At 43.7% G+C, this 144,179-nt stretch overlaps 2 protein-coding genes across 9 annotated transcripts; one reads left to right on the plus strand and one right to left on the minus strand.

The window, feature by feature from the left end:
• The first annotated feature begins 11,032 nt into the window (after positions 1-11,032).
• SMAD4 (SMAD family member 4) lies at positions 11,033-49,499 on the plus strand. Of its 8 annotated transcripts, XM_084832912.1 has the most exons (13): positions 11,033-11,307; positions 13,855-13,925; positions 30,477-30,797; positions 31,173-31,347; positions 32,988-33,017; positions 34,438-34,653; positions 36,352-36,471; positions 36,781-36,894; positions 37,494-37,544; positions 39,487-39,670; positions 44,304-44,472; positions 45,908-46,046; positions 48,256-49,499. In XM_084832912.1, exons 3-13 carry the CDS (start codon positions 30,549-30,551, stop codon positions 48,465-48,467), a joined length of 1,659 nt encoding a protein of 552 aa, XP_084689038.1. In that variant the 5' UTR covers positions 11,033-11,307; positions 13,855-13,925; positions 30,477-30,548; the 3' UTR covers positions 48,468-49,499. The 8 variants fall into 8 exon arrangements, with proteins under 8 accessions (XP_084689038.1, XP_084689042.1, XP_084689037.1 ...); XM_084832916.1 differs by lacking the exon at positions 36,352-36,471; XM_084832911.1 differs by lacking the exon at positions 13,855-13,925.
• Positions 49,500-62,097: 12,598 nt separating this feature from the next.
• Positions 62,098-106,505, minus strand: MEX3C (mex-3 RNA binding family member C). The gene is made up of 2 exons (XM_084832919.1): positions 105,328-106,505; positions 62,098-65,622 (listed from the first exon to the last, which is right to left on the minus strand). Exons 1-2 carry the CDS (start codon positions 106,076-106,078, stop codon positions 64,394-64,396), a joined length of 1,980 nt encoding a protein of 659 aa, XP_084689045.1. The 5' UTR covers positions 106,079-106,505; the 3' UTR covers positions 62,098-64,393.
• Between the last annotated feature and the right edge of the window lie 37,674 nt (positions 106,506-144,179).

The raw sequence follows: 144,179 nt of genomic DNA on the forward strand, positions 1-144,179 counted from the left end.
TCCAGGTACAGCGATGCAATCCAGTGCTGCCTCAGCAAAACCAGCTTTGTGAAACCCAGAGGCACAAGGACTTGTGAGATGTGGTTCCTCCTCCCTGTTTAGTTTCTAAGATGTCATGAAACTGGAGATCTCTCACTTCCCCTTTTTGCGGTATTGAAGTGCATGCAGAGTTTAAAAATACTCCTGCCTCCCCTGAGATCCCATCCTAGCTCAGATGTCCTTGATCTAATTTTAGCCTTGGCACGCACAGTAGGTATGAAGGCTGAATCTTTCCCATGTTCAAATAAACAGGGTGTGGTTTAGGACTGAAGATTCCATGCATTCTCCCTTTTCTAAATAGCGTGGACTGACTCAGCCTGCCCAGGGTTCCTCCCATTCAGCACCCTGCACCAAGTAAAAATTCCTATAACTAATTGAGTCCAACACTTTCTTTCTGCAACCTGGCTCCTGATCCATTTGCGTGCCATTGCCGAGGAAGTGCTTTTATGGCTGGTGGGTCTGGAATTTTGGACAGTGAAATCCCAAATTCTAGCTGGTGTGCCAAGAGCTTACAAATGAATTCTCTTGCCTTATGACCCGGTTGAGGGTGGGCTGGAGGAGGGCCCAGTAAGGCATTTATATCACCTGTAGAATGTGTCACCACTTCCGTAGGTGCTGGCGGCCTCCCAGTTGAGACAACAGATTCCTGGGTGATTCTACAGAAAGTGGAAAACGTAGAAAGGTTTATTACTTGTGGGAAAAGTCTGTTCTTCTTTGTGTGATCTCTTGATTAGCCAACCCAGGCTATTTTACATGGGTGGCTTTCAAGTAGTGTTCTGGGATGCCCATGAGAAAGTAAGGGATGGTGGAGATGTTTCCCTGAAAGACAGTTTGCCTACCCATGTTCCTCTAAAGTGTGTGTGTGGGAGCAGGGGTGGGGGGAATGTGTAGCCCTCCAGACATTGCTAGACTGTAACTCCCGGGTGAAGTGTAGAAGGAAGCTTGGCCATCTGGGATTTGGCCCCCAGACCTGAAGTTCAATACCCTTGCCATAACGGGTAAAAGAACAGTGGGGAGAAAGGACATTCAGTCTCCCAGCACATTCTGTTACCGACCTTAAAGTAGCCACTGAATTACAACTTATCAAGAAGTTCAGTTCTATTACCTGCTGCCTGAATCAAGATAACTGGTTTTTATTCTGCTATAGGTGTCAACTTGCCTACCAATGTTTGCGTTATGATTAATACTGTTTTGTGAATAGTCAGTGTAATAATTTTACATATATTTAAGCTTTAATGTCAGTATCACAGTCTGCAGTCTTTAAATTTCATTTCCCTTTAACCTCACTGCATATACTTCTTCCACTCCAACTATGTGTATACAGGGTGGCCCAAAAGTAGGTATACAGTTGTTTAGAATGTTGATGGGAGCAGGAGAGAATTTTCAGTCTTCCAGTACTGCTTTAGAATCCACTTTCTTTGTTCTTGACTCAAGTTTGCTGCCATCATTCACAATATCAGTAAAAAAAAAATAACTAAACAACTGTATACCAACTTAAGGGCCTCACTCCCCTCACTCTCTACACTTAACTGATATAACTGTCACTCACTCTTCCCAACTGTCATTCTGACTCCACCCACATATCTTCTACTCACACATTCTCTGCCCCTTCCATCAACATTCTAAACAACTTTATACCTATTTTTGGGCCACTCTGTGTATACCTGCCAACTCAGAATAACACTATGCAATGATGACGTGGACTCTAGTCCATGAAGGTTTATACCGTAATCAATGAATCAATGTTGTTAATCTTTAAGTTGCCACAAGACTCTTTGTTGTGTTCTTGCAACAGACTAACAAGGCTAACCCCTCCCCCTCCCTGCCGGAAATACCTTCAGTGCTGTGGATGTGCTGGATTACTTTAAAAAAAGAAGTGAGTGTGAGACTGTTCTGTACACATGAGTGAGGAGGCAGAACAGGCTGTTAATAAGTATGCTTTAATTTACATGGACATTTATATTACATACATGTAAACCAAGTGTAACATTTTTCTTCAGGGTCTCTAAAGGGACTTACAGCAAGGGCCCTGTACAGAGACAATTAACGTATATCATTTTAATTTCTTAATTAAAAACAATAATAATGCACATGTAATAATTTTACATGCATAACAATACACTTATCACCAAAACTAATAAAACAGAGCACAGCCCTCCTGAAGTTCTGTCTTTCAGCTTGAGTCTACAACAAAAATATAAATAAAACTTCCCTCTGAAGCTTGATTTTTCTGCTGGCCAAAGGGGGAAAAAAGTCTCTACTCGGTTCACTCCAGTTCCACAGCAATCTTCTCAAGGTGAATCAGGACCAAAAATACAGGAACAACGTAAACAGCCCTTTATACAGTATAAAGGAACATAAACAAGGAACTCATAGGGTTTGTAAAAAAAAAAAAATCACGACTCTTAAAATTTTTTCAAAAGGAAACCTCCCTACTAACCTGTCTCAAGGGTTTGGGGTCTTACAGAGACGAGACAGCAAACTTCTTCCATGCTGCATTTTGGTAACTGCCTAAAATGGTGGCCACTCACTATCTCACTCCTTTACCGAGCAGGTGCAGGAATATTCCCACTCAGAATTCTTAAAAGAAAAATATGCCAGTGGGTTACACAAACACGTGTGAGAGATCTTTTGGTGCTTAGGAAAATTGCATGTCCCAAAAGCTGATAGAATGAGATACCACCAACATGATCCTGAAACCTATTATTTATTTTATTAAAGAAGAATTTAAAATAAAGTATAATCACACTTGTATATGTGTTCAGAAAGGGGTGATGGAAGTATGGCAATTTTGACTCAAACATTGAGCAAAAAGACAGCAGCTAGGATTTAAATCAGGGATGGGCAACTTTGGGAGGTCTGGGGGCCATTTTTGCCCCCCACCCCAGCAGGCCACACACTCACATGCACACCGCAGGTGCCAAAATAAAATAAAGGGGTTTTTTTTATGGCATCCATAGTGGCTGCAGAACACCAAAACGATCAAAACTTGGTGCTCGGATGTGGCTGGGATTATTTGAATGGGGGAGAAGCAGGCTGTTTTTGTAATTGTAAGTGTTTTAGAAGAGTGGGGCAGAGCTAATGCTGGGGTTTGGGAAGAAAGTAAATGGGGAGGCTTAAAAATAACAACAGGGAGCTCCAAAGCCCAGGGTTTTGGAGCTGGGGATGGAATGTTAGGAAAAAGGGAGAAAAAGAGCTAATTGGTGTATGGACCACTTAGAAGAAAAATAGAAGTTAATGCAAAGATGTATTTCTTATCTGCTGAGTTGTGAGTGATGGAAGGTCTCTTGAGCTCCTCTGGAACAAGAAGGGAAAATAGAGAGTGTGTGTGTTGCTTTTTGAGGTGTCCTTCCTGGAGTAGGAAGAATCCTCTAAAATCCAGGGTTTGAGGTGCTCTTTTTATCCCTCTTCTCAGAATTCATTCACTGCATTTTTATCCCACTTTTCAGACAATTATTGTCTCCTGAAGCGGCTCACATAAATTAAAAATGAAAGAGACAGGCAGTTCCACCAGGTTTACAAACTAAAAATGCCAAGACATATAAAGGAAGGGAGTGCAGGGAAAAAGAAGAGAAATCAGTTTTGCAAGGCCAGAACACAGTGGTGAGCTATACATGGGTATTTAAATGTACTTTGGGCCAGGCTGATCTTCTTGCTTGAATGAGGCTCTTGTTCCTCAGGGAGACTGGAGCATTCTTTCCCCTTACTTCTGCACTTCCAGGACAACTCTCTTTTGGAGCAGAGTGCTCTTTCTGACAGGGTGTGTGGGGTGGGGGGGCGCTCCCTGCAACTAACAGATGGGCCAGGTTGGTCTCCCTGCTGTGAATCAGGCGGTGCAATCTTCCAATGGCCATAGGTACTCAGGCTGATGGCAGAAGCCAGAGCGTGCTTCCCTTCTGCTCTCCAGTCCCAGGGCAATTAAAATCAAAACAAAACAAGTTCTCACTTTGAGATTGCCCACCTGATGTTGGAAAATGGACTTTCAGATGTTAGGCATTGAGAGATGTCAGAAGGAATTTTCTTGCTCCTTTGTGATGTGAGGAAAAGGGAGGCTGATGGGATTTTGAATAAATATATCTGGCTTTCACAGGTAAGAATGATAGCCAGGATCTCAGGAATTATCTTAAACAAACAGGCTCTACTGAGATGTCAAAGAGAGTCACGAAGGCATGCCTGCTTACACAATATTGGGGTTTCAGGATTCCACAGCTTAAAAGGTGGTAAAAAATACTTTTAAAGGTTAAACAAAATAAGGGTGCAATCCTATGCATAGACAGAAACAAATGTCCTACAACCCCCAGCATTCCCCAGTCAATTATGCTGGCTGGGGAATGCTGGGAGTTGTAGGACTTTTTTCTATCTAAACATGCATAGGATTGCACTCTAAATTATTCTGCTTTTGTCCAAGACCAAGTCTAAACATGCATAAACTATTGTTTTTCCCCAAGACCAATTTCTCCATGATAACCAATCCCATTTCAGATACAGGCTCCTTCTTCCCTCAAACAGCAGAATTTTGGGGTGCTTTGTAGCAACGGGAATGGGGTAAACTGTGGTGCAAGGCAGGGTTGCTACCGAAACAGACTTTAAAGTAACATCATGGAAACAATCATGTTGCACAACATAGCTCAGTGGTAGAACTCTCGCATACATGCACAAGGAACTAAGTTCAGTCGGCGGCATCTCCAGCTAAATGGATGAAATGATGGGCTTGGAGAGTTGATGCCAGGGCCGGCCCTACCATGAAGCAAAGAGAACCGCTTGCCTCTGCGGCAGATTGTGGGGAGTGGTGGCGTAAGTGCAACCCCTCTTCACCTGCCAGCCACCCCCCCTCCTGCCTAAAAGAAAACTTGTGCCTGGAGCAATGGCAACAGAGTTTGAAAAATGGCAGCAGCTGGAACCAGGCTGGGGCATGTTTCATTCGGCTTTCTCTATGTTGGATTGAAGCAGGGCCTCGGCCCGCTAGCTTTCAGCTGCTGCTTCTGCTGCCGCCACTTTCCAGAGTCCAGTGATGTTCTAATTGCACTACTGGGGCGAAGATCAAGAGCAGAGCAAGTGGTAGCTACTCCAGCCTGCGCATGCCTCCCTCCTTTCCCACAGACAGAGTCCTTGGTGGAGCACTTCGTGCTGAGCTGCTGTTGTCGTTGCTGCGGTTGTGGGTTAAGCAGCCCGTAAATCCTTAACTTTTGCCTGTGTTGGGGAAAAAGCTTTTCCTTCCTTCCTTCCTTCCTTCCTTCCTAGGTTTGCAAGCCCCCCTTTCTGGCAGAAGTCATGCTGAGGCAGGGAGGGTGCTGTTGTTGCCGCTTTCCTAATCGCTTTGCTTATCTTAAACAAACTTTTCTTTCTTCTTGGTTAAACTTATTCTCCCTACAATAGGTGTTGATAACCCCCTATTACGGCTATATGGAGATGCTGCTGCTTTGGCAAGCCTAAGCATCCATTCAGTATATCCTGCCAATCTTTCTATACTCCTGTTCCAGATTCAGCTCAAACTTGGGTAGACTTCTCCCTGGCTTCATATTAAAGATCACTGAACTTGTTATCCCTTACTCATCTTGTTATATTCAAATTGGTTTAAAGTAAAAAGATGGCTGTGTGTGTTCCCTCCCTAATTAAGGGTTTTGGATTGCGTCTTTTCTGTGCCTTACAGCAGCTTCTAGGAAGGAATGAGGGGGGTGGGGATTTAATAGCAAAGTTTATTTGACTTTCTTGAAGATCTTGCACATGATGGAGATGTACGAGGGGGCGTGGGACAAATAAATGAGAAACAGGAGTATGGCTTGCTCACATTTTGAATTATTAGTATGCGTTGTAAGAGCTGGTGTTAGTCTTCAGGATTTACAGCACCATCCAATTCATGTTTACACAGAACTAAGTCCCACGATGTTCAATGGGGCTTTACTCATTGTACATAGGACTGTAGCCTTAGCTGCCTCGCCAGGATTTCTGTAAATATAATCTCTACTGCGCGTATATGTAAATGTGGCACGCAGTAATGCACCATACAATGCACAGCTGGCCATTTTAAATGTTAGGAGGCTTATTTTGAACTGTTATAAGAGGATTATGTGTTTCTAGTGCATTTATTTCATTTTCTTACATTTATATTCCACCTTCCCTCCAGGAGCTAAAGGTGGTGTATGGGGTGTTTCTTTTGAAATCACTTCCCACCACCACCACCACAGAGAGCTGTTTTTACTTTTTAAATTGAGAAATAAAACAACGTAATGCAGATTTGGCTGGGGAATGGTGGGAGTTGCAGTCCAACACATATGGAGGGCAGCATGTTGGGGAAGGCTGGAGTAGACAACAGTGGGTTAATTCAGGGGTAGGCAGCGCTGATCTAGTTTGGACTACAGCTCCCATAATACTCAACTACTGGCCATGTTTGCTGGGGCTGATGGGTGTTGTATCTGGAGGGCACCAGGTTGCCTACCTTTGAGCTTGATGGACTTGGTATAAGCCTTGTGTTAGTCTTTAAGATGACACAAGCCTCCTTGTTGCCTCTGTTCCCTGTGTAAACCTTACAGAAATGTTCTGGTTCTGTTCACAGATCCTAAGCCAACTTCTACAGAAATGAAAGGATTAATTGGGGGAAGGTCGGTCTCCGGGAACCGACTTTGGAGCCTGCACTCGGAGGTCGGTACCCCCAAAACCAGATATCCTGTGGCCATCTAGCCACTAACTAGCGGCCATAGGATTGCGCCCTAAAACTTATACAGTTAAAACATATAAAAAGAAATATAAAAAGTTAAAAATATAATTAAATCATCAATAATATTGAAATTGTATAATATCAGAATTTAAAAAACAGCAACAATATAAACAATAATACCAATCCATCCGATTCACACAGGTCCAGACTATCTATCACCAAAGGCCTGCCGGAACAAAAAAGTTTTTGCCTGCCTGCGGAAACACGCCAAGGAGCAATACTGCAGTCTACATAAACAAGAAATGGTTTTTGAACAATCTCTTTCTTGCAAAGAAAGCCATTTTTGTAAATATGCATTATCTTGTTTTATTTCTCAATTTGAAAAGTAAAAACAACTCTCTTTGGTGGTGGTGAGTGGGTGGTGGTGGTGGGGAAGTGATTTCAAAAGAAACAGCCACCCCCAAAACAGTTGGATAAGACTGATGTCTGAGTAAAAATGCATAGGATTGGGCTGCGTATGTGTATGACATAGTTACATTCCTTGTTGTTGTTCAGTCGTTCAGTCGTGTCCGACTCTTCGTGACCCCATGGACCATAGCACGCCAGGCCTTCCTGTCCTGCGCTCTCTCCCGGAGTGTGCTCAAGTTCATATTCATTGCATCGGTGATGCTATCTAGCCATCTCATCCTCTGTCGTCCCCTTCTCCTTTTGCCTTCAGTCTTTCCCAGCATCAGGGTCTTTTCCAGAGAGTTTTCTCTTTGCATTAGGTGGCCAAAATATTTGAGCTTCAGCTTCAGTATCTGTCCTTCCAATGAGCACTCAGGGTTGATTTCCTTTAGGATTGACTGATTGGACCTCCTTGCAGTCCAGGGGACTCGTAAGAGTCTTCTCCAGCACCACAGTTTGAAAGCATCAATTCTTGGCGCTCAGCCTTCCTTATAGTCCAGCTGTCACAGCCATACATTACTACTGGGAAAACCATAGCTTTGATTAGACGGACCTTTGTCGGCAAGGTGATGTCTCTGCTTCTTACTATGCTGTCTAGGTTTGCCATAGCTTTCCTCCCAAGGAGCAAGCGTCTTTTAATAACTATTTCTTCCTGTATTGTGAGGACAACCTTGTGATGTGCTGTGTGTGAGGTTGCCTTGCCTTGGCAAAGTGTTCGGAAGCTTCCGTTGGTTCCGGAATGCCAGGGTGAGAGTTCTAACTGGAACCTGCTGCAAGGGGAGCATAATACCCAACATTGTGGCACCTTTGTTGGTTTTTTGTTATGCTTTTGGATCCTGTTCAAAGCTCTGCTATTGACCTAAATGGCCTGGGAGCAAGACAGCGGAAGGACCACCTACTTCCATGGAAACCTGCCCCACTCCCTTAGGCCTTCTAGCTCTGCATCTCCTCCACAACCACTGCCACCTTTGGAGATGGTATGTGGGATGGGGACTTTTCAGTGGAGGCTGGTGGCTGTGATATCAGTGGAGCTAAGAATCCTGAGTTTCCGTCAGAACTCTAAAGGAACTCTCCAAGCTCTGCTGTGCACCTAGAGCTCTTCAAGTACTTGAAAGTTGTCACAGAGAGGAAGGCCAGGATTTCTTCTCAATCATCCCAGAATGCAGGACACGGAATAGTGGGCTCAAGTGACAGGAAGCCAGATAGTGGCTGAACTTCAGGAAAAACTTCCTGACTGTTAGAGCAATATGACAATGGAACCAATGACCTAGGGAAGTGGTGGCTCTCCCACACTGGAGGCGTTCAAGATGAGGCTGGACAGCCATCTGTCAGGGATGCTCTGACTTGGATTCCTGCATTGAGCAGGGGGTTGGACTCAATGGTCTTGTAGGCCCCTTCCAACCCTACTATTCTATGATTCTATGATAGCTCCTTTAGAGTTCTGACTGAAACCCGGAGAGGATTCATAGCCCCATTGACATCAGAGCCACCAGCCTCCACTGGGACTGTTTGCTTATTGCACCCAGGTTTTGGAACTCTTTCCCTGGGATCTCTGCATTGCCCCCTTACTCCAGACCTTCTGTAAAAACCTTCGTGCTGGAGGTGGGTAGGAATACAGGAAGGCCATTGGACCATCCAGCCCAGTATTGTCAACACTGACTGGCAGCAGCCCCCCCCCCCCCGCCCGTAAGAGTCTGGGGCAAGAGTTTTTCCAGGTTTACCTGGAGCTGCTGGGAATTGAACCTGAGGCCTTTTGCATGCAAAGCATGTGCTTTACCAGTGAGCTACGCTCCCCTCCAGTAGAGGGACTGCTTCTCCTGACATGTTCCTGTTTCTTTTGCAGCTTTAGTTTTGACTTCTATTTGCTTTTTGTTTCATTTTATTTTTAAGTGGTTTTGTTTGTTATATTTGAATTTATGCATGGAACTCCATGGCGTGATCTATTAGGATGGTGAGTGATAACTCTTATCAGATAATCTTGCTTGCACCAAATAGAGGTCTTGAGTGATCAGAAAGACTGCAAACAATTGACTCACCTGCGGTGTATTTTAATTTGTTACTGTTCGTTGTTACTTTGAAAAATTCAATAAAAAATAATGTTCTTTGTGAATTCTTCTGGGTACTGTTTTGAACAGCAAAGCGGGAACCAAGTGGCTTAAAAAAATAAAATCTCCATATCAGTTTTATGCATAATTTTGTATCAGTGCTTAATCTTCCCTGTAGTGGGGAACTAGTGGGAATTCTGGTGGTGTTTCATAGAATCATAGAATAGTAGAAGCTCAAATATTTTGGCCACCTAATGCAAAGAGAAAAGTCACTGGAAAAGACCCTGATGCTGGGAAAGATTGAAGGCAAAAGGAGAAGGGGGCGGCAGAGGATGAGATGGCTAGATAGCATCACCGATACACTGAATATGAACTTCAGCACACTCCGGGAGAGAGCGGAGGACAGGAAGGCCTGGTGTGCTATGGTCCATGGGGTCATGAAGAGTCGGACACGACTTAACAACTGAAAAACAAGGCCATCGAGTCCAACCCCCTGCTCAATGCAGGAATCCAAGTCAGAGCATCCCTGACAGTTGGCTGTCCAGCCTCATCTTGAAGGCCTCCAGTGTGGGAGAGCCCACCACCGCCCTAGGTCATTGGTTCCATTGTCGTATTGCTCTAACAGTCAGGAAGTTTTTCCAGATGTTCAGCCGGAATCTGGCTTCCTGTTGCTTGAGCCCATTATTCCATGTCCTGCATTCTGGGATGATCGAGAAGAGATCCCGGCCTTCCTCTCTGTGACAACCTTTCAAGTACTTGAAGAGTGCTATCATATCTCCCCACAGTCTTCTCAAGACTAAACATGCCCAGTTCTTTCAGTCTCTCTTCATAGGGCTTTGTTTCCAGTCCCCTGATCATTTTTGTTGCCCTCCTCTGAACCCTCTCGTTTGTCTGCATCCTTCTTCAAGTGTGGTGCCCAGAACTGGACACAGTACTCCAGATGAGGCCTAACCAGTGCTGAGTAGAAGGGAACTAGTACTTCCCAGGATTTGGAAGCTATGCTTCTATGAATGCAGCCCAAAATAGCATTGGCCTTTTTTGCAGCCACATCACATTGTTGGCTCATATTCAGCTTGTGGTCGACAACAATTCCAAGATCCTTCTCGCTTCTAGTGTTGTTGAGCCACGTATCCCCCATCTTGTAACTGTGCATTTGGTTTCTTTTGCTAGGTGCAGAACTTGGCATTTATCCCTGTTAAATGTCATTCTGTTGTTTTCTGCCCAGCGCTCCAGTCTATCCAGATCACTTTGAATTTTGTTTCTGTCTTCCAAAGTATTAGCTATCCCGCCCAATTTTGTGTCATCTGCACATTTGATCAGCATTCCCTGCACCTCCTCCTCCAAGTCATTCATAAAAATGTTGAAGAGCACTGGGCCCAGGACTGAGCCCTGCGGTACCCCACTCGTTACCTCTCCCCAGTTTGAGAAGGTCCCATTAATAAGCACCCTTTGAGTCCGATTCTGTGGCCAATTGTGCATCCACCGGATCGTTGTTTCATCTGGCCCACTGTGAGCCAGTTTGCTCATCAGGAGATCAGGACAGTTTGCACGGACTTTGCATCCAAAACACGCCCGCCCGCTTTCTGCTGGGCCCAGATGACAACCTGAGAACTAAAACTTTCCTTCTCTTTAAAAACAGAAGTTACCGTTCGCGCCCTCCCGCGTTCTTCTTAGGCAAATCCGTCCAGGGCACAACGGGAGGGAGAACGCCGGCCGCCTCGCTCACTGAGCATGCGCGCATTGCACGCTTGCGGGGGAGACGGAACGAGAACCACGGGCAGGAGGAGATAGCACGGCGTGCGGGAGGGGAGGGGAGGGGAGGGGAGGGGAGGCCCGGATGTGGCGCATGCGCGGAGGCGGCGGCGGCAGCAGCAGCAGCAGCAGCGAGCGGCAACAACAACACGACGCAGGCGGCGGCAACGGTCGGTCGGATCGTTCTTCCCTCCCCGCGCCTGAGGCCTCTTGCGCGCGCGCAGTGCGCGAGCCGCGGCGCGGGCCGAAGCGCCCCTCCCGCTTCGCCGGGCTGCTGCTGCTGCGGCGGCGGCCGAGGAGAAGGGGCGGGGGCGCTCCGGCCCCTCACGGGCAGGCCGCGGCGCATCCCAGTTCGGGACCCCGACTGAGGTAACGCCCCCTCAGCCCCCCCTTCTTCCCAGCGGCCCGCAGTCTGGGGGTCTTCCCTCCCCTCGCCGCCGCCCCGCGAGTTTACTCCGCTTGAACGTCGGGAGTGGCCGGCGCAGCAGGAGTAGCAACCGTGGTCACACCTTCCGGGCGGCTGCGGGCGCCGCCGTAGTCCACGCTGCAGCCAGAGGGACAAAGAGGCTCGTGCCCCCCGGCCGCCCCCCTCCCCCGAAAGGCTCAAGCGTGCGCGCTTACTCCGGAGTAAGCCCCGCTGAGTTCAGCGGGACGGGCTCCCTCGCAGCCGCGCGCAGGGTCGCACCCGAACACGCTTCTTGCGGCGGGCAGGAGGCTTCCGCGCACCCGGCCCGTGCGGCCCGCGAAAGCCGCCGCCGGCGCCGCCGCCGCCATCCTCAGGCGCTTGAAAAGTGCCCACGCGGAGCCGGAGCCCCGCGGATCCCGGTTGCATCTGTTGCTTCCAGCCGGGGGGACAGAGAGTGCAAGGGCACGCAGAGGAGCGAACCGATGGATGGTAGCCCGAGCAGAGCCCGCCTCGTCGGGTGCACGAAAGGGAGCTCGGGGCCCCGCGCGAGCCTGTGTTCGTTTTGGCCGCCGCGCGCCGACGCGGCCGCGACCCCGACCCCGCGAGCCCCTTGCAACTTCTCACTGCTGTCCCCAGTTCTGTCGCTCCGCAAAAACTAACGGAGTTACTGCGGCCTGAGATCTTGTGAATTGGATGAAGCGGGCGGCGTGCTACAATAAGGGCACAATCCTAGGCAGCTTTGGACAGCAGAAAAAAGCCCTACAACCTTTTTTCTGTCTCGACATGCATTGGATTACGCCCTAAATTTTTAAAGGTGCTGGCTGGCCAGCCGTGTTGGCTGGGGGATGCTGGGAGTTGTAGGACTTTAGGGTGCACTCCTAAACATGCATAGGATTGCACCTTAAATCTGCAAGGTGCTGCACAGTGTTTTCAATTAGTAGCAGTGAAGCTCCTCCAGTATCATGAGATTATTATGTTATGTTTGTGAGTATTGTTATGATATACTTAGATAAGGCTTAGATTATGGTGGTTTTGCTCCCAGTAGCCCTAGGGGCAGCTGCAGGTCCAGCCAGTAGCCATCATATGACCTACAGAGCCTAGGAGCCTAATTTGAACATCTGCAGACCTCTCCTCCCCCATTCTGTCTTCGGACTTTGGACAAGCACACACTGACTTCACCATTTAGTCAGATTTTTCCCCTCCCCAACCTCCCCCCTGCTTCTTTCAACATCTTTCCTGATGAAGTTATCAGGAAAATTTTCACATTTTTGTGAACGTTATATCCATTTTATAACTTTAAGAGCAAACTTCTAATACAGCAGAAGCCTTTGTAGGTTACTATCTATTTCTTCAGATAAAAAATGTCAAAATACTGAAGTTGGTGGGTAACCTTTAGAAATTCACACTGTGTTAAAATCTGCTCTAAAAGATTGCTATTGAATTCATACTAAATTATAACGTATCTTTGCATGAAATCTTCTGTCCAGACTTTAAATATGGAAGAGGGTTAAGCATCCACAAAAGGGAGATGTCTGGTGGGTTATTAGACAGAAGCGTTGTGAAGTATTCTCTGTGTTTGAATAAAGCGATCTAGAGGTGAATAATACAGTCTGAATCAGTAGGAGTACAAAAGCTTTTTGTACACTCGTTATAAAGTTTGTCTTTGACATACAAGAATTGTGAATTACTGAAAAACGTGATCGTAGAAGCTATTTACTTCTGTAGCATGTGTCAGCATACTGTACAAAGTTCCTTACAGTTATTCACATTGTTATTAAAACACAAAGCCTGAAGCACTTGTATGTTGAACATGTGCTATATAAATGAATATCAGGGTTGGACCTGGATTCCAAATTCCGATTTAGCCTTGAGACATATTTAGCTATTTCAGGCTTTGTTTGAGAAAAGGAGGGTGGGCTCAGAGAGTTAACAGCTCAGAATTGTGTACAAAAAAACTATCCCAGTTCACTATATTAACTAATGACTTGGCTTACTGGGTTGTTTAGAGGTACATATAGATAGAGGAACACTCTGCATATTAAAAATGCTGTCTTATAAAAATGGATTAATAGCTGCTATACAGTGAGTATTTTCCTCATGTATTAGGCAGGGTTACATTTGTTGCAAATATATCTTTCACTCTCCTAGGATCCATTTCTGGAGTATAATAACCCCATCCCCTACTGTCCAAACATGCATACTCTGGACTATATTCTCAATCTCTAATGTGGGTTAACATCCTGATATTACTTGTGCGTATTGATTAAGAAGGAAAATCCATATATAAATAAGATTAAAACTGCGAAGGATGTTTTATGGAAATAGATAATGGGACTAATGTGGTTAAAATATGCAGTGACATATTAGTATGCAGCCTTGGATGATGGTGGTTGCTGGAAGGGAGCTTTGTTAAACGGCAAGTAACATAGCATATGGATAAAAGAGCCTTGAACAGGCATATCAAATCGAAGTGAATAATAGTGCTATGAACACCTCATTTTTTAATGCAGATAGCTGTTCACCTCTGCCCGATTGTAATCTGGGAATGAAGGCCAATTTAAGGCAAACAACAAAAGTGAAGGTAACCATAAGGAAATTTCCAAAATTCATGTTACTGTAATGTAAAAAGTCACCAGAAAAGTTGTGCAAGCTTCCGAAATCCCCAGATCTCTTCATCAAGCAAGATGTTAGAAAAGGCCGGTAGGGAGGAAGGCAAGAAAAAAAGTGACTAGATGGTAAAGTCACATTGTAAGAACGTAAGAAGAGCCATGCCGGATCAGACCAAAGCCCCATCTAGTCTAGCATTCTGTTCACACAGTGGCCCATGGGAAATGCACAAGCAAGGCATGAGTACAACATCCACCTCCCACCCACATTTCCCAGCAACTAGCGTACATAGGCATACTGCCTCTGATACTAGAGGTAGCATATAGCTATCAGGACTAGTAACCATTGATAGCCTTATTCTTCATTAATTTGTCCAATCCCTCTTTAAAGCCTTCCAAATTTGTGGCCATCACTATCTCTTGTGGAAATGAATTCCATAGTTAAACTATGCGAGGTGTGAATAAGTGCTTTTATCTGTTTTGAATCTCCTGCCAATCAGCTTCATGGGGTAACCTCAGGTTCTTGCATTAGGAGAGAGGGAAAAAATGTCTCCCTATCCAATTTCTTCACACCATGCATAATTTTGTACACCTCTAACAGGTCTCCCCTTACTTCTTTTCTAAGCTAAACAATCCCAGATGTTGTAACCTTTCCTCATGGGTGGGGGTTACTCCAGCTCCTTGATCATTTTAGTTGCCCTTTTCTGCACTGTTTCCAACTCTACAATATCCTTTTTTAGGTGCGATGACCAGAACCGTACCCAGGATTTTAAGTGTGGTTGCAATACAGATTTTTTATAAGGGGAGTATGATCTTGGCAGTTTTATTTTCAATTATTTTCCTAATTGTTCCTAATATGGAACTTACCTTTTTCACAGTAGTTACACAGTGGGTCAATATTTTCATTGAGCTGTTGACCACAACCTCAAGCTTGCTTTCTTGGACATTCACTGCTAGCTCAGAACCCATCAGCTTATACATGAAGTTGGGATTTTTTTGCCCCAGTGCATCATTTTTTACACTGAATTGCATTTGTCATTTTGATGCCCATTCTCCCAGTTTGGAGAGTTCCTTTTGGAGTTCCTCACAATTCCATTTTTTTAAAACACCCTAAATAATTTGGTGTCATCAGCAAACTTGGCCACCTCACTTCTAATTCCACATAATTTATGAATTAAAAAGCATTGATCCAGATCCCTGCGGGACCCCACTGTTTACATACCTCCATTGGGAGAACTTACCTTTCAGTCCTCCTGTTTGCTTTCTGTTCTTTAACCAGTTACTGATCCATAAGGGGACCTCTCCTCTTATTCCATGACTACTAAGTTTGCTCAGGAGTCTTTGGTGAGCGACTTTGTTAAAAGCCTTTTGGGAGTTCAGGTAAACAATGTCTACTCGATCTCCCCTGTCCACATGTTTATTGACCCTCTCAAAGAACTCTAAAAGGTTAGTGAGACAGAAAGCCTTTGCGGAAGCCATGCTGATTATTTTTCAGTAGGGCTTGTCCTTCTATATGCTTATGAATTTTATCTTTAATAATGATTTCAACCACTTTGCCTGGAACAGACGTTAAGCTAACTGGCCTGTAATTTCTTGGATCCCCCTCCCCGATCCCTTTTTAAAAATTGGTATTACATATCCAGTCCTCTGGTATAGAGGCTGATCTTAGGGACATGTTACATATTTTGGTTAGAGGATCAGCAATGTCATATTTGAGTTCTTTAAGAACTCTAGGATGAATACCATCTGGGCCCTGTCATTTATTAACTTTCAGTTTGTCAGTAAGGTTGAGAATTTCAGCTTTTGTCACCACTATTTGCTTCAGTTCCTCAGACTCCCTAACTGAGGAATTGTCTGCAAGTTCAGTCTACTCTCAAGGTGTATGTGATAGGTACAGGAAACTCCTGCTGCCACTAATTACACTAGGAAGAAGGTGGTGATGGGGAGTGCTGTGTCCTCCATTTTGAGGAATATAAAGTCTAGCTATTCTCAGAAATGTTTTTCACTTGGTCGAAGCACATGGGCTCCTTTTACCAGTGGATCATAGAGAAAAATTAGGTAGCTTTTATACTATATTAACAAAGCAAGAGAGCTATTCTAGTTAATAAAAGTAATTTGAAGCAAATTTGGGTAGCATTACCTAGCAGTTGGAGGTGATGGACTTTACAACAGAGGAGGATTTTATACCACCAGAAGCTGGGACTGTATTCTCAAGAGGGTTCATCCCCTCCACCTACTAGGTAACGTGAATTTTGGAAATTTTAAGGCAAACAGTAGTTACCTGATTGCCAGCCCCTTCTGATAGCAATCTTTTGGTGCGGTGGTGATGATACTGGTTATTGAGCGGGTGGTGGAGCAGATGGATATTTTCAACAGGCTTTGTATGGACAAATTTACCAACATCAAATGGAGTAAGGATTCTTTCCATTAACTATAGAAGGATTGATCAGTTCCCTGTGAGTACCATAGATTGGGAGTACACAATAACCAGCCTATTAGGAGAGGAGCTGTGAAAACCATTTGAATGGAAGGACAATTTCCTTCAGATGCAAAGGCTACTGAGTAAGTTTCCTTTGAATATGAGGATCCCATTTCCTAAATGTCTTGTAGACGTTTTACTTTCTTTTTGTGATTAGAGTCCTCCGTTAATTCTGCACATTTAAAATTAGCCGTACTGATCATTAAGTTAATTCATACACTTCTAGAAGCTACCTGGGAACCTTGTTTTCTTCAGTACTATAGGATGACCTTCCATTCCTGTTGTTGAATGTTGTTCTCCTGGAACCAAAAAATGGAAGATGTTTCTAATAAGTGGCATTCTGTCTCCTCTGATTAAAACAAATCTTCCTGCAGTCACATAATCCCCCCCCCCCCCGTACTGTTTGTGGATATGTTGCCATTCTACTTAGTAACAGCATCTAATGTTTTGGTGTGACTCATTTAATATCACTTGTTTTCAGTTTTGGGGACACATCTGAGATTTGTCATCTCAATTTCTTTAAAACTCTGTCATTTTCTCCTTTTTAAAATAGCAGTTCATTGTAAGCACTCACACCATTCTTCAGCTTAGCCATCCTACTCTCCCCACTCCCCCATCCATTGGATTCTCCCATTCTTAAAAAATCCTAAAAACAACAGGGCCCCATTGCTAGTCTCTAGTACTTGCGTGGATTGCTGCTTGCCATTCTGAGATTTTGAATTTTAGAACAGCATTACTTAGGCCAGCCTTCCCCAACTCGGGGCCTGCCAGACGTTTTTGACTTCAGCTCCCATTAGCCTCAAACAGCATGGCTAGTGGTCTAGTATTCTGGGAGTTGTAGTCCAGAACATTTGGAGAGCACCAGATTGGGGAAGGCTGACATAGCCTTATTAGCTTACTGCTATTTGTCTGAAGTTGGCCTTGCTTTTTATTTATCAGTTTCGTTTTATATTCTGTAAAATGCAACTTTTTAACTGTCAGGTCTGATATGTTTTGTCTGCGTATCCTCTTTCTGGGACTATTATACCCTGAGATATTGACATGTATGTCTTGGTAGTGATCCTTGATGTAAAAGTACTTGCATTCTCAACTAACCCTAACATCACTTAATGTATAGTCCAACTCCCTTTAAAACAGGTGGCCCTGTAGATGTTGGACACCAATTTCCAAAAGCCCAATGCAGCATAGCCAGTAGGCAAGGATGATGGGAGTTGTCCAGGATCTGAAAGGCGACTGGTTTCCCATCCTTGCTTAAAAATCATCCAAGGAAGCCCTGCTTGCCTGCCTTCAGAAATAAGAACAGGATCTTCTCAGTGGTTTTCTCTGTCTTGCTATGGAATGTGTTTCCCCGGTCTGCTCTTCATTGAGCTTTTGTAAGATGGCCATGGCAAATTAGGCTGGGATTTCCTGATTAATGTATTGGCTGTTATGTGTTGATATTGGTGATGCTGTTCTTATTGTGATGACTTTTTGTAAGCTGTTTTTAAAACCCCTTGAGTCTATAAAGTAGGATATAATGTTGTAAATATTTTGTTTAAAAATGTCATTTTAAAAAAGATATCAGTACATATTTACGCTTGCCAAGGGAAAGGAGTGTGTACAAAAATCAGATAGATTGGGGTGCTCTTTTAATGGGTGTATTGTTTGGTCACAGTTTCAGGATTCCTTTTCTGCAACCAGATGGAGCATTTTTTTTAAAAAAAACCTTATTACTACTAACAAGTAACATGTTTTTATTGCTGCAAAGAAGGGAAGGTCTCTTGAGATGGAAAGGGGACAGTGAAAGGCACACCTCAGTCTGCTTCCTGTAGCATGATTTAACTAAAGCAGATTTAAGTGAACAATCTCAATGATTATTTAAACCATCGTGCAAACCCTCTGGATTTAGTGGTTTTTAAAAATTAAATTCATCCTTTTACAAACAGTAAATATTTTTATTGGTGGATATCATTATTATTTACAATGGAATTCATAAAGATTTCAAACTCAGAAGGTAAATCTTCTACATTCTTAACTATGTATGGTTTGATATTTTCAGGTTAATTCAAACGAAGGGAGCAATCCTACGGCCGCTAGACAGTGGCTAGATGGCCATAGGATATGCTGTTTTCCGGGAGCTGATCTCGGAGCTCGTGCTTCAAGGTTGGCTCCTGGAAAACCGATGTCCCCCACTTGCAAGGGGAGTGTGAAGGGGCCAGAAAGGATCATGGCTGGGGGCGTTCTGGGGAGGGGAGATCGTAGCTGCCTGTATGACACATCCAATGTGTCATACTGCAGCCTCCTTCCCCACTCCGTGCTCCTGCAGCTAGACAGCCACTGTCTAGCAGAAAAAGCAGGGCAGGAGAAGTGCAGAGAGAACGATCCTCTCCGTGCTTCTCCTGCCCTGCTCCGAGTTTGGAGGCAGCCATCTATCTAGATAGGATTGCGCCCTAAATCTATAGAATCGTCCCCAAACTAGTGCCCTTCAAATGTTTTTCACTTCAACCCCCATCAGCCCCAGCTAGCATGGGCAGTGGTTAGGAATGCTGGGAGTTGTAGTCCAAAACATCTGAAGGGCACCAGTTAGGGAAAGGCTGGATAGAACGTAGTTGGGGAACCAGCAGCTTACAGGCTGCACCTGGACCATGGGGGCCTCACCTCACCAACTGGCCTGTTGGGCCTCCCTTCCAGGCCTTCCTCCCTGCACAGCAGTAAGACTTGAAAAAAAGTTTACATGCATGCCAAATGGAAGGTTTTAAATGTTTAAGTGCCACATAAAGGGATTTGGGTGCATAACCTTCCCTTCTCCACACACTGCAACCCCCCTGAAAATTGGCCCCCAGTCCATGGCAATTAGTCTTTCTTAAAAGCTTCCATTGCCACCAATTAAAGCCATTTATAAAAGGCTTATTACTGTATGTGGAAGGCAGTGCTAAGAAGAGGAGAAAGAGGTGGAGGAGGGGGAATGGACGAGGGGAGGGGGAGAGGGAATGGTTTTCAATTACCTGTCTTGAAACCTTTGTAAAAAGGCAGTGTATTGTTTGTAAAATAAATGTGATTGGTATTTATTTAACAGGGCTTACAGAGGATGTTAACTTGTAAAGTTAATGAAAATCATTAACTTCAGTAGGTTAGCATCAGTGTAGTCATGAGTATTTTTGGGACTGGTCGCTATGCCAAAATATTAGAATAGTAGCTGAGAGTTAAACATGCTTGCGTGTACAGACAAATACAAACTGGTAGAAAGTGAGGAAGCTTAAATACTGGGGATTATCATGCTTCTCTCATTAAAATTTGTTTCATATTTACAGCGTCAGTAGTTAGCAGATTTCCATCATATCATCATGGGAAAATGTACACATATATAATATTGGTGGGAAGCATGTGGTAGCCATGCATCACATAGTTAAGACTTAGCTTCTCTCCTCTGTTACTTACTTGTAGACTGGAAACAACATTTTTTTCTGTTTTTTCAAACACAAGTAGATTTTTTTTTAACTTTTGACTTAATTAGTTGAAATGAAAAATCTGTTCCATCTGTAGAAAACTACAGTCTAAAGCTAGATTATTACTTCGCTAACCTCTAGTTGATGAATGCTTGAATGGCTTCTGTTAGTCCTGTAGTGTGACTTTCTTAAACACATTATCATTATGCAGACTTCCTGAATGATTCGTCCATAGACCTGACATTTATTATAAATTGTACCAGTAATGATGATTACTGAATTTATGTGCCATCTTTTTAGCAGTTAGGATCTAGCTTGCCATTAGATTATTGGCAAGGAAATGACTTGAGGTTAGAGCTTAGGTCCATTAGATCATTTAATAAAGATTTCATTTTGTGATTGGATATTTCTTTAGTGTTTTATCTAGTATTTCAACAGTAGCATATGTTAATTTCTTTTTTTTGCAGTATTGAACATCTTGGGTTTAACTATCTGTTTTTGTGAGGATATTACTAATCATTGCATTTATTTATATCCCTTCTTTCAGGATACAAATTCTTCCAAGAAAGCTTATAAGTAACATAAAGATACATTAATTAAAAAAATTACAAACAATATTTAAATATAACAGTCCATAAGGATCCTTAGTATAGGGCAGTTGGTGGTAGAAGGACATGTGTGGAGAGGGAACAGACCAGCTGGAGCAGGCCCTGATGTCTTCTTTGTCTGTCCCCTTCTCTTCCTTGGAGTCCTTTCTACATGGCAGTTAGCTGTAGTAGCTCTGTGGGGGAGGAAAAGTTTTCTTGATGAATTATCTGAAGGGTCCAGTCTTTAGACTATTGTTCAAAACAGTCTATTGCATTTCAACCTATATAAAGTGTATAAAGTGTTCCACATGTGTATGAATGCATGTGTGCCTGTCTGCCTTCTTCCAAAGTACTTTGCTTGCCTGGGTAGAAGGGGTACTGTCTGGGGGCTTAGAAAGAGGGGGAGGTAATAGGCTGTGCCTGGTCTGAATGAAGCCTGTAAACTACAGAGCAGAAAGCCAGCTGAAGACTAGCTTAGTAAGCTTTTGTGATAATCCCTAACAAATACACCAATCGCATCAGTCCTCCCATATTGATAAACATGATTCCAATTCCCAGCACTAAATGTCAGCTGAATCAGCAGGTTGTCAGCCAGCATAATGGCTTGAATATCAGTTTATCCATCTCACATGTTGCAGCTTAAGGCCGCTGCTGCAGCATTAAGGGAAAATTTGATATTAATAGGGGATATTTTTTATATACTGCTTTTGAAGGGAAATTATCTGGGTGGTTTATAATAGAAGATAACCACCAAAATACATAATCATAAACACATGAAAATATCAGTTAAAACAGCGGAGTAAGCTGCAAAAACAAACATCACCCCCCCCCCCAAATGGATAATATTATCTCAGATGTTAAAATCTTGGGAAAATAAAAAAGGTTTTCACATGATGCTAAAAGGACAATATAGGCACCAGGGAAGCCCCCTCTCTTGTTACTCACCACCTTATATAATTTGGTGGAGACACCCTGAGGAGGGCCTCTGAAGCATGTTCCTTCAGTCTCCTGGGCCAAGGCTGTATAGGCTTTTAACGTAAGAGTCAGCACTTTGAATTGTGATTGAAAACAGACTGGGGAGCCAATGCAGATCTTTAAGCACTGGTATAATGTATTCCCCTTGCCTGGCTCCAGTTAGCAACCTAGCAGCTGTATTTTACACCGTGTAGCTTTTCAGACTAAGATACCCCCATGTACAATATACTGCAGTGCTCTAGCCTTGAGGTTAGCAGAGCATGGATAGCTGTAGCTAGGCTATATCTGTCCAGGAAAGGTCATAGCTTGTGTTGTTCTTCAGTCGTTAAGTCGTGTCTCACTCTTCATGACCCCATGGACCATAGCACGCCAGGCCTTCCTGTCCTCTCCTCTCCCGGAGTGTGCTCAAGTTCATATTCATTGCATCGGTGATGCTGTCTAGCCATCTCATCCTCTGCTGTCCCCTTCTCCTTTTGCCTTCGATCTTTCCCAGCGTCAGGGTCTTTTCCAGTGACTTTTCTCTTCACATTAGGTGGCCAAAATATTTGAGCTTCAGCTTCAGTATCTGTCCTTCCAATGAGCAGTCAGGGTTGGTTTCCTTCAGGATTGACTGATTTGACCTCCTTGCAGTCCAGGGGACTCGTAAGAGTCTTCTCCAGCACCACTGTTCGAAAGCATCGATTCTTCGGCGCTCAGCCTTCTTTATAGTCCAGCTCTCACAGCCATACGTTGCTACTGGGAAAACCATAGCTTTGATTATACGAATCTTTGTCGGCAAGGTGATGTCTCTGCTTCTTACCATGCTGTCTAGGTGTGCCATAGCTTTCCTCCCAAGGAGCAAGTGTCTTTTAATTTCATGGCTACAGTCACCGTCTGCGGTGACCTTGGAGCCCAAGAAAATAAAATCTGTCACTGCTTCCATTTCTTCCCCTTCTATATGCCAGGAAGTGATGGGGCCAGATGCCATGGTCTTAGTTTTTGTAATGTTGAGTTTCAAACCAGCTTTTGCACTCTCCGCTTTCACCCTCAACAAGAGGCTCTTTAGATCCTCTTCGCTTTCTGCCATTAGGGTGGTGTTGTCTGCGTATTTGAAGTTGTTGATAATTCTCCCGGCAATCTTAATTCCGACCTGTGATACCTTAAATGTTACTACTGGCATCACCTGGAATCAGCCCCCTAGTCAGGAATGGGACCAAAATATCCATGTGTTCTAAAAACATTATTGCAAAAAGTAAATATGAAATGTATTGGGGAGAGCAGTGACTAAGGAGAGGAGCGTGCCAAGGTTAGCAAAGTTGGGGCCTCTGAGGCCGGGCTGTGTAGTTAGAAAGGGCGGGAAAGGAGCATGCAGGTGAAGAGATGGGTGGAGGCAGTGGATGCCTGAGTCAAGGTGGAAAATGTAAGCAACTGACAGGGGAAGAATGTTAAAGGAAGAAATTGTAGGGCACGGTGACCTGTAAACATGGGCGGCAAGTTTGAACTTGCATTGTCTCCTCTTCTACCTCCAAGGCTATAGCACACAGTTGCATTGCAATAACTGCCTGAGGCCTCTAGTTATTCTTTATTAGTGGCGTATTGCCATGGGATAGGAGCCAGAGCTCATGGAGCAGATGGCACAACAATCTAGTCTGAAACAGCTTGCATCTGCTAGCCATATCATGAGCAGTAGTATTTAGATTCCCATGTTTCCACCTGTGTCAAATGTATAATTATCTGTATTAGTATCTCCCCTCATAAAGATGTTGGAAATGAGGAATTTGAGGTAGTGATAAAGGATTGATGAGGGTCTTTAGCCATGGTAGATTCTACCTATGCTTGCTGAATAACAATGGGAGGTCACAGTGACCCCACCCAGCTGTCCTGAAACTATGCCACACTGAGGTTTACTCATACAGGTTTGTAGGGAATATGTCCAAACCCTTTATATATGCACACCCTCTGAGCCCAATGTTCCCCAAATCCAGCAATGACCAAAAGGATTGCAAGGGAAGGGGAAATTGGGGTATATCGAAGAACTAAAGGGAGGAGGGAGTTTTCAACTTTTAATTGACGCTGAATTTTCACAGATCCTCACTTGTATTGTTTTATGTGGGCCACATCAGTAAGTAGAATAGATAGTGATGTAAGCTATACAAAGGATGTAAATGACATTTAAAGCAGGCACAGCATAATCTTTGTAATGTTGTTGTTCAGTTGTTCAGTCATGTCTGCCTCTTTGTGACCCCATGGACCATAGCACACCAGGCCTTCCTGTCCTGCGCTCTCTCCCGGAGTGTGCACAAATCCACACTCATTGCATCGGTGATGCTATCTAGCCATCTCATCCTCTGCTGTCCCCTTCTCCTTTTGCCTTCGATCTTTCCCAGCAACAGGGTCTTGTTCAGTGACTTTTCTCTTCGCATTAGGTGGCCAAAATATTTGAGCTTCAGCTTCAGTATCTGGCCTTCCAATGAGCAGTCAGGGTTGAGTTCCTTTAGGATGGACTGATTTGACCTCCTTGCAGTCCAGGGGACTCATAAGAGTCTTCTCCAGCACCACAGTTGGAAAGCATTGATTCTTTGGCGCTCAGCCTTCCTTATAGTCCAGCTCTCACAGCCATACGTTGCTTCTGGGAAAACCATAGCTTTGATTATACGAGCCTTTGTCGGCAAGGTGATGTCGCTGCTTCTTACTATGCTCTCCAGGTTTGCCATAGCTTTCCTCCCAAGGAGCAAGCATCTTTTAATTTCATGGCTACAGTCACCATCTACGGTGATCTTGGAGCCCAAGAAAATAAAATCTGTCACTGCTTCCATTTCTTCCCCTTCTATATGCCAGGAAGTGATGGGGCCAGATGCCATGATCTTAGTTTTTGTAATGTTGAGTTTCAAACCAGCTTTTGCACTCTCCGCTTTCACCCTCAACAAGAGGCTCTTTAGATCCTCTTTGCTTTCTGCCATTAGGGTGGTGTTGTCTGCGTATCTGAGGTTGTTGATAATTCTCCCGGCAATCTTAATTCCGACCTGTGATTCATCCAGCCCGGCATTTCTCATGATGTACTCTGCATATAAGTTAAATAAGCAGGGCGACGATATACAGCCTTGTCATACTCCTTTCCCAATTTTGAACCAATCGGTTGTTCCACGTCCGGCTCTTATTGTTGTTTCTTGACCCTTGTCCACATTTCTCAGGAGACAGGTAAAGTGGTCTGGTACTCCCATCTCTTTAAGAATTTGTTGTGATCCACACAATCAAAGGCTTTAGTGTAGTCAATGAAGCAGAAATAGACATTTTTCTGGAATTCTCTTGCTTTCTCCATGATCCAGCAAATGTTGACGATTTGATCTCTAGTTCCTCTGCCTCTTCGAAACCCAGCTTGTACTTCCGGTAGTTCTTGGTTCACATACTGCTGAAGCCTAGCTTGTAGGATTTTGAGCATAACCTTGCTGGCATGTGAAATGAATGCAATTGTACGGTAGTTTGAACACTCTTTGGCAATGCCCTTCTTTGGAATTGGAATGTAAACTGGCCTTTTCCAGTCTTGTGGCCACTGTTGAGTGTTCCAAATTTGTTGACATATTGAGTGCAGCACTTTAACAGCATCATCTTTTAAGATCTTAAATAGCTCAGCTGGAAGACTGTCATCTCCGCTAGCTTTGTTGTTAGTAATGCTTCCTAAGGCCCACTTGACTTCACTCTCTAGGATGTCTGGCTCAAGTTCAGTGACCGCACTATCATGGCTATCAGGGACATTCAGATCTTTCCTGTATAGTTCTTCTGTGTATTCTTTCCACCTCTTCTTAATCTCCTCTGCTTCTGTTGGGTCCCTGCCTTCTTTGTCCTTTATCATGCCCGTCTTTGCATAAAACGTTCCCTTGAGATCTCCGATTTTCTTGAAGAGATCTCTAGTCTTTCCCATTCTATTGTGTTCTCCACTTCTTTGCATTGTTCATTTAAGAAGGCCTTCTTGTCTCTCCTTGCTATTCTCTGGAACTCTGCATTCAGTTGGATATATCTTCCCCTTTCTCCCTTGCTTTTCGCTTCCCTTCTTTCCTCAGCTACTTGTAAAGCCTCATCAGACAGCCACTTGGCTTTCTTGCATTTCTTTTTCTTTGGGATGGATTGAGTTGCTGTTTCCTGAACAATGTTACAGACCTCTGTCCATAGTTCCTCAGGCACTCTGTCTATCACAGGTCTAATCCCTTTAAATCTATTCCTCACCTCCACTGTATATTCATCAGGGATATGATTTAGGTCATACCTGAATGGTTTAGTGGTTTTCCCTACGTTCTTCAATTTAAGCTGAAATTTTGCAAGAAGCAGCTCATGATCTGAGCCACGGTCAGCTCCAGGTCTTGTTTTTACTGGCTGTATAGAGCTTCTCCATCTTTGGCTGCAAAGGACATAATCAATCTGATTTCGATATTGACCATCTGGTGATGTCCATGTGTAGAGTCACCTCTTGTGCTGTTGGAAAAGAGTGTTTGCTATGATCAGCATGTTCTCTTGGCAAAACTCTATTAGCCTTTGTCCTGCTTCATTTTGTACACCAAGGCCATGCTTGCCTGTTATCCCGTTGATTTCTTGACTTCCTACTTTAGCATTCCAATCCCCTATGATGAAGAGGACATCTTTTTTTGGTGTTAGTTCTAGAAGGTGTTGTAGGTCTTCATAGAACCGATCAACCTCAGCTTCTTCGGCATCAGTGGTTGGGGCATAGGCTTGAATTACTGTGATGTTGAATGGTTTGCCTTGGATTCGTACTGAGATCGTTCTATCGTTTTTAAGATTGTACCCCAATACTGCTTTTCCCACCCTTTTGTTGACTATGAGTGCTACTCCATTTCTTCTAAGGGATTCTTGCCCACAGTAGTAGATATAATGGTCACCTGAATTAAATTCGCCCATGCTTGTCCATTTGATTTCGCTGATTCCCAAGATGTCGCTGTTCAATCTTGCCATCTCATGTTTGACCACCTCCAGCTTACCTTGATTCATTGATCTGACATTCCAGGTTCCTAAACAATATTGTTCTTTACAGCATCGGATTTTCTTTTCACCACCAGACACATCCACAGCTGAGTGTCCTTTCGGGTTTGGCCCAGCCGCTTCACTCTTTCTGGCGCTGCTTGGAAATTCCCTCTGCTCTTCCCCAGTAGTATATTGGACTTTTTCCGACCTGAGGGGCTCATCTTCTGGCATCATATCTTTTAGCCTTGTGATACGTTCCATGGGGTTTTCTTGGCAAGAATACTGGAGTGGGTTGCCATTTCCTTCTCCAGTGGAACACATTTTGTCAGAACTCTCCACCATGACCTGTCCGTCTTGGGTGGTCCTGCACGGCATAGCTTATGGCTTCACTGAGTTACGCAAGCCTCTTCGCCACAACAACGCAGTGATCCATGAAGGGGAAAATCTTTGTAATGCATGCTTCCAAATGCTGTCTCTTAATTGTTCAAATACCCCTTTGGGACAGAAATATCCTGAGGAATGAAAAGAGGCAGCACATTGCACTAGCATAGCACTGCTAATTGGAAGAGCTACCATCTGCTTTGAACTCAGTTGCATCAGTTAGAAAGTCATACTACCATTGGTCAACTTGAATGGGTATTTTGTTGGGGACAGACTTAAGCCACACATGCAGAAAGGGCATTTTGACCATGGCTTTGGTATTCAGCAGACACTTGTGTGTTGCTAATGCTATCTCTGAACTAATTTTGTAGCTTCCCAACTATCTTGAATCTGAAAGGTCAGTGGGACATTAGGCCTTAATTGAAAAGGGGTACAAAGTGTACAATTACCTTGTGACTGGGTAAATCAGTATATTTATCAGGATCTAGAATGGCTTTCATTAGGGGAGAAATTTATAGCCTCTTCAGTATTGAACAGAAGGGAAGAATGTATTAAACATAAAATGCCATCATGTGGTTCCTAGCTTTCCAAGCAAGGCACATGCACACAGTTGATATTGTTGGGGCTGGCCAGGGTTCACCATTACATTAGGCAATGCAGAAGCTGGGTTTACTGCAGATTTTTAGCCTCCTTACTGGAGAGCGGGCTTGTGCGTCTTCCCCAGGCCCTGCACCCAATATCCATATATTAGGCATGGACATCTGCAGGGAGAAAGACTACTTTGTAAGCTTCCCTGGAAGCTGGAATCCAGTGCCATAAATTTCCAGTCCCTAGGGAGGTATACACACAGGCTTTTCCTCTGCAGGCATCCATGTTTAATATGGATGCGTTAGGTGAGGCTGGGGGAAGCTGTGTAATCTCAGTGGAACCAGTGACACAGCCCTACTTTGCTAATCGTGTGAAGGAGACTATTTCTGTTAAAGCGTTCTCCAGCCTGGTGTCCTCTGGATGTTTTAGACTTCAACTTCCATCAGCCTCAGCCAGCATGGCTAAGTGGTCAGGAATGCTGGGAGTTGTAATCCAAAACACCTAGAGGGCACTGGGTTGGGGGAGGCTGGTCTATCCTATTGCAAAAAGAGGTTAGTGTGTCTAGAGGACTAAGGGACAAGCCAGGTGTAATCAGATTTTTTAAAAGAACACGTTTGAACAGAGCAGTGGTGGCATAGGGCGTGCCTGGCATTTACCCGTTGGCCTATTCTTCAGATCAAAATCACCCTCCCCACCAGTTTTCTCCTCTGCATCTTTTCCTCTGTATAGAGAAAAGCAGCTGGAGAAGGACAATTTTTAGGGGAGAAATGGCCAACAAGAGATTTTATAAATACTTGCTCTCCCTTCCTGCTTTGGAAATCAAATTTGTACCCTCCTCCTGCTATGCAGCCCTGGCCATGTAAAAAAACAACCCTAACATCCTTTGGAGTATACACAATATGTCTTCCACTTTTTGTCTATTTTAGCCTTTACAGTGGAACTCAGTATTATGAAAATATGTATGGTAGCTACTGACAGTGACAAGCACATACAGGTAGAGCTCTTCCTGCCCTTCCAACCCATTAGATACAGAGTTTCTTTGCATCCTGGTGTCATTACACCACCTTAGGCTCCTTGCAAGAGGAAAAAGAATGGGATAGAAATGCAAAAATAAATAAAATAGGCTTAGTGTTTTCCTGCCACTTCTTTGACAACAGTTCTGCTCAAGTATGGTGCAAGCATGTAGCATCCTGTATTGTGGTCTCCTCAAAAAGCACCTCAGAAAGGATATTGTAGAGCTGGAAAGTAGGCAGAAAAGGGCAACCAAAATGATCAAAAGGCTGAAGCAAATCCCCTATGAGAAAAAGTTACAATGTATGGGGCTTTTTAGCAGTATTTGGTGAGTAAGAGGGAGGACATGATAGAGGTGTATAAAATTGTTCATGGTGTGGAGAAAGTGGATAGGGAGAAGTTGTTCCCCCTCTCTTATACTAGAATACAGCTCTTTGGGGTCATCCAAACTGCTGAATGGTGAGAGGTTCAGGACAGACAAAAGGAAGTATTTCACACAGTGCATGGAATTCACTACTACAAGATGTGGAGATGACAACCAAATTAGGAGGCTTTAAAATTCATGGAGGATAAGGCTAGCTTTATAGCCTTATAGACTAGGCTACTAGTCATGGTGGCTGTATGCTATCTCCAGGATCAGAACCAGCATACATCTGAATACCAGTTGCTGGGGAGTAACAGCAGAAGAGAGCTGTTGCCCTTTTGTCATGCGTGTGGGCTTCCCATAGGCATCTGGTTGGCTACTGTGGGAAACAGGATGCTGGACTAGATAGCTCTTTGATCTGATGCAGCAGAGCTCTTGTGATCTTACATTGGAAGGAGAGGGAGAGAATCTACATGTTGTTGCCATTCTTGATGACAGCCATGTATTTTGTAAAGGTCTGGTTTTGTCCTGAGTGCAAAATGTACCTCCAATTCTCTTCATCATCTGGCTCTTTGCCTGAAAAACTGCAAAAAATATTTTTGGTCCAGTGTGCCTTGTCTCTTTGAGCCCTGCTCTACCATTGATAGCATTATATAGCTTGATATATACTACCTTATTCATATTATTTGGAACAGTTATTTTATACTTATAGTGATAGTTATTCAGGAATATGGGCCACATTTTAATAATTTAACTCAGTATTTTCAGTTTTTTCCTGATGCCCACTTTTCTTTTTTCCACCTGTTTTTTCTCCTTCACTCCAGTTATGGCCATATGCTAATAGCTTGACGACAGCTTGTCGCCTTCTCCCTTTATTTATTAAATTTCTTAATCGCCCATCTGGCCAGTCACCCGGCCACTCTGGGCAATGTACAACAGTACAATTTAAACAGTAAAATTATACAATCTTTCTCAGATCTTGCAACTTTTGATCTTCAGCAACTCCACCCCTCCTCAAAGTATACTTCATGCCTGCCATGTTGGTATAAATAAAATATACATAGATATAGCAACTGCAGAGGAACAGTTGAGGTGGCCTTTTACAACAAATAGTCATGCCTTGATCCAGAAGTTGGTTTTTCGTTTTGAGCACTCCAGTGTGCACTTTGAGGTCCCGCACTGCAATGGCAAGGATGGCTGTTTGGGATTCATGTTTCCATTACAAAAAAGTTGAAGTAAACTTTTTATTGAAGAGTTTTCATGAGTTTCCACTTAAAATAATACTACTCAGTTATTTCTTTAATGGAGCTTAGATTGAATGTAAACATCCTAAAGCAGTTATCAGTGATGCTAACTATAACTTTCAGGTAAATTTACCTGTGTGATTCATCTCCTTAAATCAAAGTCCCAGTCCTATTAAAGATATAGTGGTTTCATTATGAAAAATGAGGCAGACAGAAGGTCAAACCAGAGAGACTTGCTTTCAAATCTCTGCTCAGCTATAAAACTTGCTGTGTTAGGATAAAATGATACAGTCACAAGTACCTTCTCTGAGCGACTTCCAGGAAAGAGTACAAATCTGACAAATGTAGGAAGGATCATACAGCTACAAGGGAACAAGCATATGTTTATTACTTTTTGAATACATTTCTAGAAAAATAATTTTAATGCAAATAGAAAAAATAGAGGGTAAAATGATGTTGATGCTCCAACAGTAAACATTGTGGCCACGTTCTTAATGCTTGTGATCTTTTCTTTTCTTCTAGGTGTGCCGTGTATATAGTCTCTGGCCTTCAGGCTGGCAGGCATATTTGGCCTGGAAGTAAAAACTCTGCCAAATGGACAATATGTCTATTACTAATACGCCAACAAGTAATGACGCTTGTCTGAGCATTGTTCACAGTTTGATGTGCCATCGACAAGGAGGGGAGAGTGAAACATTTGCAAAGCGAGCAATTGAAAGCTTAGTAAAAAAATTAAAAGAGAAAAAAGATGAATTGGATTCTTTGATTACAGCTATAACTACAAATGGAGCTCATCCTAGCAAATGTGTTACAATTCAGAGAACATTGGATGGCAGGCTTCAGGTTAGTAGAAGCACATCTGATACCTTAATGTTTCTTAGTTGTGTGCAGCAGGATAGGAGTGTACTGAAGACAGGGGAATAGTGTCATGTGTAAATAGCCCAGAGAGCTTTGGCTATTGGGTGGCATAAAAATAAAATAAATGACACGTGTAACTTGCCTATGAGCCAGTGGAAATGAATGTATATGTTGTGGATCGGGTTGGGTTCTTATGGTAGCATCTCACAGGACATAAAGCAGGGTTGGGGAACCTCCGCCCTGCAGGCCACAAAGTATTGTGGTATTTGGCTCATGTTGTAGTCATATTTTGTAATTTTTAGTGGGTGCTCCTTTTTTTTAATTCTCATTTAATTTTTACATGATTTCCAATCTTTCTAGGTGGCTGGGCGTAAGGGGTTTCCTCATGTAATTTATGCACGGCTATGGAGGTGGCCTGATCTTCACAAAAATGAACTCAAACATGTCAAATATTGCCAGTATGCTTTTGACTTGAAATGTGACAGTGTATGTGTAAATCCATATCATTATGAGCGTGTCGTGTCACCTGGCATTGGTAAGTATGTTCATGGTAGTGCATGGATTGTGAAGTTAAACTCGTAACATTAGGTTAAGTTTAATAACCCAAATCCTTCATATTCCTTACTGTGCTGCATGCTCTTTCATGATTTGTGGTTCCCTCCAGGGCCATTGGATTCCATATTCTGGCCCAACATCTTTGAGGCCGGGCAGGGGACCATCTTTCCAGAGCGTCACTTGCATTGCATTGCCGTGGGGGTGGGGCATACAGTTTAGCTTGTATGTAGGTCACTTCCTCAGCATCTGCTGTTTGCCCTTCTCTGCTTGTTCTAGGGGAGGGAGCACCAGGTATGCTGTGATTGGCAGAAGCAAGCTTGCAGCCTCGGGTGGCAAAGTGATCTTGCTCTTCACACCAGGAGCTCTTTTCTGTGTGTGCCTATCTCGCACACAAAGAAAATCAGTGCGTGGGCATCTGCTGGGAGACAAGAGCCTTCCTTGCGGGTAGAACAACCCAGTCTTTTCCCTCCCGCTGTTGTGAGGATGCAGGTCAAATCTTCCAGTTTACTACTTCTGGGAGTAATGTTCTGCACTTTGGAGCCCCATTAGGAAAAGCAATATGAAGGAGAGGGACAGCCAGCTGTGGGGATTTATCCTGGGAATTCCTCATTGGCCTCAATTACTTTAATATTCTGGCATTATTTGTTTTAGCTGTATATTTGCCCTGCAAGGATCAAGAGATCTGTTGCAACAGGGTTGTGTACTGCTCTAGGGGATTTGCAGTAGATTGGTAAGGATTTCTGAGTCCCAATTTCGTAACAATAGTAGCAACAAAACGACTCCCCTCCTATCCTAAATTATACTGCTGAAATGAAGAAAGTGTGTGGCAACCTGGAGTGGAGTTCTGTGTGAAAGCACTGTGAGCTTCATTTAGTCCTGGTACTCAGAACAAATTCTTGGGCTCAGAATTCTTTAATTCTAAGTGTATGTCTTTTGCACCAGGCTCTTGTTCGTGGATCTTGGGGTTCTTATAAAAACAGAGTAGATCCTGGAAGCCTGAAGTCTGCCCACCCCAGTCTTAGCCTGTTGACCATCTGGCAACTGAGCTGTCTTCCAGGATTTAGGCTATACGTCAGGGGTCCCTCATACTGTTAATCCAGACTCTGCTAACAGAATATATAGTGCATTCTGGAAGACCTTTGAAAGCTGCTTTGTCTCATGGGCCATCCTTCCTTTTGAAAAATTCCTCTAAGATTGATTGGAGAAGAGTCTGAAGATGAACACCAAAGGGATGTCTGTCCCTTTCCAGCCATGGAGATTTTTATTTTTCAAATTGCCACCTCATTGGCTGAGCAAGGAAGATCTTCATCATGGAATGGCACCCCAATAATAATAGCAGGGGGAAGTGCTCAAGTAGGGAGATAATTCTCCATGGTGGTATGAAAACTTAGTCTTGAAATAAATTAGTTTTAAGGGGGATTTCAGAGTAAAATTTCACCATTTATGAGTTTGCTATAGAACACTGAGGGACAGTTTTAATTGTGCTTCACAGATATATGCAGTATGCCTGTGGTTATTTATTCTTCACCTTCTGTTTATGGACTTTATGGATGGTAAAAGATTTATTTACTGCTATTTAAAACTGGACTAATGACTTGTGTTTTTTCCTCCTCTTTAAAGATCTTTCAGGATTGACACTGCAGAGTTCTGGTAAGCTATGCAAGACATTATGTGGAATATAAACAAAACAGTATCTCTTTAATTTAAAGCATGTATAAAATGTTGCTAGGCAAATTACATGCTTGCTTCTAGCAAGGAGAATATCCATAATAGAATAGGCAATTACATGGGCCATAAGGAAGTGTGCTCTTTCTTTTATCAGTCTCTTCTTTCAATTAAAAGCCATCAAGGTAGAGATGTTTTGTTACTGTTCTTGTTCAGTTTTAAAGGAAGAAGGGAAAAATCAGACATAGAACGCAGTGGTATTGCCATTTCTTAATTTGGGGTCCACTGTCTACTTGCCCGTTTTACATTATTGACTTTGGTACCACTGGATGCAGCTAGCTAATAAAAAGCATCCTTTAAAAAACTAAACGTTTATAGTTAGTTTAGCAATCTGAATGAGGTCTTGCATATATTTACAATCACTGATTTCAAATTACATTTTTGTTCCATGTCTTCACTAGCACAATATGATTAACTTTGATACTTCACAGATCTTCAATTGCTTTCTATGTCAGGTTTGTTGAACACATATAAAGCCAAACTTTGTTTTAACCAGGTTTAAGAATGGTTAGTTGTTTAAGTTTCATCAGTCTAGAACTAAATTGATTTCCACTGCCTGCTATGGAAAGGAAAAGACCTCCATATATTAAATAAGCTCTATAACTGATACTCCATAACTGGTATGGTTTTGAGTGCAGGATGCTGGCTCTGGATCTATATAAATGTAGCATCAATCTTGTGTGTATGTTAAGTATTACGTTCCACAGGTTGCTTCCTTTTTTTAATCACCGGATCATTTGCTCATCCAAACATGTATCCATGGATAATGGTGCATGTATCATTGCTAGATAATCTGAAAAATATGTCCATGTTATCTTTGTATTGTAGTTGCTTAGTATGATCTTGATGCTCCAAAACAGTAGAAACATCCAGAGGTTCCAAACAGGCACCAGAGATTTCTGATGTATTTCTAGGAGCATGGATGTGGGAAGGATCAATGTGATCAGGAGGTCCGACAAAACGGACCTGAATAGGCATAGACAGGGAAAATAGTGAAATTGTAGAATCTTATTTGGAAAGGACCTGTGAATCTCTTGGTCTATTCTTCTGTTCAAAACTAAATAGAATCCCTGGTGGGTGTCTATCCAACCTTATTTTGAATATCTCCTGAAGCAGCTTATTTAATTACATGTCTGCTCTTACGGTTAGACACCTTTCCCCAATCCGTTTATCCTGAATTTGTCTCCTTGTCATTTAAAACGATCGCTGCTTTTTCTGTGGTTTGTGAGTAAAGCAAACAATTGGCCCTCTTCCTTCTGAGGGTTAAACCAAAATAGGGCAGTGTTCAGCATGTTGTTTCCCTCAGTAATCTCCTCTCTAACCTAGGCCTTTTATTTTATCACAGCACCCTCAAGTATGTTGGTGAAAGATGAATATGTACATGAATTTGAGGGGCAGCCATCACTCTCAACTGCTGAAGGCCATTCAGTTCAGACTATCCAGCATCCACCAAGTAACAGGGCATCTACTGAAACCTACAGCACCCCAGCCATGTTAGCTCCTTCAGAGTCTAGTACTACCGGCACCACCAACTTTCCCAACATTCCTGTTGCTTCCACAAGTAAGATAACAATGACAATTTGAAATATTACAACACTCCTTTCAACTTCTTTTAAAAATACTCAGCAAAAATTAACAAGTGTATAAAGTGGAGAGACTATAACAAATGTATAAAGTGGAGAGACTAGAAAACCAGGTAACAAGGTGGTTCAGCCATAATGGAGGGAGAAAATGTTAGAAAACCTTGGTTGAATCAACCATTAGTCTGATATTCTGCTTCATTTCATTATTAATTTTACTGCAACCGAATTAGAGGAGGGCGTCGCAGTAAATTATGATGTATGCTTCTTAAATAACACTTTAGCTGAATAGTAATACAGATAATGAATGCTGTTGTCATTTGATTCCCAGTATTGTGCAAATGATGGGATTGTGGAAAAGTTCTAAAGAAATCAAAATTTAAACATTTAAAGGCAAAGGAAAGGTGGCAAAAACTAATATGCACACATGCCTGTGTATATTATGGGAGTCTTCAGTTTTGTTTATGCAAATACGGGATCTCGTATGGGCTGCACACTTTGGCATCCAGAGGATTTTCTGCTTCCATTTCTAAAGTCAGTCCTAATTCTCATGGTTACAGAAACCCTGTTCAGGTGTTCTGTACCTGAATAGAGCAAACACATGACAAAAGGGAGCCCTTCCCCTCGTTTGTCTGATCCATCACCCTGTACTCACGAAGGGTAGCTGTCTGAAGAGGAGAGCCTCCTCTATCTGTGGGGGCTCTCCATGCAAGTCAGAATGCTGGACAATCATCATTCTGGCTCCCGTGGAGAGCCTCCATGGGTAGAGGAGGCTTTCCTCTTCAGAGAGTTGCTCTCCACGGGTTAAGGGTGATGGGTGTGATGAAAGTGAGGGCCAGAGCTAGCGTGCTCCCTTTCATTGTGTGTTTGCCCTATTCAGGTACAGAATGACTGAATAGGGGTAGAAAGGACTTTGAAAATGTGTGCAGTTAAGTACAGAAGCTAGAAGACCGAGCAGTACTTTAGTGACTTATTAGTGGGGCTTTAATGGTATGCAGTATTCTGGTTCCCTCTTATCTGATTACCTACTTGCAAGTGGGACAAGGGTGTTCACCAGAACTATCTACCACCAAGCAAGAGAATGAGGAGGTTAATTCTAAGGCTTTTAAAGACTGTCATAAAAGACCTCCCTAGATGAAGAAAATAAGTCTGTGTATCTCCAAGTAAAACTGCCAGGCAGTGTTTTTGTTGTCTTTAGTCTAGGCACAAGCAGATCAAAAGAAGAGAGAGCAAACAAGATCCACTGTGTTATGTAGGGTGCCAAAACAAGCAGCATAGGGGGGAAAAGTAGACAGCTCTTCTGCTGGTCCTTTGCACTGATCTGGTTTGATCCACAGCCTTCTATCCCACCTAATTGGTGGGCTGGAACTCTATTTCTTGGCCCAGTTGCAACACAGTCTATGCTATCTTGCACCAGTTTGTGACTCACATGTTACAGGTGCTGGGTGTACAAGGCAATTCCGTTCATAAGTTACTTAGCACTGAGCAGCCATTTTATTAATGAAACTGGCTGCTATATTTTGTATTGTGGCTTTTATGATTGTACCAAAACCATAGTAGTCTTACAAAATAGAGCTCTGTCCTCCCACACAAGCTGCAGAATTGTGATGCTTCATTATTCAAACAAAGTGGTCTGTCATTTTTTTAAAGCAGCTATGAAATGTTGTACATCTTGCCAGGTCAGCCCACCAGTATGTTGCCAGGTAGCCACAGTGATGGACTCTTACAGATTGCTTCAGGGCCTCAGCCAGGGACACAGCAGAATGGCTTTACGGCTCAGCCAGCTACTTACCACCACAGTAAGTGAACAACATTGTTTATTTCCATAGGGGTAGCCGTGTTAGTCTGTTGCTGCAGAAACAACACAGCATTGTGGCACCTTAAGGTCTAACACATTTATTCTGGCATAAGCTTTTGTGGACACTGATGAAGTGGGCAGTGTCCACGAAAGCTTATGCCAAAATAAATTTGTTAGTCTTTAAAGTGCCACAAGACCCTATGTTGTTTTAACATTGTTTATGTTCAGGGTGCTTGTTTTTTCCTTTTAATGAAATAGAAAAAATCCTATGTAAAGCAAATCGGTCAGACCTTCTGCTCTGTTTTGTAAGATAGCACAACAACTTGGACTGGGAATCGACCTGCAGCCTACACACCTACCATCCCACACCATCAGAATGGACACCTTCAACATCATCCGCCTATGCCCCATCCTGGACATTACTGTAAGCACCTGTATATTGCCACATTGATAATATATTTTGTGCAGTAACGTGATAGTTGCAGAAGAGCCAGTGTGGTGTAGTGGATAGAACACTGGACTTGGACTAGAGAAATTGGGTCTCACATACTTTCTCAGCTATGAAGCTCCCTGACTGGTCTTGGGCAAGTTACTGTCTCTTACCCCAACTTACCCCACAGGGTATGAAATGTTTTAACTTCATGTAAGGCCTTCTGATGGCCTCAGAGGAAGGGTGAGAGACAAATGCAATGAAATAAGAGCCCAATGCTTCTACCAGGTAGGCATGCCCATTCCTTATTCTTTTGTTTAGGACGCCACAGATCCTCTGTAAAAGCAAGAAGAATGGTTAAAGTACTATTCCAGAAGCCCTTTCGGCCTTAAATATTTGGGCATTCTTCATATGGAATCTTGACTTTATCTGTAAAGGCTGTAGTGTACATGAGGCAAACACACACACACACCTAATTTCTCCTCTGTTGCTTAACTATTAAAGCCAAAGTCTTAGTGGTAGTTTGTAGGGAATGCAAGCACTTGTAAAGGCAGTGGATAAACAGCACAGCTTTATTTTTTTATTGTTTAAAGGGCCAGTTCATAATGAACTTGCATTCCAACCTCCCATATCAAATCATCCTGGTAAGTGCATATTATTATTATTGTTACATTTCTTTAACTTATGCATCACTCCCCACCGCAGAAAGCAGTCTCAGTGACTTAAACAAATACAGAAATCTGTAATTAAATAATAGAAAAACCCCAAAATCAATATAAACCACCAGGTTCAGCACAATAGTACAAATAAAAACATAATCTAAAAACAATACAAAATGAAATGTGTTCATCCAGAATACACAGAATCTCTCCCCGCCCACCCCCAGCCTAGAACGAACACCAGGAAAGCAGCCCACAACAAACTAATGTCCAAATGTGTGGAGAAATAAGCATGTCTTCACCTAGTACCGAAAAGATGACAGTGTTAGTGCCAAGCAAGCAAATTAATGAACGTTCAGTTAAATGGCTGTTCTGTTCTTACACATGCCAACAATGTCAAATTGAATGGTAGTTTCTGCCCCTTTTAAAATCCCTTCTATTGCTTTGATATACGGGCAGTCTTTTAAAAAAACAAGTGCCATGTTTTCAAAGGACTTCGAAAAAAACATTAAAGCAGGGGTTGGGGACCTCCCACCTGCAGGCTGGATGTGGCCAATGGGGCCCTCCTATCTCGGCTGCCCCTGCCTGTGTGCAGCAGTTAAGACTTTTTAAAAGCCTCTAGTAGTGGTGTGTGTGTGTGTGTGTGTGAGAATTTGTAGGGGGACCCTGCTAGGGAGAGAAGGGTTAACCGCCCTCTCACCACACATTGTGACCCCTTGAAACTGTCTGCTCCTGTGCAGCAATTAGGGCTTCCAAAGCTTCCATTGGTGCCAATGAATTTTTTTTAAGACTAAGTGCCCTCCATGGGAAGAATTTTTTGGCATCTCAGCTGGGGAGGAAAAGGTTAACCCCTCCGTGCCATGTGCTGCATCCCCCCATAATGCCACTCTCCCACAGCAATTAGGCTTGAAAAGCTTCCATTGGTTTAAGGCTAAGTGTGGCAAGGAGGGGAGGCAGCTGGAGCAGAAGGGGAGGGGAAGAGTAAGAAATGATGAAAGCTATGAAAACCTCAAGACGAAGTTGAAAGATGCACTGTTTTCAAGAACATGTAAGGAGGAGACTTGTAGAACTACGCCCTTATCTGGACAGAGATAGCCTAGCTACAGTTATCCATGCTCTGATAACTTCTCATCTGGATTACTGCAATGCGTTATACATGGGGCTGCCTTTGAAAATGGTCCGGAAACCTCAGCTGGCCCAAAATAGGGCAGCAAGATTGTTAAGGGGGACTGGCCAACGAGCTCATATTATGCCAGTACTTTTCCAGCTGCACTGGCTGCCAGTCCATTTCCGGGCCTGATTCAAAGTGCTGGTATTAACATTCAAAGCCCTTAACGGCTTGGGGCCAAGTTATCTGAAGGATCGCCTCCTCCCATATGTGTCTGCCTGGACCTTAAGACCATCCTCATTGGCCCTTCTCCATGAGCCCTCTCAAAGGAAGTGAGGCAGGTGGCTCTTAGGAGGAGGGCATTTTCTGCTGTGGCACCACGGCTGTGGAATGAGCTCCCTAGTGAAGTTCGCCTGGCACCTACATTGTATTCCTTCTGGTGCCAGGTGAAACCCTTTTTATTTTCCCAGGCATTTTAGCATTTTAGCTTTCTAGAGTCTTAGCTTTGGTGGTTTAAATCTGTATTTTAAATCTCTGCATTGCTGCTTAGTTTTATTCTGGTTTTATTGTTATATTCTGTCTTTAATGTTTTAGTTTTTTATATTGTTTTATTGTGTGCTTTTTGGTTTTAATTTTTGTGAAACGCCCAGAGAGCTTGGGCTATTGGGCAGTATATAAATAAATGCACGCATGCATGCATGCTTGAGCAAGTCCGATCTAGAAAGCAGTTCCCTGTCCTCTTTCTCTGGCGCTTGTTCTTGCAGTGCTCTTCATTAAGTTCCCTTTTCCTTGACCCCCACTCCTACCCCCAATCTTCAGCTCCAGAGTACTGGTGCTCGATTGCCTATTTTGAGATGGATGTGCAAGTTGGTGAAACATTCAAAGTCCCTTCAAGCTGTCCAGTTGTTACTGTTGATGGATATGTGGACCCTTCAGGTGGTGACCGCTTTTGCCTTGGTCAGCTCTCCAATGTTCATAGAACAGAAGCCATTGAGAGAGCAAGGTACGTTTTGTGGGTTCTGGAAAAGAAATAAGTGCCTGATCCTTTCTTTGGTTTGGGTTGCTCATGTAGTAGGTTTAATGTCTATAGATAACCTGTACCTTCCTGGACATTCTACTCTCTTTTAGGTATTTTTAGCTGTTAGTGACCCAAGAGACATCTCCTCAGGCTCATTTGTTTGTATTTTTGTGTTTGTTTAAAAATAGTCACCCTTCCATTAAAATGCCTCAAATGAGTGTACAAAATATAATAGAAAACAATCTAAGAAAACTTAGTATTTGCTGCATTTTTATTGCATTTTTCAGACAATTATTGTCTCCCAAAGTGGCTCACATCAATTAAGAAAAGACAGGCAGGCCCTGTCCATCAGGCTTGCAATCTAAAAAGACAGGGCACGCAAGGGAAGGGGAGTGGAGGGAAAAAGAAGGGGAGAGAGATCAGTTTTTCAAGGTGGTGAGGTGTGAGCGGGCATTTAAATGCAGGCTAATATTCCCTTGCTGGTGGTAGTCTTGCTTGAATAGCAATTGGTGGCTCTTGTTCCTTCGGCTGACGGTTGGGGCCAGAACATGCTTTCCGTTTACTTCTGCAGCCCCAGGGCAGCTGCCAGTCAGAGCCAAATGTTCTTTCTGGCAGGGGGGTGGAAGCAAGCTCCCTGCAGCCGCTCCTCGTGCCGACGGATGAGCCAGTTGGGTCTCCCCTTGGCTTGATGTCATTCCTGGGAAGTCGGGGGTGCACCCTCCCAGTGGCCCCAGGTCCCCTGGCTGATGGGAGAAGCCAGAGCATGCTTCCCTTGTGGTATAAAACCAGCTGTCTGTATCAAGATGGGTAACATGCGGCCTCTGCATTTCATTAAAAATGGAGAGCAGCTGCAGAACACTAAAGCAGGCGAATTTTGCTTGTTTGCAAGCAAAATTTATCCATTTTAGCAGTCTGTAGCTGGAGCAGAGCACTAAAAGGGTCAAATTTAGTTTGCAAACAAACTAAATGTAACCTTTTTCGCACTACTGCGTGCTACAGAAGAGTTTGCTGCTGAATTTTGGTGGCGAACAAGCAGTTTCCTTTCTCTCTTTTTTTTTTTTTTAACCCCCAATGCAGCCTGTTGGGGGGGGACGGGGACACTGTGGGGGGTGAAAATAGCCCCTAAAGTTCCTGCAGTTGCCCACCCCTGCTCTGTGTACTACACATGCAGAATTTTAAAAGCCTTGGAGAACAGAAATATCTTCCCCTGCCATCAGAAGCTTTGTAGTTGATGTAGTCTGATGGGTCTCTCTGTTTGAAATGTTGGTGCCATCACTGAAAAGCTTTGCTCTTAAGCATTTGAGATCTTACCTAGCAAGGAGAGGGAACCTGGAGCAAACCCTCCCACCAGATTTTAAAGAACAGAGAGGTGCATTTGAGAGAAGGTGCTCCAAAAGATGCGTTCTACCCAAACAGTCTGTAATGCACTGGTAGTTAGGCTCTGTTTTTGAACCTATTTCACACAGCCATTTCTATCATGATAAGTGCAACCTTCATGTGATAACTTACAGGGATATGTAATTGCTCTTATGGATCATCTATCGTAAGTAGACTTTTATCCCTGTCAGTTCAGGAGGCACCTCTTAAAGCAATTACTTTTTGATAGGTGCTGGTCACATAGCATGAAGTGATGCTTGTGATGAAAGGGCTGCATGGATACTGAATACTGGTGATTTGAAGTGCCAGAGCAGCATTGATTAAAAGTGTTTGTTTTTACAGTTAATCAGCGTACTTAAGGGTATGGAGTAGAAGCAGAGAAAGGAATACAGAGACTCTTTCTTGTGGCATAACTTATTTCCCTGCAATACAAAAAGGAATCCAAATTAGACAGAACTAAAATAAATCCAGATAATTCTCTTAGTTTAATTAAAATCCTGACATCGTTTGGTAGGTAGGATTTTTTGCATCTAATTCTGTTTATTTTGGTGATGAGGCCAGACACCCAACTGTGATTTCAAAAAGAAAGGTTTGCTACATATCAAAATAAATGAAAGCACATTCACTACAAAACCAGTTCTCACATTCAGCTGCTGATCTTCAAGGAATTCAGGTCTTGCTTATGTGTGTGTGTGAACAAAATAAGTATCTCAGTATGTCAGTACAAAAACTCTTAGTAATAAGTTCTTGATTCAACCTTCTCTACTTGTGACATCCTATCCTTTGCAGGAGGAAACCTCAAAGATGCACTAGAAATATGTTTCATTGAGGCCAATGTGTTTCAATTTTATGACTCTTCTTCAGGGGCACTAGTTTAAAAGGCAGCCTTCTGAGTCAATATAGAAGGATGAAGAACAGTCATTTACTTGAAACACAGTGGCCTAAATAAAACATATTTCTAGTGCACTTTAGACGTTTCCTGTCTTGTTATTGTCGATTTGTTGCCTTTCCCCCTTTCCTGTCTTCGTCCTATCATTTGCACCAGATGTATGCAAAGCTGTCAACAAAGCACTTTGGAGGATGAGGCTGTTTCAAGCTTTGGGCATATACTCAGTCCCATATTAGATTAAAATGGATACATGCTTGGTGGAATTCACAGAAGCTGCCTGATAGCAGGTCTCCTGTGTACAGTGCAATATGGGTAATATGGCTCTAGGATACACCTACTTACAACCATACACAAGCAGCCTTCCAGTAAAGAGCACCTTTTCATTATTCCCTAGTCTGTCTTTTTCTAATAGTTACACTTTGGATGACATGGACAACTTCACAAGTGATAGTGGCTGCTCTTAAACCTCTTCTAAAAGAAGGTCTAAATGCCATCCTGATAACTGCTTCTCCATTCACCTATCCATTAAAGCAAACATTTATGTGGCAAGTTCCATCGTCTTTAACATGATGTTCCAGCTTGGCACGGGCTGGGCTTGGCATAACGTATGGGCAGATTTTGCCCACTTAAGAGCAAAATAACTCCTGTGCTGCTTACTGTTAAAGCCCTGAATTGAGCTATGGGTAACAGAGTAAACGTCATATGTTTGCAGTGGTGTATAGACTTTTCTTTGCCTTCCTTATGCTAAAACAATTTAGAGGAAGAACATTTTATATGCTGTGGCACCAACTTCCATTGTTTCTGGATGTTATTTACAATCCATCCACCCTCATTGCGAATCTTTAAAAAATGCATATACTTTTTGTAATGATATTGTCAGAAGTTCATGATTATCCATAATACAAATTTATCCAGCTTGTGATGCTTAGATATATTGAGCAACACCTCCCCCAATTGTTCTTTGCTATTGTGGACCAGAAATAAGATTCTGCACATGCGCGTACCAAGCAGCTTTTGGAAAAGTATGTTAGATGACGGGAAATTCAGACCAAAAGGCTTTCTGTGCTTTTAGTCTGTCTATTATTGTCCCAGTAATCACAGCTCAAACAGAGCTGAGCAGACACCTCCAAATGGTGATTTTTAAGGCTCTAGGGGTCTGTGGGTAAGTCAGGAAAGTGCCTGAGCTGTGGGAACAAAGGAGCTGTGTGAGCTGTGCATTTGTCTGACAAGGAGAGTTCCCAAACTCAATTAAGCTGCAGCTTAGACAGAAGCTTTTCCCCCCTCTCCCTTGCCATTATTTTGTTCACTTTTTAACATTACGGTTATCCCAAAACCTGTAATTCCTCGTCACATCACTTCAGAGTTCTCAGTGAGGCAAGCAAAGAAACTGGTATAAACATGCTCCTTTAAATGCAATTGCTGACTTGTTTTCCTGCTGAGCTTTCCTCCCATACCTTAGTGTTAAATTCAAATTAGATGTTTTACGACCATTGCAAGGGGCTTACAGATTGCCTAAGCTGCTGCTTATTTGGGTAGGAGTTTCCTGGTATTTGGTGAGAGAGGTGCACAGCTTGCACAGTTTCCTTGTTCCCAAGGCTCAGAAGCTTTCCTGGGTTGCCTTAACCAATGTTCAGGGGCTTTTGCACAGCTGTGTTGGAACTGTGATAGATGTCCAGAACCAGGACAAAAGAGAGATGAAGTTTTGAGCAGCAGCTGAAATTGATGATGTGCAGCTTGCAGAGAACTTGTTTTTTTTAAAAAAGGAAAAAAAGTATTTCCCCCCCCCCCTAATTGTTTGTCAAAGAAGGGGTGGGTAACCTTTAAGGCTCTGAGAGCCACACACAGGGTGGTGAGTCAGGGCCTGCACATGTGCGCGTGTGCGCGCGCGCACACACACACACGGCCTCACCCACCTACATCTCAGCTCACAGGGTGGGGAGGTTTAAACCTCCCTGCCTGCTGAGATTAGAGAATGGGATCGTTGGGGGTGGGGGAATTAAAACTATTAGCAGTGGGGAAACAGTGATCTCTGCGTCGGGATTGCTGGGAGGAGGGCAAAGTTAAAGCTTCTCTCCACCCCACCCACCCAAGCGATCCTGATCAAAATGGCTGCATCAGAACAGCAGTCTTTTCCCATCACCCAGCTGATAGCTGCTCAACTGGGCTGCCATAGAAAGTGAGTGGGGCTACAGAGGACCACATGGAGAATGACCAAAGGCTATGAGTTGTCTACCTGTGATCTAAGAACTTGTAAATACTGAGCTGATTCCAAATTGAGCTAATTAACCCATCACTGGTGTTTTCCTCCATTTTTTATTGATTCAGTTGGAGTGTTCTTGTTTCTTTCCCCAGGTTGCATATAGGTAAAGGTGTGCAGCTGGAGTGTAAAGGTGAAGGTGACGTCTGGGTTCGGTGCCTCAGTGACCATGCAGTCTTTGTTCAGAGTTACTATCTAGATCGAGAAGCAGGACGTGCACCAGGCGATGCAGTGCACAAAATTTATCCAAGTGCATATATAAAGGTGTGTGTGAACATGCATGCTAGGTGACGGTAAATATGCATTTAAAAACACATAGATGGAATCATTTGGCAGCTCATTCAAGCTTATCAAATGAACAGTTTACAAAAATTAAATGTATATTGATAGCATACATAAATAGCATATATAGATACATATTTCTAGAAGCCTGTCTTGGCACGTTATCTTTAGCTGTTAGCCCAAGTTATTTAATTGTGTGTACTGTTGTAACTAATAGTGACAGGAGGTTTTTGTTTCTCGGCATAGCCTACTGAAGGAATTAAAATATTTCCATATGAATGTTGGAGTAGGCTACCTCTTTAGGCTGCCTACTCCCCAACATCCTCAGATCCTGTGGGGCTGTGTGCTTAGAGCAGCATCCATATCTTGTTTATATTGGTGCCCAGCCATGCATAAGAATTCTCTCACACACAAATCGTTTCATCTCATTTGGGCCCTAAGCTATCTATGTGCCTTTACACAGAAGCCACCATTATTAGTCTGGCCATGCATGGCCTTCTGCTCCTAAAGTGAGTGCTGTATATATTTTGTGACCCAAAACATGGAAACTTTGTACTCAGGATAAATAATGGAAAATAAATTGGCACGTGTCTAGTCTGCACAATGCTGTAAATAGCTTTGCTTGTAAGATTCAGGTTTACAAAGAACTCGGAATCGTTTTGGTAAGGGTGACAGAAGAGACTGCTGTTTTATATGAGAGTGAGGAGCTGGGACAGGTTGTATGCAGTGTACTTATCTAATTCCTGATACCACTTTTGAATTAGCCTTGAATGCCAAAAACTCTTGAAACAATGAAAAACCAATTTCTCAAGTGTGCCGAATACTGCATCAGCATATGCAGTAAAATGGTGGGCACAGGGTTGAAAGCCTGGAACCACACAGTAGCTATTTAACTGAAACAGTCTAGGGAGGCAGACATCTGTAGCCTATAACCATGCAATAAGCACAGCACACTTTACTTAAATACACAATGCAATCCTGTGTATGTTTGCTTAGAATTAAGTCCTGTAAGTTACTCCCAGGTACATTTGCATAGGATTGTTAGCTCCCCACCCCCCTGCATGTACACCACTATTCATAAATGCAGGGAGCACTTGTCTTGATATGTAGCAGGACCCTACGAACAATAGCCAGTCCGTGCAGTAATCACCTACCACACAGCAGACCTTTAATGGCTCCTTGATTCCTGGTAATTGTATTCACCTTGTGAATACACACAGCCCTGTTGTGTTTTACCCATTTCATATAAGCTAACAGTTTCTTTAAGTTGTGGAGTCATGCATTCATTTTCAGAGCTCTGTATTTGCCCATGGCAAAAGCCTTAGGCGATGGGGTTTCATTTGTTTTCGTTCTAGTTTTGGTGGGCATTCTTTTGAAGACTACTAGAAATGTGCAATAAATGCTGGTTCTTTTTAAGGTGTTTGATTTACGCCAGTGTCATCGTCAGATGCAACAGCAGGCTGCTACAGCACAGGCTGCAGCTGCTGCCCAAGCTGCTGCAGTTGCAGGAAACATCCCTGGGCCCGGATCTGTAGGGGGCATCGCTCCAGCCATCAGTAAGTGGTGCATAAAGTATATCATCTGCTGCTGCTTCCCTTTTTAAAATAAATACATTTTTAAAAAATGAAATTCATTGGAACACAGATCAGCTCAACTCAAGACAGCATGCCATATCATGGTTTGCACAGTTCAGCGCCCAGTCCATGGTTTGAATTTCCAAATATATGAGCAAACCATGGTTTATAGATGCTCATTTGCTTCCATTTGATCAGCAGTCCTATCTTCGTGTGTAGTGGTCTCTGGAGGCATAGCAATGGATTGTATGTCAATTCAGAATGTGCACAAACCATGGTTTGCAAATCCACTTCAAACGATTGCTTCCAAATTCTGCATTGCCAGCTGCTTAGAAACTCTGGCTTGTCAATCCAGACGCCATGCTAAGTCATAGTTAACCATGGTTTTGTGTGTTGTTCAACTGGAGCCATTGTACATCTTCCCTCTTTTACATCAGATAATTTGTTTTGTCCCTCTTCAACATGACATGCCCTTGTGGTGAAGTTGGCAGGAGTTCTGAGCGTGAAAGAATTTACAGAATTCCTTTCCCATTGGAGTTCAGAGGGTGCAGCAGTTCTCAATAAATGTTTTGAATATTTTGAAGCAGGAAAGCTTCAGTTCAAATGAAGCAGCTCTATCTCCTGCTATTTTTAACTGGATTGAATTTTCTAGCTGGGAGATGCTTTAAAAAAACATCTCCAGGGAAGAGTCGGGCGTTGGTAAGCATCATTAAGGCTTTTAACCAAAATCTGATGAAAGAACCTTTAAAGGATAGTGTGGTAGGAATCCTGCTTGAAATGCTCCCTGAATGCAGGGCTCAGTGAAATTGAGGTTAGCTAACAAAACTTGGGCCTTGTGGATTATAATGGGAGTAGTTGCCATTACATGTTTATTGCACATTCTTCCTAGCAAGGGTGTAAGCCAGGAGAGGGGGATTGTTTTTGGCCTGAGGTCCAGATTCCACTGTGGAGAATCTCTGGGGGGCTACATTCCACTTGGAGATGTCTTTTTAGATGTAGGGCCTGTTCACATGTAATGACAACCCATCAATTTTAAAAACACACAACAACAATGGGTTGTCATGCACAAGTGAGAGAGTGTGTTGCGCTGCCCGCAGCACACCTGCCTCTTCTGCTTTAACTCGGCAACCCACGGTCGGCTCCTTTGCAGGTTGTAGAGTGTAATGTGCAAACCCTGACCACTGGGTTGTTTAAGGGCTGGGTTGTTTAAGGGCTGGGTTGTTTAAGGGCTGGGTTGTTTAAAGGCTGGGTTGTTTAAAGGCTGGGTTGTTTAGGGGCGGTTAACCCAACAGCAAACCATGAGATAACTGGCAAAAGTTACCTGAAAAAATCTAGGCTGAAAAAATCCACACACACACACCCAATCCCACTATTCCCAATTTATAGTAGGAAGCATGTCTATTCAGAAGTAAGTTTGAGCAACATGTCTACTGCAGGACAGGCCTTTGCATATCCACCCAGAAGTAAGCAGGAAAGAATAACTCAGCAGTGCTTTCAAGTAGCGTCCCGAATACCAAGCCTCTGCATATCTACTCAGAAATAAACATGAGCATCATGTCTATTACAAGCAAGCAGGACAAGCCTCTGTAAAACAAGGCTCGGAAGGAAGCAGGACAGAATCACTCAGCAGCACTTTAGAATAGCATTTCTACTCAGAATTAAGCTTGAGCATCATGTCTACTCAGAAGTAAGCAGGGCAAGCCTCGGCAGGACTAGTCAGAAGTAAGCAGGGCAAGCCTTTTCAAGAGAATGCCTAGAAGGAAGCAGGACTGAATCATTTAGTAGCTTCCTCCCCTGGCACTGCAGGGAAAAAAGCTCTTATCTCTGATCAGCTGTTGATTGGAGATAAGAGCTTTTCCCGCCATTGTTGGGGAAGGGGTGGGGGTAGGGCAGGGGAAGAAGCTACTGGGGCATCTGAAGTATCCCTGTGGCCCTTACTAGGCCCATGGGCCAAAGACTCCCCATCCCTGCTTTAAGCATTCCACGAATATGGCCAACTATCAGGATATACACTGCTGACCCTGGCAGAGGCCTTTTAAAAGAAATATTTGGGGATATCCAGAAGCATTAATGGCAAGCGTTGTCGATGGAAGGTAGCGCCAAGCCACTCAAAGCTGGTGTGATGTCAGCAAACGAGTTTCTGAGCTGTAAAACTAAGGAGAGTATTCAATGTAGTTCTCTACTGTGTTAGGTTTGTCGGCTGCTGCTGGAATTGGTGTGGATGACCTTCGGCGCTTGTGCATCCTTAGAATGAGTTTTGTCAAAGGTTGGGGACCTGATTATCCAAGACAGAGCATTAAAGAGACGCCGTGTTGGATTGAAATTCATCTGCATCGTGCCCTCCAGCTCCTAGATGAAGTACTTCATACCATGCCTATTGCAGATCCCCAGCCACTGGACTGAGACCTTGCTGCTGTTAGTTGTTATAGAGTGAGGATGGTGGATTGTAAAATACCATTTTGTTTATTACTGGAAGATATATTTTACTTCCATTCTGCTTAATCTCTTAACCAGGTTTTAAAGAGAAAATGTCTTTGCCACCTTGCTCTCAGCAGAAAGAATGTGAACTTGCAGCAGTTTTGAGCAAGTTCACAACCTCAGACTTGTTTTTGTAGTTGTGGGAAGCTGACACCAGCAAGCAAACTTTGGATTGTGGTCTTGGTGTGGTGACTGCTATGTTTGCTTCCTGGAACTCTCACTTGGCTCTGTTGAGCTCCCCGAAACTCATTGAGGCATGGATACTGCCACCTTGAATAATCCTATGCATTTCAGGGAGCCCAGAGATGGGGTTCCACTTGCGCAGTTATTCAGCCTGTCCTTAGTTGAATCCACCCCAAATGAGCAAAATCATGTTGATTATTCTAAAGGGAGGATTCTAGTGCTCTGCTGTACTTTGGCACTAGGGCATGTCTCATAGGGAGGCATTTGTCTGTGAAATACTTCGGTATGCATGTTATTTAAAATACACTAAATGTAGCCGGGCTTCAAAGCTGGTGCTAAGTGTAAATGCAACATAAAATATTCAACAAGGAGAACTGCCAGCTAAATTATATAACAAATGCCTAATGACAGGAACATACCTTCATCAGTATTCCCAACTGATTTTAACTGCTTGGGCAGTTGAGATAGCATGAATGTGTGTTTTACTGAACATGGAGTGCCATCTTAAACCTCATAATCATGTTTACGGTTGCATCACTGAAAATCCAGATTTTTGTATCTTTCAAAATTTCTCCTCAGGGCAAGATGGCAAACTTGTTTTTATACCTCTTGGTTATTTTAAGCTCTTTATCCCATCAATGATATATCTATTTGCATTGACTTTGTATAGAGAATTTCAAGTAGAAGTTGCAAATGTATTGGCTGTACGACAGATGCAATATTATGCTTTCTCTAGTTAATAAAACTATTGACAAATTCTCAAAACTCTGATAGAAATGTGCCCACTTCTGTTTTATTAAGCATTTTTCTACATGTTGAAAGATTTATCTGGAATTGTGGGTCAGCTTCCTCCTGAGAACTCTGCAATAAGAACTAGGAGGGGTTCTCTTGCACGTTCTTCCTAGATTTCAAAGTCATTGCTGTCTGCTCTCTTTCTCTTCTCTGCATAGGTGCAATAATATAAGAAAATGTGGTGGCTGGGCTGGATACTGGCTGCCAGCGGTTGTACAGGTTAGTGGGAGGTGGGTGTGCCCTGCAACTCCAGGAACAGCCCTGTGCCCCACAGCCCTGGTACCTGAGCCTCCTGCCTGTATTACTGTCTGTCCTTCCCTGTGTAGTTGATGTCTTTCCTGTTTTGTCCTCTAGTTTTGTGAAACTGAAATGATTTACAACCTTTTTATCAACTCAAAAGCTGCCCCTTACTAATTAAGCAACACATTTTTTGAAAAGGTTGATTATTTTTAATATACTCATTAAAACTGCAGATGGCAGTCTTGATTTTATAGAGGTATTCCTCTTCCCTCCACCCTTCCACACAGTAGGGAATGCCTCTTGAGAGGATGCCCGCTGTGACACCCATTTATCACTGAAAAACAAAGTATGTGTTTTCCTCAAATGTATGCAGATATAATTGAATAATCAATTAAAACGCATACAGTTCATGAATGAAAGATTTGTTTAATTGGGTGGCAGCCCTAACAGAAATTAATTAATGTTACGTACCCTGCATTCATTACTCCTAATGCAGATTCCCCCCCCCCCCCCCCGCAATCCAAAGTATCGCTGTGCATTGTCGTGGGATTGTTTTTAACACTTCGCAGTTCCTGGATGAGAATATTTGCCTTTATCTTGATGTTGATCTGAAACACAGATTTAGCAGAATGGTTAATCCAGCCCCAAATGTAGTTCTTTAATAACCTAGTCACAGTCCTGATGACCACGCTTAGGGCATGGGAATGGGGGTGACAGGAGCCAAATCAACACTGGAGCCTCTGTAGAACTCAGCTAATAGTACAGTGCATGTCAAAACAGCTGAACAGGTTTTTCTAGGTGAGGCTAACTCAGAGGTGCAATATGCCAGTCATCTTGGCTTTCTTCCAAGAAGCCATAGGAGGCCATATGGAAGGTGAATATGTGTGTAAGATTTTGCTCCCTTAGCAACTGTATCTTCAGCAGATATCTTGTGCTACATTGAACAGTCACTGATCCAAGGGTAACTCTACCTAACCCCAGCTTCTTTATGCCTTAAATATTTATGCCAATGGACAGCTGCCTAGAGATGATGGGGGTTGTAGTCCAACACACCTGGAGGGCACCAGGTTGGGAAAATCTGCCTGAAACAAAAGCTTTCCCCTCACCTGGGAGCTACGTTTACACTATTGTAAAAAGCCAGAATTGTGTCAAGAAAATATGAACATCCTGTACAAATTTTGCAAATGAAGCAAATTTGCACGCTCTTTTGCAAATTGTTCTAGTTGTTAGTCTGTCCAAACTGAATATTCTGGCTAGGACCTCTCACTTGCCCCCTACCCCATTGGTTTCTTTTTTGTGCAGCCTTTTAACATAAGAACATGAGAAGAGCCATGCGGGATCAGACAAAGGGTCCATCTAGTCCAGCATTCTGTTCACACGGTGGCCAACCAGCTGTCGACCGGAAACCCACAAGTAGGACATGAGTGCAACAGCACCCTCCTGCCCATGTTCCCCAGCAACTAGTGTAAATAGGCTCACTGAACAAGATACTTTTTTTTTGTATTAAAAAGTGAAAGCTGAGATTCTTATCAAGCTGAGTTCTGCTTCCTAAGACTAGTCTATATTCTTGCTTAGTGCAGCTGCAGAATTGTGCCATACCCTCATGAGCTGTGCACCTTCCCAGTTATGAAACACTGCCTGAGAAATAGGTCATTTCTGCTCTGCTCTGTGAAGACTGAGAAGACTTTCTCCATTCCCCTCTGGTCTTTAGAAACCTCCATTACAAAATAAAGGGGCAGGTGGTCGAATTGCCTGCTGCGATGTTGTTACTTATCAAGCAAAATTGCTCACTGGTGAATATGTTCATGGTTGCAAAATGAAATGGCTTATTGTGCGGCAGAGGAATAGGCAAGTTAGATGCAGATTTGGGGGGTGGGGGGATATTCCCACTTCTGCTTATTTGGTAATGAAACACAAACACTTCATTGCCCACTGGAGAAGTTGATCTATAGTGAGAACTTGCTTTTAGTATAACAAGGGCCAAGGTGTTATTTGTTACAGATGCCCAGTTGTTTGTACTAATAGTTGTAATTTTAAACTGCTATTAAAATTAAAAAAGTGGGAAAATCGGTAGCTGAGGATTTGCATGCATCAGTCTGCTGTAACACAAAGTGCAAGCAGCCATGTCTCAAGACCTAACACATTTATTGTGGCTTATACTTGCCACAGCTTATGCAACAACAAATCTATTGGCCAGGTGTCACTTCACTCTTGGATGAAACTGACCAGTGCTTTTTGAATGAGGCCTATGGTGAAAGTTGTTTTGTCCCCCAGTTTCCTACAAGTCCCATGTAGGCTGGATGGTAACCAAAAAGTTCCTATCTAATCAAGAATACTTTAAAACAATTATTTTGTTTTGAAGATTTATAGTCTGCCTTTCAATCAAATGAATCTCAAGGTGTCTCAGGAATGAGACTAAAATGACTGGGGGTAGATGGCTTTCGATATTTGTCTTGTATGTATTAGAACGGAAGCTAGCTCAACCCATCGGGGCAAGTTTTAAACCAGTAATTTGCCATTTGCAAGACCTGGGACTTAATGTAAGTAGCCACTAGGTGTCCTCACTGCTCTACTTTTGAATAAATTTTTAATAATGTGTCTGCTTCATCCTTTGTTAATGAAGAAAGAAGCCTTTATTTGGCAATAAGCTAGCTTGACCCTTCAGATAAGACATGAGGGCATTTTCCCATCCAGCTCCTTCCTTCAGTAGCTCCTGCAATTGTAGGCTGACAGGGGCCTGCCTCAGCTATGCAAACAGCTAGAATGAAGTTGAAACGTGTGCAATGAAAGATACACAGCAGAAACATCCAAGACTGAAAAAATAGCAAAAGTTAAGCATGTCTGCTTGAAATGAATGGTGCTTGATGTATGGTGTTCTTGCAGACCAGACGCATTTAGTTGGATCAATTGGTAAAGCTTTTCTAGGACTGCACCATTTGAGGCTGCTTGTGAGAGGGATGGTGGTACCTGTTTGAACACTCCATTACTAAAACGGGGTGGTGGTGGTACTACTCTGCTTCACAGCACTGCTTTTTCTTCCCCATTGCCATCTTATGTTTGCCAGGTAACAGCGCAGTAGTGAAAATAAAGGCCCACCTGGCAGAATTCTCCTGAGAGATCCAGACTTCAAACCACCTTGTCTTCCTGGCCTGGAATTATTGATCCTCCAATCTCCTTTCCCTGCCCTTTTCCTAATAGCGCATAACTCCACTCTTCAGTTCACCTTGGCTTTTCCTTTCCTCCACTCCATATCTCTACCACCCGTGGTTCCCTCAGGTCTTTGCTTTTCAGCCCACTGCTTAATTTGTTCCACTGCCTTTCAGCATGGTGGCTCTCTACCTCCTAAGCACTACTCTCTTACAAGGGCTGTGATGTTTCTTCAGAGCTCCCTCTCTGATTAGCTCCTTTGTGTCTCAATTTCTTGCCCCCTCTGTACTTTCCTGCCACAATCTCCACCTATCCTTCCTCCAAATTATTATTTTTTTCTCAGCCCTTTGCCTAGTTTGCACCCTTCCTTCAGCCTCCTTGCCTTGAGGTTCATTGTCCCTTTGCATCTTTAGATCTTGAGACCTCTTCCCAGTCCCCAGCGTGCCTCTGTGGAAGATGTTGATCCCAGCCAAACTGAAAAATGTTCCCTCTCCCTGAGCAACTAGACATTCTGTGACACCACACCAGGTCAGCCAATCTGCAGTGGAGGCTTCACTGCCACGAAAGCAATACAGTGTAGATAGTTTTGCAGTGTAAATATGTCCTGAATATTCTTCTAAAAATTACCTCAAGACAGCACCATGTACACACTTGGAGGACAGGAAATTGACAGCCCTTTCTGGGGTCCCACCGTCTGCAACCTTGACATCTCCCCAGTATCCATCCCTCTTCATAGGAGGCCACCACCTTTCATTGTTTTGCTATATCACAGCCATCCACCTGAAGCGAAACCTTCTCTGGGTGTCGCAATATGCCATTAATTCTTCCTTAGCCTTTTATTTGCAGTTTAGTTGCGTCATCAGTGAAATTACCCCACGCACTGTCTCAAGGACTCTGCCCATCACACAAGCCTTTCTGGAAGAGCAGTAGCCAGCCACACCCTGAAGAAAGCAAGATGCAGGTTGGCTGACATAGAGCTATCAATTTCTAATCCCTGCTCTATTTCCAATAGAAAATATACTCAAAACAGCCCTGTCCCTCGAAGATATTGATAGGAAGATGTCTAAAGATATGTATGGCGACACTGCAGACTTAAACTGGTGACATACTCAGGCCTGGGGGCCAAATCGGTTCCTCCTGGTTTGCCCACTCTGGGGTTCCCCAGATGGCCAGGCCCCCTTTCCCTGGCTCCATCCCTTCCCCCAACCACCAATTTCCTGTCCCCCTCTCCATTCTAAAAGGTTGAAATGCCTCTCCTAAGGCTTAAGTACCAGCAGTGAGAGCTGTAAGCTACAATATGTTGTATTTCGGGCCTCTTCCCTTTTGCCTTTAGTGCCACCCACCCCTGGAATGCAGCCCCCCAGAGCTCCCCCAAAATTGAATTTGGCCCTTGGTCTGAAAGAGGTTAGAACAGAATCATAGAATAGTAGGGAAGAAGAACCAGATGCCACTCTGCACCAGTGCAAGCAGTGGAGCTGTGGAACCGATTCCAGGTACTTGCGGATGAGACTGGAGGACAGCCTGCAGAGGAAGAATCACAGGGGAACCTGCATGAGAGTGAGCAAGAGGCTGAAGGCCAGTCAAACAGAGGCGATGAAACCCAGGCCTACAAGAAGAAGAAGAGAAGAGTGGTAGTAGTGGGAGACTCCTTGCTGCGTGGGATCGAGACCCAAGTATGTCGCGAAGACCCATGGACTCACCAGGTAAGTTGTCTCCCGGGAGGACAGATTAGAGACGTGACTGAAAGGTTGCCTGCACTCATAAAGCCCACTGACAGGTATCCCTTCTCATCCATGTGGGAACAAATGATACCGTCAAGCGGAGCTACGAAGAAATCACATCAGACTTTGGAGCTCTGGGAAGGAAACTCAAGAACTTTGGGGTCCAGACAGTTTTCTCATCCATACTTCCAGTAGTTAGAAGAGGGATAGAAAGGGAACGAAAAATACTCTGGGTGAACGACTGGCTACAAAGGTGGTGCCAACAAGAGAGATTTGGATTCTGGGACCACGGGCTATACTTCCTGGAAGATGGGCTGTTGGCAAGGGTCGGGTTGCACCTCACAAAGGCTGGGAAGAATGTGTTTGGCCACAGCATGAAGAACTTCATCAGGAGGGCTTTAAACTGAATCCTATGGGGAAGGGAGATGTAAAGTTGGGCGTAACAATGGACGTAGGCTCATGCACTGCAACCGAGAGAACAGCTCTAATAGCGCCCAATAATAGTCTTCAGACGCATGTAGGAAGAAAGCCAGACTATGAAGCACATGGTCTTCGATGTCTATATACTAATGCCCAGAGTATGGGAAACAAACAGAACGAACTTGAACTCTTAATACAAGAGGGAAATTATGATTTGATAGGTGTAACTGAGACTTGGTGGGATGACTCTCATGACTGGAATACAGCAATTGAAGGATATAACTTGTTCAAAAAGAACAGGAGGAACAGAAAGGGAGGTGGGGTTGCACTGTATGTGAAAAATACATATCTCTGCACAGAATTACAGGAGGATGAGCTTGGTAGCCCCATCAAGAGCATCTGGATCAAAATAAGTGGAGCAAAGAATAAAAGGAACTTGATGGTCGGAGTGTACTACAGGCCACCCAATCAAGGAGAAGACAAGGATGAAACTTTTGAAAAGCAAATAGCCAATGTTTTAAGGAAGCATGATTTAGTAATAATGAGGGACTTCAATTTCCCTGATATTTGTTGGGAGACAAATTCTGCAAAACATGGCCCCTCCAGGAAATTCCTGACTTGTGTGGCGGATAACTTCCTCCTACAGAAAGTAGAGGAAGGAACTAGAGGATCGACTCTCCTTGACTTGATCCTAACCAACAGAGATGACTTAGTGGGTAAAGCAGCAGTTACAGGAACTCTGGGGGAAAGCGACCATGTTGCACTTGAGTTCTTGGTTCTAAGGGAAGCAAAAGCCGAGTGTAGCCAAACGCGTACCCTAGATTTTAGGAAAGCTGATTTTAATAAACTCAGAACAATGATCAGTAAGGTCCCATGGCAAGCGACGCTAATGAGAAAAGGAGTCCAAGATGGGTGGGAGCTTTTAAAAAAGGAAATTCTCAAGGCACAATTACAAACAATTCCAACAAGAAGAAAAGGTGGAAGACAACAGAAGAAGCCAATGTGGCTTCACAAAAAGCTTAGAGATGACCTGAAAAAAAAAAGGACACATATAGGAAGTGGAAGGCCAAGTAACAAAGGAAAAGTACAGGCAGAATTGCAGGGATGGCGTCAGGAAGGCTAAAGCTGAGAATGAGCTGAGGTTAGCGAGGGATGCTAAAAACAACAAAAAGGCTTTCTTCAGCTACTTGCATAGTAAAAGGCAGAGGAAAGAAATGGTTGTTCAGCTATTAAATAAGGATGGCAAAATGATAACAGATGACAAAGAAAAGGCAGAGGTGCTCAATTCCTACTTTGGCTCAGTCTTCTCCCAAAAGAGGGTCTATGACCCCCCCTGAAAAGGCGAAGTACAGGCTGAAGGGGCAGGATTGCAGCTTGAGATCGATAGGCATATGGTCAAGGAACACCTAAGTACTTTGAATGAGTTCAAATCTCCAGGGCCAGATGAACTGCACCCTACAGTAATAAAGGAACTGGCAGAAGAACTCTCAGAATCGCTGTCTATTCTCTTTGAGAAATCATGGAGGACGGGGGAAGTGCCAGATGACTGGAGGAGGGCTAATGTTGTTCCTATCTTCAAAAAGGGCAAAAAGGAGGAACCTGGGAACTACAGACCAGTCTGACATCAATCCCTGGGAAAATTCTGGAGCAGATGATAAAGCAATCCATCTGTAAGCATCTTGAAAACAATGCAGTGATTACTCGAAGCCAACATGGATTTGTCAAGAACAAATCCTGGCAGACAAATTTGATCTCATTTTTTGATCAGGTCATCTCCCTTGTGGACTGTGGGAATGCTGTGGACAGAATATATCTCGACTTCAGCAAAGCTTTTGACAAAGTGCCCCATGATCTCCTGATGAGCGAACTAGCTCACAGTGGGCTACATGAAACAACGATCTGGTGGATCCACAATTGGCTACAGAATCGGACTCAACATTCTCAACATTTGGGAAATAAAATATGTAAAATTAGCCACTCTTTTGAGAACTAAATTGAAACTAAAAGCAGTTATGCAATGCATTATAAAAGAAGTCAAATTCTTACAATGGTCCTATTTGTTGTAATTTTTGAGGGCTTTTCCCCCCATGTGAAGTTGTCCAGGTTTAGCTGCTGATTCGTAGAACAAGGATGTAACGTGGAAGTATTTGCCTGTGTCCTGTGTGTTTTGGGATGCTATTCCTAATTTTTACATTTTGTGGGTTTTTTTAATCACTCTTTCAGCCCTTTTTTCCTCTGCTAACATTCAACAAAATAAATGAACAAAATATTTAAGAGACTTGTCCCCCACATCAAGTCTGACGGATGTGTGCATGTAAAATTTGAAGCTTCTTCCAATAGTCATAAGCAAGGGGCTGATCCTTCCAACGCGCTTGCCTGAGCTTCAAAAGCAGCTTGCCATTTAATGTGGGTGGGCAGGTGGATGCATTTGCTTGCAGAAAAATAAAAGCTCCACACCATGCATTCCATTCCAACATTTCATATATAAAAAGAGGAACATGTTAGCAACACCCCTGTTCTCTTTCCAAAGATTTCTGTCCAAGCCGACCCACCCACTCTCCCTTGCATTATGGAACACTGTTGCCATGGGACTGCAGAAAAAAGGGAAGTACCCATCTATCAGCCAGTGGACCAAAGGCTATTGGTAGCCTCCTGCCTCCCTGTCCCCGGAAGAACATCATGGCAAAATGAAGCCCACCCTGGTGTCATCTATTGGCCTATTGTCATGGAGAAGGCTAACAATGGCTACTAGTTCTGATGGTTATATGCTTCTTCCAGTATCAGAGACAGTATGCCTACGTAGACCAGTTGCTGGGGAATGTGGGCGGGAGGGTGCTGTTGCACTCGTGTCCTGTTTGTGGGGTTTCCCGCAGGCAGTTGGTTGTCCACTATGTGAACAGAATGCTGGACTAGACGGACCCTTGGTCTGATCTAGCAGGGCTCTTCTTATATTCTGTAATGAGCAACTCCTTCTCCGTCCCTAGGTGAAAGAGTACTCTGCTTTCACTGTCAATTGTCCTAAGGCTGCAGAGCTGAAGGGAAGCACATTCTGGCTCCATCAGCCAGTGCACTAAGGGCTGCTGGATTGTGCATGTGTTTATATGTGAATTGGAGAGCGGGGGGGGGGGGGTTGGGGTTGGGTATTATTACAATCTGTTAGCTGCCTTGAGAATCATTCAATTGAAAGGTGGGGCAATCAGATGCCAGTGTTGAACCTGCTCGGGCACTAGGGCTCCACCAGGTGCTCAGGGATACCAGGTGCTGCTTGGCAAGCAAACAGCCAAGACACAATTGGTGGCATCTTCAGTTAAAAGGAATCAGAGACCAAGTGATCCCAAAGATCCTGGAGAAGCACTGCCAGTTAAAGTCGACAACACTGGGCTACATGGCCAAGCCATCTGCTCTGGTATAAGGCAGCTTCCTATGTTTCTAAGAACAAAAACCTGGGGAGGAATTCCCAATCAACTTGAATTAAATGCCTGCCCAGAAAGGCAGGATCAGAAAGTTACACTGGGTGTTTAATTTAGATGGGATGGTAAATTCGTTGTATGGTTTTGTACGCTTCAGTGTTCCCAACAGTTGCGCGCACAATGAAGCACATACACGCACCAGCTGTCAGGTGCAATTTCTTACATACTGGTTTCATACAGTAGCATTAAGATTTTGTTAAATACACTCAAAATGCATACCTACATTTTAAGGTAATACGAGTGAGTAATGCCGCATTCTTCCAGGCTGCAATTTTAATATAAAAGCCTGCAAGAACTTGACCCTGACTTAATAGTCCACTGTCAGAACAGAGATAAAAGCAACATATTGCTAAATGGTGATTAGTCTCAACTGTTTTGAACAGTATGTTAGAAAATGGGCGTTTTATAAAATCACTGTAACAACAGCATTTGCAATATAGCAGTTAATGAACATTTGAGTGATCTCCAACCACTGGTTGAACACACTAACTGAAAACACACACACGGAAAAGGAAGTGTTGAAGAAAACTAAAATTAGTCTTCTACAACAATGCTTCCCTTGCACAGCTCTGAACATAAAGTAGTTCAGGGAGATTGTTTTATCAGCCTTGTTTCTAGCTACAGGTCTGCCTAGCTGGCGGAGTTTTTACCAAACTCCCCAGCCTTGCTAACTTACGCAAAGGAGCATGAAAATGCAAGCGTTTTGTTTTTCAGGAAAAGCTAGCTAGAAAAGTACCCCTGCCCCCATTAAGAGTATTTCTGCATTATCGGTGCCTCATGGAAGGCAAAAGCCTACAAGGTATCTTCAGTGCTGGCTCCAGGTTTTGGAGGTCCCTTGAACAAGACAGCTTCAGTGGGCCCCCACCTCGCTCAGCGAGTCCATCTTCTCACCGCCATTGTCACCTGCTATTACTGGTCCTCTTTCTCATCATTGGTACCACTTGCTGGCTTGACAGGCAGAGAGCCAATGAGCAAGCAGGTGGTGGCATCTATTGCTCCTCCTTCTCCCCACCTCCACTGTCTGGGCTAGAGCGAGAGGAAGGACCCCCCCCCAGCTATTTTAATAATTTATATATCTATTTTTAACTAGGTTCTTCAAGGCAGCTAATAACATTGTATTTTATCAATGTGTTGGATACAGACTGTCATACTTGAATAGACCCATTAAATAAATGGGACTTAGTCATGACTAACTTAAAACCCATTAAAATCTATGGGTGCACTCGAAGTCTGACTAAGTCAGGATCCTGCCTAATGGATACACCGACCACATGGTGTCTAAGCAACCAGCATCACTGGAGAGTTGGTCTCTGATGTTCCTTCCCACTGGGCTGCCAGAGGTAGATGGCTGTGTCTGTATGCAGGCACAGTACTTTCAGCAAATAATGAAGACAAGCTTGGCCTAATAGATAAATTCAGTTCCAAATCCAGTGTAAGATTTAGATTCAAATCCCAATTCACCCCCAAATATCCTTGGGCTAGTCACCCTTCTAGTCTCCATTTCCACATCCGCAAAATAGGAATTACTTACCTTATAGGTTAAGATGAATGCCATAAAGCATGTGTTATTGAACCAATTAATAACTGACTGGGATTCCAGCATCTACCTTTAAAATATTGTCCTCTATCCAACACGTCAGCATTTCCCACGTTTTTCTATCTATATATCTGAATAACCATAGCTTCTTGGCCAATCTTCCACTGCCACTGGTATTAATTATCTGCTTTCAATACTGACAGAGACCTCAATGAAGTGGTAAAGCTGTGTCAGAGTTGTAGAACTGTGGACTGCAGCTGAGGGCTCACATGACTCAATACTTATTTATACCAAAAAGCAGTTCCCCTGCCATGCTAGTTTTCAACACACAGGGAATAGACAGACTGGAACCCTTCTTCATGATATCCAATTTTCTGTTTGCTTGGTATTTTTTTTGGCAGGAGGAATATTCAATCATGTGAACTCCCATTTGCAGCTTAAGCGATACATTGCAACACAGGTTTCAGTGGCCAGGCATAATTTCTCTAGTCCCTGTACAAACTGGTAACATGTCCTCCATATCACCGCCCCCATCCCACTCTAAAATATTAGAGCATTGATTAGTGCCATTTAGCTCCTTTAAGTACACTGCCTTAAGCTCTTTATGTTTCTGGCTGCCTGATTTTTATTTATAGCCAGAAATTACAGTATAGCATTTATCTACATTCATAACACACAAGTAGCAAATCGTGTCAGTTCTTCTAACTACTGTAGAGGCCAGAGACCCAACTAGGGTGTTCAGCCCATTACAAACTTCTAACAAAGGCCTCCTCTCACAGTCATACCATGATGCCATCCCATACATACAATCCCATGGATCATGAAAGTTCCTATTTTAATCCTGAAATTACATTTTCTGCATTTCTGAAATTATACCTTGGGCCACATGGGGCTTTTCTCCCATGACCCAAAACACACACACCCTTTTCATTTTAACATAACATAAGAAGAGTCATAAGAAGAGTCCTATGAGGGCCGCAGTGGCTTAGCGGCTAAGACGCTGAACTGCAGACCGGAAGGTCGGCAGGACAGCAGTTCGAGACCCGAGTGCCGCCTGACGGAGCGAGCTCCCGTCTTCAGTCCCAGCTCCTGCCAACCTAGCAGTTCGAAAGCAAGAAATTGCAAGTAGATAAATAGGTACCGCCTCGGCGGGAAAGGTAGCAGCGTTCCGTGCACCTCATGCCGGCCGCATGAACACGGAAGTGTCTTCGGACAGCGCTGGCTCTTCGGCTTAGAAACGGGGATGAGCACCACAGCCTAGAGTCAGACATGACTGGTTGGGGACACCTTTACCTTTATAAACCTTATGCTCTTTCTTGTAAACTTTTGGTTGGTCCTAATAAATGTGCATGTGAGAAAATATACAAACACACAAATACACACATGAAAATCCGACTAGGGGAATCAATGCCCTGGATTATTATGGTGTTTGTCTCTCCCACCAGCTGCCTGTCCTTCCTGTGTATGCACAAGGGACTCCATGAGATGAATTCAATGCCTGTGCATTTTGATTTTCACAGCTCTGATATAGAAAGTAACAATACCTTTTTACTTTGGCACTGCCAGGCAATGTTGGTAATTATTACAACACAGAATCAGAATCTGACAACATAAGCACATTTATCAGCTCATTTGTTCGGTAACACACCTCAAACCTATTCACATACTACCTGCAAGTAGGGCACTTATGCACAGAAGGAGTGGGACTGCACTGCTGGATCTGCCCCCAACATCTGCATGTTGAGCACAGACATTTGAAGGAGAATCCCTACGCCTGAGCAGCTGGTCACGCGTAGGAGTCCCTCTTCAAACACCCATGGCTTGGGGGACCCCTGGTCCTTCTTTGAGTGCTCTACACATGAGTAACCATGAACAGGGCTAATGTGTATTGGCTATTGTACACGTAGCAGCAAAGCATCTGGTTTTGATTGGCTGAGCTGGCATGGTGGCACAGAACATTCCTTCTAGTCCAGGAAAAAGCCATCTGACGCAATGAGCTGCCTGAAAACTACAAGCCATGAAAAGAGCAAAGTCAAGAAAACATTCGAGTTAATGGAAACAAGTCTTTATTAAGTAACTTTTAATATCAGAAAAATAAAACTCTTATAATTCTCTTTACAGCAAATATATAATATCAGTGCTTTGGCCATCATAAGTTAAAGGCCCTTTATCATAAAATATATGTTTTTTTAAACTTTACTCAAATTGAATTTATAATCCCTATGACCTCCCTACATATACATAACAAAAAGAGTGTAGTAAAATTAGCAAATACTAAACTATATTGAGAGCTTTGTCATTCTTGAGTCTGTAGTTTATAGAAACAGTACACGCACCTAATGTCTGTTGACTCCTTGGCGTATTAGTTGCAGTGTACAATGCAAGAGAATACAAAATACATGCTTGGTGAACGAGACTGTTCATATCTACAAGACTGCAGCTAAAGATTAAGGTTTCAATACTGACATTTAAACTATCCTACAAGCTGCTAGCATTAAAGTTATTCATCTCATAATGTAATAATAATAACAATAATATGCCATCAAGGCAACTTTTATACTGAAAAAAATCATAAAATAAAAACCGTTATCTGTAAACTTTTTTTTATACGAAATGTAACTCTTTCAAGTGGAAATAAAAAATAAAGATTTCTGTATATTTACTAGTTCAATACACATTTGCTATACTGAGAAAAAAATCTATTTGTTTCAGCTTGGGAAACTATTGCTAAAAAAAAAAAAAGAAGGAAAGAGATAGAGAGAATATGAGAGAGAAAGAAATATGAGAGAAGAGAGAAAGAAATAAAAAAATAAAGAAATCCATCAGAACTTCTGAGTGTTCTTTTTTCAAATGCCAGCACAGATTTGGGAACATTCTGAAGGTGAAGTAGTGAGAAACATCCACAGGTTGAAATGTAAAGAAAACAAAACAAAGAAAACAAAAACAGAGAAGTCCATTTTTCCTTGAGACAGGGAAGTATGATTTTGAAATGAGATAAACCGCTTGCTGGGTCACAGTCACTGCTGCTTTCATGAATGATACAAGAGAGTGGATGTGACTTCTTTTTTCCCCCCTTACGTTACTAAAAATAAAATATATGTTTCACATAATGTGCAAGTATGGTTGAAACATAAAAATGATTCACATTTTTGAACTCTGATATTCTCTAAAATAGTTAATTTAAGAACAGCTTGATCAAACTAGCCAATGGAATGTTAGCATCCTTGCTATCAGATATAATGGGTGCATAAAACCGACAGCTGTCCCCCACCTGATGTATGCTCCACAGAAGCAGATGGGGATGGAGTGTGTGTGTGGGGGAACGACACGCGGTAGACTGCACTCAGTATGGGAGCACCACAGCTCTTAACTTCATTAATTTTATGTGTGCTCCAATGTATGCATAGTGCTCCAAAATGAAAACAAACAAACAGAGGGTCCCCTTCCTTTCAAGGGAGGGAGCCAATCCACACATACAGAGCAATATACAAGACTGGCTCCCTTCCCTGAAATGATTAGGGAACCTGCTACTAGTGAGGGAGCTCTGTGCATGCATTGGAGCTCCTGCGTCCCTCAGCACTGATCAAGGCAAGGCAGACTTTCCCACACTTCGGCAATGGAAGACCCACACATTCCTGATTCTCTTAAGACACCCCATTTGCATATTGGATGAGAAGGTGGTCAAATTCATACCATTTTGCCCCCTTCTGTCCCCTATGAACAATGATCTCATTAATTAAAAAATACTGCTACACTACACACTGAATGTCAGAAAATCAATTTGTGCAGCATAAAATTATTTGCAACATTAGATAAGTTAAGCCTATGTTGTAAAGAGGGAAAAAAGCGCCCCCAAACCTGTTTTGAAAAACTGGCAGTGTAAAGAAGGCAGCATTGGAAGTGTGTTTGATATATTGATAATCCTTTGTACCCTTCCCCCTTAACTGACTATTTCTACGCTCAGGGCTGTACCAGGCTTTCACTGTCATGACCATTACCACCAGTATATAGTCAAGATCATCTGGAAAGCCATGAGTACTCATGCTCTATTTTGTTCTGAAACTGATCTAAGTGTCTGATACTCCTACCACATCACAGCTTCATTCCAGAAGAACTTAGCTACAGGTCTCACAGCTGCAACCAAAATGGAGAAAGATTGGCTAGGCTTAGTGTTAACTGTACAAGCCTTTTTGAAAAAGAGTACATGCCTTTCAAACTACGTTAGCCTAATCTCAAGAAAGCCCAGTAACAGTCTGAGTTCATTATAAGTTTACTTAGGGGGTACCATTACATCCAAGCCATTAAGAGTTTTAAAAGTCCATATATAATATCTCTATATATTTAAGAGTGAATCTGAATCGCCTGAGTAACAGCTGTCTGACAAACTGGACATGATGGTGCTTCTTTTTCACAGATCTTGTTGGCACATTCCATGCAGAATAGGTTGTGGCCACACGGAACCAGGGCAGCGATTACTTCATTCTCAAAGCATATCACGCAGTCGTGCTTCCGTCTCAGCTCCGGAGGGGAACTAGATGTGGAACCACCATTGGAAGAAGAGTAGCTGTTGGTACCATTGGAAAAAGCAGGGATGTAGATTGGAAGGCCAACCTGATTGACTGTACTGGGTGGATCACTTCTTACTCTCCTTGCCAGTGGATGTTCTAAGGTTTCAGGAAACGTAGGCGACAGACGAGGAGTGGATGGCTGACTCCCTCTCCGCGGAGCCTTCACGTTACTAGCAGGTTCACTACCAAAACTGGAGAGTGGGTTAATGGGTTCAAAAGGTGTCCAGATGGTCTGAGAAGGTGTTGGCAAGGAGTCATATGCAGGAGAGTCAACTGCAAGATCCTCTGCACCTACAGAAGGCAATGTTTCTCCAAACCAAAAATTGCCTGTGCTGAACGGACTTGTTGGGCTGAAGTCAGCCAACCTATTGCTTCCAAAGTAGGAATCAGTGGAGCCACTTCCTAAAGAACTGGAACTGTCATTTCTGTAATTAGAAATCATCCTGGTGCGGCTTGGAGGAGGTACTGGGTTGGAAGTAAGCCAGGCGGATCCCAGGTTCCCTCCTTCAAAGCTCACATCTGTACCGTTGTAATGGAAATCATTTTCTTCATTCAGTTCAATGTAGTTTCCAGTGCGCATGGCAATGTGCATTTCTATCTCTTCACGAGCACGATCTACATTTTCAGGCATGCCGGTAACTTCAAAGACTGGCTCCTTGTCTCTACTGGGAGTAACTATGTAGGTATGAGTCTGCTGCTGAATTCTTTTGATCGTAGCGCCTTTTGGGCCAACCACCAGCCCGACGACACGGTAAGGCACCCTGACTTGGACTGTAGTTTGGCCTGGCAAGTTGGGGTTACAAGGCAGCCCTCCCAGAGCTGGGCCATTTTTGTTGCGTGAAGCTCTTATCATGGAGAAATGTTCAGCAGCAGAAAGAATTTCCCTTTTGGCCATGGCTACATCTTCTTTGCGCCCAGTGACGACAAAAATGGGTTCTTCTCCACGGACAGGAGTCTTTATATATGTATTCGTCTTGGCTCTCAACGCCTTTATTTTGCAACCTGCGTGGAGAAAATATACAGACACAAAAAAGACCTTTAGTAAAGAATACAGAACTGAAAAAGAATTAACACTTAGCCTCTCAACTGCGTTGTGCACCTACTGTGCTCCATAGCACACCTAGTCAGATCAGTAAAACAGGAATCCTTTCCCTGGCAAATAACCACCACACTGAGACCAACTATTTGCCAAATAAGGATGGCTGCTACTTCGAACATGTGCCAAGTCTAATTAATTTGCAAATTAATTAGCTCACCACAATCTTTAGTAGCCTGCCCGCCCACACAAGCCTATGTTAATCACTTGTAGTTTGAAAGAGAGGAAAAGAGCCATCTTTGGAAAATCTTCACAGCCTAGTTGCTTGAAAGTCATTCATTCTTCACAGGTGAGTTGCTACTTACAAGCTTCTTAGCAAAAGATTTATGTGCTGTATTTTTCCTGTTTGCATGGTGTCTTTTCTCCTTGGAGTTCAGAGAAACGTCTAATCCACTGCACTATATTGACACTTAGATTTTCACTGAAATAGTTTCCAAATAATTAGTTGAAACCAAATCAATGGTCCTGCTGATATGTTCATTCCCTTCCCAATGTAGCAATTGAACGGCAGAAGATGTTATGTGCAGGTCACTGCACTGGATAAGGGGATTATTTTATTTACTAATTTTATATACCACTTTTCATTAAAAACAAAACAAAGCTGTTCTCAATAAAATAAAAATAAATTAAAACCAAGGATACTTCAAGATGAGACTTGTGCAGTTGATGGAATTTTACAAGGGGGTCCAGATGTCTTCTTCCACTTGTAACACTCCCATATTTTCCACTGCTACCTCTATCCCCCCACCCCCAAAAAAACATCCGTTAAGGAAGAAAAGACAGAACAGTTACACAATGTCTTTTAATCGGTACTGCAAACAGACCTCTGTTTGGAAGCACCCTAAAACAATAAAATACATCCAAAATCGACAGCAGCAGTAAACTAACCAAACCACATATGAACTAGCAACCAAAATGAAAATGTTTTAACCTGCTTGCAGAATTTCAGAAGGGGTGGATCGAAACACACAGTTCATGGAAGGCCATCCCATCTCTGGAACACCAACTAAGAAGGCCCTTCTTGTGGAGTCCAATGTCATTTCATTTTCATGTTGCCTCCAAAAATTATGGAACTTGAAGCAGGGCTGATGTAGCTGATCTTAAACTATGGGGAGGTTTATATGGGAGTAGGCACTTGCTAAGACAGCCAAGGTCTAGATCATTTCAGGCTTTATAGATCAAAGCCACAATCTTGAACTGGGCCTGGAAACACACTGGTTGCTGCTATAGCTGTTTCAGGACAGGTATGATATGATTATACCAACCCACACCCGACACCAATTGGGCAGTGGTGTTCTGTAACCATGTTTCTGAGCCTTCTTCATTTCTGCTTGAACCATTTCATTTTCTAGATTGTGTATGACTTATGACAGGATTATTTCAATCCCCTGCTCTAAGCTTAAACTTCTTTGGACAGCAAGAACTGGATCAGTAAAAATGAATCTACTTCCCAAATTATTGTTTTTGTTTCTGGCTTAATCTATTGCAAGGGGAAAGCTAAAATTATGGGAGAAGACCTTTTTTTTTTTTGAAGCAGCTGAAGTTAAAAGGGCCAGAATAGCACATAAGATGTTATATCAAAACAACATGAGAGGGTGTATGGGGACTCCTGATTTAAAAATACATAGAATCGTAGAATAGTAGGGTTGGAAGGGGCCTACAAGACCATCAAGTCCAACCCCCTGCTCAATGCAGGAATCCAAGTCAGAGCATCCCTGACAGATGGCTGTCCAGCCTCGTCTTGAATGACTCCAGTGTGGAAGAGCCTACTACCTCCCTAGGTAATTGGTTCCATTGTCGTATTGCTCTAACAGTCAGGAAGTTTGAGCAATACAACAATGGAACCAATGACCTAGGGAGGTGGTGGGCTCTCCCACACTGGAGGCATTCAAGACGAGGCTGGACAGCCATCTGTCAGGGATGCTCTGACTTGGATTCCTGCATTGAGCAGGGGGTTGGACTCGATGGTCCTGTAGGCCCCTTCCAACCCAACTATTCTATGATTCTATGTATAGAATCTGCGTTATTATGTACATATAGTAGCACAGTTGATAGGACCCTCAATGTGTTTTGCCTCCTCAAGAATTACTGTCATCAATACAAGAATAATATGGTTTGGAGATCCTGGCTTTATTATGGTATAACAAGACTAGATGGCCATTAGGCACTGCTCATAAGCCTATGATTTACTCTTTCCTTATGAACTGGAAAAGGTTCAGCTCCAATTGAATATGCACTCCAGGAGCATCTCTTTATTAAAATTACTATATGCAAGGGTTGACAGGTTTTAGAAATTGGATAGCATGGGAAAATGCAGGTTGTAAAGTATACTTTTGTAAAGTATCAGGGGTTGGATCCAGGATCTGCCTGCCACTAGAAGTATGTTTCCACTTATGGAAGGTCTCTCTGCCCAATTTTGGGGGATTTCCCCTCTCTCCCACACCACAGTTCATCCATTCAGCAGGTTCTCCTGACTCTATGTAGCATTTTCCGGGGACTCGAGGGGCTGCTGTGGAAAGGAGGAGGCAGGAAAGTCTACCTTTGCCAGCACAGTTCATTCAGCTTAAATCCGAATCAACCTCTTATTTTTTTTTTGGAAGATGTTCAAGTCTTGTACTATATAGAAATCAGCATAAGACTACATAATAGAATTCAATGGCTTTAATATTTTCAATTAAGGCATATGTTAAATTATCTAGTAAGGGAATATGCAGTTAACAGACAACTAACCTGATTTGAAAAATTAATTTCAAAATTACAGAATACTAAAGGATTACTACCTAAAATACGTTGGGGGCTTAATGACTCAGGGAAGAAAAAGCAAAAGCAAAAATGTGAGATGTTAAAGCTAGATGGAATACTGATAGTATGTGGGAAACTATTGTTGCCAATGAATCCAAATCTCAATTTCTACCGCTTTAAGGAAAAATCATTTTAAAAGTTCAATATAATTAGTATTTAAATCCTTTAAAATTACTCAAAATGAACAGGTTAATGACAGATCCATGCTGGGAATGTGCTTCACCCAGAGCAGATGACTTTCATACAAAGGCAGAGATTTATAAAATCTCAAGTGCATTGGAAGAAAATTGCTGAGATTAGTAATGGAATTACTACAAAATTATTACCGTTACCACCACTAACATTTCTTCTAGGTTACATAGAGGATGTAGAACCAGCTGAAAACAAGTACTAGTGGGTAACTTAATTACAGCTTCAAGTGAGGCAGCAAATAAATGGAAAAATATACAAGATTCATCACAGACAAATGAATGGCTGAACAGAATATGATATATGGCTATCTTCCCCAGACTGGTGGTCTCCAGAGGTGTTGGATTACAACTCCCAGCATCCCTGAGCCAGCATGGTTAGCAAGATTATTATATGGAATATGCCAGCCTTCCTCCAACCTGGTTCCCTCCAGATACTTTGGACTACAACTTCCAGCATCCCTGGCCATTGGCCATGCTGGCAGGGGCTGATGGGAGTTGCAATCCAAGACATCTAGAGGGCACCAGATTGGGGATGGCTGGAATACGCCAGATGGGAGCGAATATTGAAAAAGAGACAAAAAGATGAAAACAGTTACAAAACTAAGAGACTTCTTCCAGTCCTCACTCAACTTTTTCTTGGCCCAGTTATTCCAAAGTGTGGGAGGAATGCCTGATTGTAAGAAGATATTGAAGCCTCTCTCTCCCATTGCCCTGGAAGCACCACTTGCAAAACCAGATCCTAGTGCTGCCTATGATACAGGGAAGAATTCACTTCCCCATCCAGAGCTGCCAACTTGCTGCCATCAACATGCAGTTCAAATTCTTAAGGTTTTGGACTTCTGATATGGATAATAAGCAGGCAAAGCAAAATAGGAGGCAAAAAGCATGAGGCACCTGTCCAAGCTAAGCTTGGTACAACTTAAGTGATTATATTAGACCCACTTGGTGTAGTGCAAGGTTAGGCAGCCTGGTGCCTGCAGGCACCAGTGCACCCCTGGACACCTTTCTCAGCACCTATCAAGGTGTCCTACCGCTCTCACTTTTCTTTAAATTAACACATTTTCTTACCAAGTTCACTGGGATTGCTGCAAAATAGGTTTCTGTTGGTGCTGAAAACTGTGGGTTCAAAGGAGTTGTGTTGGGGCTCAGACTCTACCTCTGCCTCATACTCAGTCTTTTCAGCAGGTTACTTGTCCTTTACCACCCACATGGCAGCTACTCTGTGTTGGTACCCAGGAGAGTTTCTCAAATTGCCAAATGTGCCCACAGCCCAAAAAGAGATCCTACCCTGGTGTACTGTCATAAAAATATTGTAAGAAAGAAAATGATAAAGAAAATGCCACAATGGGGGAGGAGTGAGACATGTGCAGGGCTGGAGATTTGCTTCTTGCCCTTTCAGCTTCTCTTCTGCTAGTTTTGTTTGCACATAGGAACCTGGGAAGTGTGGCACGGGACACCACACAGACAGTAAGGAGAGTCTCTCGACCTCCTTTTGTTCCTTCCCTTTCTAACACTGGTAGCCACTACCACTATTTTGCCAAGGTATCTTAGCTGGTAGCCACTACTGGTACTCTGGTACACTACTGGTACAGTACCACTGGTAGCCACTACTGCTACTTGGCCAAGATATCCCTTTGTTCCTCCCCTTTCCAACACTGGTAGCCACTACTGCTGATCTGTCAAAATATCCTGGGCCAGGCAGCAGCAGCAGGGAAAGGGATCTCTGTACACTACCTCCCAGCACGGGGACTGCCAAACAAGACATTTAATAACTGAATGTACATTCTCATTCAAGTCTTTGACTTACAAATATACAAAAAACCATGGGAACAGCTCAAGATTCAGTGTGGGGAAGGGGCAGCATGTACATTCTAGCCAATGGAGGTTTTGCATTCACATTAATTTAACATGAAGGGAATAGGAAGAACCGTCCGATCTGAAGACATTTACTGGATTGCACTGGTGCGTTGGTTTCTCATCAGAAGAAATGCACGTGTTTCAGAACATTTTCTCTGAAAAATATAAGCCCTGTCCTCTCTCTTGTGTCAAAAGCCAACCCAACAGGACCACTAAAAATACAATTTGTAGAAAAGTGACTTTGAAAGGAAAGCTGACTCTATAGACTCTGAGGTCAACCTCTCTTTTGTTATTTGGAGAGAAAGAACTGCCATCAAAAGGAAGCCGCAGCCTCCGATACCCGAAACTTCTGCATGCGTCATCAATCAATGCTAAGTGAATTTAGTGCATAAGGAACCAGTGGAGAGATAACACAAGAGACAACTGTAAAGACAGCCCAGGCAAAACAGAGGCTGTTAACCTTTTTATATAGTTCCACTGGATGACCTCCATGCTTGTTTTTACTCTGATCTCTGGCTTCCTTGCCCTCTCCATTAATTGCTTCTTCAGTGTACTGCATCCAAACATGTCATCTAACAGCCTGGTAAGATATTAAGCTGTGATGACTCACATGCCAGTGTATAATCTAAGATGTTTTCTGCTTCCAGCACAACACTGGATGTGGAAGCACAAGAATATAATGAAGGAAGCTTGCCTCTCCCACACACTGTTTCCAGGTCCCTGGACATGTGAGAGATTGCCATGTTATGATGAGAGAGCAGACAGAACTTGAAGTTTTGAAACAACTGGGCTAAACTGTGCATTGTATTATCTAAACATTTATTCCAAATATTCTTAACCTGATACTAAAACAAATACACATACATCTTGAGAATCCAGATTTATCCTTCAAAAATGCATGCGCTGAGGCCGATTTCCTGTACATATGCCACTTGTTCTAAACCCATACTTTTGCAGCCTCAACAATTGGTCAGTTCCCACTTGCTAATTATAAGTAGTCAAAATTAATAGCCCATGAGCCACAAAACAGAAAAAAGTTTAGAAAGACACAACAGGCTGGCTCGCACATCACAATAAGCCATACTGAAATAAGCCATGGTGGGTTGGTTGTTCGCTTGTTAACCCACGTTACTCCTGACAAATGATCAGATGCTCTGTGGCTTGCCATGGGCAGTTTTCCCCTTAGTCTCCCATCTGCTCCCAGCATGTATCCCAGGAGAGCTTGTGGCTTTGCTATGTCAGCAGCCTTTTTACTATTGGTACACTTTCTGTGCTGGACATGTTTTGCCTTTGCCAGCTCCAAAGGGAGACTTTTCTGCTCCCTCCTCCACCTCTGTCAGATTGCTACCTGCAAAGACTTTTGTGAGAAATGAGAGTTAAACCAACCATGTTTTTAAAAAAGCCTTTTGCTGCACCTGCCAGAGAAGCGGCTTTCATTCACCCTCCTCCTCCTCCTTCTCCACCCTCTGCCACCTGCAAAGAGTTTTCTGAGCAATAAGAGTAAAAGCCTTTCCTCCCCACCCCAGCATGTGATTCTGTAAAAAGCTTTTGGCTACCCTTCAATTCTTTAAAAAAAACAAAAGAAAACCCTTGGCTGCTCCTTGCAGCTGAAGACAAATGGCGTTCCTCTTCCTATTCAGGAGGGTGGTGATTTGGGGTGGTGGTGGTGTTACGCTTTCCCCCTTCCTATTTTCATGCCCAAATCCCCCCTGGGCGCTTTTGAGATTCCCCCCCCCTTTACTAGTAAGTCCAGATGTGAGTCAATCACACATACACACATAGCTCTGCTTGAAAGAGGAAAGTCTCAGCTCACAAGGGGATAAAACTGGTCACTGTCAAATGAAGTGCTGAACTGGAGGAGGAGGGGGCAGGGGGCACTGACAAGGAAGGGACAGAGGCGGCCATAGCGCATGCTGTTGCCAGGCAGAGTTTGACAACCAAGATCGCGAGGGGAAGTCAGGTTTTTCGCCACTCTTGCCCGGTGACTCTGTAGCCCTTTTGAACAAACCATGCTGAAGACACCCTGCTGGATTTGGACATCACAACAAGCCACGCTGAAAACAAGCCACCCTAATCAACCCAACAACAAGCCATGAGTTCCCAGGGTGGCTTGTGCACGGTTAACAAACCATGCTGAAGCCACCCTGCTGGATCTGGACAAAACAACAAGCCACTCTGAAACATACATGGCTCACAACCTACCGTGGCTAATCATGCTGTGCAAACCCAGTCAACAGGCAAATTCGCATATCTTGATAAGGCACCCTGAGAATAAACCATGGTGGGTTCCCAAGGTGGCTTGTCTGTTACTCCCAACAGACAATTCCCTGCTCGGCGGCTTGCTGTGAACTTGTTTCTTGCTCAGTCCCCCTAAGTCCCCCCCAGCCACTGCCCACATATCCCAGAGGTTTTTGCAGCAGAAATCTTCGTTCCCTACCTCAGCACCCTTTCTGCAATTGGCCTGCTGGCTCTCGAAGCCCCCCCCCAGCCCCCGCATTAGATCACCAAAGGATTTAAGTTTCTGAGCCTTTATGAATATGGAAACATGTTCACAAACTTTTTACTTTTATTTTAGGGGTCTTGCACAAGCCGCAGGACTGCACTACCACCTGTTCACTAGTGAGCCCAACATAGCAATAGCCCCCTTTTGTCAGTGTCCTTGTCAATTTCATCCTCAACTTCAGCGCTTCCCAAGCAAAACTCCCCCCACCCCCACCCCCGGCACCCCATCATAAAAAGAAAATAATTTCCTGAGCCTTTACCTGGTGCACAATTCCCCCCCCCCCCCCGGGTCTTCTACTATTTAGCCAGTCATGCTGATATCCCCCTCTTGTCAACGCCCTTGTCACTTTCATCCTCCACTTCCATGCTTCTCTTGCTAGTGAACACTTTTTTCTTTAAAGGCTGCTTCAGATTCTACTGAAGTAATAACAGCCGCTGCTAAAGCTCCTTCTCTCCTGCAGCTGCCAGCCACTTTCAGCTCCCCTACCCTTCATGTTTGTCACTTCCCTCCACTGGTCTCTGTTGCTAGCTGTCAGATATACATGAGCATTACAGAGCAGTGAGTGGGATCACTAAACATAAACAAATTTCAAGGCACAGCAGGGACTAAGTGGGTAAACATATGCAAATTTAAAGGCAGACAAGTGAGGGAGATAGCTAAAAATATGCACATTTCATGGCAGGACAGTAAAGTGGAGGGGAAAATTACACAAAGTTCCTAATAGTGGACATTCACACCTGTGCACTTGTGCAGAACCGGAAAAAATAAAAAAATGAATAAATTGCGAATGCATTTTGGGACACTCTCCAGTGCCCTTTCTTCAAGATTTCTATGAAAAAATAAAAATAAAAATCCATCCTGAGGATCCCACTACACAGGGATGAGGGAGAATGGCAGAAGCATTAGTGAGATCACGGGGAGCAGCTGGGGGGTTTGCCACTCTTGCTGGGCGGCTCTCTAGCCATTCCTGGCAACCCACAATAAAATCATCCTGGTGGGTTGGGACATCACAACAAGCCACCCTGAGAACAAGCCAACCTAAACAACCCTACAACAAACCATGGATTCTCAGGGTGGCTTGTTTGCGAAAAACTACCCAAGACGGAAAAACCACTCCAGGTTTGGACGTCCCACTAAGCCACTCTGCAACCACCCATGGTAACAACCCACTGTGGCTTAGCATGACGTGTAAACCAGGCCAACATCTAAAAAGCTTTAGGAACTCATTTAAGTGTGTAGAGGACAAGAGTTGAGATAGTTACATTCTAACATGTCATGTTATAAAATCTGGATAAAGCAAGTTCAATGACTACTGCATTACATAGGTGAATCCCTATTTCATGGTACAGAAAAAAGGAAGGGTGAACAGCCAATAAAAATAAGTAAATAAGAGGACTTTCCAGAATACTATGTCCATGAAATTTAAAAGTGGGATTTTCTGTGAATGTTCAGGGATGTGTTTTTCTAGGAAGCCTTATTTTTCTTGGACTTCTATGAGCCTTGAACTACATGCTCAATACTGCGTACAGAACACAGCAAAAGAAGTCTAATAAACTGTTCCAATGTATCCATCCTACTAAGATTTATGTACATACATGGATGACTGAGAGGGAGCCATAAAGGCACCCATTGTTTTCAGCAAGAACAAATAATTTTAGTATGAGATAAGGAAGAGCTTGGCAGGCAAATATAGTCCCCCTTCCCTTGAGTATTTCAGAGAAAATTTATAACTTTCCAGTTCCCGTTTCCTTTTTTCTTCTGATTTTCTCAGTTCTTCATCAGCATCTTTAGGTGAAAGACCACAATGAGGAAATCCAAGTTTAGTTACCCATGTGTGTGCGTGCGCGCACGCGCGCAGAAGGATGGAGAGGTGGAGTGAGGGGATAAACAGGGTTGGTTTTAAAAATGAGGTAATACTGTTATTGTAATTTTCCTCACTTAATTTTTTATTTATTTAAATGGTAGGTATGATGCTATGTCCATATGCAGTATAAACTGGGATACATGAACATTTCAAAGGTTAAAGGGGGATGGAAGAATTGTATTCCCAAGACCAATCTTCTTTTCCTGCCATGATCCTTTAAGTTGCAAAGGGGTTATTCCCCTTGTAGTTTAAACAAGCATCATTTCGGAAGGAGGGAACTGGGCTGGAAGACGTGGACCAGAGTGTGCACATCCTCCAATGCCAATCCCGCACCAGATCCTTGGCAGGGGAAACTGATTTTGAAGGATGCCATACTGCAAATGCTTTCCTTTTCCTTTCAGTCTGCAGAACTTCAGGCCAGTACCTGCATGCTACTCTTCTGCCAGGATTCCTTGGCAGCACAGGGGGACTACAAAGGCACATCTCCCCACAACCAACAGCTTTTGGGGATGGGGTTGTGGAGGTAGGAGGTTTTTCTGACACCTAATACTATTTTGAAAATGTATGGAGTCTCAATCCCCCCTTGCCCTGCTCCTCCCCATTTAAGCGCCCATCTGGCTAATATAGAGAATGATCAAACTCTTTTAAAAACTTGTTTTTGGTTGGTTAGTAGCCATGTCTGGAAATACGAGCAGCCCTGAAGACCAGCATTTGTCTCCATGATGGGTGACTATTGTCGTTATCCAACTCCATTATGTGGCATGCCCTATCACAACTTCTTTTCCTCCTTCCATCACCCCCTGCCTCCAATCACTGCCAAAAAACCTAACAAATTATTTGACAGCCTCCATATTGAAAGCCGAGTTGTACAAAAAACAAATACATGCAAATCTGCTTAGTCTGAATAATTGATTTTAACATAGAGATTGCACTGTGTACACTGCATGCTCATTCCTACCAACAATGCATAAAAATGCATTGCAGGACCAGTCCAACCTATGCAGAAGTCATCAACTAGCTGACTTGAAGGGTTGATCTATAAATCTTTTAATGAGGAAATACAGCCCAGGATACAAGTGGAAAAGTTTAAAACAATACATATTTCATAGATGAGGCTGTATGTTGTTAACTCACTCAAAATCATGTGAGGAACAACCTTCGTTTACTGCAAGCAACTTCTTCCACTAAATTTTTCTAAAGGGATCAAGGGCTTAATATAAATATGCATCTCAGAGAAGCAATGCTATATATTTGGCTGCTCCGGTCCTAAGGAGCAATGTACAAAATAGGCTTAGCCAAATGAAGGGGCACTTTTTATGAATATTTGCAGTGGCAAAAAGCGTTCCCCTCCCCTGTAAGTTTTTGAGTATTACTGTAAAAGAGGGTGAAAATGTTCACTCATTGAGAGTGAGGACAATCTGCTCTCTCTTTTTGCCTTCACTGACATCAGCATGTTCTCAACTCTGACTGGCTACATATTGTTGTGATGTCATCCTGTTCACAATGCAATCTCTAACAGACAAAGGTCACCAATGTGACTATTCCTAGGAAGAAGGTGCAGTTTTTAAAAAGGCACTGAAGGAGTAGACAGGGAAAAGTAGCAGATTGGATGGCAGCAAATGGAGGTGTGTGTGTGGAGTGAACATTCACAGCAAGGGGAGTTTTTAGCCTCTCTCCAAAAGCACTATTTTCACCTTGAACATGAAAGAGGCAAACAGTTGGGGCAATTAGCCAAGGTTTAATCTGTTTGTACTAATAATGGAAGATGAGAATTTGAGCAATGCATGCTATGTGGGGCTTCACTTGAAGGAAGCTTTGACTGGTGCAACATGCAGCAGCCAGGCTGCTAAACAGTGCATGGTATTGGGACCATAAAACACTTACCTTGAAAGACCTGCACTGGTTGGTAATTACTTTCTGGGCACAATTTAAGGTGTTCGTTTTAGTTTTTAAAGCGCTAAACAGCTTAGGACCTGGCTATTGAAGGCACCACCTGTCTTCAATAGGTGAAGTCACCACTATGAACCTGTCTGGTTAATAAGATCAGCAGGAGAGGCCCTCTTGAGGGCACCATTACCCACAGAGACCTGTCTATCAGGCACGCATGAAAGAGCTTTCTCCTGTGTCACTCCCAAAGTACAGAATGTGCCTCCTAAAGATTGGCACCCCACTTTCTTGGGTTTCAGAAAAGATAAAGATACATATTTTTAATTTAGCCTTTTAAATTATGTAGTAGTTTCAATACTTTATGTCCTTGCTTCTTTTTGTTTTAAGGTGTTGTTTTAAACTGTTGTGTGCCGGCTTGATTACTTTTTAGCAAATGAGGCAGCATATAAAATGAAAATGAATGAATGAATGAATGGTCACTAAAAAGTATGCAAACATCCTTGCGAAACTCAAGGGCCAGACTGGAGGAAGAGCTGGAGACATGAACATCTGTTATATGAAAAACCCTATTCTTACTGATGTGTTCTGGTCTGCTCCTGTTCTCTCTTGTCCACACCCCCAATTGTTTTCCCTTCAGAAAGTTCTCAGTTGAGGTGTGCCAAGCTCACCTACTCAGAAACTAATCTGAGTGGTTGCTACCTATGATTACTAAGTAGTGAAGGAAAAGTAAAGCACCCTGCATATGCTCGCAGAGTCTTCTGACTCTATGTATCTTCTAGAGGTGAGTCTCACTATTGAAAGAGGTTCTGGAGCGGAGCCTTGGGAAACCTTAGCTTAAATTAAGCCCTGCCTTTAGAGAAGGTGGTGGGGTGAAGAAGCTATTAAAGCCAGCAAAGGAACACAGTAGGTACTGCATGAGTTAAGAGGCAACAGTGGGCAGATTCTACAAACAGCAGCATGTTATTGGGGGTTGTACAATCGGAGCACGTAACTTGGACCTCATTCTATATACAATGGACGTTTTTCCTCATGATCAATTTAATGCTAGTGTTAGCCTTTAAAGCCCTTAATACCCTAGGACTAAGTTATCTCAAGGACTGTTTACTCCTGTACAAACATGCCCGAATTTTAAAATAAAGTCAGAGGCGATAATCTCCATCCCTAAGATTACATGAGATTAGACAGGGCCTTCTCAAAGCCAAGTAACTATTGGTTTTTGTATTTTCAAAAATGGATAATTAGCCAGAGGGCATTCCATAGTTCTGGCTAAGAAACAAAGTAAACTGTGAAACCTGCATGACATGATGCCTAGTTGAGCAGCCTTCCTCAACCTTGTACCCTCCAGGTATTTTTTACTTAAATTTCCATCAGCCCCAGCCAGCATGGCCAACTGTCAGGAATGCTGGAAGTTATAGTCCCCAAAAACTGGAGGGTACCAGGTTGGAGAAGGAAGGCTGAAGAAGAGGCTTAGCCATTTAAGTCTGCAACTCTCCATCTTAAAACTCTGACCATGACTTCAACATCAAGCTAGCCTTTTCATCCCTAACTCCTCCCCACCCTTCATCAGGCAAGATGTTTTATAACATCTTGCTTGATGGAGAGAACTGGAGATCTTAAAAGTTTGGCTACAACTTTGCACATATTTGGTTGGCCCTAAAAAAGGCATTGCCTGATGGTGGGTATTTTTTTTCTTATGGGACAGCATAGCTTACTTTGTTTTGTAGACAAAACTATGGAATGCCCTCCTTCTAGAGACCTGCCCTCCTTGCAGAGACCTTTTTTTCCTTTTAGGCATCTACTGAAAACTTTTTATTTTAAAAAGCTTTTAATGCTTAACAATCTGCAGCTTTAGGGAAATCTGCTTCTAAATGGGTAGGTTTTTAGTGCAGCCTTTAATGCTTTTTGTTTTGTCAGTAAGGTCACAATCCTATGCATGTTTAGACAGAAGAGAGTTCTACAACTCCCAGCATTCCCCAGCCAACCATAGCTGTCTACAGAATGCCAGGACTTGGAGGACTTCTTTCTGTCTAAACATGCATAGGATTGCACCTTAAATGTATTTTCATTATATCTTAAGCCACTTCGCATGCTTTTAACCAGAAAACTAGAATATAAATTAAAAAAATAAGGGGAGGGGATCCGCTTCTTGCCCACTTCAGCCACCCGGACACCAGCCACCAAGTCCTGTGCTAGATGATTTGGAGTGCCTGGGTCTTGCTGCATTTCACACTGGACACCTGCTGAGGTGAGACGCTCTGGAGTTGGGGGTGAGAGCAGGATCTGTTTCACCTCCTTAGGGTTTCAGAGATGAATCTCTTTTGCTTCTTCTCCAGAGTTTGTGGAAGCATTTGAAAAACTAAAGCTGCTCTGGGCAAGCTGGCAAAGGGATTGGATTTGTAGGCTTCCGGGGAATGTGCCCATACATTCACAAACCTCCTCCCTATCTCACAGACTAACGCAGGACATTTAACCCAACCTGCCACATAACCCATGCAAATCAATCCAAATCTATGTGCCACAAAGCATCATATCTGTGACACTGTTTTTGCACTTCCCAGAAATGTTTCGCTGACCAACAGCTGGAAACAGAATGCTAGTAGAGCTCTTCTTACATTCACAGAAAGGTGCTTAGAACAAACAGACCCAGCTGACTTGCGCATGTCAGTCAAACCATGTCAGCAGGGACCGTGGCAAAAGCAATCTGAGTCAAGAATCAATTCCTTTCTAACTCCAAATATATTGCTCAGCACTGAAAAATGAACAAACCCTATACCCCCAAGCAGTGGATGTTACAGTGGAACTTCCTGACCAGTTACATTGGAAGGCAAATAACAAAGTCTGTGGAAGATGGGGTACAATTCATTTTTTATACCGGTATTGTGAGGGAGTATTTCACATGACCAAAATAAATTGGCATATACCAGTCAGCAACATCAGGGCAGCCATGGTGCCTAGTGGGTAATCTGGTCTTTGTGGAGCACATAAATGGACAATGCTTGGTTCGTTTGTCTAATTCTAGATATATAGGGACTGGTTGCACTTGTGCATAATGAGAGGAAAATCACTAGCCTGCAGTTGCTCCAGCCTCAGCTCTGAAATGTATGAAAAATACTTGGATGCAGCTCTATTTCCTTACTGCTGAGTAACTCATAAGAGTCTCCACACCCACTAGGGATTAGGGGAAAGGACGTATAGATGAGAGGATAGATCAGATAGACTAGAACCATGACATCTCTTCCCTGCACGTGCTAAGAGTCACTTTTATCTTATTCTAGGCTACGATCCTCAAGAAGGTGCAAGGGTTGTGATACAACAGGCACGGTAATACAAAACAAACAAAGATAGCTCCTTCACCTGGAAACATAATGCATAATTTGTTCTGTTATTAGTTGGGGCTTCCTCAGAGTTGATGTCTTTTGTAAAAATACACACCCAAGCAGATAAAAAATAGGAAGCTGTACTGGTGCATCAATACTCAAAAGAAAACCTTCATTAAAACTGCATCATGAACACTGTGGTTGTTCCTAATAAAGTTTCTTTTTTAATACATGCAGTTACTTTTCCAGTTAGTATTGAAAAGTTCTCCAGATTCTAGACTGCAATTTGTAATGCAAAAGTCATAAAAGAGATAACGAAGACTCCACACAAACCTATTACCAACTCACTGTTAGATAACAAACTACACCAAGGGCAACTTCTCAAGCAAGCTGTCTGTGAATGGGCAGGAGAGTGAGCCAGATCTGTTCCCTGATGAAAGAGAAACTGCCAGCTGAGCCAAGCCAACTTTTACCACCTCTGCCCCTGCAACCTGTACAAAACATCAATCCAGAAGCAGCTCCATGTGGCAATCAGTCTTCATGTGCAGTAGAATTGACACACATCCTGAATTCTACAGTCTCTTACCATCCGATAGCACTGCCTATAGTTCTGGTGACAGACACAGCTTCACTCTCAGGCTAGCTAGGCAGAGAGCTTATTGAGCTCAGTGTGCTGCCATGAAGTGGGCATTTTGGCTGCTTAGTGGTTGGGCTTATCCTGGAGAGGGGTTGCTGGCAAGCAGTGGGTTTCAACTATTGCAAGAAAATGGAAGGGTGTTGGCAGGCAATATATGAAGTCCTAATATTTGATCAATAACCAATAAGTTATTACAACTTAATTCTGGCCTTATAGGACAAACAATGCACATTTCATCAACAAAGTTTCAGAGGGACATCATCTCAAGGAAAAAAACTTGACAGAGCCAGAGTAGAATCACACAGAAGACCAAACTATCCCCTGCTGAACCCTGTCACCTTGGGGTAATATGTCTGTTTGTATCATTCTGCTACATGGTAAGGAGAATGTTTCCATACTTCAGGTGAAAATGTGTGGCAGAATAGTTGGTGGTATCTACCAGTCACCTAATATGCAAAGATTCTGCTAACGTAGAACATCCAATTGCATGTAGTTGTGAAGCAATCTATCGTGCTCGAATGAATATGTCTGCTGGGAGACTTGGTGAGAGTTGTCTATACCAGAGGTGGGCAGATTTTAGGCTTGTGGGACCTATTCTGTTTTTCATTAGAACCCCAAGGTCCACCAATATCACAAAATATTGACTCAAGAACATGGACATAGAATTGCGGAACAAGATGCATCTGAGCACATACTTGATCCAGAAATTTGTTTTTACCACCAGATCTGGAGCTTGCATACACATCCTTTCACACAGAAATCTACTCCTACTTTCCCTTAAGCTTTCTTGAATTGAGCAGCCTAATTTAGGAGAAGAAAAGCTTTTTGTTGTTGCTGTGATTAAACCATGGGGAGTTGGAAACCCTTGTTGAACTACTGCAAATCAATTGGAGATCTACCAGTACTCACTTCTGGTCTATACATCCAAACATATACGAAGTCAGTTGGATAGGACAAGACTTTTTCTGGTCTAATGGCAGAATAATCTACCCACCAAGAGCCATACATCAACCTATTCACATGTAAGAATGGAACCTGAAGACCAAATTCCAGCTCAAGTTCTTTAGTGCAAAGTCCAGTAGAGCCCCAAATCCAAGGTTTAGTGTTAAACCTCAATCCTAAACTCAAGATAATGACAGAATTATCTGAGCAAAGAGAACATGAAGGAGAGAAAGACAACTATGGTGACTGCCCATTCCAAGGACTGCATGCACTTCTGTTTCTGTTCTGTATGAGGGAAAGCACCCTAGGTATCTAAAGAATACACAGTCCATTTCCTTTCCACAGGAAGTTTGGCCAAGTGTTAGTCCCTGGGACCCAGGTCAATGAAGCCAAATAAGCCACACCACTGGAAGAATCTAATCTTCAGACACATCTCATGTGTTTAACCTGTTTTCTATAACCAAAACAAGGAAACTTTTACTCAACTGCTGAAAGCTGAGATTCTCATAATTCCACATTCTACACAGAGATCCCGTGGAAACATGTAACCCTCGCACACATCTTGGTGAAGGGTCAGAGAGAATTCACAATGATAACTGCAGGGAGCAGAAGTTTTATGGTCAAAATAGCTTTTACCATATGTGGCCCACACAGTAGCCCACTGCCCAGATATTGAGGCCACTCTATGCAATACATTTTCACAGAACCACATCCCAAAATTTGTGCCAAGTGAGATTCAAGCACACAGAAATATTACTTAATGGAAATATTCTCAAATCCATGTTGCTGTAATACCTTTATTAGGTTAACCAAAAATGACAAAAAAAATTATGCAAGCTTTCGATATCCCCAGATCTCTTCTTTAGGCAAGCTGTTAAAAAGGCATGTGGTAGTGGGGGGAATGGGGAGGGAGGAAAAATGACTAGATGGTAAAATCACCTTGTCTGCAAATCCAAACTAGTGAGTCTCAGTGTAGTGTGGGAGGATGGTTCTGCAGGTCAGAAGGTCATGTGATGGGTACAGGAGGGTTATGCTGCCAGTCAACAATTATACACAGGGTATCCAGAAAACCTGCTTTAAAGTTTAGAAAATAAGCAATTTCCCTGCACCCAACAAACCCCAAAGCATAAGCGCACACAAGATCTCAGAGTGGTCTTTATTCATGTCCAATTTGAATTCAGTATGGTTTGTGTTATAACAGTTTAGAACATTTCCTCCCAATTAGGTCACAAATAAAACATGTCTGTTTTAGGCCTATGAACCCAGTGATATGGGGTGGAAATTTTTCCAGTGCTTTATTTTTCCACTGAAGATTTTCCGTTTCTGTGTTTCAGAAGCATGAACACTCTTTGTGATGCCAGCTGACTTCAGAAGCATGGGAGAATAGCAGGTACTCTTCCTGATTCTGCACTGAGCCTCACAGACACTCTGAGAACCATGAGAATTCTTGCTGTTTCCGGATGCAGTGTTTGGGGCTTAGTGCAATGGGGATGAGTTCAAATTCCTCAGCTCAGCTGTGGAAGAAGGTAGGGGCTCATTCCCCCTCCTCCACTTGGGCTGGGTCTTGAGTTCAGCATAATGTCAGAAAACCTCATCCCCTCCTCTGGAGGGGAGAAGTGGGGTAGGGTCATGACTACAGTTGTATAATTTCACAAAATTTTGAAGCCATAAGAATAAAAACTGTTCCCTAACCCTGGAAAAAAACAGAAATTGTGTATGTGTGGGATTAAAGAATATGCAATACCTTTTTTTATTTTAGAGCTCTTTACAGATCTGAAGTAATTTTGTTACTTTAAAAACATGAAATGTATTATGTATAACTTGGTTTGCTCATAAAATAATCATTAGAATTAAAAACATTTTAAAGTAAATTCAGTATATTTTCAAACTATAAACTATACTTTTAAATTCAATATACCAAACATGATACATTTATCATATACTATGTATTATACGAAATACATTTTAGGTTCCTATTTTATGTCTGACCAGAGGGAGCTTCAGAAAGTAATCCCTGAAACATCTGAATCATCCTAAAAGCCAGAAGATGCAAGAAGAGTGCTTCGGCTATTGGGCGGTATAGAAATACAATAAATAAGGACGCAATCCTATGGTCACTAGACAGCAGCTAGATGGCCATAGGATTGGTCGGTTTCCGGGAACTGACCTCAGAGCCCACACTCCAAGGTCAGTTCCCAGAGAACCACCTCCCCATCCCCTCCCCCTCGTAGGCAGCGTGGATCATCCCCGGGCTCATAAAAGCAGCGCGGAGGAGGGCAGAAGGGGTCGTTCCTGGGGCAGGGAGTACAGAAGTGCTGGTACGACACTTCCTATGCATTGTCTTGCCCCCCCACTCTGTGCTCTGATGTCCCATGGCTAGACAGTCGGAATTGGGTGGCTGGAGCATGGAGGAGACGATTCCCTCTGCGCTCCTCCTGCTGTGCATTGGATAGGCAGTTGCCTCCGAGTTTGGAGGTGGCCGACTCTCCACACTGGATTGCTCCCTCTATAAAATAAAAAACAGCTGGAAGCAGAGGAAGACTGGTAAACTGCCTCTGTTCCTGTTTGTGAGGAATTGGTTGGGGTAGAGTTTAGGGAAATATGGTCTGACAGAAAAGCTACTGAGACCTTACTTAATTGGACAAGACTTTCTTACCTATTAGCAATGGTAACCAAGCTTATTTAAGAACCTTTAAGCCAGGAGTTGGCAACTTGTGGCCCTCCAGATGTTTTGGCCTATAGCTCCCATCAGTGGTAGCTAGCAGAGTCAATTATGAGGTACGATGGGAGCTGCAGACAAAAACATTTGGAGGGCCACAAGTTGCCCACCCCTGCTTTAAGCAATATCAGCTTATTATCTGAAGAGTAACATTTTATTCCCTTTTGTAAATAATTTACCTTAATAAACCTCTTAATTTGTGTTCATTTTGAAAGGTTGTCTCTAGTGGTAGTATCAATCCCATGCCTACACCATAGAAACTACTGAGTTTCTTTTAGGTAAAGAAGGTTTATTTTGATTAAAGGATTTATAGCTAAAGCAGGTTTCCTTAATAGTGAGGTTTAATTGAGAACTTTATTAAAAACTGTGGCACTGAGTCCCATGGACTCAAGCTTCAAAGTGTTTTTTTTTTTTTTTAAGAAGCAGAGATGGGATAACCCATACATTGTTCTGTCACATGTAGTGTTTCTCTCACATGTAGGTTTTAGAACTAAATTCACTGAGTGCTAAAACATCTAACTAGGACAAGCATACAACACACAACTCCATAGATCAAAAACTGTTAAGAATACACATTATCTTCATATATTACGATGTCTTACAGTAAAAGATACATTAGATCAATAATTTTAATAAGCAATTAAAGAAATAACTATGCTGGGAATCTTATAGAGAGGATTAAAAAATATTTTCCCCAAGGCTCCAAAACTTCCAGAAGTGGTACATCCCTAGACTGATGTAAGTCTTCCTTTTATGTAGTTTTTAGAAATTTTGGGTGAGTAAAGGATAGGTGGCAACATAAATACTTTGTCCTACCATTTTATTCATCATTCTGAAAGGAAATACTTCATAACCTAAGTTGCTGAAATTGTCAAACTTTTCAGGAAAAAACAAAAAGGCTCCTTGGAAAAATCTGGGAAAATTTTTTTTCCTGATTTTTCCCCAGGCCTTCATATCTCCAGTCATAGCAAATAAAACTTTTGGCTGGCCATCAAGGCAAGCCAAGATTAGTTGACCACCCCACCTGCATTCAGCAGAACAGCAAGAATTCCTGGAACTGTAGAAAGCAGCCTGCAAATAACTGCCTGGCTGCTCTCCATGTAGCTAGAAAAACTCCAGAAGTCAGTTATGTACCAGTTTTGAGCAGAATGAGAAAAGTTGTTTGTTTTTGCAACAACAAGACCTTGCTTCCAGATCTCCAAAAGTGGCATTTAGCTCTTTTAAGCTTAAAAAAAAAGCCCTGTAGAAGCAATTGGAGGTGCAACCAAAGAATTGTAGAGTCTATTTTAGAAGAGGAGAGGACCTCCTTGTCACTCAGGCGAAGGTGGTTTCACCAGCATACATGCCAATGTTTTACAGAAAATGCATCATTGGTTTCTTCTACTTAGACATAACATCATGTCAGAGAAGGAAACAATGACAAAGCAAGATAAAAATTACTAAATGCTATGTAACAAAAATAACCTCTACTCAAAATTGATGGTATGTCTTGGGCTAGAAGAGAACAAAGGTGATGGTTCTTCCAGATTAAGTGCCTTTTGCCTCTCCTCCATTGCAATGTTGAAATGTTACTGAATCTTCACTGAACTGTGGAAACATCTCTACACTGACTCATTCTCTCTGCGTAATTATTTATACTCCTTCCATTATAGTCACACATATTTCCTTTACAAATGACCACTTTTTAAAAGTGCTTGAGAACATAAAGAAAATCCATTTAACACTCTCTAAATCATTGCTTCTTGCTGAGGGGTATATCCCAAGATCTTTTAAATACCCCCACCCTGCCAAACCCAGAAGGTTCCAGCAACATTTCAACTACCAAAACCTTTCTGAACAGTAGCACACAAAGTTACTGCAAACAAGATACAAGTATGTAATATTTTACAGAGCAAGGGATAGTGAGAGCATAATGGACTAACCAACCACTATCTGGAATATTTATAAGGCAGCCGAGTGTGAAAATATACTTGCTACCAACCAAGAAACCATTTCTCATTCATGAGAATGAAATCTCAGTGTAAACAGTTTTGCAGGCAGTGACCTCATGCAGAGCAAGGTCACAGCAGAAATGGGCAAAGTCCCACAGTCCAAATATCTCAGCTAAGCACTTCTTGGCTATGATTTTAATCTCTAGGAGCTCTGTGTCTGTCTGCAGCTGTGTAGAGGCATCACACTGCTTGCTAAAAAGCACAGCTCTTTCTAGCAGCCAAGTCCACCTGTTCCCTTCTACTGGGTTATTCCATTTTGCATGGAAAGAAAGAACCAAACCAAGGAAGTATTGTCTGCGTCACTGCAAGTGCTGGTCTTTGGAGAATGAGGAAATGAAAGAAGATAACCCCTGCTTACCCTCCAGCATCTGGCCAGGAAGAGTGACAGTTCAGGTCAAAAGGCGCTGGTTGTTACTGCTTGCCCCATCACCTCTCTTGTTGCATCTGTATAGTTGCTAGTACACCCTGGAGTCTGTTGGCTTCCCTTGTGGTATGCAGCCAAAACACACAAGTTAACTTAAGAATGTAAGAACAGCCATGCTGGATCAGACCAAGGTCCATTTAGTCCAGCATTCTGTTCACACAGTGGCCAACCAACTGTCCATGGGAAACCCAGAAACAGAACATGAGTGGAACAGCACCCTCCTGGCCATGTTCTGCAGCAACTGGTGTACATAGGCATACTGCTTCCGATACTGGAGGTAGCATGTAGCCATCAGGACTAGTAGCCATTAATATTCCTCCATGAATTTGTCCAATCTCTTTTTTAAAGCTAATCAAATTGGTGGCCATCACTACATCTTGTGGAAGTGAATTCCATAGTTTCTATGTGCTGTGTGAAATACTTCCTTTTATCTGTCCTGAATCTCCCACTAATGAGGTTCATGGGATGAGCCTCGGTTCTAGTATTATGAGAGGGGGAAAAAGGTCTCCATATCCACTTTCTCCACACCATGAATAATTTTGTACACCTCTATCCTCTCACTCTTTACTTGTCATTTTTCTAAGCTAAACAGTCCCAAATATTGTAACCTTTCCTTCTGCATATAGCCTACTACATACTTGCTTAGAGTTTGAGAAGTGTCAGGATATGTTTACATGCAGTCAGGGCAACTACTCAACTTTGATAATCTTTTTTTTAAGTAAGGCCAGAGATTAATGAAGATTCAGATTAGGGCAGCCATTTCCAGTTGTGAAAAGAAAGAGTGATGGGGAGTCCCCATTTTGGGAACACAGATTCATGAAGCCTGCCTCTTTGAATTTCTACACTTCTTCAAAATGAGATACGCCATCAGACTTATCTGTATGCCATAACTTACAGATGCCAGCCTCAAAAAGGGAAAGCAAGTATGTTTATTATATATATTAGCTGCTCCATTACATCACTATAGTATTCTCTCCCACAATAAGAACTCTTATCTGAGGAAGAAAGGCATCCCTGAAGAAAAGACACGGAACTACCCCCAAGAGAGGCAAGAAGCAGCTGGCTTCTTGTGAATGTGCTTTTTTAGTCTCTCTCTCTCTCTCTCTCTCTCTCTCAACAACATAAGAGCCCTGCTGGATCAGACCAAGGGTCCATCTAGTCCAGCATTCTGTTCACACAGTGGCTGACCAGCTGTCAACAGGAAACCCACAAGCAGCACATGAGTACAATAGCACCGTCCCGCCTACGTTCCCCAGCAACTGGTGTATATAAGGTTACTGCCTCTGATACTGGAGGTAACAACAGGTGAACATCATGACCATCTGTCACATGATGGCCACCTATAACGCTTATTGCTAGGTTCATATAACCCCATTGGCAACCAGTTGTCCATAGAACACAGCACATGGAAAGGTAAATTTATCACCCACTCCTCTCCTACATTTCCAGTATGGCAGCCTTCTACAGACTATCAGGCAGGGTGAACAATTTAAATAAAAGAAATGTAAATCATGAGGCGAATATAAACCACTGTTTTCCTACTGGTACTTCTTCACATATTTCCTAAACAATGGTGCAAATTTGACCACTTAACTGTATTAAATTTACAACTAGAGCATTATTTACCTTGCTGTTTCATTCTTACAACTAGACCTTGCACCACTTTGTCACAGTGTATAGATTTTTCAGGTTTCCCCTTTTCACTTATAGAGGGAGTGTCTTTAAAAATACTTCTATATGGGATTCTTTTTATGACTAATAGCTATGACAGTCTGCGAGTTTAGGTATGAGAATATGGGAACCTGTGCAATGAACAACGTTGTCTTCTTTTCTTTCCAGGGTTGATCCTTTCTGCTTCACACTGCCTCAGCTCAGTCCACCCTCACAAAAACAAGACAGCAAATAAAAATATAACATCCATGGAATGATAGGTAGAAGATCTGATAATTAATGTGCAGACCACAGCGGTTTATTTTTATCTGGTAGAGTGTAAACATTCATATTTGAGGAAAGATCAAATTGCTTCTTCATTTTACATGGATGTATATGGTAGAGGTACTGGTTCTGTTTAGAGATTAACTGTTGGGTTAACATGCCCTAGTATTTCATATTAACCTAGATGTTCACTGACCTGGTTTTCACATATCACTAACTAATGGTTAACCCAGGGTTTGTTGCCTTACCCAAGGTTTGTCTGGAAATGGTTTGTTTTCACAATCCCTTGGTTGCTCATGTCCCTCTTTTGCCTGTTCCCTTCCTGTATCCCAAATGCCTTTGTGGCTCTGTGGTACTGCCAAGAAGAGCAGCTGGGTTTTTTTTTTAATCACTTTTGCCTGCTGCCTCTGTAGTCTGGCAAAACAACCCATGAACAATCACAATTCTGGGTTCACACATAACGACAATCCATGGGCTAGACAACCCAGAGTTCACAACCCAAAAACAAACCATGGGTTTTCTTTCTGGGCTGTTCATAGTTAACAAACCATGGTTTGATAGCATGGCTGGAACACAACAACCCATAGCATAGGCTAGTGTTATGTGCAAACCCAGCCACTGAGAAGCATGGTATTTACATTATTTTCAAATAAAGCTGATTTTAAATAAAGTTGATTTAAATTTTAAAATCCATTATTATTGTTTTTAAAAACCCATTGATTTTTATCCACTCTGTGAGCTCCCCACAAGACTGCACTGTCTGCAGCAAGTTTACAGCTATCACATGGTAAATGCCTAATAGTCAGGGTCATGCTACTGACGTGTCAGTCCTGGAACTAAGACTGCAACCTGGACCCTCCAGTGATAAGAAAAAAACATCACTAATGCCAAAGTGAGCATGAAATTCATACATTAAGAAAAATTATGGTCATTTTAAATTATAGTTATAATTTAAAAACCAAGCACTGTTACCAATGAATGGGTGGAACTAATACCAGCCCTAGCACTTCCAAGCCCACATATCAGCCACTGCCTCCTTAAAAAGAAACAGCAGCAAGACTTCCATTTAATACTTTTCATGCAGTAGGCCCAGTCCTGGTTCTAGCACTGCCCCCTTTGCTTGGCTCTATTATGTTTCACAGCCTAAGATGTTTCATACAAGGATAAACTGTCTGCTTCACACTGGCAGGTCTGAGATGCCATTTTCCTAAGGAGGAAAATAAAAGTCTGGCAGCTATCATCATATACTGGAGCACAAAACAAGCCTGTGCTCGTCTCTGCAAGGCATGTCTGTCAAGTAACTACTATTAGTATTTCCAAACTGAAATGCTTACATTTATAGATGGTACTACTGGGAAGCAGCACATGAGGAAACAATGCCAAGACAGACTAGAACAGACTATGTACATTTCTTAAGTAACTAGCATTTAATCCCCGAGAGAACTCTCTTTCACTATGGGCTGCTGAAAAAGTACATAGTTCCAAATCTAGCAAATTTTGAAGAAACACGTTATAAACACACAGAGAAAGATACATTCTTGAAGTTATAGCAATTATAGTAAACAAAACATCATTATTCTGGGTAGGCACAGTAGTTGGATAAGTAGTTCTTATTACCAAGGTGTATACTGTAATCAACAATCACATCAACCAAGATACATCATTACTTCAGTCATTCAGATAAGGCAACCCTTTCTAGCACCCTTGTAAATAAGTCCATGTGTAGTTACTAGCCTGCTGAGGGCTAGTAGAGGGTGTCAGAGAGCTCCATCCCCCTCTGGCAAATTGCTACAATTCTATGCTGGGTGAGGAGGAATGTACTTCCCCCCTCTGGCATCCTGCTTTGTTTCTACACTGGGCACAGAGAAAGATGGAGTGCTCTATCTCTCCTCCCCAAGCCCTTCATGGAATTCCTCATCACATATAACTCCCAAACTAATGCTTAAATACAACAACTGCCTTTCTCGGGAAAGCTCAATGGCAGACAGAGCACAATCTTTGTACGCACACAGCTGCAGTTCAGTCCCTAGCCCCTTCAGCTAAAGGAAGGTAGGGAGAGCAGCTTTGAGAAATCCACTGCCCAAGACCGGGATCATCACTGCCAATATCAACTGAGAGATTATTAGGAGAGACAGACCACCTCCTTATATCCTTACTCCTACAAATGTAACTTGCACTATTTTGAATTTCAGAAAACAGGTTATACTGGCTCAACTAGTCTTACAGTGAGTACATGATAAGGGAAGAAATACCGAACATCAACTTTTAATTACACAAAATAGGGTGGGGCACTTATTCAATGGTAATTGTAATTGCTCTTCATGACTTTGACTTAAATGTGGGGCAGGGGGGAGGAGAGAGACCAGGACCATTTAAATATATAGTGCAATTGACAAATTATTTCCTATATGTTTCTAGACACTGAAGCATATCATGGCTGGGATTGATCTGTGTATTACAGTTTGTAGGGAAAGCAAATACCATAGTTAGGTTTAGCAGCTTAAGGACACAATCCTATGGCTGCTAGACAGCAGCTAGACAGCCATAGGATTGGTCGGTTGCTGGAGAACCGCCTCCCCATCCCCTCCCCCGCCGCCTCATAGGCAGCATGGATCATCCCCACGCTTTGCTCTTGTAAGAGCAGCGCGGAGTGGGGAAAAAGGGGGTATGCCCAGGGGCGGGGAGTGCAGAAGTGCCAGTATGACACTTCCGATATGTTATCCAGCCTCCCTACCCTGTGCTTGGACGTCCTGCGGCTAGACAGCTGAAATTGGCCATCCAGTCACAAATGCAGAGCAGCTGGAGTGCAGAGGAGACAATCCCCTCCATGCTCTTCCCCCCATGCATTGGATAGGCGGTTGCTTTTGAGTTTGGAGGCGGCTGCCTATCCCCATAGGATTGCTCCCTAAATGTCACAACTAGGGTAAAGCTGAGGATGTCTTAACCATGGTTAACAGATTTGAAATGGGTCATATTAGCATGTGCTCACTCTCTTGCTCATCACCAAAGTGGATAAAAATGTATGATTTTAAAAATTCAAATACATTTTACATTTAAAAACAATCATCAGTTTTTAAAAGTTTCTGCTATAGTAAGTTTCTCTTTTTAAAAGAACCTGCTTTAAAATAAAATCTGAATTTGTTAACCATGGGTCGTTGATAATAAAGTATGCTGGCTCCTGGCCACCCACCCACTAGCCCCAACCTAAACAACCCAGGGACACTCCTCCCCATCCCTGGGTTGTTTATCATAACATCCAAATCCAGAATTGTAGGTTGTTGGAGGAAGAACAACCCGGGCTTGTAACCCATAGTTTATTCTTGGGTTGCAAGTCTGAGTCATTCTTCTCCCCAAAACCTACAATTCTGGGTCTGGGCATCACGACAAGCAACCCACGGGTGGAGTGTTCCTGGGTTGTTTAGCTCAGCAGGAGCAGGTGGCTGGGCAGCTGGGAGCCAACATGCTTGCTCGCTCCCGCTCATTCATGGTTACCCAGGATAGTTGTGACATGCAAACTGCATCTATAGCTTGATACTAGAAGTGAAGAACTAGAAAGTAATCATAGACAATAGAATCCAGTTGATGTCATTGTTTATCTCATTAGGATTCTCCAAGGAACTCATATGGATGACTTTATACTACTATTTAGGCACAGTTACCTGAGCTCTTCAATATGTTCAGTTCTGAAGTCATTAATATTTATAACTCTACCAAACAAACAGAAGACACATTCACTTTACATCTCATAGAGAAACATTATTTTGTTCAGTGACTACCATTCCTTGCTTCTGGAAAGTTCCAGACACTTGTTACAGCCCAATCTTATGCATATTATGCTGGTGGAATGCAACCGTCTAAGCCCCTCATTAAGGACACTTGGTGCAAGAGGGGTCTTGGAGAGGGGTTTGCTCCCTCCATCATTTGAGCAGTGCAGCCTTTCTTTCTCACTGTGCAACCCAACAAAGACTTTGGTGTCTCCCATAAACCCTGGCTTCTTGGAAATGCTTTATGCAGCCAGCAGAGTACCCTCTCTGGGCAGGGTGAAGTATTTAATTACATTTATATCCCACTTTACTTCCATCATGGAACCATTTGGGTGTGGGTGAGGGAACTGAACTAGCTTGCAAACGAGCCAAGCGATTTTCTGATTTGGGGGGAAATGGCTTGGCTTATTTCTGAGCCAATCACATGGATGGCTTGACTATCTTTATGGGTCAATAAGCAGACATAATCTCAGAGTGTAAAAAATATTAGGCCGTCTTGCTTGGTGCTGGGAGAGGGGCACATGAGAGCACCCAAAGTGGTTCAAGCACTCAAAAGCCCTTTCTACTTGCGACTATGGATGTGTTTTTTGAACACTATCTCAGCAGGTGAACTCTGGTCTCAAAGCAAAATAGTTTTTTATTTATATAAATGAATCCTCACAAATGAAGAAATGTCTGAAATATTAATGTATCACAGATGGGGAAAAAATTTATGCGCCCAGCTTCATAATGTTCTACAATCCTCCAGGTTTCCAATATCAAGATTTTTCAATGGCCAACCTTTTCACCTTCAAAAAGGTAGCAATAATGTTGACATATGAGGGAATCAACAGGAGTGTCTAGATCAGAGCTTTCCAAACTGTGTGCCGCGACACATTAGTGTGTCGGCGGCAGTGTGTAGGTGTGTCGCGTGAAATGCAGAAAATTGTGCGGAAGGGCACTGCGGAGCTCCCTTACTCGCGTTTGCTTCCCTTGGCCCCTCCCCTGGAACTTCCTAAAGCAGCTAATGTAGCAGCTAAGGCTTAGCTGCTGTAACATTAGCTGCTTTCGGATCATGTGACATCTTGACGTAGGGTGCACGTGATTGGCGGTGTTGGAGCAGTACGGCGAGGTAGAGGCGCGGGGCGAAAAGAGGGGAGGGGAGGCACTGCCCTGGGAGCAGAGCTTGGCTGATGCCGGCGCAGAGAAGTGGCAGTGGCCACCAGCCCTGTGAGATTTCAAGCGCGCCCTTTGCGGACTTCTGCACTGTGCTCCTGCGCGGCCAGGCCACAGTAGTGTGCAGGTGGAAACGCCGTCTGGGACTGGGACTGCACCAAGCAGGCCGTTCGCCATCTTGGCCAGTCGGAACGGAGCTCAGTGGAGGCCAGAAGCCTCAGAATCAGCGTGCTCCCAATCACCCAGGCGAGCGCAGCTGCAGGCTGTCACCCAGTCAACCCACCTGCTGCTGGCTGAAGGGAGGCCACCCTCCCAAACCCAATGTGGCAAACAGCAAGCCACCCACCACGTGGCACTTATAATTTGATTTCTGCCATTTATTTTTATTTTTACTCTGCTGTAATTGTGGATTAACCACCCACCGGCAGCGTACCACTGGAGAGTGCTGGAACTGGACTCTGGACATAGGCACTGCAAATATTTACAGCAATATAGCCTTGTAGTGAGACATATATATTTACACCATTTTTGTTGGACTTTTGCTTCTCTACTTCATGTGTTTTTGCAGCTGAGCTACTACCTGGGCCTATGTGTCCTAATATGTATTGTAAATACTTTAGTTAATTTTGTTTATTTTTCACATTTTCTTGCATATATTTACATACTGTTACTCATAAATGACAACAATATGTTATTATCTTACAAATCATATATTTTTAAAAAATATAAATGAAAGGTTTTCATGAGATATGTTCTATCCCCATACATTTTGTTATTACAATTTATGTATGTGTCCGTATCTCTTATAACGGGTTAGTTTAACCTCCAGTTTGCTAGTAAAACTGAACTACCGTGTCATGAAATGATGCATGTCTAAAAAGTGTGTCACCAACATGAAAAGTTTGGAAAGCTCTGGTCTAGATGAAGAGTGGAAGCATTTTTGAAGAACATAAGAGTTTGATAAGTTATTGTACCTTGATTTCTAATGACCTAATAATAATTAGTAATAAGGAGCACCTGTCATATCCTTATAGAGATACAATGCTTAAATACATTAAAATGTGCCATTACATTTTAAGCAAGATTTTTCTTCATTGGAGGAAGGGTCTTAGCATTTTTTTAAATCCCAAATTAACTTCACACCTTTTCCTTACATTTCATTCACAACTATTCTGCATAGAAAGCCAGTGTAGTGGCTAGAGTGTTGGACTGGGAGCCTGGAGATCCGGGTTCTAGTCCCCACTCGGCCATGTAAGCTCACTGGGTGACTCTGGGCCAGTCACAGACTCTCAGCCCAACCTACCTCACAGGGTTGTTGTTGTGAGGATAAAATGGAGAGGAGGAGTATGTACGCCGCTTTGGGTTCCTTGGAGGAAAAAAGGCGGGATATAAATGCAATAAATAAATAAAAAATAATAAAAAATAAATAAATAAATAGAAAGGACACTGATTGCCATCAGTCACAAAGGTTACAGACAAGACGGAAGGGTTTAGAAAAAAAATCTGCATGGCTATGACCAGATCACTTAGCTCTGGCCTCCTGGGAAGACTCTGGTAACTCAGCTTTCATTAAAAATAAGCCTAACAAAAACATGCATAGGGAGATGCTGTGAGCCCTCACAGCTGTCAAGCAAAACTGGAATCATACACAGCCAGTACTGCCAAAAGGATCTGAATCCAAAGAGGATGTGAGCAGGAATCACAGGCAGGCAGAACTTCCTCAGTCAGCACAATTTCCTAGCCCGCACCAAAGGCTCGAGACGGTCTCCTTGTCCCCGAATTTACTGCCTCAGGACAGCAACTGCCAACACTGTACAAACAACACTGAGTTAGACGGACCAATGGCATGATTCAGTATAAGGCAACTTCCTATGTTATAGTTTAATTTTTTCTATTTATGAATATTTAGAGTCAGCTTTGTGCACTCTTTTCTTTCTTTGAAACCAATTTTAAAAAGAAAAAGGGGAAAAACATGAGCATAGATAGTGACTTTCAAAATTTAAATTTATTTAATAAATGGTACATACATTATTCACTACATCTGAATCCCACCATTCTTCCAGGGATGTTAGGGTGGCATACATGGTGTTATCCCATTTTACCTTCACAACCACTGTACAGGATAGAGAGTGACTTCCAAAAGTCACATATTGGACTTCTCAACTGCACCTGGTCCAAGATCATACTATTTGCTACACTACATGTCTTTTCATAACTTGGTTAGCACATAAGAATACTCTCAGGTATATTTAGTTAGACCTTCATCCAAAGAAATGCTTGAAAATACTTAAGCACACAATAGGGGATTTTTTCATCTGTTTCTGAACTTGCTCAAGAAAATTGTGTTGCTTATTTCCAAATGCACTGCAATATTTTATTATCATTCCTAACATGTTATGACAACTCTTATCAAATGCAGAAATCATATTCTGCAGGAGGAGCTTCCCCCAGGCCCAAAGATAAAGAAACTCATCATTCATGAGTGAAGATGTGACCACTGCCTATAGCAAGGAGTTATCACTTGAAACAATATTAAAAATACCAGAGTGTATTTGTAAACAAACAAAATTTCTTCAGCACCTTAAGAGTTTTGTCTCCTAGTTGTTTTTTATTCTATTCTGGTGATTTAAAAAAACAAAACAAAAAAGGTTTTTTTAAAAGACTGTGTCATCTTTTCCTCCTGACCTTCACATTCTTATTGAAAGAAGATTTGAAGTAGGAAAGTCTAAGCAAGCTTTACATGGGGGCTCCCTAGCCCCTCCTTTCTGGAGACAAAACTACTAATTTTGTGATATCTCCACATGTAGTAGACAGGGCCAGCCACCAAACTGAGGTTGGAGGGAACCAAATCAACCATCTTATTCTCAAGGTAGATCATCAACAGTGCAATCCTATCTGTGTCAACTGGAAAGTAAGTCCCAATGAGTTCAATGTGTACAGGATTGCAAGCTAAAGCTTGTTCCAGCCTTGAATCCTCTGCCTACTTTACATTTGCTTAACTTCCCATTTCTGCAGCAAGTCATTCTGAATGACACTGGGGCTGTTCACACCTTATGTTAAGCCATGGTGGCTTATAAACTATGCACAGTAGCTTATTTTTAGATAGCCAATTGTGTCCCCTCACATGATTGGACAAATAAGCTAGGCAGTGTAGTTTATTTCTCCACCTTGCCCCTCCTCCCTCTGTAGTCCTCCCACCTGCCTGAGCAGGTATTCCAGCTTCCCTTGCAGATTTTCAAGCCTTTGCTGGATCCCCTTTCTCTGCCTGTGTGCAACAAAAAAGGCGGGGAGGGGCCTCCAACCCCTTGAAAGTTTGCAGAAATAGAACGAATTTTAACATACAGGTTCCCCTTATGGGGAGGCACCACATGCAATACTGGACAAATGTGGGACTTTGCATTTTCATGGAAAAGTGAGGATTTATCCATACATAAAACAATTTGGGAACCACATGGGGTGGGGACTTATTTGGAGTCAGAGACACTGCTGAATATGGCAGGAAAACAAGCAGATATCACTTGAGAGTAGTAGAGCAGCTGCAGTGTTTTTGGCCACTCTTGCCAAGTGACTCTGTAGGCAATCTCTGTAACCCATGCTGGTGCACAGACATGCTAACCTACCATAGGTAAAATAATCCTTACTACAGAATGTGGGTTCCCAGGGTAGTTTATCTGGGGGAAATAACCCACAGTGCGTGGGAAAAGAGCTCACAGATGACATGCTAAGCCATCATGGGTTAAATAAACCACAGTGGTTTATTTAACCCCTTGTGGGTCATCTGAACCCAGTCACTGTGTTAGATAACACAGAGCAAAGTTTGTAGTAATAGAGAACGGAGCTGCGAGCAATTTATTGCAGCCTTGCCAGCAGCAGCCTTGATTGATGGTGCTAAACGTAAAGCTATCAATTCCCAGGGAGCTGCATAAATGGAATGTGTGCACATGATGCCCATCTCCTGAATCACATGAAGGCAAAAAGACTTAATGTGGCTAACCAATTCCGATTTCAGAATTTGGGTGCAAGTCCAATAATATGCCAGCAACGTATTTGAAGGTATTGTAATTCAGTCAGGAAAAACATCTGTCATCAAGATGTGTAACTACCTTGCTGGATTAAGTCATCACATTTCTGTTAAGTTACTGCTCTTAGGTAACTATCTGCACAAACTGCAGTCTTAATGTCCATTTGGACCCTGTTTTCTGTTAAGGCTCACATCATTTGCCAATCTTTTCCTCTGCACATCCATTAAAAAAGAAAAAAAATCAGATCACTTCCACAGCAACTATACTCCTACCCAATTATTAATTCTGATTCCTCTGCCACTCCTTGCAGTGCAGATTCCACTGTAGACAACGTAAGAACATAAACAGGAAGTTTACTGGATCAGACCAAGTGTACACCTGCCCCGGCATCCTGTTTCTAACAGTGGTCAGCTAAATCCCTCCAGGAAGCCCACAAGCTGAACATGAAGACAGCAACCCTCTTCGGCATCTAGTATACTGCCTCTGAACATAGGGGCTGTTTGCACATAACCTTTGGATTTTTTTTGGTTAACATTCATTTAAACTGCATTTATTTTTCATAAAATGAGTACTGTATGTCAACTGAGAACTTTAACAACATATGCCTTCAATGTACTGACATTTCTGTAGCATTATAGAAGTTATACTTGTCCCAAAATAAGCAAGTGTCAATCAGATTGCAAGAGACAGAAAGGCGCTTACAATGGCCTGGTTCGCACATCACAGCCACCTGGGTTTTTAAAACCAGTGTGCTAGTTCATGTGGCTCGATCAGAGCAGCTAAACAAGCCAGAGATACTCTGTCCTCCAACTGTTTATCATGGCATACGAACCCAGAACTCTGGCTTGTCTCTCCCCTGACAAGCTGGAGTTTGCACCCTTTAAATACCATCACTACTACAACCAATACTTCAGTCTGCATCAGGAAGCAACCTCTCATAATCTCTGACCACTGCCCATGTTGGCAGGGCTGATGGGAGTTGTCCAAAACATCTGGAGGACACCAAGTTGCCTACCCGTGGAACTTCATGGTAACCACCATAAAGCAGTTTAAATGGGATGAGCCATTCACTCCAAAATGGTGTATTTCTCCTCCCAAATTCAAAACACTGGGAAGTTCATCTCAGGCTGTACTGTGCTAAGACGTAACTATTCCTATTATGCCACCCTGACACCTACCATGCTTGCCAGTGCAGGTGGTAAAAGTGAGGGTGAATAATGAAAATTCATGTAGCCCCCCTTTTAACAGCAGATTTTGCTCAGATTCCTTTTCCTGGAAATCACCTAACCCTCCTGCATGACATCTTCTTTTATCCTCCTTTCTTCTTCCATTTGTTCCCTGCTGTTGTTCTCAAAGACTCCTTAATTTCGGGCACAATCCTATGCATGTTTAGACAGAAGAAAGTCCTACAACTCCCAGTATTTCCCATTCCTCATGCCAGCTGGGGAATACCGGGAGTTGCAGGAGTTTTTTTCTGTGTAAACATGCGTAGGATTGTGGCCTTAGGCATTCTACTTCCAGCCACTGACAAAATCCTGCCCACTCCCCCTTTTTCTTGCCATTTCATTAAGGACCGTATTGACTGTACACTGCCCAACACATTTTAGGTGCTTTCAGAAATATTAAAGGAGGAAGGTTCCACCATGGCAGCACCTACCATGAGAGCAGCAGGGTGTAGGCTTGAATACAGATCCCAGCCATCTCAACTGCCCAGCTTCTGATTTCTAGATGCGAACAGCACCATGTAATTTCAAGAACTGTTTAAAATGTACAGATGTAATAATTATTTGTTTAGCATTCCTCTCCTCTCCCCACTTCTTCAAAACCCTGACTCATGCCTTCTAAGAGAAAATAATTTCTTTCCACCAGGTATTTCTTCATACTCACAAATCTATTTATGACATGATCCTTGCTATGGCAACTATATATTGGCATCACAAGTCAAATACTAGGAACATCAAGCACATAAAATAAAGCAGCTGCAGCCAACAACAATGGGGGGGTAGGGACACAGGACTCTAGTTTTATGCAAATAAAACAGTCTGTATCCTTTCTGAGGATATTTGAGGCACTATATCCCACCCAAGAAAGGACTTCAGGAAAAAAATCTAATGGGGGACAAACTATTTACTCAACAGAAATATATCCCAAGCTTAAGGACGGAAGCTTGTTACAGCATTTATGCGAGATGCCAATCTATAGACTGTATACTGTGCTTATTCTGTAGTGCAGCCTTCCAGATGTTTTGGACCAACTCCCATCAGCCCCAGCCAGTATGGCCAATGGTCAGAAATGCTGGGGATTGTAGTACAAAACATCTGGATGGCAGCAGATTGGGTTAGGCTTCTGTAGCAGTTCACTCCCCAAGGTGAAAAAGTGGTTCAACCATCTCATGTGGGGTTAGAACGGAGACTGGGAAAACAATGCATTTAGGGCGTTTCTGTGTTTCTCACTTCTGGGCCTACTCCATCAAGTAGCACTTTATAGGTTGCAGGGGGTATTCCTTTAACTGTTAGGGGACAAACAGTGTAACCCTTTACACATCTACTCAGAAGTAAGCCTCACTGAGTTTAACAGGACTTATTCCCAGGCAACTATATAAAGGATTGAAGCATAAATGGTCAAACAATTCCTTAATTTCTCTAATGTCTGTGATTCTCTTAAAAAGAGAATAACTGAAATACACCACTGTGTTTCTTCTGTTTTAGTTTGCATAAAATGTCCATCTTTATAATTTTGTCCAGATTTTCTGCCTTCGTAGAACATAATATGACTTAAGATCTCCAGGTTAACTATAAATAAGAATCAAGAGAAATTAGAGCATAAATCTGGGAGGAGGCCTTTTCATCATGAATAAGCAGACAAAAAGCAGAGACCTGAGGAACTTCTACACTAGTTACTCAAGAAGGGATGGAACAGCTATCTTTTTAACAAGTATTTTGTTAGAACCAAGTTTCTATACCTTTAAAAATATTATTAATTAGTAAAGGCTATTTGGAGATTTCCACCATGTGCCTACATGATTGAAAACAGGAGTCCACGCTAGCTCTGTTATTTATTACATTTATATCCTGCCTTTTTTTCCTCCTTAAGGAACCCAAGGTGGTGTACATAATCCTCTCTATTTTATCCTCACAACAACAACCCTGTGAGGTAGGTTGGGCTCAGAGTCTGTGACTGGCCCAAAGTCACCCAGTGAGCTTCCATGGCTGCGTGGGGACTAGCACTTGGAACTCCCAACTCCCAGTCCAACACTGTAGCCACCAAACCACAATAAGGCTCTCCTTCAGTTTGCCAATGACCAAAGACCATGGATCAGATTGAACACCCCCCACCTTCACAAAATCTGACCTCTTCCATGGAGAACAGCATACTTACTCTCCCTACTTAGCCTGATACCGACAGTCATCTATGTGGGGACTTCATATTCAGATACGGCCTATGTGGTATAAGCCAACATTGCATGACTAATCAGCAGATTTTGTCAAAGAAATCGACCTTGTTATTTTGGCTGACACACATTAAATGTTATGAACATAGGATGTATTTGAACAGAATGTCCTCACATGGACAGTTGAAGAGTTAAGAGATTGGGCCATGAAGGCGTGCCTGCCCTCTATTCCACATGATGGGTTGGATGGGGGTGGGGTGGGGAGAAGCATTGTCCAATCCCAGGCAGCCTCTCAACACATTGGGGCCCCAGATGCTGTTGAAGTACAACTCCCATTATTCTCAATCAGACTGACCAAAAAACAGGGATGACTGGGGATTGTAGTCCAATATCATCTTGGAGAAAAGGTTAGGAAAGGTTGTCTTAGAGTAAGAACTTCATGCAAACAATCTTTAGACAGTAATCTAACCTGAGGTAGAATATTTTAAAAGGTCAGCCACATACCCTTTTAAAATAAGGCCCCAAGCTTGAATTGATAGTTCAACTAAAGAGTTACTTGCTTAATTGGGGGGGGGGGGAGATTTCTATCAGTCAGGATTAACTTGCAGCTCCACTAATTCAAGTTAAAGGCAAACTTGTTCATTTCAAAGGTATTTTGGTTCTGGTATCTTACTGTCATATAGAATGAAACAGAAAATATTAATTATGCCCTTTCCTTCTAATAACGAGTGGTATGTACAATTCATTGAATGGTGAGTTATTTTACACATCCTTTAACATCTCAAAAAGGCACTCTTGATGATATGCAAATAAATTAACTGAGTTTTAATAAATTGATCAGTCACTTAAAAGGCAAAGGATTAATCAGCTAAAAGAATTAACTGGTTGACAGCCCAATGTTTGAAGTATTTTTCATTTAAGAAACAGGCACGTGCTGTAGTACTTTGATTAGCTGAATAGATGTGCTTGTATTGAGTGACCATACCATCCACAAAGAAGCAACAACTTAATTTTATGGTATCACAAACCATGTCCTCATCACGAAAAGAATGATTGCAGAAACAGGTTGTTTGGCAGGAACAACAGCAGGAAGCAGATGCTGGAATTGGAGGACAAGAGACTTTGGCCTGGCAAACATTAACAAGACACACATTCCCTTCTTAAATCTGATCACTGTGAAACCCTTTGTTTTTTTATTTTTGTCTGTTTCAGCAGAAATGGGAAAGTGTAAAATTAAAAGTCACAGTAGCATAGTTTCACTCATGAGCAGCCCCTCGGAAGTCAATTGACTGCTAACAGTGGTAGTTACAAGCTTGCTGGCAGCAGCTGGCCTGAGGTAAAGAAGTTTCATGTTCGGTTATAATCAGAGATGACATTTTGTTTTTAAAATGTACAGAAGGTTTGAAAGGGATAGCTACTTAAAATTCATTTTAGCAAGCAAAACTGCTTTTAAAACCTCTCCTTGCATCTGCAAATTCAAATGTGCTGCTTCAGTTCTTTATTTATATTTCACAGGTCACACCAGCCTGGTGCTTTGTTGTGCTCATGCCTTCCCACCAACTTCAGGTTATTCTATTTCCAGACGAAAATGGACAGATGAGGAAATAGTTTTTAAAAGGGGGAGGGGATGGCAGGCAAGCATCAGACCATTTATCCTATTGACTGAGAATGGAAGTGGGAAAAGAGTTGATATTCATTCAACACATTGTATAACTAAAAACAATGTTGTTTTTAGTTATGTTGTTTGTGTATATTGTCTGTGTGCTTTTATGTGCTTTTTTGTAAATGGCTTTTAAACTTTTTACATTGTATTTCATGTTTTAACTTCTGTAAACCGCCGAGAGAGGTTGGGCTTTGGAGCAGTATAGAAATGTAATAAATAACATAAAATAAATATAAACAAACACATTTGTGTTTATATTCAACGTAGGAATACTTTATACTGTGGATGGGGCGAGGGGGCAACGGAAGTGCATCAAATTTAATCAAACTATTGTTTCTTTTAAAAAGAATGGAAATAATAGTATCTCATCCTACTTGCATTCTGCTTTAGGGTGGCTCTGCCAGCTACTTTACACCAACCCCTCTGAAATCACATTCGCTCAGGGTTATCCTAGTCTTAGAAATAAACTGTAATATCTTACATTACACCAGATCTGTCACTAGAGTTCTGCCATCCTGAACCAATATCACTATTCACAGGTTACAGGTTGCTTTTTGCACAAGCTTTCTCTTGGGAGCTTGCCTAACTGTAATAAAACATCTCTGGTGTATACTTGCTTACACCAGATCACCACAAACCATTCCACAAGATGCATCAAATCTTTCCTTGAAAGAGCTCTCAGAACCATAGAACTGAAAGGGTCCTCATCGGTCATAGAACAGTAAGGTTGGAAGGGGCAGATAAGACTGAGTCCAATCCCCCTTTGCTGAAGTAAATATCCTTCCCAAAGCTGTCATAGAGCCATGGTACTGCAACAATAAAAGTCCCACATGACATTATGCTTCTATCCCACCCTTCCTCAAAGAAACTCCAGACAGTATACATAGGGTCATCACATTTCTATTATAACAAACGGCTGAACAGATGACTTGCTCATGGCTAAGCAGAGGTTTGAACTGAGGTCGCCCCAGCTCAAATTCAGCGCTCTTAAGCTCCAACACCACAATAGCTCTCTGGCTGGATGGGATCTCCAGAGACCTTCTATTCTATCCATGTTGTCCCATGGATTACGTCCACCAACTATCCCAACCCAATTTTCTAACCTGCTCCTGACCTCAAGTGATGGAGATTCCACACACATCCATCCCCCCACCCCTGGTATCTGGTCCACTGTTCTTATTTAGAAAGTTCTTCCTAAAACCCAAATTAAATCTCAACTCACAAGACCTCCCTCCAAACTCTGCAAGAATGACATCACTCACACGGCTCAACATGTGGCAAATACATTTGATTTTGCCTGATTTAATCTTCCCTGAACTAAAGCTTCCTGAAAGGTCGCTGATCCCTGAGCAGTACCACAATCCCTTCTTACTGCGAGCAATCACTTGGTTCCACTGAAGATTCTTTCTGGAAGCCCCTTCTAAGAAAAACAAAACACACAGGCCCTATAAAGTTCTACCACTCATGCCACTAAACTATCGGGGGACCGGTGGGGGGGGGGGGCAAAATCGGCTCGATCTCTCTGTGGAACATGCCCAGGCCTGCCCAGAGGCCTCATGGATTAAGTATTAAATGCTTGGGCCCTGTCCTTCCAAATCAGCCCACACTCTTTATACAGTCTATTTTTGCAGGACACAAAGTACCAAGTGCCCCTCCCATCCTTCAGGGCATCACACCCACACACACAAGCCACCCGCTGCTTTACCTTACCCTTAGAGTTCCTTCCCCATCCCTTCAGCCAGGCAGAACACCCAACCATCTCAGGCCGCTCCCCTTCCGTCCCCCATGGCTAACAGATCCCTTCCCAGTTTCTAGACAGATCCGGAGTGGCTCTCTCCGTCAAGTTCGCATTGATCAGACTTAAGATGCAATCCTATGCATGTTTAGGCCAAAAAATCCCTACAACTCTCAGCTGGCTGGGGAATGCTGGGAGTTTATAGGACTTTTCCCTGTCTAAATATGTACAGGATTATGCCCTTAGAGACCTAGGGTGCTGCTATTCCCTCATCTCTCAGATTCTCCACCAATCCCATTCCATAATCCCCAAGACACCCTGGCAATCCCAACTCAGGTCAAACTATTTCACGTGGCTGGGGGGGATGCTGGGAGTTGTAGTCCAACACATCTGGAGGGCGCCAGGTTGGGGGGAGGCTTCGCTAGGGGGGTACCAACGCCTCCCCTCACGCCAGCTTCACCCTATTCCAGGTCGCCACGTGCACATCCCGTCAGATCCAGCCCCGCACCCCATTTCACAAATCTTTCGCAAGTTTCTTCAGCAGAGAGTCTCGCTGGGTTCACCGGATCTTACCCTCCCTCAGCCCCCCCCCCCCCAATGAAGCGTGGACAGCAGCCTCTTCCTCCTCTCCCCTCCGGCTTTGGCAATCCCATTTCAATCAGCCCCGGTTCCCCCCACCCCACCCCGAGCCCTTGCAGGTTCGCCACCTCGTCCGCATCCGCCGCCCACCAAATGCGGCCTCCCAACTCCCGGCAGGCCTCCCCAGGTTCAGCGGCGGTTGCATTTCCCCCCCCCCCCGCGAAACCACTCACCCTGCCGGCCCACGATCTCGGCCACATGCTCGGAGCTGGGCACCGGGACGCACTCGGTGGTGTTGACGCTCTTCCTCCTCAGCAGCGCCGCCTGCTCCCCGTTCAAAACCGGCCCGGGGGGCATCCCGGCGGCCGCCACTCCGCCGGGCGGCCCGTAGGCTTGGGCAAGCATCGCCGCCATCACCCCGTGGTGGACATCTTCGCCGGGCCCGTACAGCGCCCCGCCCAGCCCCGCCGCCTCCGGAGCCTCGAAGGCCGAGCCGGCGGCGTGAAGCGGCGGCGGCGGCGGCGACAGCAGCACCGAGCCCAGCCCGGGAGGCAGCAGCGGGGGCGAGGCCGGCGACGACAGCAGCAGCAGCGAGGCCGGGCCTCCTCCGGGCTCCAGCAGCTCCTCCTCCCCGCCGCCGCCGCCGTCCTCCTCAGGCGGCTCCTCCAAGTCCAGCTCCAGGTCGCCGCTGCCTCTGCCACCGTCGTCGCCGCCGTCCCCCTCGGGCGCCGCCTCCTCCTCGTCTTCCTCGTCCTCGGGGAGCTCGGGCGAGGCGGGCGCCGCCTCGCCCCCGCGCTCCCGGAGGCCCAAGCCGGCCAGGCGGTCCCTCAGCAGCAGCGTGTCAGGCGGCGGCGGCTGCTCACGAGGCGGCGGCGGCTGATGGTGATACTGGAGGAGCAGGCCCGGCGGCGGCCTGGGCGGCAGCAGCACCACCAGCTCGGCCGGCTCCTCCTGAGGCGACGGGGAGGCGCTGCCGCTCGGCATGGCCGGCGAAGGAGGCTCGGCCAGGCCGGGCGGAGGAGAGGAGGAGGAGGAGGGCGGCGGCGGAGAGCTCCGGCTATTCGGCCCTGGGCGACATGTTGCTGCTGCGGCGGCGGGCTCTCCGGCGGCCGCCTCCTCCTCCGCCGCTGCTTCTTGCGGGGCTTGAGGTGAGGCGGTAGCGGCCTGGGCGGCGCTGGTGGCGGCGCTGCCGCTGCTGCCGCCGCCGCCGCCACGGCCCCCGCTCGCCTCAGCGCTTCTTTTGTTCCATGTCTGCTCTCCCCCGCCGGCTCCAGCAGCAGCAGCAGCGGCGGCGGCGGCGGCCGCAGGCGGCGGCGGCGGCCCTGGCAGCTCCAGCCCCGCCCCGCGCCGCTCCCCCAGCCGGGCGATTGGGCGGCAGCGCGGGAGCAGCAGCAGCCGGCGCTCGGGCCGGGCGAGCAGGAGGAGGCGGCGGCCGCGACGGAAGCGGCGGCCGCCGCCGCGCCTGCAGGGGGAATGGAGGGAGGGCGGCGCAAGGCGAGAAGCGGCGGCGGGTCGTGAGGGCGGCGGCGACTCCTCTCCGTCCTCCTCCTTCGCCTCTCCGGTGCCCTCAGGCGGGCCCCCAGGCGCGCGCCCTCCTCTCGCCAGCCCAATCTCGGCGGCGGGGAGGGCGGCCCGGGATTGTTGGGTCGGCCTGGCGGGTATTGTGACGGGGCAAGAGGGACGGGGGAAAGGCCGCGGCGGCGGCGGCGAGGTGAAAGCGGGGCCTGGCCTGGGTCATTCGGGGTAAAGCTGGGGGCGGAGGAAGGGAAGAAGGACGCGAAGGGAAAGAGCGGGAAGGAAAGAGGAGGAGGGAAGGGAAGGGAAGAGCGGGGCAAGGGTGGAAGTAGAGCAGAGGGAGAAAAAGGCGAGGGTGCGAGAAAGTGGGGTGGGGGGAGAGCGAGGGAATGGCTGGGGCGAGGGGAAGGCGGCCCTCCAGAGACCATGTTGCGCCCCAGCGCTTGTTTTTCCAGGGACAGAGCTGAGCATAGCTCATAAGGAAAGCAGCGATCCCTCGAGTGTGTCTCTGAGCATGTACAGAAGACTTCCTCCCTTCAAACCCCCGCCCCGCCCCGCCCTCAGACGGCAGACTCCTTCACCGATTCGGGATGAAGGGTTTCCGTATGAAAGGCCGGCCTTTACCCGGAAAAGCTTGAGTGACCTGCTGCCCTTTTGGAAATAAACGACGGGGCGGGTTCCCCCCTGCTGCATCCGCGACCGAGAGAGAGGAGCTTGCCTAGATCTCCCAACCGGAGCTGCAGGAATAAGGACTTGAGGGCTTTTGTGTCACTTAATATAGCTCAGCCATAATGGCACATGTGGATTTCTTGTTAACTTGCCTATCTGAAAGAAAAGAGATGAATCCTCTTCCAGTTTAACAGCGCTTCTGGCATAGTTGGCTGGAAAAGGTTCCTGCTTGGGTGGATGAGCAGATGGGTTGGCATTGATAGGCTGGGATTAATTACCCCTTATCGTCGTTCTCCCCTTAGCACTCTGCTGTGCTCACAATCGGGGCTGTTTAAAGAAAGTGGCGGAAGGGTGGTGCTTATGGATAAAGTGAGCTTCTAAATGAATCAGGGATCTAGCATGTTTAGCCAGAAAAAAGTCCTACAACTCCCAGCATTCCCCAGCTGGCTAAACATGCATAGTATTTTTTCTGGCGAAACATGCAGAGTACTGCGCCCTAGGTGAATGAAAATATGGGACTGTGTTTTTGTGTAGGGGTAATGAATATTTGTGTGGCCTTGACTGTTGGGTGGGACGTAAAAGAGAGGTGAGAAATCAAATCCTTCAGCCCTAAGGACATTTTCTTCAATTAAACAAAAATGCTGTATGAAGGGATGCAGTAAAGAAATGGATTTATACTGCTGAAATATATCATCCACCTTCTTCCAGCATGCATGTGCACGATGGCATCTCTGTACTCTGTCCCAGAGCAGTGTTTGTCAAGACTTTGTTTTGGGAAGCCCTGGAGTTCCTCGAGCTTAGCATTGTTGATCTTCCCTCTGCAGTGCTGAGGGGGTAGGTGCTATCCGTTTCAGGCATCACTGAGGCTCAACAGGTTTGGCCAATGGCCCGCATGAACTTTGATTTTAGATTCTGTGGGAAGACTGGGTGGCTGAAATTATATGATTTTATTGTTTTGTACTGCTCTCGCTTATTATTCTTGTTATTTTTAATCATGTGGGTTTTAATTGATTTTAATTTCTTGTACACCACTTTAAGAAATCATTATAGTTTGAAAGGCTGCGTATACATCTTTTAAATAAATCAGTTAAAATAAAACTGTGTGTCCTATAATATGCTCAGAGCCCTTAGCAATGCACTGGGTTCAAGGTAGACATGGAGTTCCTCAGTATAAAAAGTTGTGTGAAAACTACTGATCCAGAGTGACTGCTACCCTCTGGATACATAATAACTAAGATAGGTTAGATCTTCAGAGGATGATCTCCTCCAGGTTCCTTTGCCAGGAGAAGCTTGTGTAGGAACTAGGCAGAAGGCCTTCTCTGTGGTGGCACCCATCTGTGAAATGCCTTCCCTATTGAAGTTTGACTCAAACCGGCACTGCTGTCACTTGTGTGCCAGGTTAAAACTTACTTTAAAATGCCTGGCAAATAAGGTTTCTTTCCTCTGCTGTTTTTATGCGTTTGATGTTTTATTTATTGTGGTGTTCAATCTTATTACATGATGGCATATTTTGGTTCTTATGCCTCTCGTATAGTGTCCTGATATCCTAGGAGGAAGGGTGGGTTAAAAATACTTTTAGGGTGCAGTTCTATGCATGTTTAGATAGAGAAAAGGCCTACAACTCCCAAAGGCATGCTGGGAGTTGTAGACCTTTTCTCTGTGTAAACAGGCGTAGGATTGCACCCTCAATAAATAATTCCTACTCCATATGCAATCGTTAATTGAACAGGTGTGGCCAAGCTCTTTAAACACTCTGATTAGGAGTACAAATTGATGGTTAAAATATATGAAGGCCTCAGGTTTGTTCACATGCCTCAGGTTTGTTCACATGTCACAGACTACATGTTTTTTTAACCCACTGTTTGCCTATATTTTGGCCCTGGTGCTGTGTTCATGTGAGGGCTCTGCCCCAGAGTGATTGCTTTACTACCCGTTGCTTTACTACCCGTTGCATATTACCAGGACCTCGCTGACCAATTTTCAGAAGCCGTTTGGTGGCATGCCAGCCTGCACTGAAAATTGGTCCTTGGGCATGTGGTTAAATGATCACGTAATTATTTCACTCTGCCAAAATGCTCAGTCTGTATTTCCTTTTCCCATTTTCAGTGTGAATCAGCTGTCTAAGGATCCTTAAAGTGTCCTGAGAGGTTACTAATATGCATTATGTGGCCTTGAATGCTTTATGTGTTCCTTACACACAAGCATACAGCCATACTACAAAAGAGGCTATGGCAAACCATTGGGAATTATGGTATTTCCCAACTGGGCAGGGGAGGCAGTCTTAAAAATAAAGGAGCAGCACTAATCTGTCTGCGAAGGTTAACGATTGTAGTGGTAATTTTAGAACCATAACAAGTTTGGACAAACGCTATATCAACAAAGTGTGAGGGGGTGCCTTTAACTTATACTAAATATTCTACTGAGTATGGCCCCAGCCACACTGAGATCTCTACTGTTAATTTACTAGCAAAGAAGGGTGGAGGGGAGAACGGCCATATATAATGCAATGGTGTCCCCAAGTACTGTGTAATGTATGGGGAAAAAGTATGAATGGCAGTGTTCACTAATATGGAAGAAAGTAAAAGTGTATTTAGGTATCCCTCCTTTTGGGGTAGGGGGCAGGGTCAGAAATCCAGTTCCCCCCCCTTGCCAATTGCAGTCCATATACTTTGTCTTGTAGAACTTATTGGGAGCCATGGAGAAACAAGCTTGCAGAGCAGTTTTCTTCCAGTCCCCACCCTCAGGATCTAGCTGTTATAATGTGCAATCATTCTGGAGTTTCCCATTGTAAAGATGGTGCCCATCTTGCTCTTTGCTTTCTTGCTCTTGTATATACCACACAGCTCTAAACATGGTGGATTTACCTACCAGAAGATAAGGCAGGAGTGTTTTGTGCTCATAGCTAGAACAAGGAATAGTATCCTGGTTTGCTCAGGGAACAAGACATACTCTGAACTGTAAAATGTTTTAAGGAAAAAAGCAGAATGGGGTTGACAGTTGGCTGTATGTGAATACATTTGTCTGTTCTGAGTTATGGCCCTCTTCACTCATGTACACTTTGTGGTGTGGTTCCTGCTGTAAAACCCCACCACGCATTGGCTGTTCCATATGGTAAGATATTTGTGTCAAATGACTGCCCAGGTACTTGCAATGATTTCAACCATGCCAGCACAAGTCTCTCTTTTGGTGTGTATGTATGTTTGCAGTCATGTGGAATAGCCACTTCTGACGAATTTGTTTTCCACTTAGAGCAGCCTGCATGCAGCTACATTTTCAAGCAGCTGCCATTCATTAAGGAGTTGTGTGAATTAAGCGTACATGAATCCCACAAATGAGAAGGTATGGCTAATGAATCCAAGATGGAAGGAACCAGAAAGAATATGGTGATTTCCCATCACTTTCTGTTTGGTCTTGTGCGAGAGTGTAGTGGGAGGGAGTTCAGATGCAAAAGGAGATGGAATCTGAGTTCAAGAACCTTTTACAAATGGTGGCAACTGCTATTGCACAACTTGGGAATTAGGAAACTGAATAATTCTACAATATACAAAATTGCCCATATTGGCACAAGCCCATTTATTTCACCTGGATTTCAGGTTTGAGTTGCTGATCCATTTTTAAACATTGAGGGTGAAAAAAACTACATGTTAACTTTCTCAGAAGAGAAGTTTATCCAATTTAGCTTTTAAAAGTCTTCTGGTGATACATATTCCATAACATCCCTTTTTTTTACTTGTTATACTGCCTAGTTCTTTCCACTGTTGTATGTACAGGGACTTTAGAGAAGAAAATAGTTCATAGAAGGCCAACCCTTTATCCTTTCTGAGTGAGTAGATCTTTATAGAGGAATCCTAATATACTGTCAACGTAGTCTGGAAATATCTGCAAAAATCTATTTTAATCAAGCCTTCATAATTTTTCCCTAAGGAGAAAAAACTTTATGGGTGCTTCCAGACAGAGAGCTCCTAGTGCTAACAATCAAAAGGCATTTTGCAGGTATTCCATCTTCCTTAACATATTTTTTCTGGTAAGAAAAAAGTGGAAGAAGTGGTGGGGAAACATGTGAGGCCTAGAAATGGAAGACACTGTCTGGACACACATCCTCCAAATTCCATGAATGAAGCAGTGGGATTGCACATTAAAACCCATGTGAGGAAGCACCCTGTGTGATATAAAATAGGGTGACATGCATATTGCCCTTACTATGAGTCTGTTTCCTGCATGCCTGGGGCTCTGCAAATATGCCTTTGAGTCATCCTAGCTAACACCCACAAACCACTTGAGAAGGCTTTAGCCCCTTGACATCAATGGGACTAATGGCCCAATTCCAAGAACTCCTGTGCGAGTAAATAATGGGCTTTGGATGGAGTTTAGCGATTGCTGTGTGAGTACATTTTGATGTGAAGAGGTTCCCCCATAAGAGGTTCCTCTTATGATGTTCCTCCAGGAAAGTATGGTAAATCAAGCATTTAGATTGGTTTGTAGATTTGAAAATGCTCTACTTCTCTATTTTACATGGTTTACCAGTTCCACAGAAGTGAGATTTTACGTGAAGTAAGAAAATTAAGCAGAACTCAGGGTGGCTTTCTCATTTACCAGAAAATTGGGAGTGAGTGTGGGATGAGGGAGAAATGCATTAGGTTCACATTTTAATGCAAACATACCTAGTTTTGCACTTTTAAACCAATATGCAAATCAAAACTCAAGTTATGCAAAGAAATTCGTACTTCTCCAAATTTTGCAATGGAGTTCTCCAATAGAAAATGCATACAAACATGTTTAGGAAAAAGAGCACACAAAAATGCATAGTGGTGGAAATAACACTAATTAGGAATAACACTATTAGGAAAACTTGCAAAAATGTATGTTAGGCAAAATTGCATACATGGCATTAGGAAAAATTCACATAAAAATACATATACATTTTCATGTGATCTTAAAAAAATTCTCAAAAGTTCAGGACAAACTGAATTTAAGACTGGATGCATTCTCAAGTCTTGGGAAAAACTGAATTTAAGATTGGAAAAGTGAAAAACTGAAATGGACAGATTTGTCCATCTGACATGGATATAAGCTGTGCAGTTCGCCTCGGATGAGATACACAAGTTTTCCCTTTACACAATAATCTGAAGTGTGTAAAGGGGATGTGAGTGATATCCTCTGTTGCCATTTCCTGACAACATGTAAAACGGCTCTTTAAATGAGAAGGTCTTTTACCAGGAAAGTTTAAAGGGGATGGGGAGGTTAGCAAATAGATACAAAATGAAATGAAGGTACAAAAGGCATGGCTACATCAAATATAGTGATGTGATGGGCACTGGCCAATATGTGCTTACAACACCAGCAAAGCCACCTTTCCCACATCAACAGACGCAGAGTAGTTGCATGAGTGATCATGGAAAGATCTTGAGTTCTAAATTTGATCGTTCGATTGAGGACGTGTCAACCCTAGCACTTACAGAGAAGTCATGTATAGCCAGACACTTACTTTCCAAACTGAACAAAACATGAGACATTTCCATGAGAACTTACTTCTGAAATTATACAAATGTTAATAAAACATAAAACTCTAATAAGACTGCATTTAATTGCCCACAGTCAACATAAGTTACTCCTGGCTTCCCCACTGCCCCAAAATACAATCTGTCCTTCCTTCTCTTCCTTGGGGGAAGACTCTAGTTTATAGATGGTGATGAAAAAACCCTAAGGAGGCAAACACAAAACAAAACCCCAAAGCAGTCCAGAGGGGAGTGAGCGTGCTCAGTAGCCCCAGTAAACTGGGAAGGGGAATTGGAATGTCTTGTATGGAGAAATCATGCTACAACATTTTGTTGTAGGTTCCATTTGTGACTTGCTATTGTATAAATGTTACGCAAGTCAATCTGTTTGGATTTAAGCCCACGTTGTAGCCACCGATGAAGACTGTTGAGATTCCCAAGGAAATATGCAGGCGAAACACATCAGGAATCTTGGAAAGTGTCAAACCCTGTTTTTCAGTACATTATTTTCTTGCACTGATTAGTTATGTGCTTTTGCCCTATGTCTGTCTTTTTGCTGTGTTGTGTAGCAGTCCTTTGGTTTGTAGTACTAAGAGAGGGTGTGTGCTTCACAACCACAAGAAATGGGGTAATGTGTGGATTACTACAGGAATGATATTATGGCAGATGTGCTGGGACTACAACTCCCATCATCTCCAGCCAGCATGGCTATTGTAGTCCAACACAACCAGAGGGCACCAGGTTGGGGAAGGGTGTATTAGATGGATAAGAGTCAGGTGGTAGTGATGGAGTGAAGAGAAGTAGTCGTGCACTACCCAGACTGGTGCTTGGATGTGTTGGGCTGGATGAGGACCAACCAACTGAAATCGAATCCTGCTAAGACAGAGGCTGTGTGGATGAGAGGTTCCCAGATCTGAAAGTTGGGTAATTTACTTATCCTGGATGGGGTTGTGCTCACCCTTCAGCGGGGTCCCCAACCTTTTTGGACCTGCAGGCACATTGGGCAATTTGAGACCATGCTGTGGGCACCACCACAAAATGCCTAATCAGTGGATCACTGCTTTGGTGTCTACCTGTCACATCTGTGGATCTTAGGCTGCATTTTATTCAGCAAAAACTTTTGTTTCGTGTCTGTTGGACACCACAACATCTCTTTAATAAGGGATTGTCTAATTTAGCTAATTGATGGCAGTGCAATATAGCTAATGCTTCTTTTAAACATATGTTTTGGCAATGTCTGGTAGTTGCTTCTTTTTCGGGGGAGGTTATTACATAGATAAATTTGGACTGGAACAGCATTTAATATTCACTGATGTACACGCTCATTTAAATTATTTACCTGCTTCATTGAAATTAGCAAATGGTCAGCATGAATGGATTCTCTGTGCCCTTTTGACAGCTAAAAGACTGATATTACAACATTGGAAGGATAAGCACTCACTTTCTATAATGCAATGCATTGAGGAACTTACGAAGCTTTCAGTATTTGAACAGGGGGCATATAGATTCCACCTTCAAATGGATACTTATTTGGATAGTTGTTTTTTTGTTGGAGCTTATGTATAATGGCTAGAAAGTTGTATGCATTTCATACAAATGTATGTACGTATACTAAAAATGGATTTTATTAAAAAAATGCAGGTGCCTGTGGGCACCATGTTGGGGACCCCTTCACAGGTGCCATTAGAGGTAGGTACCCATGGGCTCCACATTGGGGACCACTACCCTACAGGGACAGGTATGTAGTCTGGGGGTGCTCTTGGATTCATCTCTGTCACTTGAGGTCCAAGTGGCTTTGGTGGCAAAGAGTGTGTATTACCAGCTGCTATGGCAGCTATGACCATTCCTGGACAGGGATAGCTGAGCTACAGTGATCCATGCATTGGTAGATATTATAATGCACTTTATATGGGGCTGCCATTGAGATTGATTCGGAACCTGCAGCTAGCGTCGAATGTGGCGGCTAGATTGCTCAGTGGCATTTCTTCGTGTGCACATACGACTCCTGTGCTGAAAGCTCTGCACTGGCTGCCAATTAGCTACCAAGACATGTTCAAGATGTTATTGCTGGTTTATAATGTCCTAAGCAGCTCAGGACGAGGTTATCTGAGAGACCACCTTCTTCTGTATAAAGTAGACCGCCTCAGTCTTTGCATTGTGAGGGGAGGGCTTGCTGACTATACTTCCATCTAGTGAAGCTCATCTGTGGAGGAGGGCCTTCTCGGTTGTGGCAACCACCATATGGATATCTCCCCATTGAAATTAGGAGGGCTCCGCTTGTGGAGTCTTTCTGCCAACAACTGAAGACGCACTTGTTTGCCCAGGCATTTCCCTTACCACTAGTATTGTCTACTACCCCTAGGGTGCAATCCTATGCGAACTTGGAGGCAACCACCTATCCAATGCAGGGCAGGAGAAGCACGGAGGGGATTTTGGCTGTCTAGCTGCAGGAGGGTGGAGTGGGGGAGGAGGCTGCCGAATGACACATAGGACATGTTGTACCGGCATTTCCGCCCTCCCCACCCCAGAACGCCCCATTTTGGCCGCTCCGTGCTCCTCTTGCAAGCTCAGAGCACAGGGCTGTTCCGCGTTGCCTGCGAGAGAGCGCAGAAGGGGGGAAGGTCAGTTCTCCGGAAAACCAGATATCCTATGGCCATCTAACCGCTGACTAGCGGCCATAGGATTGCTCCCCTAGTTATTTTAATTGAGATTTTATTATTTATATCATTGTTTCATTGTTTTAACGATTGGGTTTATTGTATTTTATCATGATTTTATATTGTAAACCACTTGGGATTTTTTAAAAAATAAAAGTGGTATAGAAATTTTTGGAAATAAATAAGGCTAGGATGGTTCAAGAAATACATTGTTAATGCAGTTTAAATCCATGGAAATAATAACTTCAGAAGGGACATATTGGAAATACTGTATAGTTTTAAAACCTAGTTTTATTTAATCATTCGTAAACTTAATTGCAATGTCCTGTTAACAAAGCCCACATTACAGGACTGGGAAAAAAGACCTCTTGCTTTCTTTTATTTCTTCACGTTTAAAATATAAAATCTAACCTAGTGTTGCAGCACAGACCCACCGAGATAAGGCTACTTTGCTGGCAGGCCCTTGAAGGCAGGATGTGCTCAGTTTTAAAATTTCTGTGATTTTTATGCATGTTTAATTCGATTTATTTATTTATTGCATTTATATCCCGCCTTTTTTCCTCTTGCAAGGAACCCAAGGCAGCTTACATTCTCCTCCTTCTCCTCTCTATTTTATCCTCCCAACAACATCCCTGTGAGGTAGGTTGGGCTGAGAGTCTGTGACTGGCCCAAAGTCACCTAGTGAGCTTCCATGGCCGAGTGGGGACTAGAACCTGGATCTCCTGGCTCCCAGTCCAACGCTCTCACCACTACACCACACTGGCTTTCACACTGGTCTTTGACTTATGCCCTCACTCTGCACTGAATGGATTCCGTCTTGCCATCTAATATAAAATGATCTGTTATTACAAGAGCCAGAGTTGTGTTGGTGTACTTACTGTCAGTTCTTCCAAAAGAGAACTCTGGTGGGAAATGCTGACAGAAATGGAGCCCAAATGGGTCCATCGAAAAACAAGATGGCAGTATGAGCTTACTCAGGGAAATGCCAAGGCTTGCAGAAGTGCCAACCCCCCTTTTTTTAAACCAGAAGGGGGCAACCTGCCCACAAAACAGCCCAATAAAGATTGAGCATTCTCAGCCATAGAATGTTTAATGTCCATTAGAAAAGAAAAATAGCAAAGTTGGGGGCAGGGAGGAGTGGAATGCCTTGCTGTAGGAGGACACGGATGGTTTGCCAGAACCCTTAAGGAGGTGAGGATACCTTGCAACATTTTGATGCAGGACGCACTTGTAATCATTCTATTGCAATTGTGAAAGTTGGGGTGCAATCCTATGCATTTTTAGACAGAAAAAAGTCCTACACTCCTGGCATTCCCCAGCCAGCATGGCTGGCTGGGGAATGGTGGGGGTTGTAGGACTTTTTTCTGTCTAAACTTGCATAGGATTGCACACTAAAATAATCTGCAAGACCAGGGTTTAATGCCACATCCTCTGTCAGTAACGTTTCTCCTCCCTTTTCCCCCTCGGAAGATCCAGTCTGCTTAACTGAAAAAGCTTCCACACTGCTTGCATATCTTGTTAGTTTTTAATAAATATAATGTTTAATTGACTGTTTCTTACCTGGAACCGCATGATGAGCTTCGGTGGCGTCCTTTGAGATAATATTTGGCTTGGATTATAGATCAGAGATTGGTGTCAGCACATGCCTGAAGCCTTAGCCTCTCCTGTAGGGTTGCCAACCGGCAAGAAACAGCATCAGCCAGTTTCTTTGTTTGTTGGCTAGTTTCCGAAAAAGCAAGGTTCAACAGCCTCCTCATGGCTGCTGCCATTATTATTATTAAGTACTGTTATTATTAGTATCATCCTGTACCACTAGACTGCTGTTACACTGAGCTCTAGTCCTGACCTACCCAACCCCAGTAAACTCTACTCTCTGGCTCCACTGCTTAACTTAGAGGGCCCCAGGCCCTATCCAGACAGAATGTTGTATTCCAAGAGCTGGCAACACTTCTCTAATATTCTGCATCTGGCATGGCTTTCATCTGCATCCAAAAGCTGGGTGGACAAGAGAGTGCCTCTAAACATGTACAGAATGCGTTTGCCTGCACAGGGAGGGAGAGCCAGTTCACAGATAGTCAGCAAGTGGAATGCTTGTTCCTGGACTCTTACCACTTCAGGCTGTAGATGTGCTTGTGCATTTCCCAATGCTTCCCCTGCAAAATAACCTTCCCTGCGTGTAGAAAGCTAAAGTGTCGGAGAGAGAGGTTCCCTAGCTTAGCCGTCTCTCTGATAAATTATTATACATGTGTAGCAAGGTGGTTGTTGTTTTATTTAGCAGGGGTGGGGAGCCTCAGGGCGGGGGTCCCAATCCGACCATCTCGGGGTCCCAAATTGAATTCAGCCCTTGGGCTGAAAGAGGTTCCCCACCCCTGATTTAGAAGCACTCAAACACGCAACCCCCCTCCCTCTGCAGTGTGAAGTGGTGCAGTCCAGGAAAAGATTTAATACTTGATTCCGCTGATCATATAGAATCTAGTCTGAGTCACTCGCCACAGCTGGTATTTTTCCTCATGCTTCTGGGTTAGGGGTCCTGTGGGTTATTGAGTCTTCGCCGCTTCCAAACAGGCATATGACCTGAGCATGTCTCCTTTTGCAAATTAAATATTGCCCTCTTAACTGTCACTCAGACTGGAGCTGGGATTTTGTGCCTAAACACAATAATGGCTGTTCCCTTTTTGTTTTGTTACAAGGAAGATCATTTAAAAATAGCATAGGAAATTCCCTGCATTAAATCATACAGCCACTTCAGACCGATCATCAGTATTTCCAAGGCCAGGGTTATGTGATTTGCCTTTCTAACTAGCCTTGGATGACCTGAAGTCTCTCATTTATAAATCTTTGCAGGCTGTTAACTTTTTAAAATAATGCTCAGCTGGGGGTACTGGCCCTTAATTGATTCATCTGCATGGTTAATCAAAGTTTTAATTGCATATTTTGCAAGCATACTGGCTAATCTAGAAAGTCACATGGAACAGACTCATACAGCTCTAATTTAGCCATATTTACTTGGAAGTAAGGACTATTGGTTTCAATGGGCTTTATTTTCAAGTAAATGCTCTTGGGATTGCAGCCTAAAATAAATATCCAAGCATCATCAGCGTTCTCTAAAAGTGTCTGATGCTGCCAGGCAGGGCTTAATTTCAATCAGGGTTCCGAAGGACTCAGCCCCAGAACCCCTTTCCATGTCAAGGCTCTTGAACAGCCTGAGGAAGAGTTCTATGTAACTCCAAAGCTTGCATGCTGCATTGCGAACGCTGACTGTTATTTTACTGTGACACTGGATCCTCTGTATCGTTACTTGCATCCGAAGCTCTTACTAAATAAGGACAATCTGCCAGCCTTTGCTGGCACCTGTCCATATTTATTTATATCCCAATTTTCCTACAATGAGCTCAGGATGGCATAGATACGTACGTAGTTCTTAAGTCGCATCCTCTGCTTTTATCCTCAGAACAACCCTGTGAGGTAGGTTAGCATGAGGGGGCCTGACTGGTCCATGGTCATCCAGGGAAGTTCATGGCTCAGTGGGGATTTGAACCTGAGTCTCCCTAATATACTATACTGGCTCTTTCAGAATAATTCATTATTTCCTCAGTGACTGACAAGACTCTGGAACAGAAATCTACCCAAAATCTTAGTTTGTAAGCCTGCAGGCAGGGATGGTCTTGTTTTTATTGATGTTACGTAAGCCGCCCCAAGAGTCTTACTGGCTGAGTGGGATAAAAATGCTATAAATCAATCAATAAAATTTAAATACATATCCCAGCCAAAGGTGCTCAAGCTAGGAAAACAGAACCCACCTTCCGTTTTCATCCATGTTCCAGATTGTGTGGAGGGCGACTACTGTGATGATGGAGCGGGGGGAGGGGTGGCTGGTGCCCTCCCCCCTTCACGTGTTTTTCGTACTCAGATTGAGAATGCCTGAAGAGGGCTTGAGGCTGCCAATTAAAATCAATAAAAACAAAACATACCAATAAAAACCAACAGCCCTTTCTTAAGGGAAGGCCAGCGGAAACAGACAGGTCTTCAGAGCTTTCCTGAAGATCTGCAAAGGAGGGGCCTGATGAACCCCAGATGGAAGTTGATTCCAGTGGCGTGGGGCCACCACTGGGAAGACCTTTGTATTCATCAGCCTGACCACCCTTGGCTGTGGGCAAGTGAGAAGGGCCTCTGTTGAGATGACCTTAGAGTGTGGGCAGGCTGGTACAGAAGAAAGCAGTCTTTGAAGTAGCTTGGGCCCAAAACATTTCATAGAATCATAGAATCATAGACTAGCAGGGTTGGAAGGGGCCTACAAGGCCATCAAGTCCAACTCCTTGCTCAAAGCAGGAATCCAACTCAGAGCATCCCTGACAGGTGGCTGTCCAGCCTTGTCTTGAATGCCTCCAGTGTGGGAGAGCCCGCCACCTCCCTAGGTCATTGGTTCCATTGTCGTATTGCTCTAACAGTCAGGAAGTTTTTCCAGATGTTCAGCCGGAATCTGGCTTCCTGTTTAAAACCAGCACTTTAAATTAGGCTCAGATACACACTGGCAACCAGTGCAGTTGGCAGAGTACCAGTGTCACAGGCACCCATCACTTGCCCCCCCCCTCTCCGTCTGGCCATATTCTGCACCAACTGAAGTTTCCAAACCATCTTCAAAGGCAGCCCCACATACAGAGCATTACAGTAGTCCAGCCTAGAGGTCATCGGAGCATGAATAACTGAGGCAAGGTCCTCGCTCTCCAGATAGGGTTGCAACTGGCTAACTAGCTAGAGGGCACAATCCTATTGGGACAGGAGGCCACCTTTGAACTCGGAGGCAACCACCTATCTAATGCAGGGCAGGAGAAGCGCAAAGGGGATCGTCCCCTCCGTGCTTCAGCCACCCCGTATTTGCAGCTGGACAGCTGATTTTGGCTATCTAGCTGCGGGAAGGTGGAGCAATCCTACAGCTGCTGACTAGCGGCCGTAGGATTGCTCCCTAAGCTGCGTACTGCTGGCCACCACCGCCAGCTGAACTTTCCCAGTTAGTGCTGAGTCCAGGAGCACAGCCGAACTGTGCACTTGGCCCTACATGGGGAGAGCAACCCCATGCTGGCTGGGGAATGCTGGGGGTTGTAGGATTTTTTTCTGTCTAAATGTGCATAGCATTGCACCCTAAAAGTGTCATTGATTCCTGTGCTCCATTTCCTCCAGTGAAAATCACCCTCACTAAAGCTGCTAATAGCAGCCAAGAATCTGGGGTGGGAGGAGGGAAGTAGGAGCTTTGGGTGGGCATTTTTGTTGGGTAAAATAGTATGGGAAGAAAGGTTAGCCTGCATACCACAGTTCAGACCAGGGGACCCCATGGCCTGCTTTTGGTTTAAAAAATATTTGGGGGAATCCGAGGCACAGAATTTGAATGCCACATTTAAAGTAATGTAATTTACTTTAAATTTGGATAAATGCCAAGGTCTGCACCTAGGAAAAAGGTGCAGAATTAATAGGGATAGATGCCAAGTTCTGCACCTAGGAAAAAGAAACCAAATGCACAGTTACAAGATGGGGGATACGTGGCTCAACAACGCTACAAGCGAGAAAGATCTTGGAATTGTTGTCAATCACAAGCTGAATGTGAGCCAACAATGTGATGTGGCTGCAAAAAAGGCAAATGCTCCTTTGGGCTGCATTAATAGGAGCATAGCTTCCAAATCCCGGGAAGTACTCGTTCCCCTCTACTCAGCACTGGTTAGGCCTCATCTGGAGTACTGTGTCCACCATACTTTAAGAAGGATGCAGACAAGCTGGAGAGGGTTCAGAGGAGGGCAGCAAAGATGATCAGGAAACTGGAAACAAAGCCCTATGAAGAGAGACTGAAAGAACTGGGCATGTTTAGCCTTGAGAAGAGAAGACTGAGGGGAGATATGATAGTACTCTTCAAGTACTTGAAAGGTTGTCACAGAGAAGAAGGCCAGGATCTCTTCTTGATCATCCCAGAGTGCAGGACACGGAAGAATGGGCTCAAGTTACAGGAAGCCAGATTCCGGCTGAACATCAGGAAAAACATCTGGAAAAACCTGACTGTTAGAGCAATACGACAATGGAACCAATTACCTGGGGAGGTGGTGGGCTCTCCCACACTGGAGGTGTTCAAGATGAGGCGGGACAGCCATCTGTCAGGGATGCTGTGACTTGGATTTCTGCATTGAGCAGGGGGTTGGACTCGATGGCCTTGTAGGCCCTTTCCAACCCTACTATTCTATGATTTTGTGATTCTAATTTCACCCTATAAATGTGGTTCGTTTTGGCTGGATTGTGCCCAAGACGTTCTATTAAATTTAGCAGACTGATATTTAGTTTTATTGCCTTTAAGTTCATTGAGAAGACATTCCAGTGTACTTTCCTCTCCTTAATGTTTCTCTCCCTCCCTCACCCCCCTGTCTCTCATACACATTTTATCTTACCTCCCAATATTGTTCCATTTATACTTCTTTCTGACTTCCCTATATATTTCATGTAACCCATATCCAATTGCTGGTCTCTGTTCCTGTATCCAATGTCCAACTGCCATGGAGCATTCCAGAACTTTCCAAACCCAACATTCAGTGGGTTGGTTCCAGATTTGGTCATACAAAGAGTAGACCCATTGATTGCTGGTGAGGAGTTTCCCCCTTCTCTGCCCCCTTGCAACCCTCCCTGCCCCTCTTCAGACTTTTTTTTTTGTGGGGAGGGACCTGCTTTTCACTTGCTTCCATTTTTTTTTGCCATCACCACCAGTACTGCTCTTCCCAGGAACCACGGTTCTCCTGGGGAACCACAGTGATGTAGCATTTACCCAGGGGCATTCTGGGGGCAAATGATGGTGGCTAATCAGCAGTAACGAGGAGGACCCACTGCCACCACTAGCAAGCCCTTTGCCTGCTTTACTTCCTCCCTTGAAAACTGCTGAAACGGTTTTCTGACACCCCGTTGAGACTTTCTGGCCACACTAGGAATGGCTCTCATGCTGCCTGCGTTAGTCCTTGGGAGCCCGAATTCCTGTGTAGTTACATATGAGAGCACCTGGGTTTTGTACCTCATACAGAGACCCTCAATTCTCATCCATGCATGACAATTCTGGCATGTGTGGAAGGGCCGGCCCTACCATAAGGCAGAGTGAGGCAGTCACCTGAGGGGGCAGATTCTGGGGTGGGGAGTGATGGCGAGGTGTACCACATGACCTGCCGTGTGCCACATGACCTGCTGTGTACCGCACTGCCCTCAGGGGCAGTGGAGGGTGCTGTCCTGTCACCAGCATAGAAGTAAGATTCAACCATCAATCCAGTCGGATTCTGTATGTGGGATGCGGAGCGGTGCCATCTTGTCCTTTGCCTCAGGCAGCGTCTGGCAAGCCTGGTCTCATGGACCCCAAACAGAAGAGCACATAGGAGTGTGTCAAGTTTTTTCCCCCCTCGAATGGTGGCGAAACAGTGCCCCACACAGCTGCAGTTTTCCATCTCTGCGGCTTTAATCTTATGAATGAACAGTATGCTAATTGTTTCCGCATTCAGGGGAAAGGGGTTTGTTAGGCAGGCTAACCATGCCTGGAATTCCAGCTTATTCAATTCTCCCTCCGTCTGTATAATAGATTAGAGGCACGCTGCTATCTGAATACACATAAAACCTCCACCTTGTTAAAAAGTATTTAATACCACACTAGGACCTGCCTCGTTCTTTTGATGTACTCTTTGCCGCTGCGCGAACAAATGAAGATACGTCAGGGAGTCCCTGGCTGGAATCTTGCCTCTGCGATGAACTCAGGCCAAGTGTGGCGAATCTGTGGGCCTGCAGAAATTGTTAGACTACAGGTCCCACCATCCCTGGCCATTGGCCATGCTGCCTGGGGCTGATGGCAGTTGGAGTCCAAAACTCTTGGAGGATAATAATAATAATGACTTACAGGACAGAGTTGTTGTAAGGTTACAACTATACAATGGCTGTGAAGCACTTTGACCACTTGGACGTGCTATGCTCTTGCTAAGTGCTGTTGTTATTATTAACTGGAATTTCACTCAGAGATCATCACCAAGGAGTATCTTGCCGCCACGTGTATATAGCCAGTTAGGGCTCAATCCTATGCATGTTTAGACAAAAATAAATCCTACAACTCCCAGCATCCCCCAGATAGCGTGGGGGATACTGGGAGCTGTAGGACCTACTTCCATCTAAATGTGCATAGGATTGCGCCCTTAGTTATTTAATTTATTACTATTGCATTTTTACTGCCAGGGACAGGTGCTTGTGGGGTTTTCTGCGTCAGGTGCCAAAATAACCTGGCTGGTCTAAGGTACTAGGAACCTTCACTGGGGGATAGGGGGCATCACTTGCTGCTCTGCCTCTGGAATCAAGTTTGGCTTGATCACTGGCTATGCCCTGGTCTAATCACATGTCCATTGATCTGCGTAGATTGTTTACCTAGCCAGTGCTGCAGCTAGGGCTGGACTTCGTGGCCAAGGCCCACAACCCCAGAGAGCAACAGGAGCACATGGGCCAGCATGGATATGCCAGGGCCCATCAGGACTGACACTGCTTGCTGCAGCTTTCTGCCTCCTCCTCCTTCTCCTCCTCCATAACATTTTTTCTTATAGTCAGGGTGTGGCTGGCTAGGCATGTGCATGGCTACAGATGTGCAATTTATTATTTGAAGTAACACACTGCCATCTAAAGAGAGAGGGGCATTTGACCACTAAGGGTGCAATCCTATCCAGATAATCGGCAGCCTCCGAGTATCCAATGCAGGGTGGGAGAACAGCGGAGGCGGTCTTCACCTCGGTGCTCCAGCTGCCCTGCATTTCTGCTAGGTGATTTTGCCCATCTAGCAGTGGCGCCTTGGAGGAGGAGGGAAGGGGGTTGGGGTGGCCATAGGATATGTCATACAGCCGCCACTCCGGTCCCCTCCCCTCCCCCTTTTCCCCATCTCCATGCTCCGTTCTCCGAATACAGAGAGGTAGCCAGCGCGGTTCTCCCTGCGCCGGCTACAAGAGGGTGGGGAGAGTGGTTTCCTGGCTCTTACTTTAGAGCCCTGTTGCCAACTTCAGAGCCAGGAAACTGAACTATCCTATGCCCTCCCAGGACACTGTCTGCGGAGGGCATAGGATCACTCTCCCCATCCAGGGTCTAAAATGATCTAGCAGCACCACTGTTCCTAGCTGTGCCAAGTTCTGTAGTATACCAGAACTGTTGCTTTAAGGCCAAATCCCACACAGCCCCCAGCAAAAGAAACATGTCTAGAAAGCAGGCAGGAGTTCCGTGCCAGAGGTAGTGCTGGGAAACAGCTCTGTTGGAAATAATTTTCATTTATTAAATTTATACACCGCTTTGCTCACCACACAAGCTGTCTCAAAGTGACTTATGCAAGAAAGAATACCCCCAAAATATATTTTTTAAAATTCACAATCAATATAACAGCAGAAACAAATTTAATTTAAGCCAATATAACAGAATAATACGTATTTAAATAGATACAATAAAAACGTAATCTAAAAGCACTGCGAGCCTAAAAGTGTTCATCCAGAATACATGTTAAACACCCAAATATTCTTCTCCTTCACCCTACACAATGTAGAATGGACGTCACAAAACAACTCACAATAGTCTTGTATTATATATGCATGATAGCGTGAACAGTTTATAGAGATTTTATTATATTAAAGGCGCAATCCTATGGCCGCTAGTCAGTGGCTAGACAGCCATAGGATAGGTCAGTTCCCTGAGAACTGACTCCCCCCCATGCTGCTTTGTAGGCAGCGTGGAACGACCCCGCGCTCCACACTCAGAAGAGGAGCATGGAGCGGTGAAAACGGGGCGTTCCTGGGGGCATGCTGGGGCGGGGAAGTCGGGAATCCGGTATGACACATCCTAGGTGTTGTCCGGCCGCCGCTTCCCACGCTCCGACTTCCTGTGGCTAGGCAGCCAAAACTGGCTGTCTATCCGCAAATGCAGGGTGGCCGAAGCACGGAGGGGAGGATCCCGTCTGCGCTTCTCCTGCCCTGCATTGGATAAGCAGTCGCCTCCGAGTTCGGAGGCGGCTGCCTATCCCAATAGGATTGCATCCTAAGAGAAGAACTATAACAAACAAACAGACTGGCCATAGCTAATGCCTAAATGTCTGGAAAATAAATACATCTTTGCTTGGTGCCAAAAAAATAACGATGTCAGTACCAGACAAAGAGTTCCTTGGGGAGGGCATTCCAAGGAAATTAAGTTACATATGTGCAACTGAGTTAACTGACGGCAGTATGCCATGAGGCCACTCCACCTCCACTGGTTTGGTTGTGTTTGTGGGATCCAATGCTTGCACACCAGGAAACACTCATTTCCAGATCAGGACAGTTCAAGAGAACTTCCTTCTGCAAACTCTGCTTACCTGCCTCACTCCGGAAATGAGCATTTCTGCTAATTTGGGGTTAATTTTAGAAGTGCCAAAGCCCCACGGCGTAAGGGGTGAGTTCCGCAAGCACAAGGGCACACTAGGATACTACCCTGAGACTTTAAAATATACATATATGTTAAAGAATTCTACAGTTTAATTATCAAATTAGAATATTGGATACATAATTGTACATTAAATAAAATTTGCAATACCGTTGAAACACAACTGTTGTTTGACATTTGGAGAACACGTTCTTGCAGCGGAAAAGTCAGATAAAAATGTAAAATAATAATTATAATTTAAAGCAATCATTTAAATAGTGATTTTTTTTTTTTTTTTAAAAACAGCATACAAGAGTGAACAGCATGATACCATTGGTTGTTCCAGAAACCAATAAACTAGGATCATTTTTAGTAAACTCGTCTTGGAATATGCCAGAGGTGGTTGAACAAGCTATACCAGGCTAGATGAACCATTCGTTACTTGGTAAGGTTGCCAACTTTTTTCTACTGCCCTTGCCCCTTTGTTCTTACAGCGTTACATCTTTGGTCTCTCACAAACAGGTCAACACCGTCTGGTCTTTACAACAACTTCTATTTAGCTTTCTTTACAATGGTGTGGAGTGAACTCTACTGCGCCCTCTGGTAGGCTGATGGAATGCATTCCTGGCTTATTCTACACCAGGGGTGGGCAACATAGTATCCATATTACTATATTACTGGGGGACCATATTACTAAGGTCCCCCAGGCACCTTCCTTGGTGCCCACTAAGACACCCTACTCCTCCCAATTTTTATTTAAAAATATTTGTTATGTATTTTCTCATTGGAAGCTGGGATTGTCTCAAAACGGTGGGACCCCCAAATGCTGCCATCTTAATTTCCCATGAATGCCTTGGGGCAGGTTACTTGGCCTTTGTGACTAGTCATGCCCACCCAGGGATGTCATGTTATGGTTGTGCCCAGGCCAGTTTCTCAAATTTCCAAATGTGCCCACAGGCCCAAAAGTTCGCCTTCCTCTGTTATACATTTTCTACAACAATCTCCATGATTAGAAAAGCTTTGCTTGCCACATGTCTGTGTGGCAATTCTGCTTTTAAAGACGCTGGAAAAGGGCCAATAAAAACATGGCAAGTCTAATTAGACTAGTGGAACAGGAGAAACAAGCCAATTCAACACTTTAGCAACTTCTACTCACACTAGTTTCTCTACTGCCATCAGAATCTCATGGCATTTCAGAAAGAGATGACCTCTATTAGCCTAATAAAAATGTATCTGAACTGCTGATTTTTATTTCTGGCAGATATCAAAAAGACAGCTAAGCATTTGTAGCATGGACCAGAGGAAAACAGGTATATCTGAAGATAGTGTGGGCTGTTGCAGAGATCCACCAGAATGAACCAGGAGCCAGAAAAATGATAAAACTCCGCAGTGGGCATCACTAATCTACATTTAATTGAACATATGCCTGACTATGAATAAATGTACTCTCCAACTCTGGGAAAGATGAAAAGGTTAATTGGTAAACAGTTAATCACTGGCCTATTTTATAGCTTGCTGATAAAAAAATTAATCAGGCAACATTGATCCTTAATTGGTATTTCATAAGAAGGGATTTAATTCTGTGCCTGGAAGCACTTAAAAAATGAACATACACTGGAGGATCATTGCATGAGGGACAGCTCTAGCTATGCTGTCTGAAGGAAGCAAATGTTTATTTCCTGGATCTCTGTAGGGCAAATCTAAGCCACTCTGAGCAGTGTACCAAGTGACAACAAAATTGCCATCTTAGAGATATTGCTCATAAGAGATTCCGTTTTCTAGGGCAGGAGTGAAATTACCAGTCTGCAGGCATAGTCTGCTTTAACAAATAAGATATGGAGTAATTGAATCAGATTATTAGTGTTATATAATCTGTACAATTTGTATGAGCATCAATACAGTACTCGCCTGGATTACTGTATTCAGTTCTGGGCACTGCAGCTGAAGATGGATGTTGACATACTGGTACCTGTCCAGAGGAGGGCGACAGTGATAGTGAGGAGCAAGGAGTTCAAATCCTATGAAGAAAGGTGGAAAGAGTTGGTTATGTTTAGCCTGGAAAAGAGATGGATAAGAGGTGAGAGGACAGCCATCTTCAAATATCTGAAGGGCTGTCATATAGATGATTGAGCACATTAATTTTCTGCTGCTTCAGAGGACCAGAATGAAGGGGTTCAAATTTCAAGAAAAAGTTTTTTTGAATAAACATTAGGAAGAACTCATCCTGGTATGAGTTGTCCAGTAGTGGAATAGACCACCTTGGAAGGTGATGGACTCTCCTTTGTTATAGGTTTCAAGCAGAGACTGGATGGCCACCTATCACAGGGATGGATCGGCAGGGGGTTGAGCTAGATGACTCTTGAGATCCCTTCCAACTATGTTTCTATGACTATCATGCAGTAGTAGACATGAACAGGGCTACTGCTGAAAGCACAGAAACAAGCCCTGGTAAAAACACCAGCAACCTGTACCCTTTGAGGGTGGCAGGATAGGAAACCACATATAAAGCTATCACTCCTCTCTCTCCTGCAAGCTACTCAGTATTTGCTTCTATACCTATTCATATAAACCAAACGTGTTGAACCTCTTTAAGGGTGGAATCCCATCTTGGGGGCCACATTCTAGTGGTGGGTGGGGTCAAAGGCAAAAGGGACCAACCCCCCTCCGCAGCATGTTTTAGGTTAAAGCGCTTCCTGCCAGTAACTAAGCCTTGAGAGAGGCATTCAACCTTTTAGAACGGGGGAAAACCCTGCACATACACTGGGAAACCACCCAACAACTGGTGGTCAGGCAACAGGGGTGGGGCCAGAGGAGGGGGTTATGGCCATATGGGCAACACTGGAGGGCCAGATTTGGCCCCCAGGTGTGAGGTACTGCCCCCCTGATATAAACATAAGAAGAGCCATGCTAGATCAGACCAAGGGTCCATCTAGTCCAGCATTCTGTTCACACAGTGGCCAACCAGCTACCCATGGGAAGCCCACAAGTAGGACACGAGTGCAACAGCACCCTCCCACCCACCAAATGATTGCTGGTTGAGGGAAAGGGGGTGGTGCCAGGGAAGGAGGCACAAGCAGGACAACATGATGATTCCATAAGAACATAAGAAGAGCCATGCTGGATCAGACCAAGGGTCCATCTAGTACAGCATTCTGTTCACATGGTGGCCAACTAGCTGGCGGCTGCGAATGCTGAAGCAGGGCATGAGTGGAACAGCACCCTCCCACCCATGTTCCCCAGCAACTGGTGTACATAGGCTTACTGCCTCTGGTACTGGAGGTAGCACATAGACATCAGGGCTAGTAGCCATTGATAGCCCTTTCCTCCAGGAATTTATCCAATCCCTTTTAAAGCCATCGAAATGGGTGGCCATCACCACATCTTGTGGTCGCGAATTCCATAGTTTAACTCTGCACTGTGTGAAGAAGCCCTTCCTTTTATCTCTCCTGAATCTCCTACCAATCAGCTTCATGGGATGACCCCAGGTTCTAGTATTATGAGAGAGGGAAACAAATGTCACCCTATCCACATTCTCCACACCATGCATAATTTTGTACATAATTTTGTACACCATTCAGCTTCCTGGGATGACCCCAAGTTCTAGTATTATGAGAGAGGGAGAAAAATGTCACCCTATCCACATTCTCCACACCATGCATAATTTTGTACACCCCTATCATATCTCCCCTTACTTGCCTTTGTTCCAACCTAAACAATCCCAGCTGTTTCAACCTTCCCTCACAGGGGAGTTGCTCCAGCGCCTTGATCATTTTAGTTGCCCTTTTCTGCACTTTTTCTGGCTCTACAATATCTTTTTTTTTTTAGGTGCGGTGACCAGAACTGTACACCGTATTCGAAGTGTGGTCGCACCATAGATTTGTATACGGGCACTATGATACCGGCAGTTTTATTCTCAGTTCCTTTCCTAGTTATGCCTAACATAGACTTTGCCTTTTCTTTTCTTTTTTTACAGCATTCTTGAGTAGGTCCTGCTGGAAGCTGTGGTCAACATCCTGAATCCCGATATGTAAAAGCAGTAGAGATAGAAAAAGATTGGATTGCGTGATATGAAAGCTAGTTGTGGAGCACACATGGCTTGCCACTTATCAGCTGTTGTAGTAGTTCTAAAACCAGGCTAGAGCCGTGCAAGAAAAATAACAACATTGACACCGTTTGGGTTACTGGGATTCAACCAACCATAATTTCTAATATCATGAGATTTTTTTCCCCCATCAGCCTCCGTGTAGAACAATCTTCCAGAAGGTACACAGGCTTGGGCAATGGGCTAAGGTGACTAGAGGGATAGGGTTCATGTGCCTCAGTAGAAGACACAACTGGTGCAGCTTCTCATGCAAGGCTGAGAAAAGTTTCATCGCAAAATTCCCTCTTCTACATAGCTATTAAAGGCAGAGAGGTCCTATCTTCCTTTGCACCTGTCAGGAGCTGCTGGACCCTGTGGACAGCTCCCCCCATGTAGTGAAACACTGAGCTGCAGGTGGCAGCTAATCAGTAAGTACATTCAGGCCCTGGACTGAGTCCATCCACCCAAGCTGGCCATTGGATCTTCTTGGACAGGAAGGAGAATAAGAGGGCTTCCTGTTCCAGTTGAGCCTTGCAGGAACAACAGGGTCCTTTTGAGCTTTGGCATGTTCTTGTATCCTTGGTTGTAGCTTGCTCCTGCCTCCTGGTGTGTCCTTTGGCTCCAACTTACTGTCCAGTCCTGCCTACTGGCTTTGTCCTCATGGTTCCTGGCTCACCTCAGGCTGCTGCCAAAGGCCCAGCCCTGGCAGCATCCTACTTTGGGTAGACCTGGGTGGAAAAAGAATAGTCTGAGAGGGAATATTCATAGAATAGTAGGGTTGGAAGGGGCCTACAAGACCATCGAGTCCAACCCCTTGCTCAGTGCAAGAAGCCTGATTCCCAGGCGGTCTCCCATCCAAGTACTAACCAGGCCTGACCCCGCTTAGCTTCCGAGATCAGACGAGATCGATATTATTGCGTGTTGTGTCCAATGGCCCTTTGTGGACCATTGTTCTTATGTGACACACTGTTATAGCTGTGGTTCATGACTTCCTTGAATGGTAGTAAGTTCCAGGGGCAGCTGCCATAGAGTTTGTGAGGATAGAGTTCTGGAGACTTATGGCGTTTTTATAATAATCTGTTTCTTGAGAATGATACCAGCTGAGCGTGGAGAAGCAGGCAAGCACCCAAGCAGACTTCTGTCTCCTTGGCTGGTTACGTTCCAGCTCCAAATTGTTTCTTTCTAGGTGCGCACAAGCACAGGCAAGAACACTGGCTCATAGGTGTGTCCGGTAAATAGTCGCTGTCAAATACCTTTGAAGGACTGCCTTCTAGCCATAAACCCCCATTGGGGGAACAACTTTAGCTATCAGCTCTAGCACCAAAGACTGCAGAAATGGTCAACCGCTCACTAGTGATTGATTAAGATTTGTTCGTTATCTATAACAATGGCAAAAATAATAGAAAGGAAGGAAAGAAATTCTATATAAAATCAGAACAAACACTTGACGTTTTAAAGGGACAGGTATATTATTCCTTTGGGTGGTTCAAAACTATCAGGAAGTAAAAAGGCTCCCAATAATTAAGTTTCATCCCTGTTTTTACAGCCTGGGAACTTTGTGGATTGATTGGATATCCACCCTTCTGTTTTATTCCAGGGAAGTAGGAAGACAAAGGCTTGTGTATTTTACACTATTTGTATACCACTTTTCAAGCATTATGCTTGTCAAAGCAATTCATCATAATAAAATCAAATTTGGAGGAGGACAATAATGCCCTCACACCAATAGATCCCTATTGGAGTAAATGTTATAAGATCAGGGGTTGGGAAGGAGAGGGTTAACAGATCCTATTGTGCAGCTATTCTAACTGTTTTTTCTTTAGTGTATTTATTTTATTTATTTATTTATTTATTTATTGCATTTATATCCCGCCTTTTTTCCTCTTGCAAGGAACCTGAGGCGGCTTACATTATCCTCCTCCTCTCCATTTTATCCTCACAACAACCCTGTGAGTTAGGTTGGGCTGAGAGTCTGTGACTGGCCCAAAGTCACCCAGTTAGCTTCCATGGCTGAATGGGGACTAGAACCCGGATCTCCCGGCTCCCTGTCCAACACTCTAGCCACTACACCACACTGGCTCTAAGAAAAAAAGATGGAAGAAGTGGTGGAAAAACAAGGGAGGATTACAAGTGGAAGACGTTATCTAGACCCGTTATCTAGACCCCTTGTAACATTCCTTGAGTGAGCCAGGGTGATGGCGCAATAAAACCTCATCTGGAAGCACCTTAAGGGAGAATGATTGGCCCATGGTCACTCAGTGAGCTTCATGGCTGAGTGGGGATTTGAACCCAGGTCCCCCTGATCTTAGTCCAACACTCTAACCACTACACTGGCTCTCAGCCTGTTCTTTAAGTGATCTGATGTCCAACTGCTGTGGCTCCTGGCTCTGCTCGTTTTCAGTGGTGCCACCAGCAAAGGGAGGTCCTAGGGGGCAGATGTTCTTCAGTGTCTTCTAGTTGACCAGGTGTTCCTACCACTGCTGTTGCTCTGGGCAAATGATATCAATTGTCCCCAGCCTTTTGAGATGTCAACAGTAATGGCTGTTGGAGGTGCTGGGGAGACAGTAATTTAAGTCCTCTTCTCAGCCCTTTTGATAAGTTGACACCTCACCCGGACCATCACATAGAAGAAGTTATAAGATCGAAGTGGAACAGGAAGAGCAGGGACAGGCAGCTCGATGAGGAGGCGCAGTGCTACCAAGCCACAGCCACCGCTCTTCTAGATCAATATTATTGTCACCAAAGCACTTAAGAAAGACATCCCATATTCCATTAAACATGTGTCAGACTTTGTTTATACCAGGAGTGGGAAATCTGTGGCCCTCCAGATATTGATGGACTACAAAATAGACCAATGTCTATGCTGACCTGGGTAGGGCTGTGGCTCAGTGGTAGAGCACCTGCTTTGCATGCAGAAGGTTCCAGGTTCAATCCCCAGCATCTCCAGACAGGGCTGCAAAATCTCCTGCCTGAAACCCTGGAGAACCGCTGCCAGTCAGTGTAGACAATACTGGGCTTGATGGACCAAGGGTCTGACTCAGCATAAGGCAGCTTCCTATGTTCCTATTGGGAGTTGGAATCCAGCAACATTTGGAGGGCCACAGGTTCACCACCCCTGTTTTACACACTCACTCACTCTACTTGCTCTAAAGGTGCCAGTTCACTTGACAAGGAGCTCTTGATGGAACATTCTTAGCTATCTTATTTAAACAAGTAGGGATTTGCAATTGCACAAACCTGTTTTCTGAAGAACAACCATTCCTGCTTTGATTTAAACTTCCCTTCTACTCCTCTCCCTTTTTTTGTGCTTGGAGCATGCTACTACTTGTACATGTCTGGGGAGCATGGTGATCGTGTTCTACAGAGTGTGCTGGGGGATTAAAGATGAGAACGCATACTGTGTTATACATACATTTTCTCCCCACCCCCCTTTATAAGGAAGTTTGAGTGCTGCCCCCAGGCACCTCCTGTTTCCCCATCAAAGAGCCATAATCATATGAATTAAGCACACTTATACCCAAAGATGAGCCTCCAAACAAGATAATTAAGACTAATAGGTATGCTGACTGTACAGACATGGCAGGAAGCTTCCTCTTAAGTAAGAGAGCAGGCATCATGGGCCATCCAAGAAGCCTCACAATTTAACCCTGTCTTTGTGACCCAGTTTGCATGTCACGCTGCAATTCCTGGGTTGCTTAACCCAGGAATTGCCAGGGACAAGCAAAGTGATGAGCCTGCTACCCCCCACATGCTCATTTCAATTTTCAAATCCTGGAAAATCTTGGTTGTTTATGGGCTAAATAACCCAGAGTTAACCCAACAATTGCCCATGGTTTGTTGTTGGCTTAACTCCGAGTTATTTAACACATAAATAACTCAGGGTTTCTGGGCTCACACATTACGAAACAACCCAGGAATGGGGTGTTCCTGGGTTGTTAATTGAAAGCAGAAACCATGAGCATGTGGGAGGCAGCAAACTCCTCCTGCCTCAGTTTTAATAAATGCTTACTTGAGTAGGTATGAATTGCAAAGCTAACATGATAGTATCGAGCTACAGATATACATGCATAAAAAGCCCCTCTGCTCCTGCCCCTTTTTGTGTGTGTGCTATTAACAGCTTTTTAGATTCTTTTCATTTTCCAACAGAATATAAAGAGTAAACCCGTCCTGCCCCCATTCCTTCCCCTTTAGATTACCCCTCCCTTCTTCTTATCATCTTGCATTTAAAGAGTAAAGGTTTCATGTTGATAAGTAAAATCATTAAGCAAAAATTAGCAAAGAATTTTTCTAATTCTTTTCAAAGCAAAGAAACAGTTACATAGAGAATACTACTACTACTACTACTACTACTACTAAATGAAGAAATGAAATGAAATAGTTGTGTGGCTGCACCGGTTTTGCAGTGGATCATATTATTCTTTTGTTGTTGTTCAGTCGTTCAGTCATGTCCGACTCTTCGTGACCCCATGGACCATAGCACGCCAGGCCTTCCTGTCCTGCGCTCTCTCCCGGAGTGTGCTCAAGTCCATATTCATTGCATTGGTGATGCTATCTAGCCATCTCATCCTCTGCCATCCCCTTCTCCTTTTGCCTTCAATCTTTCCCAGCATCAGGGTCTTTTCCAGGGAGTTTTCCCTTCTCATTAGGTGGCCAAAATATTTGAGCTTCAGCTTCAGTATCTGTCCTTCCAATGAGCACTCAGGGTTGATTTCCTTTAGGATGGACTGATTTGACCTCCTTGCAGTCCAGGGGACTCCTAAGAGTCTTCTCCAGCACCACAGTTCGAAAGCATCAATTCTTCGGTGCTCAGCCTTCCTTATAGTCCAGCTCTCACAGCTATACGTTGCTACTGGGAAAACAATAGCTTTGATTAGACGGACCTTTGTCGGCAAGGTGCTGTCTCTGCTTCGTACTATGCTGCCTAGGTTTGCCATAGCTTTCCTCCCAAGGAGCAAGCGTCTTTTAATTTCATGGCTAGAGTCACTGTCTGCAGTGATCTCAGAGCCCAAGAAAATAAAATCTGTCACTGCTTCCATTTCTTCCCCTTCTGTATGCCAGGAAGCGATGGGGCCAGATGCCATGATCTTAGTTTTGTTAATGTTGAGTTTCAAACCAGCTTTTGCACTCTCCACTTTCACCCTCAACAAGAGGCTCTTTAGATCCTCTTCGCTTTCTGCCATTAGGGTGGTATCGTCTGCGTATCAGAGGTTGTTGATAATTCTCCCGGCAATCTTAATTCTGACCTGTGATTCATCAAACCCGGCGTTTCTCATGATGTACTCGGCATATAAATTAAATAAGCAGAGCGACAATATACAGCCTTGTCATACTCCTTTCCCAATTTTGAACCACTCGGTTGTTCCATGTCCGGTTCTTACTGTTGCTTCTTGACCCTCGTACAGGTTTCTCAGGAGACAGGTAAGGTGGTCTGGTACTCCCATCTCTTTAAGAATTTGCCACAGTTTGTTGTGATCCACACAATCAAAGGCTTTAGCGTAGTCTGTGAAGCAGAAATAGACGTTTTTCTGGAATTCTCTTGCTTTCTCCATGATCCAGCGAATGTTCACAAATCACCTGTTTTACAACTCCATCGCTGGCACCTCAGACAAAATAACCCTAACTATATCTTTTTGTGTGTGTGCGGGAGGGATATATGCCAACCCATTTTACAATATTCAAATTTGATATTTGAAGAACTTTTAGGAATCAGACCTCACTGGGTTGACAGGTTATAACTCAAGCAGAAATGAAATTTTGAGGAAAAACTCCTAAAATTTGGTCTCTTTTGCAATTTGGTTTTTGAGTTAAAAAACTGACATCAGAATGCAACGTTTGACTGTTTTGTCTTTGTATACAATGGTGTGTCCTGATTCATTTTGAATGAATGGATGTATGAATGGTTACGTATTTCTAAGTGCTATTGCTGAGCGCAGCTGTCAGATCTTCTCAAATATTGATTGCTACCTGGAAGATACTGTGAAATTTTGATTGCTACTGTGCTTTATTGACTGTTAATGGAAAAGTGCTGATTGTCAATTGCTGACACTGAATATGAAATATTATTTACAAATGATTTGGGGAGAATAGCTTTGGATCAGATGATTAAACAACATCTCATAGACCTAATTGTGATTCCTCACTGAGCTTGTCTTTTAACATTCAGCCAACAGTGGGAAGATAAGATACTGTGGGAATTATTGTGGCTGGATTCTACTGTCACTGTTTAAAAGGGTGGAAAAATATGAGGTTTTTCTCCCTTCTAGTGGCTGTTTCATGTAAGAGAACAGCAGTTAATGGATTTAATTAAACTCCAACAGCCTTGTTTTGTTCATCGGATAGCAAATCTTAATAGCCAAGCAGCGGTGGGAAGGCTGGATATAAAATTAAGTGAACAAATGAACAAATAAATAGCAAGATCACATTTCCAGCGTCAGCACTGAACACTGGTTTCTCTAGTATGTACTTTAAAATATATAAATGACTGTAAGGGCTGGTTCACAGATGAGTGCATGTCACTTGATTTCTGGTTTTTATATGGGTAGGCATGAACCTATCTGTATGCTCTGCGGATCCTCTAAGGCTCTCTTCAAGGTGCCTCCTCTGAGGGAGGCTCGGAAGGTGGCAACAAGGGAGAGGGTCTTCTCAGTGGTCGCCCCTCTGATTATGGAATGACTTCCCCAGTGAGTCCTGCCTGGTACCAACATCGCTATTTTTTCAGCGCCAAGTTAAGACGTTTCTGTATTCTCAGGCAATTGGCAGAATATGCTAAGGATTTTAATTGGGTCCTGGGATTTCTTTTTGTTGATTATTATAATTGTATAAATATGTCTATATAAATATGTGTGTGTGTTGTTTACTTATATGTTTGTATGTAAATGGTTTTTATATTATGTTCAATATTGTATTTTAATCTTTTTAATCTTCATAAACCGTACAGAGAGCTTCGGCTAATTGGCAGTATAGAAATGTAATAAATGAAAATGAAGTGAAACGTGCCACAGAAAGAGGATGCCATTGCATTCATGTCCTGCTTGTGGGTTTCCCATGGGCAGCTGGGTCTAGATGGACCTTTGGTCTGATCCACCATAGCTCTTCTTGTGTTAGGTATTTAATTGATTGCTGCTATATTTTTATTGCCAGGGGCAGGGAGAGGTGCTTGTGGGATCTTCTGCCTCAGGTGCCAAAATAACTTGGGAGGTCTAGGGTACTATTTACTTTGGCTGGGCTGAGATAGGGGGCACCATTTGGTGCTGTACATCAGGCAGCAAAATTCCTTGGGCCGGCCCTGCCAGTCTAGTGACAAATGTCCATTTTTAGAATAATCTACAAGGTTTTCTTGATACATTCTGCATAAATACCTTTATCTGTTGTTGTTGTTACCATTTCTATAACATTTCACCGACTGAGCTTCCATGGTTATTGCAACCAAGACCTCACCTGTCACCCCAGAGACTACAGAGCTTCAAACACAGAAAATTGCATGTCAGCTGTAATAACAGGGCTCTGGAACAAAATCTATTTAGACTGCACTCCAGTCCTGTAAATATATGTGAGATGACAAACTGCTGCAAAGAGGGCCATATTCTGCTTGGGGCTGGGCAGCACTGACTCTCTGTCCTTTCCCAGGTGCAATCCAAGAGGACTGCTTCTAACCTATAGAACCCTTAATGGTTTAGTCCCAATATACCCTAGAAGCCACCTCCTCTTTTATGTCTCTGAGATCCACCAAGGATGCTCTTTAATGATACTTGGTATGGGATTCAGACAGCAAGGTATAAGACACAGGCATTATTTTGGGCTAGAGATCTCCTTCCTATTGCAGACTGTCCATAGTCCATGCTTGAGAACCTTTTGGAAGAGGTCTATGACAAATTTATTTGGGCTTACATTTGGGGCTCAGGGTTCAGACAGGAAAGAGGGGCCAGCCCTACCAGAGGCAGAATGACAGCAGTGGCAGCTCCCTCAGGCCAGGTGCCTCTGTTGAAAGATGGAGCTGTGTGTCACATAGCTCCCAGTGCTGTCTTCAGATACTGTGTAGGAAGCTGTCTTGTCACCAGTATTAAATAAGATTCAATTGCCAATCTGGCTGGCTTAAGTATGTCGAATGGGGGCAGGCTGGGCACCATCTTGTCCTTCACCTCAGGCAGTAGTCAGTCTCAGGCCAGTCCTGGGGGGAAAGGTGGGGTCATTTGAATTAATTTGATTACATTTTATTCTGTTCCGCTGAGGGGTGTGTGCGTTTGCTTCGGAGCCATTAATTGTCCTCATTTCAACCAGCAAACCATCTCTGAAGTGCTCCCATCTTTGATATTCTTCCTGCATCCTTCCATTTTGTGTTCAGCTTTGGCCAATTTAGCTTAACCTATCATCATCATTGTCAAAGCAGACCACTGGGTTCTGTAACGCAAAGCAAGCACAGGATAAGAAAGTGGCATATACTTGACACCGCCCTCTTGGCCTCCCTCACAGGCTAGTATTTTTAGAATAACTGTTGGTGCAACAATATACACTCTCTTGCCATAGGCTTCCTGTCAAGGCCTCGCAGTCTGAGGCAACAGCATGGTTCAGGGCAGGTATGGGCCAAGTCTAAGAGCTGCATCCATAAGTCTAAAACACTGAAAGGCAGGAAATGTGGTCTAAGACAGGCAGATGGTTGGGTTCTAGAAAGTGGTGGTATCAGAGGTGTGGCACAGGACTGTACTGCATATGGCAACTCTTAGGAACAAGTTGCTCCAACTGGGGAAACAATCCAAAGGGCCAAAGTAAATGTTCTGCTTGTTTGTTTGTTTGTTCATTCATTCTATTTACAATATTTATATATTGCTCCACAGCAAAAAGATTTCAGAGCAGTGAATTACAAAGATAAAAGAATAAAACACCACATTAAAGCAATTAAAACATTTTAAAAGAAACACATTCTGAATTTAATAAATCGCAGCCGGTCATTCAAGGAAGGCCTCTCGAAATAACAATGTCTTCAGGAGGTGCCAAAAGTAACATAACGTTGGCACTTGCCTGACCTCTGAAGGCAGGGAGTTCCACAGGAAGGGGGCCACCACACTGAAGACTCTTTTCCTGATGGACTCCAACCAGGCCCTTTGTCCATGTGGAACCACCAGGAACATGCCCTCTGATAACCTCAGTGACCAGGCAGGCTGGTAAGGAAGGAGGTGCTCTGTCAGGTATACTGATCCCAAGTTGTTTATGTCTTTGTACACTAGTACTACAACCTTAAACTTGGCCGGGTAGCAAATAGGCAAACAGTGCAGTTATCTCAGCAAAGGAGTTACATGCTGAAAAGGGGCAGTTCCTAACAACAGCTGAGCTGCTGCATTCTGCACTAGCTCCACCTTCCGGAACAGCCTTAAGGGCAGCCCCCCCCCCCCAGAGCTCATTGCAGTAGTGGAGCTAAGCATGATATATTTCTTCACTGTTGTGTAAGCGTTCATGGCCCCAATTCAGATTGGGACCATGGTGCTTCAGGAAAGGGGCTTAAACCTTCCCCTCACTGTTTTTCCCTGACATTCCACCCCCACAGGATTTGGATTTTTTTTTTTAAATTAAGGCATTATCTTTGAAGAATCGTGGCTTCTCTGTGATTTTTTTTTCTTTCTAATTCAGGCATGATCTTCGAAGATTCGAAAATTTGAAGATTTCAAATCTTCGAAGATCATGCCTGAATTAGAAAAGAAAATTTGGAGAGAAGCCAAGATTCTTTGAAGATAATGCCTTAATTAAAAAAAAAAATCCAAAGCAGGGGATAGAAGGGGGTAAAATTTAGTCTCATTTGGAGGGATAGAACAACCCCCTGCTCAATGCAGGAAGCCTGATTCTCAGGCAGTCGCCCATCCAACTATTGACCGGAGCCGACCCTGCTCAGCTTCTGAGATCAGACAAGTGCGCGGACATCCAGCCCTTTGCTTGTTGCTGAGGAAACAGGGAGTGCTGAGGAAGCTATGCCAACAGTAGCCGGAAGACGACATGGGGTGGTTGACAGCTGTGATTGGACAAGAGAGAAATACAAACACCACCGTATATGGACAGGCGGGGGAGGGGACTACGACTGGATATGGTAGTGAAGGCGGAAAATCAGAGCACATTAAGGGGAAATACTGGGATATCAGGGTATTGAAAGCGGGAGCACGGAAGCGGGAAATTCCGGTTCCAATTCGAGGCGGGTACTGCGTAGTGTGAAAGACGGGTGGTGAAACCTCATTGGAAGTGAAAAAAGGCGGTAAGTGTAGATTGGCCCTTTATCCGTTTCAAGCAGCAACATCTTTCCCCCCATTTTAAAAAATAACTCTGGAGTAGGTGCATGGGACACAGTCTAGATCAGGACCCCAGTATGGAGTGGTGGCAGTGGTAGGGGACTTTCAAGATCTGGATCAGGCTGCCTACACCTACTCTAGAGTAAAAATGGGGGGAGCTGTAGCTGCTGGATATGGACTTAGAGTAATGTCTCTTTCTCATTTTATTTTCATTTCATTTGTATGCCGCCTTTCCACAAAATGTGCCCAAAATAGCTCAAGAGCAACACTAAAATAAGAATGCATAGCAATACATCAGTTGCGATAGTACATCATCCAATAGATCATATTTTGGCCCATCCACTTCCAAGTCCAACCTGTTAACAACCCTTTAGAGTTGGTCAAACCACACCGAAGCTGCTGAGACAGGAAAACCCATCACAAAATGACTTTGCAAAAATTAGGGCGGTGGAGGGACCCCCTGACCTACCTCAGAGGCCACTTCGGCGCTTCTGAGGTGGGCCCAACCCGCTTTGGGCCACTTTGGGTCCAACCTGGCCCACTTCGGGCTCCGGGACCAAAGCGGGATTCAGGGGGCCGAAGCAGGCTCTCCCCCTGATGCCTCCTACACCTTACCTGGAGCCTTGGGATGTGCGCTGTTAGCCTCTTCAAGGGAGTTGCCATTTTGGTGTGTTGCTGGGCGGAGGGGTGGTTGGGCTTCTGGATTTCTCTGAACGCACTGAAGTGTTTCGGAATGACCCAAACTGCCTTGGGTTTCTTTGGGCCAATCCCGACCCACTTTGGGTACAGCCTGAAGCACTCCGCTTCAGCTCAGAATTTGGCTCCGGAGCTGAAACAGTGCACAGCCCTAGCAAAAATGTGGATTTTACAGCATGAAAATGCACATTTGCTGCGGAGAAGGGAGAACATCATGTGCCATGATCGATTGTGAGGCTCAGTAGAACCGGATTAAATCTCCCATGTAAATGGGGCCATTGGTGCAGACTTGTCCCCTCCCTGACCCAAGCTACAGATATGTGCAACACAGGTTTCCATATGTCTCCAACACAAGAGAACTGAGTAAAATAGAATGCGATTGCCTCATTTTTTAAATTGCAGATTTGAGGAATGACATGCCAGTATTGCAATAAATTAGATAAGGATAGAAAATAAGGTGTTGACCTTTTTCAAGTTATGCTGTTTATCAAAGGCATATTTTTAACCAAGACCATGCAACAGTTTTGCATTTCGGGGAATTCTTCCTTTTAGTTTCCCACAGCAGAATTGATTGACTGCAATTATGCTGCTGAGCCATAGGGATCTTATAAGTCAAGTTTCTTTAGCACAGGCCTAGCATGTGTGTTAGAAACAATATTAACCCAGAGCAAAAAAGCATGTTCAGCACCTACCTTTAGCAAAAGCTAGAAGGTTTGGGGAGTAAGCAACTGACCTAAGACTTTGGGTGGGAATTCTGCCTGTCTCAGAGGTAAGTTTTGATTTTAAAAAATGCTGAGAAAAATGGGCAGGGTCAGGTAGGGTGGCCACTTATAAATCATCCAAAAAGAGGAGATGCATCACCAAAAAAAGCACACACATTTCAATAACATTTGCACATGCTAATTCATATGTGTAGATGCAGATTTAGAAATCATTATTATAATTTAAATAGAAATACAGGAAAGGAGCAATCCTGTGGCCGCTAGACAGAGGCTAGATGGCCATAGGATATGTTGTTTTCCAGGAACTGACATCTCCCCACTTCCACACTGCCTTGGAGGCAGTGTGGAACAGCTCCGTCCTCTGCGCTCACAAGAGGAGTGCGGAGGGGCCAAAAAGGGGCATTACTAGAGGGTGTTCTGGGGCGGAGAGGGAGGAACTGCCTGTACAACACATCCTATGTTTTGTACAGCAGCCTCCTTCCCTGCTCTGTCCTCCCGCGGCTAGACAGCCACAATCGGCTGTCTAGCCGAAAAAGCAGGGCAGGAGAAGTGTGGAGGGAACAATCACCTCCGTGCTTCTCCTTCCCCGCTTTGGATAGGCGGTCACCTCCGAGTTTGGAGGTGGCCACCTATCTAGATAGGATTGCTCCCTAAATCTCACAGAAGTGCAAAAGCCCGTGACCAGCTGTTTTGTTTGCCTGCCTGCTCAGTCTGCTTTCCAGTGAGATGTGTAACTTTTCCCCACTCCATCTGACTAGCTTGTTTTCCAGACTTGAATGGGATTATCTGAGATCCACCAGATCAAGAGAGAATACAACAGCTTTATGGACAGACCCCACTCAGCAAGAGATGTATGAATCCCAGCTGAGTGTTTTGGGCATCAAGAGCTAATTTATATGGGTTGTGGTCTCTGAAACTTCTCTCAAGCCAAATAACACAAAGTGGTACCACAGAATATATATTTATTGCTCAAACAGTATTAGAGAAAAACAAATCTTTGAAATGCTGAAACAAGCAAAACACATTACTACATACTATGAAATTAGAATGATTAGAAGCATAATAGAAATCGTGACTGTAAAGGAAGGTGGGACCCCTGGGCTCTACTAGCCCCCTTGATCCATTGCTGCCACCTCTCTGAGCTGGCCCGGCCAGACCCAAGAGGACTCCCCAACCTCCTCCCCACCCGGTGAAGGAGACAGTAGCCACTGAATTTAGCAATGACCCAGGAAAGAAATAGCAGCAGTAGTCGGAAGTAGATATTTATTTATAGATAAGGGGTAAGGGAATGGGAAGAGGAACAAGGCAAAATACAATTTATAATCCCCACAAGTACCAATTCCCTGTTTGGAAACCCAACACAGAATAGAACAATAAAAGACTACCTAACCTAGTCTACTCACACCTCCAAGTAGGATCCTTTGTCAATGTCAACGCTCCAACACCTTCCACCCAGACTGGGTGAAAACTAAAGGACAAAGAAGAATAACTGCTTGTCTCTTTTTATCTAGTTCCCTACCCAGCTTCTTATTTTTTCATCCACCCTCCCTTCAAGGAGGATGAGCTAGGTTTTTCACACCTCTCCAGCTGTGCTGGCTCCTTGGCAGGCCAAGCTGGTTTATGACATTGAGTTCTGATAACGCCTCCGGCCTGGCGCCTTCAGTCCTGGCATAGCCCACATCTTTTCCTCCCTCCAGGTGGCTTGAATTGTAAATCATCTTGCAGAATCCTACTCCTTCCTACCATAAAATATTAAAAACACAACCTAAAACTATACAAAACAAAATTAGCTCTTTCTCACTATGTCTTTGGCCCCATGAGGCCTTTTCCTTGACAGTGACTAGCATATTTCTTAATAAAACTAAAATTCTGTTCCTCTCAACCAACAAAGCAGTATTCATTAAGATCTTATAGTTACCTGTCTGGCAAACTGGGTTTGCAGAGCTCAGGTAATCATATTTGGTGGCTTCTCATTGTCCCAGGATCTCTCTGGGCAATTAGAACAAACTGTGGCTTTTATAACCCTTCTGTTGAAGATGACCTCATCCCAAGTTCTGGACTTAGGCTGGATCTACACTTATCGCCTTTTTTCCCTTCCAATGAGGTTTCACCGCCTGCCTTTCACACTATGCAGTAGCCGCCTTGAATTGGAACCAAAATTTCCCACTTCTGTGCTCCTGCTTTCAATACCCTAATATCCCGGTATTTCCCCTTAATGTGCTCTGATTTTCCGCCTTCGCTACCATATCCGGTTGTAGTCCTCTCCCCTGCCTGCCCATATACGGTGGTGTTTGTATTTCCCTCCTGTCCAATCACAGCTGTCAACGGCCCCATGTCTTCTTCCAGCTACTGATCACATAGGTTCCTCAGCAGCCCCTATTTCCTCAGCAACAAGCAAAGGGCTGGATGTGCGTGCGCTTGTCTGATCTCGGAAGCTAAGTGGGGTTGGTCCCGATCAGTGCTTGGATGGGAGACAGCCTGGGAATCAGGCTTCCTGCACTGAGCAGGGGGTTGTTGTATCCCTTCAAATGAGATTAAGTTTTACCCCCTCCTATCCCCCGCTCCGGAT

This window comes from Heloderma suspectum, chromosome 2, assembly GCF_057233095.1.
Source record: "Heloderma suspectum isolate Gila_16-S chromosome 2, 16-S_ref, whole genome shotgun sequence".
Taxonomy (NCBI): Eukaryota; Metazoa; Chordata; class Lepidosauria; order Squamata; family Helodermatidae; genus Heloderma; species Heloderma suspectum.

Excerpts from the sequence above, each read along its gene's own strand:
- SMAD4 (XM_084832912.1), top strand. The coding sequence starts at position 30,549 with ATGGACAATATGTCTATTACTAATACGCCAACAAGTAATGACGCTTGT. Across the intron at positions 30,798-31,172 it reads CATTGGATGGCAGGCTTCAG|GTGGCTGGGCGTAAGGGGTT; the intron begins GTTAGTAGAAGC and ends CAATCTTTCTAG. Across the intron at positions 37,545-39,486 it reads TCCCATATCAAATCATCCTG|CTCCAGAGTACTGGTGCTCG; the intron begins GTAAGTGCATAT and ends CCCAATCTTCAG.
- MEX3C (XM_084832919.1), bottom strand. The coding sequence starts at position 106,078 with ATGCCGAGCGGCAGCGCCTCCCCGTCGCCTCAGGAGGAGCCGGCCGAG. Across the intron at positions 65,623-105,327 it reads CGAGATCGTGGGCCGGCAGG|GTTGCAAAATAAAGGCGTTG; the intron begins GTGAGTGGTTTC and ends TTCTCCACGCAG.